General features: G+C 45.5%; 4 protein-coding genes and 1 long non-coding RNA gene across 8 annotated transcripts in view; 4 read left to right on the top strand and 1 right to left on the bottom strand.

The window, feature by feature from the left end:
* The first annotated feature begins 20807 nt into the window (after positions 1 to 20807).
* On the top strand, positions 20808 to 44957 carry CUNH4orf19 (chromosome unknown C4orf19 homolog). Its single transcript, XM_068137759.1, has 4 exons — positions 20808 to 20823; positions 24648 to 24720; positions 26851 to 26904; positions 42743 to 44957. The coding sequence occupies exons 1-4, from the start codon at positions 20808 to 20810 to the stop codon at positions 43692 to 43694; spliced, it is 1095 nt and encodes a 364-aa protein (XP_067993860.1). The 3' UTR covers positions 43695 to 44957.
* A 13771-nt stretch (positions 44958 to 58728) lies between these two features.
* RELL1 (RELT like 1) lies at positions 58729 to 86628 on the bottom strand. The gene is made up of 7 exons (XM_068137552.1): positions 86446 to 86628; positions 75740 to 75973; positions 73112 to 73183; positions 70584 to 70641; positions 67432 to 67683; positions 65293 to 65480; positions 58729 to 61290 (listed from the first exon to the last, which is right to left on the bottom strand). The coding sequence occupies exons 1-6, from the start codon at positions 86531 to 86533 to the stop codon at positions 65300 to 65302; spliced, it is 885 nt and encodes a 294-aa protein (XP_067993653.1). The 5' UTR covers positions 86534 to 86628; the 3' UTR covers positions 58729 to 61290; positions 65293 to 65299.
* Positions 67362 to 75380, top strand: LOC137440858 (uncharacterized). Its single transcript, XR_010987248.1, has 3 exons — positions 67362 to 67485; positions 67580 to 67668; positions 75151 to 75380. It is a non-coding gene; the product is annotated as an uncharacterized lncRNA (long non-coding RNA).
* Positions 86629 to 108530: 21902 nt separating the features above from the next.
* PGM2 (phosphoglucomutase 2) lies at positions 108531 to 133203 on the top strand. Its single transcript, XM_068137551.1, has 14 exons — positions 108531 to 108653; positions 114354 to 114521; positions 116055 to 116161; positions 116475 to 116559; positions 118285 to 118368; positions 119320 to 119513; positions 120890 to 121079; positions 121226 to 121323; positions 127338 to 127518; positions 127654 to 127747; positions 128446 to 128575; positions 129887 to 130076; positions 131400 to 131533; positions 132809 to 133203. Exons 1-14 carry the CDS (start codon positions 108582 to 108584, stop codon positions 132909 to 132911), a joined length of 1830 nt encoding a protein of 609 aa, XP_067993652.1. The 5' UTR covers positions 108531 to 108581; the 3' UTR covers positions 132912 to 133203.
* A 9525-nt stretch (positions 133204 to 142728) lies between these two features.
* The window catches only part of TBC1D1 (TBC1 domain family member 1), a 122914-nt gene continuing 121856 nt past the window's right edge, over positions 142729 to 143786 (top strand). For 2 of the 4 annotated variants that reach the window (XM_068137553.1, XM_068137555.1), the window contains exon 1: positions 142729 to 142906. The gene's annotated coding sequence lies outside the window, so the exon portion shown is untranslated. The remainder of the gene's footprint in view (positions 142907 to 143786) is intronic. The other 2 variants (XM_068137556.1, XM_068137557.1) reach the window with 1 other exon arrangement.

The following is a 143786-nucleotide window of genomic DNA, read 5'->3' on the forward strand; positions in this document are numbered from 1 at the left end:
TTCTGCAGCAGGCAACGTGCTTTTCTGAAAGAGCTGAGTAACAAGGGCATAGTGTTCCATGTCAAGAAGAGTATCACAGTATCATCAAGGTTGGAAGAGACCTCAAAGATCATCAAGTCCAACCTGTCACCACAGACCTCATGACTAGACCATGGCACCAAGTGCCACGTCCAATCCCCTCTTGAACACCTCCAGGGATGGTGACTCCATCACCTCCCTGGGCAGCACATTCCAAAGGCTAACAACTCTCTCTGTGAAGAACTTTCTCTTCACCTCGAGCCTAAGCTTCCCTTGGCACAGCTTGAGACTGTGCCCTCTTGTTCTGGTGCTGGTTGCCAGGGAGAAGAGCCCAACTCCTTCCTGGCTACAACCACCCTTCAGGTAGTTGTAGAGAGCAACAACCGACAACTGACAACCCTTTCTACCTGAAGTCCACCCAGGGAAATTTCATGCTGGCTCCAGTGGGAATAGCATCAAATGCTCATGATGTCAAGAGAGGCCAGGAGAACAAGAAATAGCCTGGTGCAATCTGTGCCAGTGCTACCCAGCACACTGCTGCCAGCAGAACTGATGCCACAGCAGTACAGGTTTATCTGTGTCGAACAGAATTTCTGCAAATTGTATGAGAACAGATACTTCACTTCTGCCCAGTGTCCCATGCTCAGGAAAAGTGCATCTGGATGTTAAGGTAATTTGGCCAGGCAGACTGGCATTCATCCCAAGAGATGTTCCAAAAACGTGTAGATACGGCAGTTGGGAGCATGGCTGTTGGGGCAGTTGCGGGGCACAGTTTTTGGGGCAGTTGGGTGCATGGTTGTGTTGGGTTTATCGTTTCTCAAGATGAGCTTAAAAGTCTTTCCCAACCTTAATGATTCTGTGATTCTGTAATATCCCTTTAAGGTGAACAGTCTCTGAAGGCAGCTGTCAGGCAGGAGGGGGAGGGAATGTCCCAGATGAACCCTATGGAGCCCCATTTCTGAGGATCTGTCTGGCTGCTCCCCCTATGACCTCCTGTCCTCCCCACTGCATTATTGCAGTAACTGTATTTATTGACTGGGCTGTGTTTATTACACAGCCTTCTCCTTCATCCCACTGCCATTTTGCAATAGTTTAATCAGCAGCATATTTGGGAGTGCCCAGCTTTATCTACCATATTAAGCACCTGAGCTTTGTGCAGGTGTCTAGGATGCATAAAGCACCACCTATGTTCTGACAAAGCCACCCAGCAATTTCCTTCTCTCCATTCTGGGTGGAATGCTCACTCCTACACCTCCCAGCTCTGGGACTGCAGCCAGTCCCTGGGCTCCTTCACCTGCTGCTCCTTTTGCCCAGCTAGCAAATGCAAACTGCTCCACAGCACAGGCAGTTTCTTTGCCCCCCAAATAAGAATAAGTCTTGTGAGGAGCAGCTGAGGGAGCTGGGATTGTTTATTCTGGAGAAAGGAGGTTGAGGGGAGACCTTCTCACTGTACGACTCCTTGAAAGCGGGTTGCAGAGAGGTGGGTGTTGGCCTCTTCTCACAAGTCACAAGGAGAAGCGGAAGTGACCAGATGAGGTTTAGGTTAGACATTAGGAAAAACTTCTGTACCAAAAGGGCTCTCAAGCACTGGAACAGGCTGCTCAGGGAAGTGGTTGAATCCCCAGCTCTGGATGTATTTAAAAGCCATCCCGATGTGATACTTGAGGATATGGTGTAGCAGCAGCCCTGGCAGAGGTAGATAAGGGTTGGCCTTGATGATCTTGGAGGCCTTTTCCAACTGTGGTGATTTTGCGATTCCATGAAAAACGATGTTAGCTGCTATTCCTCTCATGGCATGCAAGCTTGGCAGTGATTGCATTCACATTATCTTTAACACTATCAGTTTCCACAGAGCTTTCTTCTCATCTCTTTCTGATCTAGTCACAGTAAAAGAAGTGTCTCAGGCAAATCCATGTTTCTTGAAGTAAGCTGTCAGTCTTGTCCTCTCACAGCTCAGTGGAAAACAAACAGTTACTGTCAGCCCTCGAGAACCTGAATAAAGCTTTGTTAAGGGGCCCTCTGTCTCTATTTTTGGTTTGGGTGTGGCATGGAAAGAACAATATTTACCATCTCAGTGGCTGTGCCCTTTGTGTATTTGTTTTCATATTCTCCTTCCCCATGTGAATTCAGCAGATGTTGCACGGCATGATATCAGCCCTGCATTTCTGCCGTCAGAGAACGTGTGCGGTAGTAGCGAGCAGGCAACGGCTGTGCAGCAAAGATACAGAGGCAACTGCCAGGCACCCTTTCCCTACGTGACTAAAGCCCAAAACCACCACAAGATTTCATTTGCAATGTAAATGAAACAAAGTTACAGTCATGAGCCCTGAACTGAAGGCCTCCAGGGGCCTGAGAAGCTACAGCCATGTGCAAAGTCCAATTTCTTTCCCTAACATCTCTTTTGAAATTAGATTCCCTTGGGAATATTTTCCATTGCTGTGGATGAGTGCACACAGATTGCTAAAAGGTTAGTCCATATTTACCAATACATGTTAAAAACTAATGCTCAGTGCAATTATCCAAGTGCAATTATCCAATTAATCACCTTCTATAACAACATTTCTATTCACTTTGTGTTTATACAGAGCACAAACAGACGGCTTTGCTAATGCACAGACAATCCAAAAGCCCCAGAGACAGTTTAAGAAAACAGAGCAAAGCCAAGGACCAAGAGCTAGATGCTAGAGGAAGGCCAGCTCTGGGCTTTCTCAGGTGACACCAGCAACCAGGATTCACCAAAGTTCTCTTTCATTTCTTTGCCATCCTTCCACGATGAAGCTTTATGGTGGCACCACTGAAATCAGTGCAGCTGGACTTTTCTCATGGAGAGAGAACAGCTTACACCTTGACTAATGTCCAGTTCTGGGCCCTTCAATTTACAGAAGATGTTGAGATGCTCAAACACATCCAGAGAAGGGCAACAAGGCTGGTGAGGGGTCTGGAGTGCAAGCCCTATGAGGAGATGCTGAGGGATCTGAGGTTGTTTAGTGTGGAGAAGAGGAGGCTCAGGGGAGACCTTATGGCTCTCTACAACTACCTCAGAGGAGGTTGTAGCCAGGTGGGGGTCAGTCTCTTGCAACCAGTGACAGAACAAGAAGACACAGTCTCAGGCTACGCCAGGGGAGGTTTAGGCTGGATGTTAGGAAGAAATTCTTCACAGAATGAGTGATTTGCTGTTGGAATGGGCTGCCCACAGAGATGGTGGAGTCACCGTCCCTGGAAGTGTTTAAAAATATTGGATGAGGCACTTGATGCCATGGTTTAGTAGTCATGAGGTGTTGGGTGACAGGTTGGACTTGATGATCTTTGAGGTCTTTTCCAACCTTATTGATTCTATGGTTCTGTGGTTTAGTTGATTAGATGGTGTTAGGTGATAGGATGGACTTGTTGAAGGTCTTTTCCTTTCCCACCTGGTTAACTCTGTGATTCAGTGATCTAGCTCAGAGCACATAGTTACCTACATTTGCTTGTGGGTTTGAGAAGCAAGCCGCCAAATCAATCTGATGGCTCTGGGCAAGAAGCAGAACTTGAAGCCGAGTCTCCCAAACATTCTAAGAGCCAAATATAAACACCCTTTCAAAACTGCCTTGAGGGACAAACACCCTTTCAAAATCTAGCTCAGTATCAGTAACTTTCTTGTCATAGAGCAGTGTGTCAGACAGGCCAGTAGATAAAGTTCTAGCACACAGTGCTTTATGATAGAGCAACCAGGCACACCGTTCAAAGCCACAACAGAAACACTTTGCAACAAGGAGTTCTGTTTGCAATATCAGCCTGCTGTTAGCATAGAGCAAACAAAGTCATCACAGAACCATAGAATAGTTTGGGTTGGAAGGGACCTTAAAGTTCATCTAGTGCCAACCCCCTTGCCATGGGCAGGGATGCCTTCCACTAGACCAGGTTGCTCAAGGTCCTGCCCAACCTAGCCTTTAACACTCCATCCAGCAAATCAGATCTCATAGTGCAATTATTATTGACAATTTGTGTGAATAAAGGCCATTCTTTTGCACAGGATTGAAAGAAAGAAGATAGATAAACAAATATTCTCAAGCTGGCTCAACGCCAGACAACACTAAGTCTTTCAAGACAATGTAGACTTCTATAGCTTTCAATCCTTGTTCTACTGAGATGCTGAAAAAGGTTGGGAATACAATCAAGATGAGCAATTCAGTAACACAGCAGAAATGCAGCTGCATTTCTGTGCCATCTCATCGCTACCAGATCTGAGCCACATTTGGACCTCCTTAACGTGCCACGTTCTGAGAAATAATTACTGTACTTATAAAAACTCTTTGCTCCTGCTCACAAAAAATCATTGACTAATCATTCCCTTAGCCACCCATCATCACTCAATGTCTGTGCAGGAAATTGATTTAAAATAAGCAAGTGGAAGAGTTCACCTGCACTCTCGACAGCTCTAGATTGAATTATCTCCATGATTTACACATTAATTAAGTGCTGTGTTCAAAAGCAAAGGAAACCCCTTTGAATCAAAGAGAACTTGTGGAAAAGTTGCATTGCATGAAAGGTTCTCTATTAAGGTATTTCAGCAGAGGCTCCTCTTGAAGTCTTTTGAGTGTGACTTTTAGAGTTTTGTGTATTTTTCTGTTTTAAAATGTTTGTGATCCATTTTCCCAGTACTTTTTAACTATGGCTCAAATAATTCTCTCTTTTCCTACTCTCTGCTGACCTTTTTTTATGTGAAATGTTCAGAAACAATGGAGTTAAAAACCAAAATGCATCTTAATATGTTTCCCACACTTGTTAGGTAGAAGCAGTACTGTGTACAGAGAGCATCTTGAACAATGGAACGAGGGGAAAAGCTACCCACCAACATCCCACCTCACCTCCAACCCAACCTCCCCCCCAAAAAAGGGTGAAGGATAAGAAATGCATCAGTTGTGCTCATCTCATTCAGGCTATGTCTGACATAACCATTACTGTTCTGCTCACAAAATAGACCTACTCTCCTCCCACAATACAGCAAATCTTTCTGCTGAGGCAAGGATCTCCTTCATGTGTCCCAACCCAAGATATATTAGTTATCAGGATTTCGTGTTATGATGCAGAGGGACCTTGACAGACTGGACGGATGGGCAGAGTCCAATGGGATGGCATTTAACAAATCCAAGTGCCAAGTGCTGCACTTTGGTTATGGCAATCCCATGCAGAGCTACAGGCTGGGGTCAGTGGCTAGAGAGCTCCCAAACAGAGAGGGACCTGGGGGTGCTGATCAACAGCTGCCTGAATATGAGCCAGCAGTGTGCCCAGGTGGCCAAGAGGGCCAATGGCATCCTGGCCTGCATTAGGAATAGTGTGGCCAGCAGGAGCAGGGAAGTCATTGTGCCCCCGGACTCTGCATTGGTTAGGCTGCACCTTGAGTCCTGTGTCCAGTTCTGGGCCCCTCAGTTTAAGAAGGACATCGAAACACTTGAATATGTCCAGAGAAGGGCAACAAGGCTGGGGAGAGGCCTTGAACACAAGCCCTATGAGGAGAGGCTGAGGGAGCTGGGGTTGTTTAGCCTGGAGAAGAGGAGGCTCAGGGGTGACCTCATTGCCCTCTACAACTACCTGAAAGGTGGTTGTAGCCGGGAAGGGGTTGGTCTCTTCTCCCAGGCAACCAGCACCAGAACAAGGGGACACAGTCTCAAGCTGCACCAGGGGAGGTTTAGACTCGAGGTGAGGAGGAAGTTCTTCACCGAGCGAGTCATTCATCATTGGAATGTGCTGCCCAGGGAGGTGGTAGAGTCACTGTCCCTGGAGGTGTTCAAGAGGGGATTGGACGTGGCACTTGGTGCCATGGTCTAGTCATGAGGTCTGTGGTGATAGGTTGGACTCGATGATCCTCGAGGTCTCTTCCAACCTTAGTTATACTGTGATACTGTGATACTGTGCAATAAAAAAGCTACAAGGACAAGGATCATCAGTGAAAGTGATACAATCACTTTTACCACTATTTCCATACAGGAGAACTGGGTGAGGAAAATGTGAGTTTGAAGTTTGTTTATAGAATTGGTTTAGTTGGAAAACGTCTTTAACATCTCCGAGTTCATCTAGTATCTAACTCTACCAAGTCTGTTGCTGAACCATGTCCCTCAGCACCACATCTCTGCAGCTTTCAAACACCTCCAGGGATCAGGATTCAACCACCTCCCTGGGAAGCCTGTTCCAGTGTTTGAAAACCTTTTCATCCAAGAAGTATCTTTCAATGTCCAGCTTAAGCCTCCCATGGTGCCATTTCCTCTTATCCTATCACTTGTTACTAGGGAGAAGAGACCAATACCCACCTTATTCCAGCCTCTTTTCAGGAAGTTGTAGAGAGCAGTGAGGTCTCCCCTCAGCCTCCTCTTCTCCAGACTAAACAATCCCAGTTCTCTCACCAGACCTGTTCTCCAGACCCTTCACCAACTTTGTTGCCCTTGTCTGGACCTGCTCCAGCACCTCAATGTCTTTCTTGTAGTGAAGGCCCCAAAACTGAGCACAAGAAATATGACTTGACAGCAGCATATTCATGGCAGGTACCCTTCTGAGCAAAGCAACCACACTGTCCAAAGCCATTTTTTAAGACAAGCAAAGCCAAGCTTTTCCTTCAGGCCCACCACCTCATCTGCACCCAATTATTGCTCTCCAGGCTTTACATTTACTTCTCCTACTCCATTCTCCTGGGTGTGCCTTAGCCCAAACACTATGTCCTGTGCACAGCCTTCTGATTCTCAGACCTGCTAGCAGCCATGGATTTGGGGAGGAGGCTGAGCTGTTAATTCATGCTGTTCTCTTCCAGTCTTGCCAGAAAAATACACATTTGGGCTGTGGGTCATACCTACTCCTCTGTGTAGGGTTCACTTTGGGTAGCAGTAACAAACCAAATATGTAACTCTCACAAATTCAAGCTATTTATAAACAGGTTCCAGTGCCTTTTCCTTCTGCTTACATTCCAATTTGAAGATCCAGTTATAACTTCCCAAAAGATTTTCCATTCTGCCAGCTACTCAATATCCCTTTTTTATTCTCCTCCTGTATCTACCTACATTTTCTTTGAAATAGTGAAACCTATATCAAGTCTTTTCCCTGTGAGTTTTGTTTGCCCTTCAAGGATCTAGTTTCATGCTTTTCCCCCAAACCTGTTCAGTTGCTTTAGCCTGTTAAGTTGCCACTCATGTCCTAACACAAACCATTCTCTGATTCCATGATTCTATGTTAAATTGCCTTTGTCACACTCTTTTGAAGTTGTCAACCATTGATTCTCCTATCTTATGAGATGATTTTCCATTCTCTGTATCATTCCAGCTTGATGTAAAAAGACAAACCTGACAAAAAAACAACCCAAACCCAAGTTTCCTGAGGCCAGTATTTGAGCTGAGCCCCAGCAATGTGGCTTACTGAAATTCTGTGGCTTGCACTGCTCTAACAGCTGCATGAAATGAGTATTTGTCAGGGTAAAGCCAACCTCACTGAATTTTTCTGAAACACCTTGAGGACAGGTAAGCCAGCAGTGGGATGCTCTTTGTGCTACAGGGCTTGCATTGTTCAGCATCATGCCATGCAAGAGCCTAGATTTATACCTTTTTTGCCGTGAAATAAAGTTAAGCATAGATTGAGATTCCTTTGTTCAGTAAAACAGATTTTTTTCCCCTCATCTGTTCCATTTTATTTTACCCTACCCTCCTCCAGCCTGCAATATTCTTCTGTCCACAGAGCTCACTGCACAGTGCAGTGCTGGCACAGCTGAGCAGCTCATCTAGATACTGGCACAAATTCTCTGACACAAGGACAGAGTCCATGAAGACTCACCCATTTTTTAGGCTTGGCCTTCTGTTTCCTAATCTACACAAATTTCTATGATTACCCTGCAGGGTTTGCACTTTATTCAGGTTGGTTTGGTTTTCCTCATCTCCATGGCATCCCCAGTAAGGAGCATAGTATGGAAAGAGGTAATTAAAAAGCCTTTTGAGCTCTAGCAGATATTCAGGGTTTCTTGAGAATGAGGTTCTGGAAATTTTGCAAAAGGAACTACATATGCAAGTGTACTACAGCTCAGGAAAATCCATGCTCCCTCTCCCAAGCAAATGGAAAAGTTAACTCCATCAAGCCCTGCAGATTCCAGGGTCATTCATAGAACCATAGAATTGTTGGGGTTGGAAAAGGTCTCTGAGATTATCGACTCCAACCCTCAACCTAAGACCACCATGGCCATGAAACCATGTCCCAGCATGCCATGTCTACACATTTCTTGAACACCTCCAGGGATTGTGACTTCTTCACCTCCCTGGGCAGCCTGTTCCAATGCCTGACAATTCTTTCACTAAAGAAATTTTTCCTAATATCCAACCTAAAGCTTCCCTGGCACAATTTCAGGCCCTTTCCTCTTGTTCTATCACCTGATACTAGGTAGAAGAGACCAACCCCCACCTTCAAAACTTCCCTCATCCAGCTCTCAGCTCATTTGACAGAAGAAAAATGAAGCTGAAGTTGGCAGAGGCCCCATTCATTTATGCCAAGAAAATCCCACACAATTTGGAATTAATCAATAGCACAGAAATCCCCTCCCACCTACCACATGGAGCCCGGTCTCCAAAACTCTGCAGTCTCTCTCTCTAGGCTGGTATTTGAAACAAGCCTGTTTGCAGAACTTGCTTCACCCTCCTCCCATGCCACCTTCTTACACGAAGAGATCTTTTGCTGCTTCCCTCCCATGGAAAAAAATAACACAACTCTGGGGGAAAAAAAAAGAAACCTAGAGCATCATAAAGCCTGGAAAAGCCTGATGTGGGAAAATCTTCTCCTCGCTGAGGCAATACACTTTTCTCCTGCTAAGAAGCACTGCAAAAAAGGCAACACACACACACGCACACAGAGAAAGCCTTAGCACCAGTGTCAGTGAGCCCTTTTGAAAGGCTCGGTAACAAAAAGAAACAGAAACAGGGCCTGGGCTTCACCTTTCTTCTTTCTCCAGGCATTTCTTTGGCTTTCCAGGAGGCCTGAAGTTCTCTTTGTGGAAGCAGAGATTGCAATTGATTGCCACAAAGCTTTCAGTGAATGGCCTTTTGGAAGCATCCAGGTGAGATGCCTGGAAGACTCTGAGGTGTTTGTTATTCACAGGGAGCAATTACCCAGCTTCCATTATAATTCAGGGCTTTTGTTCCCTCCCTTCCTGCAGGATTTCCCCATCTGCAGAGGCTCTGAGAGCTTTGCCTCTGAGTTTTCTTCAGGGCTTTTTCGCAGTATTCCCCTGTTTGTGTTACAGCAGCATCTACAGGTACCAGAAGTGATAAAAGCCTCATTGCTCAGGCTGTAAGGGAGATGCCTAATAAAATAAAGCCTATTTATGTGTTCGTCAATTACCTAGACACTTCCAGAGTGGATCCACACTTCTGCCACCTGCTTGCTTTAGGGAGAACAAGGAAGCATAACCCAATCCCATCTTGCTTTTCAGTAAAGAATTCCTGAGCAACGGATTCTGGTGTCAGCCCTGTGTATGAAGAAATGGCTTCGGGTTGTGCCAGGGGAGGTTTAGATTGGATATTAGGATAAAATTCTTGTCTGAAAGGGGTGGTCAGGCATTGGAACAGGCTGCCCAGGGAGGTGGTGGAATCACCATCCCTGAAAGTGTTAAAAGATGTGTAGACATGGTACTTGAGGATATGGTTTAGAGGGTATGCTGGGTGAGAGTTTATGATCTGAGAGGGTTTTTTCCAGTCTTAATGATTCTTTGATTCTATGAGGTGGACTCAGAGCTCACCCAGAGCATCAGGGACTCTTCAAGGTCAAGGAAACAGCAGGTTTTATGAACCTTAAATTTGTTTGGACAATGTAGCTGTCAAGATGCCTTCCTCAGAAAGGGACCTGTCATGACTACTCTGCTATCAGTTCTAGTAACAGGACTTCAGACAGCTACACAGATTTTGGAGGACAAAATCTTACACATAAAAGGCACTAATATCCCCCACATCTAGATGGGAACTTTGGGAACTGTTCTGCTGTGATGTGGCACTTAACCACTGCCAGAGTTGGGCTGGAGCTGTGTCCCATGGACCATTCCTGCACTCCACCCACTGCTGGGGCAACAGAGAGCACAGGCTGGCAGTGCTGTCAGGAAAGCCACAAACAGTCTGCTGGGTGTGAGCAGGCCTCTTAATCACAGAGCTGCCCTCCCTCAATCATTGCTCCACCCAAATATTAATGGTTGCCACCTGTTTCCTCCCCTTTGCCTATGGAGACATCCTTTCCATGCTCTTTCCACACCTGTAAAACTTTCTACTATCTAAAAAAGTAACAAATGGGGGGAAAATAAAATACAGCAAGATCTTTCCAAATAGCATAAGGTAGGCAAAGTTAGTTTCTTTTTTACATTGTGTGCCATACATTACAGAATCACAGAATGGTAGAGGTTGGAAGGGACCTCTGGAGATCATCTGGTCCAACGCCCTTGCTAAAGCAGGATCACCTCGAGCAGGTTGCACAGGAATGTGTCCAGACAGGTTTTAAATAACTTCAGAGAAGGAAACTCCACAGCCTCTCTGGGCAGCCTGGTCCAGAGCTCCAGCACCTTCAAAGTGATGAATTTTCTCCTTAAGTTAAAGTGAAACCTGCTGTGCTCTAGTTCGTGACAGTTGCTCCTTGTCCTATCACTAGCCACCACTCAAAAGAGCCCAGCAGCATCCTCATGAACTCCACCCTTTAGCTATTGATCAACACTGCGAAGATTCCCCTCTCAGACTGCTCTTTTCCAGGCTGCAGGTCCTTTCCAGAGGCAACAACAAAGGGTTTCCATGTCCCTGTCCCAGCACAGGCTGCGGCAGGGCTAGTGTTTCAAGACCATGTCACAGCAGCCCAGCCCCTGCAAATTAACAGCAGGCTCATTTCACAAACTCCCTGGCTGCTTTCTGACTTTTAAATGCCACCTGAATAAAGAGAGTCCTTTGTTAAAGGAAGAAAGGAGAAGATCGGCAAACAGCTGCCTCTCTGTCCTCTCAGCCCTGGGGAAAATTCCTCCCTTCCATTACTGGGGGGCACCAGATGCTGCACTCAGAGCCAGTGCCCAAGGGGACACCCTCAGCTAGAGATGTGATAGATAGGACAATGCAATGGTTTCAGCAGGTTCAGGTGAAGCTCTAGCCATAGAAGACTGGGTGTTTTTTAGGACTTTTGCTCATTCTGAATCTTCAAATTCACTTCCCCCCCCCTTTTGGAATACACACAGCACAGCACAAAGAATAGCTCTGGAAAGGGCCATCTCTCAGCAGCAGTTCAGCATCACAGAAATGTAGTTGTGACAGGAGTGTATGCCGCGAGTCACTCACATGTCACTGCTCCTGGCAGAAAGGTCTGACACAGAGAAAATCAAAATGTAAAGGATCTCAAGAGGTAATATGGCAGAAAGCACAGTGTGAAAAAGCCTTCTTTTCTGCACAGGACCAAAATATCTCATTCCCTTAGAGCCCATCCTCACAATGAGCCCTGCAGACTGAAAAGTGATCAGGGAGCAGGAGGGTCAGGAAAGCACCAACTACATTTTTATGCAGATCTGCAGTCCATCCTGGCTGACATGAATCCTGGTGTCTTTTTGACTTGAACAAGGTAGCACTGGATAGAATCTAGTAGCTATTTGGGTCTCCATCAGCAGTTCAACCACTTTCACTTCACCATCCCATTTTACCAGCACTGTAATTCAAACTGGGAAAGAAGCTCTGTTCTTTGGATGTCAAACTGGCAGCCTGACAAAGAACACAAAAACTAAGCCCTGATATTTTTTTCCAAGGCTATAAGAACCTCAAAGCTCCCAGAACCAGGGAAAGGTCACCTCAAAGATCATCCTATGAAGTTAGGGGGGAAATGGTATTTTCACAGAGAATTTTAAGAAGAAACCTCAAAGGAAAATGTGTGTTTTGTGAACCAGAACGAGGCTACATGGGTTCTTGGCTTCTGTAAACCAGGATTACTATGCTCCACTCAATCTTATTAGTACATGTCATTTGAAAAAGAAAACATACAATAAATATGGCTATGTCCAGACATCAAAATGCTGAGAAGTGTTTACAGTGAATCACCACAGCAGAAGACCTGCAACACTGCAGTGCAAGGGACAGCACAGACCTTTCTGGGCTGTGGTATCCCCCTATCCGTACAGACAGCCCTGCCTCTATAGAGGTCAGAAGAAACGAACCACTGAGGGGAAATAAGTCCTTATTATTCAGGGTGATACTCATTTTTAGATCCTCTAGATCACTTAGACCCTCAGTTAAAGGTGATTTGTAAAAGAAAACCACTACAACAATATTGGCTTTGAGGGGGAATGGAACAAAACCAGAAATTAGTAGATTCAGATTGGATGTTAGGAAGAAATTCTTCACCATGGTGGTGAGACACTGGCACAGGTTGCCCAGGGAGGTGGTAGAAGCCTCATCCCTGGAAGTTTTCTAGGCCAGGCAGGATGTGGCTCTTAACAACCTGATCTAGTGTAAGGTGTCCCTGCCCATGGCAGGGGGGTTGGAACTAGACGATCCTTGAGGTCCCTTCCAACCCTAACAATTCTATACATAGAATAAACCAGGTTGGAAGAGACCTTCAAGATCATCCCGTCCAACCCATCAACCAATCCAACCCACCTAAACAACTAACCCATGGCACCAAGCACCCCACAAGTCTCGTCCTGAACACCTCCAATGACAGCGACTCCACTACCTCCCCAGGCAGCCCATTCCAATGGGCAATCACTCTTTCTGTATAGAGCTTCTTCCTAACATCCAACCTGAACCTCCCCTGGTGCAGCCTGAGACTGTGTCCTCTTGTTCTGGTGTTGGCTACCTGGGAGAAGAGACCAGCCCCTGCCTGTCTACAACCTCCCTTCAGGTAGTTGTAGAGAGTAATAAGGTCACCCCTTATTGCTCTATGATTCTATGTGATGAGTCTATGATTCTATGTGTAACCAAGGTCCAAGATTTTAACTTTAAAAAATGGGGTTTTGTCAAAGCTGGGCTCCAGCCTCCTTCTCAGGAATTGTAGAGTGTGATGAGATCTCCCCTCAGCCTTCTTTTCTCCTGACTAAACAGCTCCAGTTCCCTCAGCTGCTCCTCTGAAGCCCTGTTCTGCAAACATTTCAGCAGCTTTGCTGCCCTTCTCTGGACTTGCTCCAGTACTTCAATGTCTTTACTGTAGTGAAGGCCCCATAACTGAAGCCAGTACTCAAGGCATGTCCCCACCAGTGCTGAGTCCAGGGGGACAATCACTTCCCTCGTCCTGTTGGTTATGCTGCTCCTGATGCAGGCTGGAATACTGTCAACCTTTTTGATGCTTAGATTGTCAGTCTCATAGCATTAGAAATTTTAAATTGAGGAATAGGTTGCAAGAAAAAGAAAATATTATACTTCAGAAAGAACTTTTGTTCCAGAGGCCATCACGCCATAATCTTATCCAAATGTTGATGTCGTCAATGCATTTTAAAGCAGCTTAGCAGCTTTTAATTGAGTTAAATAAAGAAAACAGATGCTGCTGAAGACATGCCCAGTAAGAGTTTCTATTTTGAGATGAAAGTGCTTTAACTGCAAACCCACTTCTGCTAACTGTGGGATGTGATGCACACGAGTGAGTTTATAGGTGTTTGGTGAGAGTTTTCTGCCATTTAATATGTGACTGTGAGCAGTCAGCACAGAGATAATGATATAAATATAGAGGAGTGGGCCTATAACCTCCACTTCTGCTACTTAAAGAAGCAGCATCTGTTCTGGGCTGCAACACTGCTTCTTTTCCTTCCAGAAAGTTTCATCTGCCCAAATGAAAAAACAGTCCTTTTTCAGTTTTCCAAACTCAGGTGAGCACATGGCACAAACAAGGCAACCATTCCAGGAACATTTCCTGTATTTAAACTCTCTCAGAGCTGAAACCCAAGTGCCACTCAGACCACAACATAATGCATCAGTGTGGAAATATGTAGCAGAAAAAGAAGTAGTAATAATTAGGTCAGTCCAGGTAAGTCACGGTAGCTTGTCTGAAAGCAACTTTGAAGGGGTGTAGGAGACTACACTAGGGAAATGTTTCCATTTTCAAAATCTTAGAATCACAGAATCATAGAATCATTTCTGTTGGAAAAGACTTTTAAGATCTTTGAGTTCAACCAGTATCTAACTCTACCAAGTCTGGAGCTAGACCACGCCTGTCAGTACAACATCTATGCAGCTTTTAAATACCTCCAGGGATGGAGGTTCAACCACTTCCCTGGGCAGCCTGTTCCAGTGTTTGAGAACCCTTTCACAGTATCACAGTATCACAGTATAACTAAGGTTGGAAGAGACCTTGAGGATCATCAAGTCCAACCTATCAACACAGACCCCATGACTAGACCATGGCACCAAGTGCCACGTCCAATCTCCTCTTGAACGCCTCCAGGGATGGTGACTCCACCACCTCCCTGGGCAGCACATTCCAATGACGAACGACTCACTTGGTGAAGAACTTTCTCCTCACCTCGAGTCTAAACCTCCCCTGGCTTTTTCAGCCTAAAAGTTTCTTCTAATCTCAATCCTAAACCACCCTTGGCACAACCTGAGGCCATTTTCTCTCATTCCATCACTTATTAGTAGGGAGAAGAGACCAACACTCATCCCTCTCTAACCTTTCAGAGAGTTGTAGAGAGTGAGGTCTTCCTTCATTCTCCTCTAGACTAAATAACCCCAGTTCACTCAGCCACTCATCATAAGACTCATTCTCAGACCTTGAAATTTCTCCACTGAGTGCTGAAGGATTGGAACAGGCTGCCCAAGGAGGTGGTGAAGTCACAGTCCCTGCAGAAATTCAAAAACCGTGTGGACATGGTACTTTGAGACATGGTTTAATGACTGTGGCTGTGTTGGCTTGACAGTTGAAGCTGATGATCTTAGAGACCTTGTCCAATTGAGATGACTCTACCATTCTGTGAAACCACAGAACAAACATATGTGTCATCTTGAGCATATACTGGTGACATTGACTAGTGATGCCAGCTGAGGTGCACAAATGTATGCTAACTATGAAATAAGGGTCCATCCATTAGTTCCACTCCACTTTGTACTTCCTAAGCAAGAAGAAACCTGGCTTTACTCTCTCAGCAAAAACCTCATTTTCAGAAGGAGATCTAATCTACCAGAAGCAGGAGAGAGGTGCAGCAGCCACTGTGACTCACTTATCTTTCCAGCTGGAGCACAGCCAGAGGTCCTCGGAGGTGTTCAAGAAACATGTGGACATGACACTTCCAGACACGGTTTAGTGGTCGTGGTGGTGTTAGGTCAAGAGCTGGACTCAATGATCTTAGAGGTCCTTTCCAACCAAAACAGTTCTGTGATTCTGTGTGATTGAAAACTAAATTTGATAGCTTGGGGCTTTGAACATGCTAACCACAGCAAGCAGGACTATGTACACACACACACATATATATATATATATATAGTGATGGGGAAAAGCTGATCCCAGGCCTGTGCTTTCTACCTGTGAATGTTCAAAATGTCATCTGAAGTCCCACTCCAAACTTGGGGCCTTAAAGGCTGCATATGTTATCCAAATCCATAAGTGCATAAGTGAATGCTAAGCACATTGCGATTCTTTCAACCACAAATGTATGTAATGACAGTTATTTCAAACCCTGCAACACAAGAATCATGTTCAACTAATTATAGCTCAGAACATTTTGCTACTACATCTACTCAAAAGAAATACCCTTTCTCAAAGCTCCCCAGTGTTTGTAGCCTTTAGCACAACACAATTCTTACCTCTGTGGGCACAGTCTTTGCTATTAAGCCATTTATAAAAGTTAGGTTTTGACTGAATCTCTACTCTTCTGACAGGATTGTAGATGTCATGTGTCTCCTCAAGAGCTTTTTCTCCTCACAGATTCACTCTGTCATGTCCTCACTCTCTTAAATTATAGCTCATAATTTAAAGTCATCCATTTCCACATCCTCAAAAATGTGACTGGAGGAAAATCCCATTTCTACAGGTCGCCCTCCATGGCTCTTCGCCAACTGAAGAGCTTATGACAGTGAGTTACACTCTTCAAAAAACCTTCAGAATTTTTGGAGCTAATGTAGATGTTGCTTTGTTACCACTGTCTGAAAATAGTCAGACTGGGAGGTGTATGGGTGTCTGGGAATACCACTTGCAGAGCCAGGTCCTAAGCATGATAGTTGCAATCCAGATAAAGCTGGCAAGACTTGCTAATCATATGGATACATTTGCACCAGCTAGTGCATGCCACATCAGACAGTTTTAAAGAAACAGGGAGTGGAAAGAGGAGACACATCCACAGCAGGCACATCTCCCCACCCCCTCCACCACTAAATACATGAGTTGTTGCAAGAATATAGACAACAGAAGCTCCCTGCAAAGTGCAAGCAAGAGAAAGCAGGTCTGCAGGGAGCAGAGCATCAGGGAGGCAGTGTAAGCTCAGGCTTACAGCATGTCCTTGGCTCTGCCCAGCTGTAAGGCACCTCTTTCTGTTAGGTGACACCATGGCATTGTAGCCTCAGTGTTCTCCAACAGAGCATGACAAAAAGCTGGAAAAGAGACTTTCCACCATCACCTCCCCAAGAAGCTTCTGGCACAACACAGAGACAGGACAAATAGCTAAAAGCATGATATGACATGCAGATACCTTTAACTTGTCAGGAGCTTCAGCAATCAGAGAATAGGCGAGTTGCAAAAGATCTTTAAGATCACTGAGTCCAACCAGTATCTAACTCTACCAAGTCTGCTGCTAAACCACGTCCCTCAGTACCACATCTCTGCAGCTTTTAAACACCTCCAGGGGTGGGGATTCAGCCACCTCCCTGGAAAGTCTGTTCCAGACTTTGAGAACCCTTTCAGTCAAGCAGTTTCTTCTAATGTCCAACCTCAGACATACCTGGTGTTTCTTCTCATCCTATTGCTTGTTACTAGGTAGAAGAGACCAACTGACACCTCACTCCAACCTCCTTTCAGGGAGTTGTAGAGAGCAGTGAGGTCTCCCCTCAGCCTCCTTTTCTCCAGACTAAACAGCACCAGTTCCCTCAGCCATTCCAGAATCACACAACAAAGCAACACAGCTAAATTGCAAGTGACTGACAATCCAACATTTACCAAGCGTAAGGACCACACAAGTTCCTTCCCTTTGGAGGAAGGCCCAGTGCCATGGAGAAGACAGGGTGGAACGTGCACTGGAATGCACTGCCTTGGGAGGTGGTTACATTCCCATCACTGGGACATGTTTAAAAGCCAGATCTGGTGTTTGGGGACATGGTGTAGTGACAGACTTGGTGGAGTGTGCAAAGCGTCTGGACTTGATGATCTCAGAGGTCCTATCCAGCCTGGATGATTCTATGCAGGAATCAAAGCCAATTGCAAAAAAATTCAGTTCATATTGATATGTGCTGTGAACCATGGTAAAAAGGAACAAAGAAATTCATCCTCTTCTACCTTCCCTACATTGAAAATGGCCTTGTCCAGTAATGAGGTGAGGACAACAGCTGGGAATGATGATTTACTTTTTCAGCCATGCCTGCCTGAGACCCCAAAGTGTACAAGACAATTCTTTCATGAAGATGTGCTGGTGAAATCAGGATGATGAAGAATTTTACATGATAAAATGCTGCCAGGCATAGCTTTAATAATCATTCAGGAAATTCTTAAAATATTTTTAATTAAAGCATATATATATATATATATATATATGAAAAAGTGAAAATATTTATTCTACAGTTCAAGGGGAAAACGTTCTCTTGTTACAAACACAAAAACCCAGCCAGTGTCTGGCATTCTTTGTGAACATCTTGCAGTGTCAGTGTCTGGCCAGCATAGGTCTGTTTAAATATTTACACTTAGAAAAGAAGGAAGCATTTGGGGGCTGAAATTTATTATGGAAGTTCTTGTTTTGGCATAAGGTTTTTAAAGAACAAGTGTGGAGCATGTCAGGATATGAGCGTGACAGGGAAAGGAGGAGGGGTCTGAGGATGCCTCCTGATTAAAATGGGCAATGGTTTGCACTCTTAGCAATCACTCTTAATCTTAAGTTCCAGATAAATATTCATAAAGACATTCACCACTCTGGTGATGCTGCTCTGAGATTTACAGGCCTGTTACTCCTTGAATTACCAGATAGGTCCTGCTGAAAACCTCTCTCTAAGCAACAAATAGAACAAAAACAGACTAGAACTGCCAGTACAACATCACAGGGTTCTAACAACCATAGGAGAATGGATGCCATCCTGCACTTCATGTTTCCAGCACATTGTCACACCTGTAAGCAACACAGGGAGTATGAGGCAATATTCAACCATTTTATTGATGTCTTCAAGCCTATTTATCAGTATTTTATTAAAGCATCACTGCTTCCCAACCGACTGTCGCGGGTTGAGGGGAAGGGGAAGGTGAGCTGGGTTTAGACCATCGTGAGACAGGTTAGTTTTACTCTACTGATGATGTGTTGTTGCAATAGTTTTTTTTGAAAGAGAGAAAAGGAACAATTGTTAATTAAAAGCAGTTACACATTAGAACAAGATGTTAGTATGTTTTGCAGGCCTCACGCTTATCAGTCCAAGGTCAGTCTGGCAGAAAGCCTAGAAGCCGCAAGCTGCGAAAGGAGGAGGGAAAAGTGCCAGACTGTGAAAAGTCTCTGCTGGAATCAAAACTTAAGGCTGTACTCTACCAATCCACCAATGAAATTAGTTTAGACCTGTCCTTTGTTTATAAAACATTCAGTCACAGTGTCCCTTTCTTAAAGGCATAGCCTCAAATGGTCACACTGACTGAGATTAATTCTACATCTTGGAGAAATCTGTGGTAACCAAAAAGGTGAATCATAGAATCACAGAATGGTTTGTATTGGAAAGGGCCTGCAAGATCCTTCCAACCCTCATCTGCCATGAGCAGGGACACCTCCTATAGACCAGCTTGCTCAAGGTCCCATCCAGCCCAGCTTGGAACAATTCCAGAGTTGGGGCCCCCACAACTTCTCTGGAAAACCTGTTCCAGTTCTTCACCAGCCTCATAGGGAGGAATTTCTTCCTCATGTCTCATCTAAATCCAACTTCTTTCATTACCCTCTCAACCTGTCACTCCAGTGCTTTGTCAAAAGTCCCTCCCCCTTAATGATTCTATGATTCTCTGACAATAAGGTAGAGTAAAATAAAAATAAATCAAACCATGCAGAAATATCCCTGATGAGCCACTGCAGTGACAGGAGAAAGCTACTTTTTATGTTTATTTTTTCATATTATAATTAAATTCCCAAAGGTGGAAACCAGGCAAACCCCACCCTTTTTGTTTTCCCCTAGAGTTTTCTCTAGCAGCCATCATTAATGCCTTTGTTGTGCAGAACTGGGGTGGAACCCAGAAAACAGGAGCTAACCTGCTGCTCCTTTGTGGCTCTGATCTGAGTGTCCACAGAACAGGGATTTGTTGCAGTCACCGGCTTGCCACCTGCCTGAGGCATTCGACTGCATCTAGCACAATGTTGCTGGAAAGCCTCCATGGGTAGACAGACAATAACATTTGTGTGTTTACAGCATCTGCAAAAGGTGTGGGCAGGGCAATTTCGCTGCTTTGTGTTTCCAGAGCAAGTCAAGCCCATCAATTAAATTCATGCTCTTGTCCTGCTACAAAAGGAAAACCAGAGCTGATTTATGGGTGCTGACAGCCGCAGGAACCAGGAGCTAGTTCTGCTCACTCCCTCTCCCTAATTAATTCCTAAGCATCTGTGCAGGTTGATTTCTCAAATTCTGATCACAGGACAGGATGCATGTTCTCAGTTGCCACAAAGAAAGAACCATAGAACTGTTGAGGTTGAAGGAGACTTTTGATACCATCAAGTCCAACAGCTTGCCCAGAGCTCACAATGCCACCACTGCTGCCAAGCCACTGCCACTAAACCACGTCCCTCAGCACCACATCCACACATCTTTTAAACACCTCCAAGGATGGTGACTCCACCCCTTCCCTGGTAAGGCTGTTCCAGTGCCTGAAAACCCTTTTTGTGAAGAAATTTTTCCTAATATCCAACCTGAACCTCCCCTGGCACAACTTGAGGCTGTTTTCTCTTGTCCTGTCACTTGTTGCATGTGAGAAGACACTGACTCCCACCTTGCTCCAACCTCCTTTCAGGGAAGTGTAGAGGGCAATGAGGTCTCCCCTCAGCCTTCTCTTCTGAAGACTAAAAAATTCCAGTTCCCTCAGGTGTTACTCATAAGATTAGCGTTCAAGACCCTTCATCAGCTTCACTACCCTTCTCTGGAGACGCTGCAGCACCTCAATGAGAGGCCCCAAACTGCCCATATACTGAGTACAGGGGAACAGTCACATCCCTAGACCAGCTGGTCACACTATTCCTGATTCAGGTCAGGATGCTGTTGGCTTTCTTGGCCATCTGAGCACACTGCTGGCTCATGTTCATCTGGCTGTCAATCAACACCCCCAGGCCCCTCTCTGTCAGGCAGAAGAGAAGAAAGCTGCTCCATGAAGAGTCCTGTCTGCCAGATTGTCATGGTCTTTCAGATCTGACTGAATAGTGTCTACAGCACTAGAGTCTACATCTCTGTGCCCAAGCAGCTTGCAGGGTAAGCTATAACAGGTCCCACTCATGTGATATTTCTTGTCCAGTTATTATTTTACTTGTCCTGACAAGAAAAAAATTAAAATTATAAAGCAGTGCCTGAGGTACAGCATCATCTGCTGCAACCAAAATGCTCTTTTTAACAAAAAGCTCAGGGAAAATGGCACAAATCTCTTCTTCCAGAGGGACTATGAATATCTCTGTATCTCCATAGCACACAGACATACATGCACCTAGCACCATGCAGTATGACACCGGTATGTCCTTTTCTTCTTCTAGGTTGCTTAAAAAGGAGACAGACTGCTAGCATTTTGGGCTGGATTGGATAGGATAGGATAGGATAGGATAGGATAGGATAGGATAGGATAGGATAGGATAGGATAGGATAGGGTAGGGTAGGATAGGATAGGATAGGATAGGATAGGATAGGATAGGATAGGATAGGATAGGATAGGATAGGATAGGATAGGATAGGATAGGATAGGATAGGATAGGATAGGATAGACCAGGTTGGAAGAGACCTTCAAGATCATCACGTCCAACCCATCAACCAATCCAACCCGCCTAAACAACTACACTGTGTCTGGAGGAAAGCAGTGAGAACACATTTAATATCCAAGCTAAGAACAGGAAACATGGAGTGGAAAATTTTGGGTGCTGAACTTTCACCCAGGGATTCTGGGAGATTTTTACTAATAAACAACTACACAAACACAGACGGAGTGTTGACACTGCATCACCTGCCCAGCAGAGCCATATGCTGCTGCCGCAGACACTGCCAACAAAGATCAAAGCTTCCTACGTGTTCATGAGCTAAACGTGGGTGTTACATGTTTCATACTATGTTGTCGACCTCTACAAAGTAGAAGGTTGGACCAGATGAACTCTGGAGCTCCCTTTCAAACAATTATTTTATGATTCTGTGCAACACTTCATAAAAGGTAAGACAAATTTATTTTGCTGTGATTCATAGTGCAGGCATCAGAGAGCCTGATAGGAACAAGGATACTGCCATCTAAAAACACCTCGTGATCACTAGCTGCCAGGAAGAAAATAAAGCAGCCAGCATGGGCTACTGTAAAAGTGGTGGTACAAATAGAACATAAAAATATCTCTATCTGCCAGTGACTCAAAGGGGCTTCACTAAAAGCTGTCTATAGCTAAGTCATCATGGGCACATGATGACGGCAAGATGAACTCAATGCACAGCACCATCCCAAGCTGCCTTAGCTAATGGAAGGGTGGCAGTACTCCAGAGAGTCCTTGTGCATATTTGAAAGTACCACTTCTTACAGTCCAACACACCACCAGTTTATAAATTTACAGAGTACAGCAGCTCAGCTCACAGAGGTGGCAACTGGAAGTTCAACCCATGTTCCCAGGAACTGACATGACCACAGAGCTGTTCCAGTTGATTACTGCCTCTTTTCAGCTGTTTATCAAGTTCCCTCACAAAATCACAGAATAATAGTGTCCAATTCCCCTGTCAAAGTGTATTTCCTAGGTATTTCTCATAAAGAAAGCTGACTGTTCACTTCTCTTTCTTCTCGATTTCCCCAGCAAACCAAGACAGATATAGAATCATAGAAGTGTTTCGGTTGGAAAAGACCTTTAAGATCATTGAGTCCAACCATTCTCCAACTCTACCAAGTCTGCTGCTAAACTATGTCCCTCAGCACCACATCTCTGCAGTATTAAACACCTCCAGGGATGGGGATTCAACCATCTCCCAGTGAAGCCTGTTCCAGTGTTTAACAAACCTTTCAGTCAATAAATTCTTTGCTTATATCCAAACTAAACCTTCCCTGGCACAACTTGAGGCCATTTCCTCTTGTCTTGTCATTTGTTCCTAGGGAGAAAAGTCCAACACCTCCCTCTCTCCAATCTCCTTTCAGGAAGCTGTAGAAAGTGAGAAGGTCTCCCCTCAGCCTCCTTTTCTCTAGGGCAGACAACCTCCTAGCAGTGTCAATCACAGTTTTACCATCATGTGGTGGGTTGAAATCTCTGCACCACACATTCCACCCACCCCCAACATTAACTTTGCCAGACTAGCTCAGTTGGAAGCCAGAGGCCTGCATTTTGTACAGTAGCCCTTGTACAAAACACAACTCAGCTTGCCTTGAGCAAAGAGGACATTCATACAACCAGATGTAAACAGTTACCATGAAACACATGGACAGTAACACAAAGAATGCATGGAAATCAGAGGTTTGTTCCACTGCATTTTTAATTGAGATGAAGAGTTGAACTGATCAAAAAGACCCCAAAAAAGCTATTGGACAACAGAGTTTGCAGCAGAGAAAGTATTTGAACAACACTATGCAGGCACACAAGGGGCCAGAGCCAAGGCTGCTAGAGAAGGGAAGGAAACTGAGAGGAATGCAAACCTCAGGGCATGAATTCAAACCACTGCTGACAGTTGAGTATTTTCTGCTGGGGATGGCATGGAGTTCTAATACTTTTGACCAACAAAGCAAAACATGCAAAGTCTGCTAGCATCTGATCTTTAGATCTGCTTGGAAGAACAAGTTCTGTATTCTGGAAAGACAGAGTTAAACCCTGTATTGTTTGAGTAAAACAGTTCTCTTTGATCCTTATGGTGAGGGAGGCTCTTTTCTGAAAATATCACACAGTATCACAGTATCGCCAAGGTTGGAAGAGACCTCGAGGATCATCGAGTCCAACCTATCAACACAGACCCATGACTAGACCATGGCACCAAGTGCCATGTCCAATCCCCTCTTGAACACCTCCAGGGATGGTGACTCAACCACCTCCCTGGGCAGCTCATTCCAATGATGAATGACTCTCTTGGTGAAGAACTTTCTCCTCACCTCGAGTCTAAGCCTCCCCTGGCGCAGCTTGAGACTGTGTCCCCTTGTTCTGGTGCTGGTTGCCTGGGAGAAGAGACCAACCCCTTCCCGGCTACAACCACCTTTTAGGTAGTTGTAGAGGGAAATGAGGTCACCCCTGAGCCTCCTCTTCTCCAGGCTAAACAACCCCAGCTCCCTCAGCCTCTCCTACTAGGGCTTGTGCTCAAGGCCTCTCCCCAGCCCTTCTCTGGACACGTTCAAGTGTTTCGATGTCCTTCTTAAACTGAGGGGCCCAAAACTGGACACAGTACTCAAAGTGCAAAATATGAGAAGTAATAATAGAAGAAGTAACAAAATATGAGAAGTACTGGTTGACTTCACAACATCACACAGAGAAACTGTGAATGGAGCTTGAACATTTCAGGGTGGGAGCTCCTAATGGAGCTGGACAGTGGGTGGATTGAATCATGGAATCATAGAATTGTTTCAGTTGGGAAAGACGTCTCTTCTCCCAGGCAGCCAGCACCAGAACAAGAGGACACAGTCTCAGGCTGCACCAGGGGAGGTTCAGGCTGGAGGTCAGGAGGAAGTTTTACACAGAGAGAGTGATTGCCCATTGGAATGGGCTGCCCGGGGAGGTGGTGGAGTCGTCATCGCTGGAGGTGTTCAGGAGGAGACTTGACAGGGTGCTTGGTTGCATGGTTTAGTTGGTTGGGTGGTGTTGGATGATAGGTGGGACGCGATGATCTTGAAGGTCTCTTCCAACCTGGTCTGGTCTATTCTATTCTAGTCTATTCTAGTCTAGTCTATCCAACCATAAATCTAAGACCACCATGGCCATTAAACCACGTCCATGCCATGTCTACAGATTTCTTGAACACTTCCACCACCTCCCAGGACAACCTGTTCAAATGCCTGACCACTCCTTCAGTCCAGCTTGTACAGTGCAAGCAGCACCCAAACATACTTCAAGCAGAGGACAAACAGAATTTTAAACCCACAAAAACTTAGAAAAGAGATTCAACCACAGCACCATAAAGTAAAACCAGAAATAACTGCTTGGTATCCAAAAGTTAATTTAGTCCAGCACAAAACACACCCAAGGATATGAAGTGTACACACAGCCCATGCCAAATCAGGTTTAGGGCACTCCACTTAAATTTTGACTATATGACTTTTTCACAGCTAAATTAAATGGAAAAATGCAAATAGGAGTTTCTGAGAGCCTAATGACTCTGTTTAAATTCCAGGTTATTTTGGAATGTGAGAACTGCTTCCTGCTTGGATCCATGACAACCACGTAGATGCTCTTCCCTCACTTGAAAGATCTACACTAAGATGGTAAGCTATATTCCAAGGACTGGGTCTCAGGTCACTTGCAGTTTTGTCACACAATAAATTGGAGTGACTGGGTGTGTAAGTTTTCCTGTTTCTGTCCCAAAAAGAGTAATATAAAAAGTATGAAACAACATAAGCAAGCAGGATGTGGCAACCTTCCGTGATTTACAAACACTGATTTACACACCAGACAAGGATTCAGTTTCCCAGAATATCTCAGAAGGAATGTTGCTAAGCAAAGATGGTGGGGAAAAAAAGAGACAATTTAATTAAGATGTCTAAGTGTAATTTGCAGGACTAGCAGCCATGTTCCAAACTACAACCATGAGGAAGAGGGAAAAGCTCCAAATATAATGAAAAGGGGATATTTTTAGCTCAGGTCTTACAAATATAGAATGGTTTATGCCTGATCCTGTCTAACACAGAGAAAGTGAGTTGAGTTGAAAGCTAGCTTCCACACATATTCTTCTGTTAAATAGCCAGCATTAGCATCTTTCAGCACTCATTTTAACATTACAGGCAAACAGTTTCACTAGTTAATTGCTTTTCCTTTTCATTAAAGAAAAATCACACTCTACTTTTGGGTCAAAAGCCAGTCACATGCATCAGAAGTTCACAGTGGTATCAGTCATCACTTGATGTGATATAGTGGGTAAGCTCACAACTTACCAACAGCTATGACTCTCATCAGCTTCTTCTTTCTTTTCAGTTTCAGTCTCCAGGGAACTAAAGTAACACATTTCCTAGATGATTTAAAAACAAACAAACAAAACCCAGTTATAAATGAAAATGAAGCCCTGTAGCTAACCTACTTCAAAATGTATTAAACAGATAAAAGCAATTCACAGGAGAGAAGAATGAACTGCATTTGGTAAATAAAATTAGCCAAAGACCGTGGATTTTGCTTTTCATTTTACTTTCATTGTTCACAGCAATGTTCAGGCCAGGCCTTACACCAAACAAATAAGGACATCAAGACAGAATTGCACTATAAGGAAGATTCATTAGAGTTTGGAACAGAAATTAGATGGAAGAATCTATTTGGTAATTAATAACGACAGCTGTATCAAGTAGGAATAGAATTGAGGTACAAAGAGGCACAAGATGACCGCAGTCAAAGGTGGCATAAAAATAGGAACACACAATGACTCACTCTTCATAAGCTTTATCACTTATTCCATCTAAATTACTGACAGTACCTCTAACAGATGCAGAGAAATCCACCTAAATTACTGACAGCACCTCTAACAGATGCACAGAAACACTCTCAACCCTTTGCAACAATATAAAAAGATTGAAGAGGGAAATAAATCTCCAGTGTGCTGCACAAACACTGAGTTCTGAAAAGAATATGAAATGGTAGCCTACAAGACAAGTGAAGTGACTTGCTGTAGGGCAACAGAGCAGCACAACTCATCAAGGTTGTGCTCAGCAGTGAGTCACATATATCTGGGCCATCTCAGTTTGCATTTAGTTTTCAGTCCTATTTCAGGCTTCTAACAGAAAATCTTCTAACTATCACCTATGATGCAGACACCATGAATTGTTGGCTGGTAGGCTGACAGAAACCATGAAATCACCTGTACAGTCAAGCATACCTTCAAACCTGAAAGCTAGCAATGATATAATACCTGACAGAGCAATAGCTTTGGAGATATCTAGAATGTTACTGCAACGCCAGGGGCATTTCTGAAGTTTCAAAGTTTGTGAAAATCTGAAGGAGAAAGTTCTGACAAGCATACAGAAAAGGTGAAGGTTTCCTTGTTACAATAAATATCCTGGCTCCCAGCAAAGAAGAAAAGGAAATCCCATAATACTGCATATTTGGAAGTTTTCTAACTTTATTGTTGTTATTTAAAGTACAAGCACTTCACATGAGTCCTAATCCACTGTAGCAGGCAAACTCATGCTCAGTTTAAGCAGGTTAGCATTCCAGTTCAGCTCAAGGGGACGAGCACACAACTCAAGTGAGCTGTTTGATCGTTGTCTAAATTAATAACTCCCAATGGCACGAAGAGGAGGTAGTTACATTGCACATTGTCTGCAGCAGACTGCCTACACCTCAGAGTATCCTCCTTACTTGCGTGAGCACACGAGAAAACCACTCATAAAGTGTTGCTTTTGCTGTTGCAGGACCAAGATATTTAAAGCAAACCTTTCAAGAGTCGATGGAGTGCAATTTAAAAGGTAGGATTGTGGGGGGGTTTATTCTCCTGGCCTCTCACTATTGTAACTTCAGCACTCCACAACAGAAAATATGATTAGATTCTTTTTCTCTCTGCAGTACTCCACTGTGTTTTTCAGTGATGGTGCTTTGCAGTGGTGACAGAACAGGCTCTAAACCATGTTCCTTTCCAACTCCCTATAGTTCTGGTGTAACAAACAAAACAGCTTGTCAATTTGCACTGTGAAGTTTACAAATAGATTCTGTAAAGAAGAATCACAGAATTACTTCAGTTGGAAAAGACCACTAAGATCACAGGTCTAACCATCAACCCAACAATACCATGGCCACTAAACTGTGTCACCAAGTGCCATGTCTACATGTTCCTTGAACACCCCCAGGGACAGTGACTCCACCACCTCCCTGGATGGCCTATTCCAATGCCTGACCACGCTTTCAGGAAAGAATTTTTTCCTAATATCAAACCTAAACCACCCCTGGCACAATTTCAGGCCATTTCCTCTTGTCCTATCATTTGTTACTAGGGAGAAGAGACTGTCTCTGGCTGGAGACTGACAGAGTGGCTGGGGAGCTGCCAAACAGAGAGGGACCTGGGGGTACTGATTGACAGCCGCCTAAACATGAGCCAGCAGTGTGCCCAGGTGGCCAAGAGGGCCAATGGCATCCTGGCCTGCATTAGGAATAGTGTGGCCAGCAGGAGCAGGGAAGTCATTGTGCCCCTGTACTCTGCATTGGTTAGGCCACACCTTGAGTCCTGTGTCCAGTTCTGGGCCCCTCAGTTTAAGAAGGACATCAAAACACTTGAACGTGTCCAGAGAAGGGCAATGAGTCTGGGCAGAGGCCTTGAACACAGCCCTGTGAGGAGAGGCTGAGGGAGCTGGGATTGTTTAGCCTGGAGAAGAGGAGGCTCAAGGGTGACCTCATTGCCCTCTACAACTACCTGAAGGGTGGTTGTAGCCAGGAAGGGGTTGGTCTCTTCTCCCAGGCAACCAGCACCAGAACAAGGGGACACAGTCTCAAGCTGTGCCAGGGGAGGTTTAGACTCGAGGTGAGGAGAAAGTTCTTCACCAAGCAAGTCATTCGTCATTGGAATGTGCTGCCCAGGGAGGTGGTGGAGTCACCATCCCTGGAGGTGTTCAAGAGGGGATTGGATGTGACACTTGGTGCCATGGTCTAGTCATGGGGTCTGTGTTGATAGGTTGGACTCGATGATCCTCGAGGTCTCTTCCAACCTAAGTTATACTGTGATACTGTGATACTGTGACTCCCACCTGGCTCCAAGCTCCTTTCAGGGAATTGTAGAGAGCAGTGAGGTCTCCCCTTAGCCTCCTCTTCTCCAGTCTAAACTATCCCAGTTCCCTCACCCGACCTGTTCTCCAGACCCTTCACCAGCTTTGTTACCTTTAAGATATACAGGAATACAAAGTTGAATCATTGTAAATCACTTAACAGAGATGAAAAATGACAGGAGAAAATGTGGAAATGCAGGCAAATGGACAGAATAAGAACAAGCTAAGGCAAGGGGGGAAAGAAAGAGGAGGGCTGGGGAGGGACAAGAAATTGGAAGACAGAAGGATTGATTTGGCTAGAGAGGGAGAGCACACTGATTTGCAACAGCTTCCTGCCAAAAGGCTGCAGGTTATTCCATCAAATGGCCAAATGCAATATCCTGACAATTTTAAGAAAGCTCCCTGATCCATTTGTTATTTGGTTTGGGGGTTTTGATACTGGGGGTTTTGTTTGGTTTGGGTTTTTTTATAGAAGAAAATTGTTGGCTCTTACTGCCTGCTTATGGCTTGATCCAGTTTTCTCTGTATGAAGAGAGGCTGATGCTCTAGCAGTAACACCCCCACCCCCACCAAAACTGCCACAAGCAATATTTCAGATGATATAAACAAATCAGAAGCATTTAAAATATTCAGAGCAAGATGATTTGGGGGGACACAAAGCTACAGTTACAAATACCACAGCTGGGATCACATATCCTACCCTGGCCTCAATCCTGCCTAAAGGGATATGCAAAAGCCTCCAGTACCTGTGTGAAGCAATCTCCATGGACATCCAAGCCTACTTGCAGAATATTGCTTCTCTGAGTAAAAATGTGAGGCATACTGAGAGGCTGAAGGCCTGCTAAACTCTAGCAGTGTCTCTTCATGCCCACTTCCAACAATTCCTACTTCTCTCTCATCTTCCTCTGCTCACAAAATGTTTCCCAAATCACCTAAACATTTCAACAGCATTTTTTTTTCCCAAAGGTCTTGCTATCTAGAGCCCCCAGATTAATGCAGAATGCCAAGAAATTGCTTCTGGGCTTTTGATGCTGAGCAGAACTCACAGGCAAATATAAGTGGAAACAACTTCCAGCAGATGAAAAATCAGCAAAGAGCTTGATTTCATAGACTCACAGAATCATTTCAGTTGGAAAAGACCATTAAGGTCATCTAGTCCAAACATTGTCTAACTCTACCAAAGCTGGTGCTAAACCATGTCCCTCAGCACCAGATCTTGATGGGATGGGGATTTAACCACCTCCCTGGAAGCCTGTTCTAGTCTTTGAGAACTCTTTCAGTCCAGAAGTTTCTTCTAATATCCAAAATAAACCACTTCTGGTGCAACCTGAGGCCATTTCCTCTCATCATGAGACATCTCTAGCTCCTAGCAAGAAGAGATTGATATCTGCTTCATTCCAACATGTTCTTCAGACTCCTCACCAGCTTCACTGACCTTTTCTAGACCTGTCCCAGCACATCAATGTCTTTCTTGTAGTGAGGGTCCCAAAATTGAACCCAGTACTCAAGGTGTTGCCTCACCAGTACAGGGGCACAACCACTTCCCTGGTCCTGGTGGCCACACTATTGCTGATCCAGGCCAGGATACTGTTAGCCTTCTTGGCCACCTGGGCACACACTGGCTCACGTTCGGCTGGCTGTCAATCAGCACCTCCAGGTCTTTCTCTGCTGGGCAGTTTTCAACCACTCTGCCCCAAGCCTGGAGGGTTGATGGGGTTGTTGTGAACCAAGTGTGAGACCCAGCACCTGGCCTTGCTGAATCTCATGTACGTGGCCTCAGCCCATCAGGTCCAAGCCACAGAATTTTAGAATAGTCTCCTACTGTGGAGTCTTCCTTCCCTCAAGGAGAACAGTACTCCCATCTGCAGCTTACTGAGGCTGCATCAATCCCCTCATCCAAGTCATTAATAAAGACATTAAAGAGAATTGGCCTCAGTACTGAGCCCTGAGGAACACTACTTGTGACCAGCTGCCAACTGGATGTCATAGAAGTGTACACTGTGCTGCAGGCTAGTGGCAGCTGTATGAGATGGCATAATCACATAACAGAGCTGGGAACCAGTCTGGCTCGCCAAATCTTTCTCATGGACTAAGTCCTGTGGCAGCAGCCTTCACGCTCATCATCTGGTGTTTTCCATTTTCCTAATATCCCAGAGTAGAATTTCTCAAGGGGATCAGCATCCATAAAACTAATACAACAAAAATGACATTATTCCAGAAGGCTACAGAAATAGCCTTTCCATATACTCATATTATCTCTAGATATAGGTATATATTAAGTCAAGAGACAATCACATCTAGAAAATACTTCTATATTTAAGAAGCCTTATACTCTTCAGCTGATTCTTCAAATGAAAGTCTAAGAAAAAGTGAGTTCTGAGACAGCAGACAGAAAAATAAAAGCAGCTCCATGGCCAGTTGTGCTGGCATACACAATTCAAGCCAAAAGATTTCTTTGCTTTCTTGTCAGTCCTGCACAGAAAATTCATGCCAAAAGATTTCTTTGCTTTCTTGTCAGTCCTGCACAGAAAATCAAACTGTGCAGTTTCTGACATGTTCAGCCCCAGAGTAATAAATATTCTGAGAAGCAGATTCTGTCCTTATTTGCATTCTCCCCATATCTTCTGGTGAGGGTGCAGCACACTAAGGCCACATCGTGGCCATTAGAGAATCTGCTTTGTATTCACAATGCAGTGTGGATCCCGCGGCCTTACAGGATCTTAGAGACCGACACACTGGTGACCTGAGTGATCAGCATTGGCCCACTTTCAGCTCAATACCCAGGCTCAGTGCTACTTCATCTTTAAATCAGACAAAAGTATTGAATCCCCCAGCTATGCCTCATTAGGCACTCTAATTAATCACTTTGCTGAGCTCCATCTCACACACAGCCAAAAGTTATTCTGTCAGGGCTGGATGCAACTGCAGACCCTGGCATATTGCTGTGCCTCTCTGACCTCGGCATCTGCCCTTCTTCCAATTCAGCTGAAGTTTCAATCTGATTTTTCTCCAGGGACAGGGACATCTTTCAACCATTGCTAACTTTAACAGATGTCTTTGACCTCTCAATTCTCAAAATTCACCAAAACCTTTAATATGTCAATGGGCCAAGCAGCATGTTTATGTCCTCTCTCTCTCTGTCTCTCTCTTCTTTGAGACCTAAATGTATTGAATCCTTAAAGTCCTTAGTATCATAGTATCAGTCAGGGTTGGAAGGGACCACAAGGATCATCTAGTTCCAACCTCCCTGCCATGGGCAGGGACACCCCACACTAGATCAGGCTGGACAGAGCCTAATCTAGCCTGCTCTTAAACACCTCCAGGGACAGGGCCTCAACCACCTCCCTGGACAACCCATTCCAGGGCTTCACCACTCTCATGGTGAAGAATCTCCTCCTCACATCCAGCCTGAATCTCCCCTTCTTCATTATCTCTTCATTCATTCAAAGGTTAAAATCTCACTTCTTCAGCTAGCCTTGTAGACAGAACTAGAAGTACCCATACAAAAGCTACCACAAGAACTTTAGTTTCTCTCATTTCCTTGACATTTTAAAGATAGGTCTGAGAGACCTATTGGGGGAAATAAAATATCATCTGATTTTGCATAGTTCATAATTTTTATTACCAAAAAAAGAAAGAGTGTAAAGTACACCACCACACACAAGACCTGCAGTGAAATAGTCAGAAATCAGTCAGTGGAAGGGCTCCACTTCACACCTTGAATACTGGGTTAAGTTTTGGGGCCCTCACTACAGGAATGACATTGAGGTGCTGGAGTGTGTCCAGAGAAGGGTAACAAAGCTCGTGTAGGGTTTGGAGAACAGGGCTGGTGAGGAGCAGCTAAGAGAACTGGGGTTGTTTAGTCTGGAGAAAAGGAAGCTGAGGGGAGACTGGAAGTTGGAGCCAGGTGGGTGTTGGTCTCTTCTCCCTAGTAACAAATGACAAGAGGAGGGGAACTGGCCTCAAGTTGCACCAGGGAAGGTTTAGATTGGACATCAGAAGAAATTTCTTGACTGAAGTGTTCACAAAAACTAGAATAGGCTCCCTGGGGAGCATCTGTTGCCTAGATGTGGTGTTGAGGGACATGGTTTAGCACCAGACTTGGTGCAGTTAGTCCTTTCCAACCCATTCTATAAGTCTATGAAACCAAAGAATCCATCCCCCAAAGTGCAAAGTCACACAATACTGCAAAGAGACACTGCCTGGAGAGATGTCAGATACAGTACTTCTTTGTTGCATCAAAATTGGCTACAATTGTTTTGGGGCTCCAGCTGTGTTCCCAAACACAGGCTGGGCCCAAGTGGGGTTCTAACACAAATCCTGGATCAACTGTAGCCTCTCTGCTGATTGCTGCTTTCACAAATACATGGCCATCTGCTGACCATATCCATTTTTTGCCTTGTCACATGTACAGGCTTCTCAGAAGGGAGCACATTTTTGTGTTTGCCTCAGCACAACACGGCCCTAAACATGATTTAGGATTTTAAGTCCCACCTAGAGTCCAAGCTATCATATTTTACAGGAATAACATGTTTAAAAGACAGGAAATAAAAACTTCAGTAACTTAAACACCAGTGATGTAAGTCTGCAAGGCCCAGATGTAAGGAGTAAGTTGTGCTGAAGAGGAAATGAGTGATTTTTATGCTACAAGCTCTATTTGTTTTTCCTTTGTGCAAACTGGCTAATGATTGTGAGAGTTTTACCCTTTGCCCCACTCTTCCCTTTAATCACCAAAACGAAAACAAACATTTTGTATGGTAAATCATAGGGGGAGGGAAATGTTCTGTGACCTGGTGCCGTGAGTGATGAGGAACTAGCCAGGGAGAATGCATTTCCTTTGAAGTAGCTTATAAATATTTAAAATCAATTGCAAGAGCATAGCAGGGGAAAAGGGACACATTTGGGTCACCTCCAAGTTGTAGCTAATGTGCCCTCTAGGGCATCCTGCTGCAGTAAGAAGAGCCTCACAAAAAGGTCCACCTTCCCTGTGAACGGCTCTTACTTTGTCAGAGGTGTTTGCATGAATAGTCTACAGCTATCAGAGGGATTAGTCACTCAAAGAGTGCTGGTCAATGGCTTGATGAGTAAGTGGAGACCAGTGACCTCAGGGGTATGTACTGGCACTGGTGCTGTTTAACATCTTTCACAGAGACATGGACAAGGGGGGGCTGAAGTACCCTCAGCAGGTTTGCTGATGACACTAAGCTGTATGGAGCAGTCAACACACTGGAGGGAAGGGATGTCATCCAGAGGAACCAGGATAAGCTTGAGAGCTGGTAAAATGCCAATCCAACAAACTTCAACAGAGCCAAGTGGTAGGTCCTGCACATGGGCTGGGACAATCCCAAGCACAAATAGAGGCTGAGGAGAGAATGGACAGAGAGCAGCCCTCATGAGAAGGACTTGGGTGTGCAGGGTGATGAGAAGCTCAACATGACCCAGCAATGTGCTCTTGCACCCAAAAACCGACCATGTCCTGGGCTGCATCAAAAGCAATGTGGGCAGTAGATCAAGGGACAAGATTCTCCCCCTCTTCTCCACTCTCATAAGATCCCACCTGGAGCCCTGTTGCCCTGCTCTGGAGCCCCCAGTACAAGATCATGGACCTGTTAGAGTGAGTTCAAATGAGGACAATGAAGACAATCAGAAGGCTGGAACACCTCTGCTATGAAGACAGTCTGAGGCAGGTGCATTTGTTCAGCCTGGAGAAGACAAGGTTCTGGGGCACCTTCTAGGATTTGGAGGGAGCTACAGCAGAGCTGGAGAGGGACTTTTGACAAAGGCATGGAGATGGGGGGCAGTGTCTTCAAACTGGAAGATCAACTTAGATTAGATATAAGGAAGGAATTCTTGCCTATAAGGGTAGTGAGGCACTGGAACGGGCTGCCCAGAGAAGGTGTGGAGGCTCCACCAATGGAAGTTTTCCATCTTGGGGTTGGGATGTGGCCTTGAGCAACCTGGTCTTGTAGGAGGTACCCTTGCCCAAGGCAGGGGAGTTGGAACTAGATGCTTTCGAAGATCTCTTCCAATCCAAACCATTCTATGATTCCATGAATGAAATACCACAAGAAGGACTTAGAAAAAAAAATACATTGGCAGAGTGAAAATAGGAGTCTCTGACAAGAATAAAACATGAGAGTTCATGTACTGTCAGGAAGCTAGGTAGGGTAAGTGGAAGATGTGGTTGGCTTTACTGGTTTGGAAGGAATATTTTAAGGAGGAGCTAGAAGGACTTAACATAGCTCTGCATATTATTACATTTTTTTGGAAGATCAGGCTTGGGCACTAACCAGCAGTTACGACACAAAACAAAACACCTTTTGTAAGCCTGATAGCATCTACCTTGCACTACCTTCCCCTTACACCAGCACACCTGCAAACAGCAAGTGCAGGAAACAGCCATAAAGTGAAGGAGCAAGGTGGGGGAAGAAATGTCATCTGATAAAAAACATGGTGAGATGCCTGAGGGCATGGGAGAGTGTGGCTGTAAAGAAGTGGAGCGGTTTCTCGTGTTGCATTTGCATCAGTTCAGATGCTCCTTATTCCAGCTACAGCTGGAACTACAGCTGGTACTACAGCTACAGAGAAGAGAAGACTGAGAAGGGAAGGTTAGGAAGAAATTGAACACAGAGAGAGTGACTGCCCATTGGAATGGGCTGCCTGGGGAGGTGGTGGAGTCACCATCATTGGACGTGTTCAGGAGGAGACTTGATAGGGTGCTTGGTTGCATGGGTTAGTTGATTAGGTGGTGTTGGATGATAGGTTGGACACGATGATCTTGAGGGTCTCTTCCAACCTGGTCTGGTCTATTCTATTCTATTCTATTCTATGGGATCTTAGTAATGTTCACAAATATCTCAAGGGTGGATGTCAAGAAGAAGGGGTCAGTCTCTTTTCAGTGGTGCCCTGTGATAGGAAAATGTACAACAGAGACAAACTGGAACACAGGAAGTTCCACCTCAACATCATCTTCTCCGCAGACTTTCAAAACCTGCCTGTGTAGCCTGCCCTAGGTGATTCTGCTCTGGCAGGAGGGTTGGACTAAATGATGACCAGAGGTCCCTTCCAACCTCTACCACTCTACTATTCTGTGATATAGAAGATCATTTAGCAGGCTAAACCTGACTTTTTCTCGGCTTTGTGAGTGAGAGTCTGAATGCAAGCAGCTATTTCCACTACTCCAAACATCCTTCCTGCCAGAGTCCCTTCTCATCAGAGTGCAGGCAGGCATCATGCTGGCAGGTTGCTTTTCCACAGCACTCCCCCACAATTAGAGGATATAATTGACTCCTGCACAGTAGACACGCCTCTCAGCTAGGAGTCTACACTCTCCCTTGGATGCTGTTATGACTAATCCAGAGATACAAAACACATGTTGTACTATTCCATGTACAGAGTAATTAGTGGTGACTGTTAATGTTGTGATCCTGGGACAAAGAGCACAGTCTCTGCAAATGTTTGTCCATTATTACTATTGCAAATTTCTTGGATAAGCCCTTCATAGATGCAGACAGTGTCAGATGACAGCACACACAAGTTAAAATCATGACAACACAATTCCAGCAACGTTTCACAATGTTAGCAATGGGGCAGGCAGGCTTAATTTTAATGGGTGACTGTTTCTGACCACTGCAAAGAGACTGGTAGCTCAGGCTGGTACCCTGAGCACAAATTTCACCATGGGATGCAAAGCACAGCAGACTAATGGGAAAGATATCAGCAGGGTCTAGCCCAAAATGTGCCTCTGCTGCCAAAAGTCATGAGAAAGAGATGCCCCAAGCCCTTGGGTGAGGCATCATTCAGGCTCAGCAGCTCAGAAAATACACACACAACAAAAGCCTCTTCACTTTGTAATCTAAAGTGGGAAATGGATGGAGGAGAGAAAAGCCAAAGAAACAGCAAAATCTCATAAAGCACCAGGGTGTAGGGAAGGAAAAACTCAAGCAAACAAACAAACAAAAACAAGCAAAAAGCCCCAACTGGCTTAAAAAGAATGACCCAGATCCAAAGTCACCAAGCCAGAGTTTGTCAATTTGAGACCCACTGGAAAAGCTATTTTAATATGCTGTCCCCTTAGCTTTTTACCTATGCTCTTGAGGGGTTTATTAAGACAGAAGGAAAAACAACTACCATGAAGTTTATGGCTTTATGGAAACTTCCAGGAATATTGATAAATGTTGTCAAACCAGTTTTATTTCTCCTTCCCTTTTCATGACATTACTTTTCTCTTGCCTTCTTTATAACCATAGCACAGCTGAAATTTCAACAGACAATAGAAGCTAGGTTGTGTTTCTCAAATCTCATGAATGCAAAGCAGGCTCCTCTTGAAGCACATTGCAGCTTCAAATGCAAAGTAGAATTCTTGAAGTCAGGAACTATCCTTGTTATCCTCAGCAACTTGCTGAGGTGGTTGGAGAAGCACACACAGAGCTGGGCCTCTTCCATCTCTTCCACTGAATAAAAGTTATCATAACTTTAACTGAGGGAAGCACTGACATTGAATATACAAAGCACAAGGCTATCTGACTCTCTCATCCTGCAATTTTGTGGAAACTGGCAAAAGCTCAACCTCTGAGACACCCTGTAGAAGGTTCAGCAGCTACTCAAAGATGGAAAGCCAAAGAGTAAATAAAAAAATTAATTCTAGGTTCCCTTCATTCCCCTCAGCTGAAATAGCTCCATCTCCTCTTCTAAATACTTCAAGTGTTCCATTGCATATTTAAAATCAAAGTATATCTCTTTATCTGTACTTAATGTTTTAGAAGAGCTTTAACACTAGGTGATGTGTTTGTATTCAGGACTAACTGACTGCATAATCATAGTATCATAGTATCAGTCAGGGTTGGAAGGGACCACAAGGATCATCTAGTTCCAACCCCCCTGCCATGGGCAGGGACACCCCACACTAGATCAGGATGGCCAGAGCCTCATCCAGCCTGGGCTTAAACACCTCCAGGGACGGGGCCTCAACCACCTCCCTGGACAACCCATTCCAGGGCTTCACCACTCTCATGGTGAAGAACCTCCTCCTCACATCCAGCCTGAATCTCCCCACCTCCAGCTTCATTCCATTCCCCCTAGTCCCATCACTACCTGAGATCCTGACAAGTCCCTCCCCAGCCTTCCTGTAGGCCCCCTTCAGATACTGGAAGGCCACAATTAGGTCACCTCGGAGCCTTCTCTTCTGCAGACTGAACAGCCCCAACTCCTTCAGTCTGTCCTCATAGGAGAGGTGCTCCAGCCCTCTGATCATCCTCGTGGCCCTTCTCTGGACACCTTCCAGCACCTCCACATCCCTCTTGTAATAGGGGCTCCAGAACTGGAGGCAGTACTCCAGGTGGGGTCTCACCAGGGCTGAGTAGAGGGGGAGGATCACCTCCCTTGACCTGCTAGCCACACTTCTCCTGATGCAGCCCAGGAGCTGATTGGCTTTGCGGGCTGCAAGTGCACATTGAGAGCTCCTGTTGAGCTTTTTGTCCCCCAGCACCCCCAAGTTTCTCTCCTCAGGCAAAAATTTGCAGGCCTTCAGGATTGTCATGTTTGGAAGTGAATGTCTAGAATGAATGGCAGCTTGATCTGAATTCTGAGTATCTCAATGTGAAGGCCAAAGCATTTTCCTGTCACTTTAGACAGGCTGCCCTTCTGGGAGCCCCCCGCTGAGTGCTCTGCAATGAAGCATTCAGCATCACATCCCCTACATCTGAAATGATCTAATCAATTTAACAGCACAAAGTATGTAACAGAATAAAAAGCCCAAGAAATTTGAATATAAAAGGATGCAATGCCTCTGAGCTCAGTATCAGATAACATATTATCCACTGCATAAGCTCTCTAACCCTTTTTTCCTTGCCAGGCTGTAGCATGTGCTTGATTCCAACTGCTCCAGACAGAAGCTTATTAATGCTACTTATCCATGAATGGAACTATGAACATCACACAATACACTAGTCTTTAGAGCAAGGTAGCTAAAACAAGATCAGTAGGATTAAAGCATGCCTTTCCATGCTATCAGAGCAATTTGTTCCCTAGAATTATTTTCCAGCCTGACTTGAGAGATCATTATAAAGATGGAAGAAAAGAGCAAGGGGGAAAGCAAAAAATAAAGCTGTGTTTAGACAATGATGTCATAAACTCATATTCCTGTTTTAGGGATGTGAAATAATTCATAAGGTGAAACAACATAAAGTGTGTTCCATATGGAATAATTTATTCATGCCAGGGGACAGATCCAGTTGTAACTAATCAGTGGGAAAGCTTAGTGCAGTAGCTGTAGAGATAACACAAACAGCAGTTGCAATTACAAAAAAACAACCAGGAAAGTGCTTCCTCTGGAAACAGCAACAGTCATTTCCATTTCTAATTGCCTTCTCTGATCATCACAAGCATCTTTACAACAGAATAAGAGACAGCAATTAGCACATCCCAAGGGTTAAAGCCTACGAGGAAGATTCTGTGCTCTAAAAAAATCACAAAAAGTGATAAATAAAAACACTGAAGAGGAAATTTGTCAGCTAAAAGCCTGAACAAACACAGCCTGACCTGGAGTGTCCACACACAGCTAGAACTGGTTCTCAGAACTGGTCTACACACAAACTGGGACTGGTTTTACCAAACCCATGACCTTTAAAGCCAAGCCAAAGGCTGTCTGGGTTTTACCAAACCTCATCAACTTCAAAGCCCAGCCAAAGCCTACCTGATCCTTTGAGTGGGTTCTCACAACAAATGACACCAATTGAAGTCATCATGACTTAGCAGAGCTGAAATAATATTTGCATACTCCTAGCCCATGGCAAGCATAAGGGATGGTAAAAGCCTGTCATAGAAAGAAGCTTAACACAAGCCAAGTTTTGTTGCCTTTCCCATGAACAGCGATCACATTGTGACTTACCTAACAAGTGGGAACCTGCCAACCAACGAGACTTAAAGGTTGACTCTATCAACAGCTGGGAAACTTTCTGCAGTTGTTCAGTTCATAAGCAAGTCTAAGCTAAAAATAAAGATGTCAGTCAAACCAAAACAAGTGTCCACATAGGGCTTAGCTCGACTGAATTAATGAGCTTCAGATCAGTCTTAACCTGAAGAAGGGCTAGAGTTAATCCAGTTTGGGGGTGATCAAAGCAAATTGTATGAAGCATTCCTCTTGTCTTGAAAAGATGGCTTTGCCATGCAGTGCAGATAAGCCTCATATCTAGCCAAACCTCTCCAAAAGCCTTCATACTGTACAACTGCACACAGGAGGGTCACTATACATGGCCACCTCACCAGTTGGTGCATCCTTTTCAGAGGAAAAACCTTGCATTGGAATTCCTGCTCTGACATTGTTGGAGGGTGGGGGATGACAACACAGCACCAGATCAGCAGAGATGCAGGACAGAGAGTGCAGTTAAGGCAGAGAGAAGCAGCACCAAGACAGGGGAAACAAAGCACCTGCCTTACAAGCCATCCCAGTATCACAGTATAACTAAGGTTTGAAATGACCTTGAGGATCATCGAGTCCAATCTACCAACACAGACCCCATGACTAGACCATGGCACTAGACCATGGCATCCCAACAGGCACCAAGCTGCAGCAAGATAGCTGCTCCTGATAGAAGTTTCTGTTCCAGAACAGTTCACATGCAAAGACAAAAAGCATAGGTAGAAGCAGCAATACCCTAGCTAAACCTAGCCAATGAGTGATTGTAGGCCCTTAGAGGCTCCAGGAATGATGGTCTTGACATTGGCCATTTTATTAGTGCTAGTACCAGAGGAAGTGAGATTTTAGAGGAAAACACTGAGAAAATAAACCCCTACAGCAGAGAGTTTTGATTATCATTTTTGCTAGCATAAAAATAAACCCTGATGTGCAGTTCTCACCCTGCCTGATAAGGATAAATCAATACTACTTTGCTTTGGTGTTTTGTTAATAAACCACTCTAGAAAATACCCTGACCTTGCATCATCAGTTTCTCTTTTACGTGAAGTGAACTGCTGTCCTTAGGCAATGGCAGAAGTATGTGAGGTTGTAGAGATATATATCTGAAGAAATAGTATCTTAAAAGATAATATCTTAAGATAAAAAGGAAGAGCCTGAAGAGCAATAGACAAAACATACTAACAACCTGTCCTGACTGGATTCACTTGGAATAAGACAGCTCCAACCAATTAAGAATAATGGGGGGTTTGTTTTTATCTAGGACTTTGGGATGTTCAGATCTGTGTCTGTAGAATAGAATAGAATAGAATAGAATAGAATAGAATAGAATAGAATAGAATAGAATAGAATAGAATAGAATAGAATAGAATAGAATAGAATAGAATAGAATAGAATAGAATAGAATAGAATAGAATAGAATAGAATAGAATAGAATAGAATAGAATAGATCAGACCAGACCAGACCAGACCAGACCGGAAGAGACCTTCAAGATCATCACGTCCAACCTATCAACCAATCCAACCCACCTAAACAACTAAACCATGGCACCAAGCACCCCATCAAGTCTCCTCCTGAACACCTCCAATGATGGTGACTTTAGGTTCAGAACATCAAAGCTCTCAAAGGTCCAAATTAGCAAAATATTTCTTCCCATTACAAAAAAAGAAAAGACTTTGGGTGCTCTCCCTGGGTCAGGCAATGGCACACCAACAGAGAACAAGCCTGCAACATAAGGTGTAGCAAAAGAAACTCTGCTCACTCTAGTCAAACTCAGAAGAATTTACCACAGTAAAAGACAGGTGGAACAGGGCTGTGAAACTCACAAGGATGCTGTAGATGCAGTTTACTGGGGTGCAGAAAACAAACTGTATGGAAGAAAAGTCTGTAAATAGCTGCTAAATATATGTATATATAAAAATACCCTCACCCACCCAAAACATATACCCCCCACAACATATACCCCCCACAACTCTGACTGAAGAGTCTCCAAGTTGTAAAATTGATTAGGAAAAGATTCATTAGCCAGTGAACCTGGTGAAGGGTCTAGAGCCTATGTCTTGTGAGGAGAAGCTGAGGGAACTGGGGTTGTTTGGTCTGGAGAAAAGGAGGCTGAGGGGAGACCTTCTGGCTCTCTGCAATCCCCTGAAAGGAGGTTGGAGTAAGATGGGGGTTGGTCTCTTCTCCCTAGCAACAAGTGATAGGATGAGACAAAATGTTCTCAGACTGTACCAGTGGAGGTTTATGTTGGATATTAGCAAAGAATTTCTTCACTGCAAAGGGTTGTCAAGCCCTGGAAGAGGTTGCCCAGGAAAGTGCAGGAGTAGCCATCCCTGCAGCCATTTAAAAGCCATGGAGATGTTGTGCTTATGGAAATGGTTAGTGGTGGCTTGCCTGGGTTAACAGTTGGACTTGATGATCTTAAAGGTCTATTCCAACCAAAAGGATTCCATGATTCTACAATATTCTTTGAGAACACTGTTATCAGTTAGGAACTGTTAATCCCTGGATTTTCCCCTCAACACAAAGGCCAAGGTGAATGCAAGATAGCAACCAGAAAGACCTTGAACTGTACTGCATCCATTCTTCTGCAAACATCTTTCTTTTGAGCTAATAAACCCCTTCTAAACATGAGCATCATTTTCAATGCAATTGCCCATGCTTTAATTTCATAATGCTTCACTCACTTCCCCTCTCCCTTGCCTTCTCTCTCTCTCTTTTCAGATTAAAGAAAATCCAGATGGGGTGCAGGTGCTGCAAAATGATACAAAGGTACAACAGAACAAGAGCTGCTCAGACTGAATTGAAATGCAATTAAACCGTGTGTCTGTCCTCCCTCTACACTTGTTGCTTAAACTAAGCCCATTTACAAGGTTGGAGATTTCCCTGAAGCACAGGCTTTGTCAGATCCTCCCTCTCTCCTAAGCAATGAAAAGAAACTATAGATCCTTGCTCCTATCAGTGCTTTTAAACATAGTTAGTTGTGGGAACAATTCCCACCTTGATAGTCTCTCTGGAGGGGAAGGGGCTAGCTTGTTTTAGACAGCCCAGCACCACTTCAGCCCCTTGGCCACGTCTCTAGAAGAGGTAAAAAAAGTGAGAAAGAAAACTGGTGCTGTGAAAGAGGGGAGATAAAGAAATAAGCCAAAAAAAACCATAGAGTGAAGGGGAAAAGTAAGTGTGAGAATTAAAAAATGAGAGGATATTAAAAAAAAAAAAAAAAAGACAAAAAGAGACAACATGAAAGGAAGAACAATGGGAAGGGAGAGATTTTAGCAACTACAGCAGGACATAGTATTTAACAATCTGTATGATGACTACTCATTGACTAATCAAGCCTCCAGAGAAAATAATAAATAAAGCCAGAAGCATGCAAAAGCCAACCACAAAGTTCTCCAATGTCCTCCTTATGCCCCTGGTGAATCTCACTACAGAGCTTAGTTATGACAGGCCCTGGGAGACAGCAGCCTACAGCTCAGTTCAGCATTTCCACTCAGATTAGCTCATTCTCAGGACCCCAGGTGAAGCTTAGGTACACCAGCTCCTTTAGATCTCCAGCTTAAAATGAGATTGCTTTTCCTAATTATATTGATTCACAGCATAATTAACATTTCTTCTGCGAATTCTCCTTATTCCAGCTATATTTTTGATCCAGAAGAAGTACAATCACCTGGATGCATTCATGAAGTAAACAGCTATAAACATAATGAGCAAGGCAGCAGTAACCCCAAATTCCAAGAGAACAGTGAAACTCAAGAACACAACAGTGCACTCCAGAAGGATGAGCTAAACAGAACAGAAAATCAAAATCAGGTAAACAGCACAAATGAAACACTCTGGAACAATGGAGGCAATGATTTTCAAGAGGATGGCCTTCTGAAGTGCCTTGCAAAGCCTAATGTTGCAGTCAATGGGGGCAACTCTTGTGCTGGAGTGCACTCTGTGTTCAATCCCTACACAAACCCAGGGAAAGAAGCCAGTGAACAGGGGACCTCCCCCCAGTCAGAGGCTTCCTTAGCCAGCAACAGAGACTTTTACATCCAATCAAACAGGTCTGGCCAAGAACTTGACACAGAGACAAGCAGGCAGCTGAAGGCAGCTTGCGATGAGCCAAACAGTATTCAGGAGAAGAATCTGGGATCTGCAGAAGGCAGTGTTTTCCTCACAGGGAGTGCAATACTGAAGACACAAAACAATGTCATACAACTACCAGATGTTGATTACCCCCAAAATGAGAATCAAACCAGGAATTATGCTGAAAAGGACAGCTTTTCAGTCAGTTGTGGACGTTCACACCAAAACACTGGGCCTTCAGCAATACAGGACAAAGACCTTTGTGTAACCTCACCTTCACCTGTGGAGGAGGGCAGTATTGAACCTTTTAAAAGTGACCCCACAAGCCTAAGTGAAGGCATTACTGCTGGCACCACTGCTGCAGCTGTTAGCAAAGCAGCACAGACACCCACACACTCCAATCATAAAGACTTAAATGGAGAAACTGAGGAGGAAGATGCAGAAGTTGCAGCTGCTCTGGCTGCACTGGAAGCTGCAACTGCAGGGGAAGACCTGGAAGATGATGATGAGTACTAGATGAAGGTTTCTTTCTAATACACTGTGTAAGATCCAGACTTTATTTCTGGATCTCTATAAACACATGTAAAGCACGTGTGGACAGCTGTTATGCACAGCATAAATTTAAGGAGTTGGGACTAACCTTCTGTCCCTTCAGCTGTTTTGTACAGCCTATTAATTTCTACTGCCCAAGGTACAGAATTGCTCTACTGGCTCCAATGGTAATACTAACAGTCTTCCTCTCTGTGGGCCCAACCAGGAAGGCATCTTTTCTTCCACACAGGATATTCTGCTGTACACCCACCTCACCCAGACTCATGCAAGTGTTTCCTTTGGGTTTCACCCTCCTTTGGGTTTTACCCTCAAGAGGGTCTGCAAACACTGCATGTTACAGAAAACTTCCATTATTTAAAGCAGAACTATAGAAGCCATGGGGTTAGAAACCACAGATTTTCATGTTAGCACATAAAAAATTAAAATCTTACCAAAAGTTCTATGATCTAATGAAGTATGAAATAGGGAATGCATCTTGCCTTGCACCTCACTGCAGTTAGGTTCCACTCTGGATTAAGCCGGATCTGTGCATGTGCAGCTGATGTTAGGATGATAACCTCATCTCTTCCCTTACCCCTTCCCTGGTCCCAAGTGGCCTGTTTCACTTCATTAAACCAGCAGAAGCCTAGGCAAATCCAAGAGAGTGATTAACTTGCTGTTGGTTTAATGAGCTCAAGAAGCTCACCAAAGAATTGCACACAAGGTACCAAAGGCAATGATGAATGATCAAAACTCAGTCCTATCAGTTGAGATAGATTAGAACAGCTGTGATAGATTAAAACAGTTGTGATAGATTAAAACAGTTGTAAAGCTACAACCTGAGACATCTCAATTGTGCTAAGAACTTCCAGGCACACATCACTTGCCTTAACAATACAGTTTGCAAACAAGTTGTGCCTCAAACAACCCCAACAAGACAGTGACAGCCAGCATGGACCCCTCCCTGGCTCTCCTGCAGTCCTTAAACTTCCAGCAGGAAAGGGATCAAGCTTCCAAGTTGAATTAAGCCTAAGACCTGAAAATATCAGCTGCATTCCTTGAATGTTTACCTTTCCTCTGATCTTCAGGCTAGTATATTAACCTTTCTTATGGGAGGCAAAAAAAAAGAAGGTAGTTCATAAAAAGCTGGAATCTTAATGCTTGAAATAGAAAGTGCTTGACATTTTATAATGAAATTCTGTGGTTTCTCAGTTTATGTTACAAACTCAATAATTTTTTTTAATACAATAAAAAAAAAAAAAAATCATCTGGTGGCTTTTGTGCTTTATGCATTTCCTTATTATATAATAGTCACACAACAGAAGCACTCTATGTGCCTCATTAGGCACGTGAAAAGCACCAGCTATGTTTTTGCCAACAGTATGCGCTGATTCCCAGACTAACCATTAACATGAATAGGCTGGAGGTTAGGAAGGAGTTCTACACAGAGAGAGTGATTGCCCGTTGGAATGGGCTGCCCAGGGAGGTGGTGGAGTCACCATCATTGGAGGTGGTCAGGAGGAGACTTGACAGGGTGCTTGGTTGCATGGTTTAGTTGATTAGATGGTGTTGGATGATAGGTTGGACGCGATGATCTTGAAGGTCTCTTCCAACCTGGTTTAGTCTATTCTGTTCTATCAGAAAATTAGGAGGTGGGCTTCAGGTAATGTGTAGCTATTGAAATTATTTCTGTTTAAATACAGATACCCTCTTTTCCTCCAAATGCTGCAAGAACCAAATCAACATTTGGTTCCTCATCCTCAGGGATCAGTCCTGGGACCTGTCTTGTTCAACATCTTTGTGGGTGACATGGACAGTGGCATTGAGTGCACCCTCAGCAAGTTTGCTGATGACACCAAGCTGTGTGGTGCAGCAGACACGCTGGAGGGAAGGGAGGCCATCCAGAGGGACCTTGACAGGCTGGAGAGGTGGGCACAAGCCAACCTCATGAGGTTCAATAAGAGCAAGTGCAGGGTCCTGCATCTGGGTCGAGGCAATCCCAGGCACAAATCCAGGCTGGGCAGGGACTGGCTGGAAAGCAGCCCTGAGGAGAGAGACTTGGGGGTGCTGGTGGACAAAAAGCTCAACATGAGCTCTCAGTGTGCACTTGCAGCCCGCAAAGCCAATCAGATCCTGGGCTGCATCAGGAGAAGTGTGGCCAGCAGGTCGAGGGAGGTGATCCTCCCCCTCTACTCAGCCCTGGTGAGACCCCACCTGGAGTACTGCCTCCAGTTCTGGAGCACGTATTACAAGACGGATATGGAGGTGCTGGAAGGTGTCCAGAGAAGGGCCACGAGGATGATCAGAGGGCTGGAGCACCTCTCCTATGAGGACAGACTGAGGGAGTTGGGGCTGTGCAGTCTGCAGAAGAGAAGGCTCCGAGGTGACCTAATGGTGGCCTTCCAGTATCTGAAGGGGGCCTACAGGAAGGCTGGGGAGGGACTTCTCAGGATCTCAGGTAGTGATAGGACTAGGGGGAAAGGAATGAAGCTGGAGGTGGGGAGATTCAGGCTGGATGTGAGGAGGAAGCTCTTCACCATGAGAGTGGTGAAACCCTGGAATGGGTTGTCCAGGGAGGTGGTTGGGGCCCCGTCCCTGGAGGTGTTTAAGCCCAGGCTGGCTGAGGCTCTGGCCAGCCTGATCTAGTGTGGGGTGTCCCTGCCATGGGGGTTGGAACTAGATGATCCTTGTGGTCCCTTCCAACCCTGACTGATACTATGATACTATGATAACATTTCATTACCTCAAAATATTAATGATACCCAAGAGGAGCAATTAAAAACCCCTGAAGTCTCAGCTTCAAAAGAACTATATACAGCTATAAATGACAGCCATCATATTGTACCTGCAAAATAAAAAAGGCTTTATATGTTTGTAAAGTATTGTAGTACTGGTGATTTCCCTACCATTTCCCTACTTTAATAGACTCTTCTGTGTCTTTTTATAAGTGCATACAAGTTTTATGTGTATATTTGTGCATCAATTTGTAGGATTATATTCAGTATCTGTAGAATACTGAATGACAGTAAAAGACTACTTGCACATTGCAGGTTACTAGTTATGGTTATGGCAGGACCTTGAGGGCATCACCAGGCCTGACTGTTCCCACCCCACTTCCAGGAGTCCTCCAGCCCAGAGTCCAGGAACCCATAGAATCATTTTAGTTGAAAAAGACCTCCAAGATCATTGAGTCCAACCATCAACCCAACACCACCATGTGTCCCAAAGTGCCATGGCTACACATTTCTTGAACGCCTCCAGGGATGGTGGCTCCCTGAGCAGGACGTTCCAATGCCTGACCACATTTTCAGTGAATAAATTTTTCCTAATATCCAATCTAAACCTTCCCTCACACACAGTTTCAGGCCATTTCCTCTCACCTTATCATTTGTTACCAGGGAGAAGACACTAACACCCACCTGGCTCCAAACTCCTTTCAGGGAGCTGCGGAGAACAACAATGTCTGTCCCCAGCCCCCCAGGGCCATCAGACCCTGCCCCAGAATCACAGAATTACCGAGACTGGAAAAGACCTCTGAGATCATCAAGTCCAGCCTATGACCTAACACCAGGACATCAGCTAAACCATGCCACCATGTGCCACATCCAATCTTTTCTTAAAGACCTCCAGGGATGGTGACTCCACCGCCTCCCTGGGCAGCACATTCCAGTGCCTAATCAGCATTTCTGTGAGGAACTGCTTCCTAACATCTAACCTAAACCTCCCCTGGCACAGCTTCAGGCCATGCCCTCTTGTCCTGTCACTAGAATAGAACAGAATAGACCAGACCATGTTGAAAGAGACCTTTGAGATCATCATGTCCACCTCATCATCCAACACCATCTAATCAATAAACCATGGCACCAAGTGCCTCATCCAGTCTCTTCCTGAACACCTCCAGTGATGGTGACTCCACCACCTCCCTGGGCAGCACATTCCAATGGCCAGTCTCTCTTTCTGGGAAGAACTTTCTCCTCACCTCAAGTCTAAGCTTCCCCTGGTGCAGCTTAAGACTGTCTCCTCTTCTTCTGGTGCTGGCTGCCTGGGAGAAGAGACCAGCCCTTGCCCGTCTACAACCTCCCGTCAGGTAGTTGTAGAGAGCAAGAAGGTCTCCCCTGAGCCTCCTCTTCTCCAGGCTAAGCAGCCCCAGTTCCCTCAGCCTCTCCTCACAGGGCTGTGCTCCAAGACCCTCCCCAGCCTCCTTGCCCTTCTCTGGACTTGTTCCAGCAAGTCAACCTCCTTGCTAACCTGAGGGGCCCAGAACTGGACGCAGGCCTCGAGGTGCAGCCTGAGCAGTGCTGTGCACTAGCCGCCGGGGAGAGGAACCTGACCCCTCCCTGAATACAACTTCCTTTTAGGAAGCCCCAGCTCCCCCACAGCCCTGCACAGCTTGGCCATGGGCCCTAGCCAGTCACCTACCTGCAGGCTGACAGCCCAGCCAAGCCCAGGCTCGATGCCTGCTGTCTGGGGCTGCCCTGTGCTCCTGACCCTGGCCCCCTGGCTGGGCCTGCGGGATAGGCCTCGGCTGTCAGGCCCAGCGCTGGGCCCTCTGTCCTCAGGGCAACATCCACCGCTCCCCACATCCCGGCCCAAGGGAGCCACCACCCCCTGATGAACCATCACAAGCCACAACAAAATGATACAAGTAAAAGGAGGTAGAAGGAAGAAACCCAGCAAACATGCCAGGACACTTACCTGATTTCTCAGGGTCATGATTCCAAAACTCAGCTCCATTTTTTTCCAGCCGAAACTCCACACTGAACTTTGAGTGCAAGTTTCATAGTTTCATTCAGGGTTGGAAGGGACCACAAGGATCATCTAGTTCCAACCCCCCTGCCATGGGCAGGGACACCCCACACTAGATCAGGCTGGACAGAGCCTCATCCAGCCTGCTCTTAAACACCCCCAGGGACGGGGCCTCGACCACCTCCCTGGACAACCCATTCCAGGGTCTCACCACTCTCATGGTGAAGAACCTCCTCCTCACATCCAGCCTGAATCTCCCCACCTCCAGCTTCACTCCATTCCCCCTAGTCCTATCACTACCTGAGATCCTGAGAAGTCCTTCCCCAGCCTTCCTGTAGGCCCCCTTCAGATACTGGAAGGCGACAATTAGGTCACCTCGGAGCCTTCTCTTCTGCAGACTGAACAGCCCCAACTCCTTCAGTCTGTCCTCATAGGAGAGGTGCTCCAGCCCTCTGATCATCCTCGTGGCCCTTCTCTGGACACGTTCCAGCACCTCCACATCCCTCTTGTAATAGGGGCTCCAGAACTGGACACAGTACTCCAGGTGGGGTCTCACCAGGGCTGAGTAGAGGGGGAGGATCACCTCCCTCGACCTGCTAGCCACACTTCTCCTGATGCAGCCCAGGATCTGATTGGCTTTGCGGGCTGCAAGTGCACACTGAGAGCTCATGTTGAGCTTTTTGTCCACCAGCACCCCCAAGTCTCTCTCCTCAGGGCTATCCTCCAGCCAGTCACTGCCTAGCCTGTATTTGTGCCTGGGATTGCCTCGACCCAGATGCAGGACCCTGCACTTGCTCTTATTGAACTTCATGAGGTTGGCCTGTGCCCACCTCTCCAGCCTGTCAAGGTCCCCAAGAACTGAAATGCACTAGAGAAGAGCCCTTGGTCAAACCCAGCTGGTGCCCCTGGACACTCCAAACCAGGCATTTCTGCTGTGGGCAAGTGCCTGCAATCACAGGTCACCAAACCTGAATCCTCTGCAAGACATCAGCTGGGCCACAAATATCACATCTCCTGCAGCCCAAGTTTCATTGTCTTAAACAGAAGAATGCCAAAAAACAGTGCAAAGCAAGAATTTACTGCATCAGAAATAACTGAACAATGCTTCTCCTATGAGCACAGGCTGAGAGAGTTGGGATTGTTCAGTTTGGAGACGAGAGGGCTGCAAGGAGACCTAATTGTGGCCTTCCAGTATCTGAAGGGGGCTACAAGAAAGCTGGGGAGGGACTTTAGGGTGTCAGGGAGTGATAGGACTAGAGGGAACGGATCCAAGCTAGAAGTGAGTAGATTCAGATTAGATTTTAGAAAGAAGTTATTTCCCCATGAGGGTGGTGAGACACTGGAACAGGTTGCCCAGGCAGGTGGTAGAAATCCCACCCCTGGAGGTTTTTAAGGCCAGGCTGGATGTGGCTCTGAGCAGCTTGACATAGTGTGAGGTGTCCCTGCCCATGGCAGGGGGGTTGGAACTAGATGATCCTTGAGGTCCCTTCCAACCCTGACAATTCTGTAATCCTGTGAAAATATACCAAGTCATGCATATCAATACCTCAAAAACCTGCAGGATATGGAAAGTTTCCATAAAATAAACCTATGAGGTATCACCAGCATTTAGACTGAGATTAGGCATCAGGAGGAAATTCGTCAGTTCTTCCCTGTGAGGGTGATGAGGCTCTGGAACAAGTTGCCCAGAGAAGTTGTGAAGGCTCCAAGGCTAGAAGTGTCCCAATCCAGGTTGGATGGGGCCTTGAGCAGCCTGGTCTAGGAGGAAGTGCCTCTTCCCATGGCAGGGGAGTTGGAACTAGATGATCTTGAATGTCCCTTCTAACTCAACTCATGCCAAGACTCTATGAACAAAACTATGGAGGCTACACCATTTCCTGCTCTGAATCTTGGCAGAAATTATTACAAACAAGACTGAAGAGGTTTTTGCTGTACTTCATCATTCAATTGCTGGACATTACCATCTGACAAACATTTTGTTCTGTAGCAAAACTGACAAAACCCAAGCCTTTCAGGAAATATAGCACCCCCATATCATGTCAGGTTGCAGATTACTTAAGTACTCACCAAACCAAACATTGAACCAACCCCACAATAAACCCACGTCACATGAAGACAGCAGCTTTGTTTGCTCGATGAGGTCAGTTTTATTTACCGAGCTACAGATTAGCTTGAGTTTTGTGAGGGTGTGGAAGAAGAAAGGAGCAATGCCATTCATCTTAACCTCAAGCATGGCCACATTTCCAGCAATCACACATGCTATCCCTTCTTCTTACCACTTGGAGCTGTACCAACTGACAGCAAATAGCTTAGACTCATGCAAAATAAAAACAAGTGACAAAGGCAAGATGACTACAGAGCAAAGTTAATGTATAAATAAGATTAAAATACCATTTAATCATGAGAGGACAAACTGTAGAGTTCTGGCCAAGAAGGTTGTTCTCATCTCCTGTCTAAAGGTTGGTATCTAAAGAAAGCTTTACCTCCCTTTAGTTCATAGATTCATAAAATGGTTTGGGTTAGAAGGGACCCTCAAGACCATCCACTTCTAACTCCCCTGCCATATGCAGGGACACCTTCCACTAGATCAGGCTGCTCAAGGCCTCACTCAGCCTGGCCTTAACCTCTAGGCAGGGAGCATCTACAACCTCCGGGCAACCTGTTCCAGAATCTCATCACCCTTGTACTGAAGAACTTCTTCCTAAGATCCAGTCTAAACCTACTCTCCCTCAACTTCAAACCATTACTCCTTGTCTTATCACTAGGCACCCTTACACAAAAATCCCTCTCCAGCCTTCCTGTAGGTTCCCTTCTGGTATTGGAAGGCAGCTAGAAGGTCCCCCCCTGAGCCTTTTCTTCTCCAGGCTGAACAAGCCCATCTCCCTCAGCCTATCCTCCCAGCATAGGTGCTCCAGCCCTTGAATGATCTTTGTGGCCCTCCTCTGGACTCGCTCCAACAGAACTCACTCCTCCAGAACTGAGGAATACTACAGCTTTTAAACACCACAAGTCTCAGTTCGGTAGAGAAAAGCACCCCAGGGGTTAACCAAAGAAGGACACGGCATGCTCAGCCAGAACAATGCTGCCTTCGCTGCCTGATTTTGGTTATTGTTAATTTTTAATCATTAACCTCCTGTTTATGTAGACTTGCATACAAAACTCATCTACTTAGCATCTGAGGGGAAAAAAGAAAAAAAAAAGAACTGTACTAAAGCGCCAACATTCATCAAAACCGAGACAAATTATCTGCAGCCCTACAAAATAACACACACGCTCCACCCTGACGGGGAATGACTTTTCCAGAGTCCTGCACGAGTGCTAATCGCCAGCGGACGCACACGGCTATTGTTCTGCCATACGCCACACAGATCCTCTTCCTCCTCCTCGCTTTGATTAGAAGTTTGGCTGAGGGAGCGGTTTACGTTGTTCCTTTCACTAACTGCAGCAAGTAGTCGTCTGTCTCTCTCCACCCCCCCACGCCCCTCTCCCCGTATCTTCATCACCCCTTCCTTTCCTGGAGCAGAGGGCACTTGACCCCTCGACCCTCCAGGCAGCAAGATATTATTGCTGAGAAACAGTGAGGCACCTCAGATCTCAGATGAAATTGGTGTTTTCAGGGGGTTTTGTATTTCTTTTTCACACGGACACGCTCCCGAAGGTTTTGAGTGCTCCAATAAAAGCTTCAATGGCTCCCTCTGCTGACATCAAACGCACGTCTCAGCCGCTCGAAGCAAAACCTGCTCCCAGCTGACAGAAAACCTCAGGTTCTGGTCTAAGCACGCACAGGTGTGTGTTTGTGTACACACACAGGTGTGTGGAATCCTTGAGAGGAAGATCTGGAGAACTCCACGGGTAATTTTAGGTTAACACATTCACAAAATTGCTGCTTTTAAAGGAGAATTATTTTGAATGTAAACCAAACTTAGAAGGCTGGTAGTTAAATTCATAGGACCATTTGAAAGCACTATCTGATTCAATGCAAAATTCACACTGTGTTAGCTGAGTATCCGCTTAGAATCACTAAGGTTGGGAAAGACCTCTAAGATCATCAAGTCCAACTCTCAGCCCAGGAGCACCTTGGCCACTAAATTGTGTCACTAAGTGCCACGTCTACACATTTTTTTTAATGCCTCCAGGGATAGTTACTTCACCACCCCTCTGAGCAGCCTGTTCCAATGCCTGACCACTCTTAGAGTGAAGAAATCTTTCCTAATATCCAAACTAAATTCCCCCCCTCCGTGCAAGCTGAAACCATTTCCTCTCATCCTACCACTTGTCACTAGGAAGAAGAGACCAACACCCACCTGGCTCCAACCTTCTTTCAGGGAGCTGTAGAGAGTGAGAAGGTCTCCCCTCAGCCTCCTTTTATCCAGGTTCAACAACCCCAGTTCCCTCAGCTGCTCCTCACCAGACCTGTTCTCCAGACCCTTCACCAGCTTTGTCGTCCATCTCTGGAGCAGCTCCAGCAAGTCAATGTCTCTCAGAGCAAGGGGCCCAAGGTGACACTATGAAGTGGGTCACCATGGCTAATTTTTTTTAAAATCTTTTTTCTTTTCTGACAATTAGGAGACAAGATCCTGTCTCAAATGGCTGCTGCCCTTTCTATCACTATTTGCTGTTTTCCCTCTTCCCAAGTCTTCATACTTCCCTTGCTGCCTCACCTCCATACTTGCCTCTCTGCCCCCAGTGCCAAGAGGTATCATCTGGGCTTGTTTGTTCATTTGCTGCTGCTTCTGTTTTGCAGCAGCAAAATGGCTGTTTTGCTGCCTGCTGACAGCTATGAGATGTCTACTGAAGCAAAAGCTCTCTCTTCCCCATCACCACCATTTCAAGAGCATCAACACCTCCCCTCCACCACTGCTTCACACCTAACAAAACCCCACAGCTCAGAAGAAACAAGACTGGGATGACTAACTGAAAATACACAAGGAAAGGACAGCTAACAAGGGAAGCAGGGGAATAAAAACCCAGCAACAGAGTATTCACACATAGAGGAGTGAGGGGTTACACTGACAGAAAACCACATTTGCCTCTGTATCCTCCTTGGCAGCTAAACTTGCTGCCATTGCATCCCTACAGCACTAGGGGCTGCACAGATCTAATTTAAGAAGAGATGTTTCAGTAAAGCTAAGTGACAGCTAAGATTTGGCACAGATCAAGACAAAGCAAGCCTGACTGCAGAACTCTATTAGTATGCAGCAAGTGCAAGCTCAAAGAACCATAGAATCTTTTTGGTTGGAAAAGATCTCCAAGATCCAACCATTGACCCAACGCCACCATGCCCACTAAACCATGTCCCAAAGTGCCATAGCCACACATTTCTTGAACACCTCCAGGGATGGTGATTCTACCATCTCCCTGGGCAGCCTGTTCCAATGCCTGACCACTCTTTCAGGGAAGAATTTTTTCCTAATATCCAACCTACACCCTCTGGCACAATTTCAGGCCATTTCCTCTCACTCTATCACCTGATTACCAGAGAGGAGAGACCGACATCAGCTTCACTCCAGCCTTCTTTCAGGGAATTGGAGAGAACAACGAGCTCCCTCCCCAGCCTCCTGCTCTCCAGATGAGGCTCATGAGAAAAGAATCAAACACCAAAGAAACAACCAAATAGCAAACTTCTCTGACACCCTTTTCTGTCTTTTCCTACCAATCTCCCCACTTTTGTGTCCTTCAGTTTGGCTCTGCTGGGCAGCATCACTCTTCAAAGCAGCTCAAGAGTCCCTCAGCTCCAGGCTGCACACTTCAGGAATACTGGAGCCTAGGTTCACCTCTACAGAACATGTACAGATGCAACATCATTGTGCCAGGGGAGGTTTATGCTGGACATCAGGAACATTTTCTTTCCTGCAAGTGTGGTGAGGCATTGGAACAGGCTGCCCCCAGAGAGGAGCCACCATCCCTGGAGGTGTTCAAGAAGAGTGTGGATGTGATGCTTCAGGATATAGTTTAGTGGTCATGGTAGTTGGGTTACAGTTGGGTTCGATCTCAAAGGTCTTTTCCAACCTTAATGACTCCATGCTCTATCCACAGACCTGAAGCAGGTAGAAAACCCTTGGTGCTTTAGCATTTTTTTGTGGTTTGGTGGGGGTTTTATGCAACCAGCTGGATGAAGTAACACTGTCCTTCCACAAGTGCCACAGACACCTGAATACAGGAATCACCACCTTTTGCCAAGGTTTCTGTACCTGTGAAAAACAAGGAGGCAGTGCAGAAAGAAGTTGGCAATGAGCTCTCAAGTATCCTAGGAGAAGCTTTTCAACTGAGGTTGTTTATAAAGATTCAGAAATAAGGGGGGGGGAAGTAAATGCTTTAAACCTTATAATGTTTCAAAAACTATATTGCAGTGTGCTCTGTGCTCTTCACAAGTCAAATCTGGTTTTATTAAAGATCCAAGTAGTTCCCTCACTCTTTAGCTAGAGCAGCAGGAGGTAGGATTGTGAATTTTTGAGTAATGCTCTACTATAAAAGAGTAAGGGTCTGTGTTGGTGGGGTGGTGGGGGAAATATTATCTGTGGAAAAAAAATAGTTCTGTCTGGAAAAAAAATCTTCACTTTTGAGGACTTTTCTAGGTCAATCCAGTTATAACAGAATTTGTAATGAGTTTAATAGGGCAATCGGCTCTGAGGTGACCTAACTGTGGCCTTCCAGTATCTGAAGGGGGCCTACAGGAAGGCTGGGGAAGGACTTGTCAGGATCTCAGGTAGTGATAGGACTAGGGGGAATGGAATGAAGCTGGAGGTGGGGAGATTCAGGCTGGAGGTGAGGAGGAGGTTCTTCACCATGAGAGTGGTGAAGCCCTGGAATGGGTTGTCCAGGGAGGTGGTTTCATAGTTTCATAGTTTCATTCGGGGTTGAGGCCCCGTCCCTGGAGGTGTTTAAGCCCAGGCTGGACGAGGCTCTGGGCAGCCTGATGTAGTGTGGGGTGTCCCTGCCCATGGCAGGGGGGTTGGAACTAGATGATCCTTGTGGTCCCTTCCAACCCTGACTGATACTATGATACTATATTCACATGTTAACTAATAAAACCTCTGTACCACACCAAGTTACCATTGTCTGTCCTTACCTTTTCTGGCAGCAGAGTTTGCTAGGTTGCTGTATTTGCATTCACCTGAAAGTGTTACTGAGAGCCAACACAGGCAAGGAAAAGGGAGCATGGGGGAAACATGCTAAGTAGCATAGAATCATAGAATTGTTTTGGCTGGAAAAGACTTTTAAGATCATCAAGTCCAACCATTATCTAACTCTTATAGAGGCTGGTGCTAAACCATGTCCCTTAGCACCACATCTCTGTGGCTTTTGAATACCCCCAGGGATGGGGATTCAATCACCTTCCTGGGGAGCTTGTTCCAGTCTTTGAGAAACCTTTCAGTCAAGAAGTTTCTTCTCATATCCAACCTAAACCTCCCCTGGTGCAACTTTAGGCCATTTCCTCTTGTTTCATCACTGTTTACTTGGGAGAGGAGACCCACCTCATTACCTCTTCTCAGGGAGCTGTAGAGAGCCAGGTCTCCCCTTCACTTCCTTCTCTCCAGACTAAACAACTCTACTTGACTCAGCTGCTCCTTACCTGACCTGTTCCCCAGACCTTTCACCAACTTCATTGCCCTTCTCTGGACTCCCTCTAGCACTTCAATGTCTTTCTTCTAGTGAGGGCCCCAAAACTGAACCCAGTAATCAAGGAGTGGCCTCCCCAGTGCTGAGTACAGGGGGACGATGGTTTCCCTGGTCCTGTGGTCACACTATTGCTGTATGGGCCAATATGCTGTGACTCCCAGGCTATTTTGTTATGTAGAAGAAAAAAGGACCAACCAAACAAAAAAAAATCCCAGAGAGTGAGAATGAGGATGTGTTCCATTTCCCAAAGCTTCACCTTCAGCAGTGTCTCAATTCTCTTTGAAAGTTATGGCCTGAGGGTTTAAACAAAAAACCCAAAGCCACAAAAATCCTGAGTATTAACTACAGCTGCAAATAAACCCCTAACCTTCAACTACAAACCTCAAACTGACCTTGTGTGATGCAGTCAGGAACACAGAAAGAGAGAACAAAAATGTGCAGACAGGGTACTACACTGATAATTGCACCTCAGCCAGCCACAACAGTTTGCTTTGAGCCTCCTTCACACCACACTGCTGACACACAGCAAATCTCACTTCTCATGCCATTCATACACCATCGTCCTCTGCAAGAACAGAATGGAACAAATCAGTCATTGCAGTATCACAGAGGGACACAGGTTGAGAGGAAACAACTGTAAAGAGCTTCCTGTCATCTGTCACTTTTGGTTCCATACCTTATGAAAACATTTTGAGAATAAAGAGAAGGTATATTTAAAAAATACTCCCCCTCAAACACAATCAAAAGATGTGGTGCTGAGGGGCAAGGTCTAGCACCAGACATGGTAGAGTTAGAGAATCTTTGGACCTTATGATCCTGAAAGGTCTTTTCTCCCAACTCCAATTCTATTCTAAAACTCTTGATACTTGAAAGGTAAAAGGCTTTTAGTGTAACCAGATACCAGCTTGGATCAAAACACAGATTTTCTTGTTTCCTATATAAAATGTGGAACTAAAGTTTGCAATTGTCCTCTCTCAAGGAAAGTAAACTTCTCTGAAGTACATCACACAAGACCATCTGGCTACCTCCATAAAGAATCATAGAATGGTCTGGGTTGGAAGGGACCTTCAAGAGCATGTAGTTCCAACCCCCCTTACCTTGGACAGAGACACCTTCTACTAGACCAGCTTGCACAAGGCCTCATCCAACCTGGCCTTCAACACTTCCAGGCTTGGAGGCTCTGCAGCTTCTCTGGGCAACCTGTTCCACTGCCTCACCACTCTCATGAGGGAGAATTTCTTTATCATGCCTAACTCAACTGAGCTTCTGCCAGTTTGAAACTATTAGCTTTTGTCAGAAGTCCTTCTCCAGCTCTATTGTACCTCCCTTCAAATATTGGAAGGCTGCTCTAAGGTCCTCCTGGAGCCTTCTCCTCTCCAGGCTGCACAAACCCATCTCAGGCAGCCTGTCTTCATAGCAGAGGTGCTCCAATCCTCTGCTCATCTTTGTCATCTCTAACAGTTCCATATCCTTAGTGTGTTGGGGGCTCCCAAGCTGGACACAGGACTCCAGGTGGGGTCTCCCGTGCACACAGTACTTCTCATATCCAAAACAAACTCACAATCACAGGATTGTTTTGGTTGGAAAAGACCTCTAAGATCATCAAGTCCCACTGTCAACCCAACACCACCATGGCCCCAAGTGCCATGTTCACGTATCTTTTTGAACACCTCCCGGGATGGTTACTTCACCACCACCCGACTCTTCCTCCATTGGCTTGTCTTTTGTTAAGTATGCAGCATGTACCACTGAATAGCCAACCCCACTGTAAAGAATTTCTTCCTAACATCCAGTCTAAATCTTCCCTTTTCCAGCCTAATTAGAGCCATTTCCCCTCTCAAGCTGCAAAGAGAATGCATTCTACACTGACACGCTGAGAAGGCTCAATTCCACACAGTGGATCACAGTATCACAGTATAACTAAGAAGAAGAGACCTCGAGGATCATCGAGTCCAACCTATCAACACAGACCTCATGACTAGACCATGGCAGCAAGTGCCACGTCCAATCCCCTCTTGAACGCCTCCAGGAATGGTGACTCCACCACCTCCCTGGGCAGCACATTCCAATGACGAATGACTCGCTCGGTGAAGAATTTCCTCCTCACCTCGAGTCTAAACCTCCCCTGGTGCAGCTTGAGACGGTATCCTCTTGTTCTGGTGCTGGTTGCCTGGGAGAAGAGACCAACCCCCTCCCGGCTACAACCACCTTTCAGGTAGTTGTAGAGGGCAATGAGGTCTCCCCTGAGCCTTCTCTTCTCCAGGCTAAACAATCCCAGCTCCCTCAGCCTCTCCTCATAGGGCTTGTGCTCAAGGCCTCTCCCCAGCCTTGTTGCCCTTCTCTGGACACGTTCATGTGTTTTGTTGTCCTTCTTAAACTGAGGGGCCCAGAACTGGACACAGGACTCAAGGTGCAGCCTAACCAATGCAGAGTACAGGGGCACAATGACTTCCCTGCTCCTGCTGGCCACACTATTCCTAATGCAGGCCAGGATGCCATTGGCCCTCTTGGCCACCTGGGCACACTGCTGGCTCATATTCAGGCGCCTGTCGATCAGCGCCCCCAGGTCCCTCTCTGTTTGGGAGCTCTCCAGCCACTCTGAACCCAGCCTATAGATGCCTGTGGATGCAGGCTTAAAGAACTGACAAGCAAGTTTAAGAATCAATAGCTTTTTTTATTTACTGCTTGGTAGTACAAAAAGATGTGTAGAAACTATTCTGTTAAAAATACATCTGATATGCAAATGTAAGAAAAGCTAAGAAGGCAACATCCATAGCCCTGTAAAACAGCAGAGTGTAGTGTTAAATGCAATGAAACAGGCACAGCTCCAAAACCCTTATTGAAGTAGCAAGGACCAAATAAGGTCTTGTAAGACCTTCTTTTATACAGGTAAACAATGTTTTACACAGCCAACATTGGCATTTCTTTTCACCTACACAGTTCCAAGAGAATCAAAATAGAAGCTACTTTTAATTAAAGTAAAACAAAAAACACAACCAAACAGCACCCAAACACCACCACATTTCTGTTTAACCTTTCTTCCATCCTTTTTGGCAAGTCTACTTGCAGCACTACCCCATCAGGTGTATAAAGACAGTAGTATAAAAACACATCCTCCTCCCTTTTGGTTTGTTGGGGTTTTCTTTTGTAAAGCTTCTGGTACAGTCTGTAACTGCAGATCTCCTTTCTGAAAATTATCTGAAACTGCTTTGTTTCTGCCCAATGCTCCCCTTTTCCCACTGGCATTTTAGCCTTGTAGCTCTCAGTCTCTTGGAAACTGAAAGGTAACTATTGTAACCAATACCAATTTAAACTCTCCTCCAAACATTAGCTCTTGAGACAAATGATCAAGTATGCCTGCAAGGTGAGCTTGGTGGTCATGTTATACTGAACAGACTGCATAAGCCAGGTTTAGGTTAATGGGAACAGGAATGCTAAACACTCAAGTTTCAGTCCTGGCCAAACCCTCATTTTGGGTTCTCAGGTTTTTATCTCTAAAAACACCCATTTTAAAACAGGCACAATAAAGCATTGATTCCTTTTCAGACCTTTGGTGGGTGCTGGATTGCTGGGTTGGGCTGGGTGAGTTGGTTTGTGGGGTTTTTTGCAACTATATTAATATATTGTGGGTGGGGTTGGTTTTTTTTTGGTAAATATATCCATACACTGCAGTTATTTTCTGTGTGTAAATAGATCAACAAATACTTTTCACTACTGAGAAACCCAGTCAATGTTTCATGGATACAACAGGAAAGCCAGTAGCAGCACAGTCCTGATGAGATGTGGGAGTGTCTAATACATAAGCAAAAAACCCAAAAGATTGATTTCTATCTTTGTACACACTGCTTGTTAACACTGCAGAAACTGAAAGCTGATTCTCAGACCTGAAGGGAGAAACCTGGTTTAGAACACTTGGGGCTAAAAGGCTTGAAAGGAATAATTTAAAACAACATTTCAAAGCCAACAGATTTTCCTGGAGTTGATAAAGCAGATGAAGTTACTTTCTAGTTCTCAGAACACAGTGCAACCTCTAGTAAAAAAGCATTCATTTACAGCTTATATTCTTAGGCACTCGGAACAAATGTTGGTTTTGCAGTTTCTCTTACACAGCAAAGATTGCTGAAGCGTTGCAAAGGTTCCCCTCCCAAAACCAAGTTAGGGGAGAAAGCAAAGAGCATGATAAACAGACACAAAGAATTAACATCACAAAGCCACCGCTGGTATTTTTAGCAGTAAGTCACACTTAAAATATGAAGGGAGTGACTCTGGTTTAAGATGGCAGTGCCAGGGAAAACAGCCACCCTCAGTCCAACAGAGCCACTCTGACGTACTTTGGTGGGTGCTCCAGAGATTTTTAATGCCAAATAGTCCATATCCTTATCTAATGCTTGAAACACCTTGGGCAAAGACAAGGGAAAGGCAAAACTATCAGGCACTCTTCAAATACAAATGATTAGTCACAACGAAAGGGGAGAAAAAGTGGCCTTGAGGAAAATGAGTTGCCAAGAGCTCACCAAGCTGCACAGAAAAAGATGTTCCTTGGCATGTGTTAAGCAGTAAAGGGGAAGTGGGGAAGACAAAGTTATTTAACACCTGCAAACAGCTGAACCACTCTGTACTGTGAGGTAGCCTTCACAAAGTCCGAGGGTTTATGTACTAGAGGCACACATGCAGACTTTGGCTGCCATAATTATGTCCTTGTATGTTTTGCTTGGCTACTAGCAGTAAGACTGAAAGAATACTTTCATCTTCCAAAGGCTGGCTTTTTATCTTCAGCCAGCACTTGTCACTTCTGGAGGGGAAGAAGAGAGGAGAAATATCCAGATGGACCTGAGGGGTAAACACAGTTTATCCACAGGGTAATCATATTACTTGTAACATCGAGCTCATTACAAATGCTTCTCTAAATACAAAACCTTTGGATTATTTGATAAGGCTTCTACCTTTCCTCTCCAAAAACTGATTTAGTTTTATTCTCCAAGATGAAGACCAGCATTTGGTATGAGGTCCATGCAGCTCAACAGTATTTAAGTGTTTACAACTTACTGATTTTACTGGTGAGAAACCATTAAGTGTTTAACCCTGCATGGAGTCCACCACAGAACTTGTAAAATGCCACAGTGCCATAAATACATTTCCTTAAATAATATGCATCCCTTGGGAGCTTTCAGTTGTCTCCAAAGTGCAGCAGGCAAGTTCCTTCTACAAGTTCCACCTGCAAGAGAAGAAAACAATTCTAATAATAAGCCTACAGAGCAAAATGTAAAGGTTTAGGATGATCACATCAATCAAAATCTAGCAGATGCTCCAAAATGAGGAAAATAAATCACAATCACATGAAGTGGTTGCCATGCATTGCAAGTTTAGCAAGTGAAGTCCTAAAGGAGAGGGACTAAAAGTGCAACTGGTATTAATGGAAAGGATGGAGAAACACACAGACTAACTGACAAAGCATACCACAGTGCAAAGCACACACAGCTTCCAAAGGGACACTAGGGATGGAAAACATGAGACAGCTTCGGTGCACCAGTACCTTATGCTTACAATGGATGTGCAAGAGTTCAACTCAACATTCTGACTTCAACTGTCAGCTGTGTATCTGCTACTTTATCTGCCACTGAGCATATTTGAAATCAACTTAACTGGTCAAAGGCAGTCCGCTGAGAATGGGGACCTTGGAGGTGTGGAGAAGACTGCTACAACTTCAAATGATGCAGCCAGCAAGACACTAGGATAAGCTGAGCCACTGCAGAGGTCACCTCAGAAAATACTAAGAGCATGTCAGTTTACAGAATCACACACTCACAGATTGCACTGGGTTGGAAGGGACCCAAAAAGGTCATCTTGTCCAACCCCCTTGCATTCAGAAAGGACACCTCCAACTAGATCAGGCTGCCCAGGCCCACAGCAAGTCTGATCTTAAATGTCTCCAGGGACAAAAAGCTCTGAACTTGAGAGTAACACTGAACACAAGCAACCAGCAATATGACATCATTCAGGTACTGCCCACCTCAGCAACTCTGCCTCATGCACAAGTCTCAGTAACAACAGTGAAAGTCAGGCCACAAAACACTACACAAAATCTGCTACTGCCAAATGCTCTAACAAACCTCTCCTGGCAGCAGTTAGGCACACATTTGTGTCTGCCTCCTTCCCCTGCATCTCAAGATCTGAGCCAAACTCTCCAAATCTATATGCCTTTGATCATAAATTTATGGGCTGGAGGCACAAAAGTTTTAAATGCTGCTCATCTCTTCAGTTCCAGTAAATGAAGCCATCAGAATTAATCAGAAGTCTGCAGTAAGTTCTCTGAAGCAAAGGTCTAACTACCACCTGCTTAGAGGTCAACAGCTTCTCAGGGCAGTGGGCAAGATCTGCTCTGGAGGCATGCTGGAGCTCAGTGGAGCAGTCTCTCAAGCAGAATCTGTTTATTTTTTGTAGTGCACATCAAACAGGTCTGGCTGGTTTCCCAGATGATTTACAAAACAGTTCTGCTGGACTGCAGAGACCTTTACCAGAGGTTCTGCTGCGCCATTTCTCTGCTATTAGAACATCTCTTTTAACCCTAAGGGAAGTCTTACAAGAAAAAAAGCTGCCATAGATGGACATTTCAATTTTTTTATAGCCATATTATCATCTCTCTGGAGAACAGCTTTATTTTTAGATTAAAGCAGCAATGGTTTAAATTTAGACACCAACTTTGAGGTAATTACAGGGAATTGCTTTATTTAGGAGAGGAAGAACACATTAGAAGGAAAACTGGACTACAAAATGGTTTAGAGGGCTTTCAAAAGATAGGGTTTTTTTTCCCCCTCTTTTTTCTTCTTTTATTTACAACCAAGTGCAGCAGAATTAACTTCTTTTTTTTTTCATATATGCCCTTTTCTTTCTAGTTCTAATGTTTAAAGAGAATTAGTCTGATTTTAAGTCAAAGACTGTATTAAGGACAGTCTGATCATGCTACCTTCAGGTATAGAACAGAAGAAAAAATGGCACAGGAATAAGAAGGTAATTAGCTGGGCATAAAAATGCCAATGTAGCCAGTGAAGCCTCCATACCTTCTCCAGACAACTTGTTCCAGTGCCTCACCATCCTCATGGGGAAGAATTTCCTCCTCCTGTCTGTTCTAAATCCAGCCTCTTCCAGTCTGAAGCCATCACCCCTCATCCTGCCACTCCATGCCTTTGTCACAAGTCCCTCTGCAACTCTCCTGCAGGCCCCCTCAAATACTGGAGGGCTGCTAGAAGGTCTCCCCCAACTCTCTCACAACAGAGGTGCTCCAGCCCTCTGATCATCTTCCTGCCCTCCTCTGCAGCCACTCTAACAGTTCCACATCCTTCTTGCACTGAGGGCTCCAGAGTTGGATGCAGGACTCCAGGTGGGGTCCTCACCAGAGCAAAGGGGATGAAAACCTGATCTTTACCTTCTTACCCACTAAGCAAAGATAACAATTTACTCCATGACCCTCCACAGCTTTTTAAACACTTGGAGGCATACCAGATCTCTAAGTCTGTCTTCCTCTATGGCAATGGTTTCAAAACATTGAGTATAATTTGATGATGAGGCAAAGACACTCTTAGTTCAACAGCCATACCTGTGCTGCCAGAAAAGGTTGGGAGGAAGTGTCCCACTGCATACCAGCTCTCTACTTTGTCTTCCTTTCTAAATGGATACAATTACAGAATGTTTTCTTAATGAATAAACAATGGATATAAAGAAGAGGCCACATCTTGCCTTTTAGAACTTAACCTCAAGATGCTCAAGGAGGTTTGGGTAATTTTTACATTTTTAAATACACCCAGTTTCCACTTGTGCATCTCCCTCCTGTGTGTGAAGCTGCAGAGAGTTTGAAGGTGACCTGAGCTGACACAACATGACCTTATCCTCTCTCAGCACATTCAGAGTTTGGCACTGTGCACTTTGCTCACTCTCTTCCAATCTGGTACCCTTACATTGTCACCCCAGGACCCCTTTTTTCCCCCCAAAGGCCAAGCTCTGTATTTTTGCATCACACTTGTGTAAAATCACCTTTCCCCCCATGATTATCAACCAGCGTGTCATCAGTTAGGAGCAAAGCATATTAACTTACAGGGCTTCTTCCCCATAAGATTCTTCACTGTTATGAGAAAAGGAATCAGGGGTGCATTCCAAGACCATGCCAGACATTTCTGACACGCTTAATGAGGTACCTCATGGAATCTACTAAAGTTGAATGACTCAGAAGAAAACCCCAACCTCCTGGCTTAGCAACCAACAGAGATCCCTGCGATAAGACCATGCCCATGTGTTTCCATTCACATGAGCCAACACTCCTCTGCTCCATCAGAGGAGCTCCTAGGAAGCAGTCAGCTCAGCAGGCACAGAGTGCAGGGCAGCAAGCTCAGGAAGCAGTGCTGTAGTTATTCCAGTGAGGCAGCTGTCAGCAGCGTTTGTTTCTTTGGGGTAAGGAGCACATTGCCTCTAAATCTGAACCAGCATTCATTGCCAAAAGTTAACATACAATCATAGAATGCACTGGGTGGGAAGGGGCCTTTAAAGGTAATCTAGCCCAATCCTCCTGAAGTAAGCAAGGACATGCCTGACTAGATCAGGTTGCTCAGAACCCCATCAAGCCTGACCCTGAAGGTGATCTATGGTGGTGGGACCTGTACATCTGCCATTTCAAGGACATGGCTCACCTGGTCATCTCGACCCTGAAGGGGCTCCAGTACAGCACAGCTCTCCCTTTAACACAGGGTCTCTGCTGGAGACCCCAAGTGTGACTCTGCCAATACAGGGTAATGACACTGAGTAGGGGGCTGCAGGCACCCCACATAGAGCAGGGCACTACCAGAGACACTTCTCATGCGCTACCACATCCCCAAGCTCCTCCAGCCTTCCCAGGAGCTGCAGGCAAAGTGGGGAGCACAGCCCCACAAACAGAGCCACCATGCAGATGCTTGTAGTGTATCACTGATGCCAGCTCCACAAAGCAGGTTTTATTTCAACCTCTGTTCCAACTACAAAGGATTGGATATTCATTTGGTGGACAATTCAGCCCCTACCACTTTTTCATTAACTGAGTGAGCTAGTAGAATTTTTGCAGACTTCTGTACATGCTTTTGCAATTGAGATATGAGTTTTCACACAGAGCTGATACAGCTTTGTTTCTCTTTCTCATTACCTTCACTCATTTCCTAGCAGCCCACTTGCAATATGCGTTCCCACAGTTTGATACCTGCAGTTTACTCGGAGCTTCTCCTCTCTGGCATCTCCTGTTCCTCAGGTCCAGCAGGTGCTTCACTTCCATCTTGTTTCACAGGTGTGGCAGGCATGTCCCCATTGACACTCTCCACACCAGTGACAGACATCAAGCTCTTCCGTTCTTTGGAATTCGATTTGTGCTCCACTTTAGTGACCCTAAACCTGAGGTACGCAGAAGAAAGATGCAGCTGTATCTCCCCAGAGGTTCATTACATCAGTCTCAGTACCCAGTTTATTTCTGGAACACATATGTGTGGGTTTTTTAGAACTCACTACAGACAGGAACACATTTTCAGGTACCAAGAGCTCAGAGCAGACACACACATGGACCCAGCTTCACTTAGAACCAATAATGTTGGAAAAGACCTCAAAGATCATTGAGTCCAACCTGTCACCCAACAGCTCATGACTACTAAACCATGGCCTCAATAGAATCAGAATCAATAAAGTTGGAAAAGACCTCAAAGATCATCAAGTCCAACAGCCCCCACCCCCCACCATGCCAGAGCAGGAGCATAGAATCCAGCACAGGTCACACAGGAACACATCCAGACAGGGCTGGAAGGAGAGTCCACAACCTCTCTGAGCAGCTTGTCCAGTGCTCTGTCACCCTTACAGTCAAGAAGTTCTTCCTCATGTTGAGGTGGAACCTCCTGTGCTACAGTTTCCATCCACTGCCCCTTGTCCTATCCCAGTGGAGTGAGCAGAGGCTGTCCCTGTCTCTTCCTTCCTGACCCCCAGCTATTGATGGACATTGATCAGATCCCCTCTCAGTCTTCTCTTCTCCAGACTAAACAGCCCCAGGACTCTCAGCCTCTCCTCACCAGGCAGTGCTGCAGTCCCTCCAGCATCATCATAAATATTTGTGTTTCCTGATCTCTCTACTTCCATTTCTCCCCTCTTGAACTTGAACTCCTACTCCTACTTCAGAGGAATCTGCCTTCCACCCTAGTCCCTACATGGACTTGTGGTGCTCACTGCTGCTGAATGACTGCATCTCAGGGAATTGTGCTGGAAAGCAGAATCCACAGATTCCATACTACTACTTGGAACAGTAATTTGCTAAAACACCTACAGTGTAAGCTAGGAATCAGTACAGTCTGGGAGCTGACCTCCCACAGAGCAGCTCTAGGAGGAAGCACCTGGGATGACACAGGATGACCATGAGCTCTCATGGCCAAGAAGGCAAATGGTATCTTGCACAAATTAAAAGATGGGTGGCCAGCAGGTCGAGGGAGGCTCTCCTCCACCTCTGCTGAGCCCTGACAAGGCCTCACCTCGAGTACTGAGTCAAGTTCTGGATTCCACATTTAAAGAGAAACTAGGAACTACTGGAAAGAGTCCAACAGAAAGCCACTAAATACTGAGGGGACTGGAACATCTGTCTTACAAGAAGAAGCTGAGAGACCTGGGACTGTTTATCTTGGAGGAGAGGAGACTGAGGAGGGATCTCATTAATGCTTGCAAAGATCTAAAGAGTGAGCGTCAGGAGGATCGGAGCCAGACTTCTCAGTGGTGTCCAGTGACAGGGCAAGGGGCAATGGACACAAACTGGAACACACAAAGTTCCACATGAACAACAATGAAAAAAATCTTCACTTTGAGGGTGGCAGAGCACTGAAACAGGCTGCCCAAAGAGGCTGTGGAGTCTCCATTTCTGGGGGCACTCCAAAGCTGCCTGGATGTGTTCCTGTGATTTACTCTGGGTGACGCTCTCTAGAAGGGGGATTGCTGTAGGTGATTTTCAGAGGTCCCTTCCAAGCCCTACCATACTAGCATTCTGCAGTTAAAAATAATGGCACAGAATTAAGAGAAATTGAGACATGTCAAATTCAGAAACAGAGGAATTTCTTACAGTGCAATCCTTGTTTCTTTTTACCCAGTATCAACAGAGCAAGAGCTTTGTGTTTACAGCCACAGTAAATCCCCATCTATTGACACAGTTCTAAATCACCCACATGTACTTCCAGAAATAACTTGGGGTTATAGTAACAGAGTTACACAACCCAACCAGAGCTGCTATGACCACAGCAGAATCGAGGATTCTCTGATCCAGCGTGGGCCTCTGTCCTGTCCCTAAGAAAAGCACACAAGAAAAGGACCCAGGCCTCACCTTCCCACAGAAAGGACCGTCACTTCTCCAAGACGACTCCTCCTCTTCAGATTGGTGAGCTCTTTAGATTTGTGAGCTGGCTTTATGAGGTGCCACCGTTTGTGGCTGCAACGAGTACACACATCCTTTTCCACTACTCCTCCAACAGTATGGAAGTGGTGGCCTTTGCAGCTGTGCTTGAAAGGAACGGCACCGGGTGACAAAGGAGACCCTGGACTCGTTGGACTCCCAGGAGAGGTAGGAGATAAAGGGCTGCAGGACAAAAAATAAAAGCATAACAGAAATGGAATGTTTACTATAAAATCTGCTGTCTTATAAAGCACAAAAAAGGGATCAAATATAACCTTCAGTTATGTCTAGTTGCTTCAGGGGCCATTTATTTGTGAGAATGTCTGCGTTAAGGCTCCCTCTGATACCCTATTTTGGGAGTTAAAAATCACTTCCAGATATTATTCCAGATATATTTAAGATATTCCAGCTGCAGTTCTGTGTTTAATGCAAAAAAGTATGGAAATGAAAAAGAAACAACCTAAAATAAACACACACCAAACAATCAGACTAAGATAGAACAGGTTACATGAAGCTACACTGATGGAGACACCTGATTAGCTGATTAAATTCACATTGAGAGAGTATTTCTGAATTGTTACAGCATCCCTAAGAACTCACAGAAGAGCACAGTCCCACAACACTGCAGAGAGGCAAAACTAAAACATCTAGCATGAAGAGCAAAGGAACCAACGTATCATTCAGCTTAAACCTCAAGAAACCAGGGGGTTTAAAGTACCTAGAAAGAAAGGAAGTAGTACAACCAATCAAATTAATCTAATTACCTAAATACCTAATCAAATTAATCTGATCTTCTTTCAACACAGAAGTACACCTAGCATGGATGTAAAGCACAAGACAGACTTTTTTTGGACTTAAGCATCAATTTGGACACTGTCTTGCAACCCATTTGCCAAAGCAAGCTAGAGCTCAGCACATCAAAGATGAAATTACTGTAGCGTAAGCAGCACGTCTTGTGTAAAAAGAAATCCACAGAAGACAAAAACATATCAGAAAGATTTGTATCAGCAGCTTACTATGAAACTGGAAAGACAGCCTAAATGTGGTTATTCTGGTGCTGAGGATGCTCAGCGTGTGAAAAAGCTCCTTGAGTAATGGAATAGAAGACAATGAGGTACCCATGGACTCTGGGTCATGCACAGTGACTTGTAGAGGGTAAGGTGAGAAATGAGGATTATTAATGGAGAGAGTGTCTATGAAAGACATTCAAACAGACATAAGTCTTATTAGAAACACTGGATGTGTTGAAGTAAGGACAGCACACATTTTAGTACTTCAGCAGAAAAATTTCACCAACCCAGAATAAAAAGCCACTAGCCAGATGATCATTCCTCAGAAAAAGAAGGTGAAGATCCCATGACGAGCATGAATCATTAGGATGGTGTGACTTTAAAAAGGACAAATTTCACAGTGGAAATAAAAGGAGTGCAACCTGTGAACCTCAAGTTCCATGACTCAGCATTAATCATGTCTCAGCTGAGTGTTCCATTCAGTTTTAGCAGTGTTATTTCAAGAAAAGCCTTAACAAACTGAAGAGACTCCAAAGGAGAAAAGAAAGAGCAAATGAAAGAAACACAACACACCACCAAAGACTGGACTAACTTGGAGGCTTATTTTCAAAACAAAATTGTTGACAGGAGACACTGAATGGTTTTCAAATAAGTAATAAAATGCTTGAGGGAAATGAAGCAAAGTCTGTTCAACATCTCAGGCAAGGACAGGAGCTGATGGCTTTAGCGGCAGAAAAGCAAATTTAACTTAGACATGACTATTCCTATCATTAGGAAGCATTTCACAGTGCACTGAACTCAAGAAGAAAGAGTGGGTTTGCACTTGAGTTACTAAAGCTGTAGGAGCATGTGTCAGAAATGATTTAAGAGCACACAAGCAGTTTTCCCTTCCCCTTACCTTTTGCACTTTAATTGTATTTCAATAGTTTTAAGCTGAGGGAGAGTAGGTTTAGACTGGGTCTTGGGAGGAAGTTCTTCAGTACGAGGGTGGTGAGACTCTGGAATAGGCTGCCCAGAGAGGTTATGGATGCCTCCTCCCTGGAGGTGTTCAAGGCCAGGTTAGAGAAGGCCTTGAGCAGCTGAGTTTAGTGGAGAGGCATCCCTGCCCATGGCAGGGGGGTTGGAGTAGATGATCTTCCAACCTAAGTCATTCTGAGATTCTATGAATTCACAATAGTCTAAAACTCCTAAAGTAACATCACATATCACTACACACAAAAAAATGGGAGTTAAAATCCAAACAAATCATTTTGCTGCACTACAAACATTGAAAGATAATTCCTGAGCTTGAGAGGAAAGAGAAAAAAACCCAACTGAACTTGCCAAAGGAGCTCAAAACCCAAACCTCCCACTGTTAAACCAGGAAATCAGCTGTTGCATACTCAACTATTTGTTTTGCTGCAACTACACATCCCCACTTCTTCTTTAAGTAGTGGCAGAATACTGCTTGAACCTTCATCTTCTTTGTCTTCAATATGGGCACAGGATTACAAATGGAAAGTATTTCAAGTAGTAAAGGTATAGTTTAAGGTTACTTATGGACAGCTGTAAGTAGTTTTAGACAGATGATGCACCTGCAACTCAAGGGCTGAACTACTATCTTATCTCGGTAATTTTCCACATGGGTGTGTAGTAAATAACAAAAACAAAACAGAAAGAGACGTAGGTCAAGGTTGTATTGTCACCACAATGATAAAGAAAACAGTCAACCAGGAGAGACAGAAAGGCAAAGGCTATTTTAAGTTAGCATCCACACAAATGAAGTGAGTGCTGCCTCCTCTTTCAAGAGAGTAGCCAATTTGTGAGTAGCTTCACCGTGAAGTAAACAAGTATTTGCAGCCCCTGTAAATCTTTAGCTCACAAAGCAATAAATCTGTTACACACCTAGAATATGTAACCAGAGCAGCCAGTTACTCACCCAGGGCATACATTAAAACATTAGTGACTCAGAGACATCACAAGGAAATCAAAACTATTATCCTTTCAGCTGGTAACACAGGAAATAAAACCCCTTTGAAAGGATCCATTTTTAATTGCCTCAGGAAGCATGCATTAAAAAGATGAGTAAGTTACCTTTCGGGTTCAAAGACACTGCTATCTGCTACCATGGCCTTTAACACATCAGCATTTGCTGCAATGAGAATAAATAGAGTTCTTCAGAAGTATACAGTACTAACTTCAGGGAAATAAACACACAGCAAAATTAAAGCTCCTCAACACACTTTCATCTGAAAAGAAGACTTCATTATGTGTCTCTCCAAGAAGGTAGGACAGAGAATTACGCCCAAAAAAGTTAGGATTTTAACAGGAGCTACTAAAATCACAGTTCAAACTGCACTCAAAGCTCTGCCACAAGCAGCCATAGCATGCAGCCATCCTCACAACAAGAAAATGTTAAAACATTCCTTTGGCCACAGAAGTCTCATAACCTCACACGTAGAAAGCAACTTGATTAAAACCACCAGGCTAAGTGAGGCTTACAGAAAGCAATTCTCAGCCAACAACTACCACACATTCTAAAAAGCATATGAGGTACCTCATCCCAGCCTCAAGGAAAAACACACAAGCTCCAAGCCCTAACACTCATCAAGGGAAAAAACAGCAAACCCAGCTCCAAAATACAGCTTTTCCAGAGGACAAGCCTTCATTCAGAAGAAACTCAAAGCAAGTCCAATGCTTAGAAAACTTTTGCTTTCTACAAATGTAAAATTAGAAGTTAAAAGGTTCTTGTACTATATTAGTTGATTAGGTGGTGTTGGATGATAGGTTGGACATGATGATCTTGAAGGTCTCTTCCAACCTGGTCTATTCTATTCTATTCTATTCTATTCTATTCTATTCTATTCTATTCTATTCTATTCTATTCTATTCTATTCTATTCTATTCTATTCTATTCTATTCTATTCTCTTCGCTGCTGTTAGTCAAAACCATCCTGCCTCATGCTAGCTCAAAAATGAAAGTCCTGGCAAAGTATTATGGGGTTTGAAGTTCAGATTGCAACATGAGGGGCTGCTGCTTTTGGGTTCTGGGTCCTGAAGGTTCAGACTGGATGTTAGGAGGCAATTCTACACAGAGAGAGTGATTGCCCATTGGAATGGGCTGCCTAGGGAGGTGGTGGAGTCACCATCATTGGAGGTGTTTAGGAGGACACTTGATAGGGTGCTTGGTGCCATGGTTTAGTTGATTAGGTGGTGTTGGATGATAGGTTGGACATGATGATCTTGAAGGTCTCTTCCAACCCAGTTTATTCTATTCTATTCTATAAAAACATCATCTCCTGAATGTTTCTTCTACCAGCTAAGTAAGTTTTGAACTGACCAAGCATTCCATGGGCTGCTTAAGCGTGATTTTATTTGATTCAGTCAGATCTTCTTTGCCCTTTGCTTTGCACACAGCTCTAGTCTACCCTATTGGCTCAGTCAACTGACTTCCATCAGCTTTTAGACAAAATGCTTCACCTGGTCAAAACATAAAAACTTCACACGCTTCAAACATTGCCAAGTCCAAGTGCCGAGTGCTGCACTTTGGCTACGGCAATCCCATGCAGAGCTACAGGCTGGGGCCGGAGTGGCTGGAGAGCTCCCAAACAGAGAGGGACCTGGGGGTGCTGATCGACAGCCGCCTGAACATGAGCCAGCAGTGTGCCCAGGTGGCCAGGAGGGCCAATGGCATCCTGGCCTGCATTAGGAATAGTGTGGCCAGCAGGAGCAGGGAGGTCATAGTGCCCCTGTACTCTGCATTGGTTAGGCCACACCTTGAGTCCTGTGTCCAGTTCTGGGCCCCTCAGTTTAAGAAGGACATCGAAACACTTGAACGTGTCCAGAGAAGGGCAACAAGGCTGGGGAGAGGCCTTGAGCACAGCCCTATGAGGAGAGGCTGAGGGAGCTGGGATTGTTTAGCCTGGAGAAGAGGAGGCTCAGGGGTGACCTCATTGCCCTCTACAACTACCTGAAAGGTGGTTGTAGCCGGGAGGGGGTTGGTCTCTTCTCCCAGGCAACCAGCACCAGAACAAGGGGACACAGTCTCAAGCTGCGCCAGGGGAGGTTTAGACTCGAGGTGAAGAGGAAGTTCTTCACTGAGCGAGTCGAATGTGCTGCCCAGGGAGGTGGTGGAGTCACTGTCCCTGGAGGTGTTCAAGAGGGGATTGGACGTGGCACTTGGTGCCATGGTCTAGTCATGGGGTCTGTGTTGATAGGTTGGACTCGATGATCCTCAAGGTCCTTTCCAACCTAAGTTATACTGTGATACTGTGATACTATCATTAGGAAAAGAAATCTGAGCTTTTGCTTCTCAGTAACACACACACACAAAAAAAAGATAAACCACATGAAAATAAAAATCAGCCCAAAATTAAAGTATCAAGAAGTGCACAAACTCCACTTACCACAGAAACTCATTTTCAGGTAAGCAAAAATAACCCTTTCTTACTCTGTTTGAAGCTACTGCCTCCTGAAGGCAAATCTCAAAGAGTTAAGCAGATACAAAATGGCTACTAAAGCAAGACACAGGAAGATAAACACAGTTTGCTCAGATATTCTGAAGCATGGTGCTCTAGAACACCACCACAAAGGCTCAGAACTTCAACAGCAAAATACTATACCTTCATTTTTCATAATGTAGTTAACAATTTGTCCCACAGTGTCGCTATTGTCATGTATAGTTTCATTCATTTCTGTGCAAGGAAACAAATACATTGTCAATATCTTGGCTTTCCAAATCAAGAAGCAATTCACTTTAAAAGCAAACAAAAAACCCCCACCCCACACCCCCTCAAGACAGAACAAAACAAAGACAACAGGAAAAGTGACATTAAAAGCAGGACACTTGGGAGAGAAAGATTAGATGAGATTTTCAAGTCGTTATGCAGGAAAAAACATAAAAACAAGCTTAAGGAATCTACACATCAGATCTCATATAGTCTGCTAAGACTGTGTAGGGGTGCTGGTCGATGGTAGGCTGAACATGAGCCTGCAGTGTGCCGAGGTGGCCAGGAGGGTCAGTGGTATCCTGGCCTGCATCAGGAACAGTGCGGCCAGCAGGAGCAGGGAGGTCATTCTGCCCCTGTACACTGCACTGGTTAGGCCACACTTCGAGTCCTGTGTCCAGTTCTGGGCCCCTCAGTTTAGGAAGGAGGTTGACTTGCTGGAGTGTGTCCAGAGAAGGGTGGCAAAATTGGTGAGGGGCTTGGAACACAAGCCCTATGAGGAGAGACTGAGGGAGCTGGGGCTGCTTAGCCTGGACAGGAGGAGGCTTAGGGGTGACCTTGTTGCTCTCTACAACTACCTGAAGGGAGGCTGTAGACAGGCAGAGGTTGGTCTCTTCTCCCAGGCAGCCAGTAGCAGAACAAGAGGACACAGTCTCAGGCTGCGCCAGGGGAGGTTTAGGCTGGAGGTTAGGAGGAAGTTTTACACAGAGAGAGTGATTGCCCATTGGAATGGGCTGCCTGGGGAGGTGGTGGAGTCACTATCACTGGAGGTGTTTGGGAGGAGACTTGACAGGGTGCCTGGTTGCATGGTTTAGTTCATTGGGTGGTGTTGGATGATAGGTTGGACATGATGATCTTGAAGGTCTCTTCCAAACTGGTTTATTCTATTCTATTCTAAATACTGAGTTCATGCCAAACATACATCAAAGTTCTTTCTCTAGCTCTTAAGGAGACAAACAACAGAGCAATATTTCTAATTCTAACCACAGGGAGGGGGGAAAAAAGCCAAACCAAAAAAATGATCATTACATTTTCTCAAGTCACTGTTTTAAAAACAAGTGTTACCTTCTAGTATAAGAGGGATTCAATTTAAGCTTTTCACCACAACTACAAGGACATCAAATTTGGTTTCTCTTCAATTAAAAATCTCCTATGACTAGAGGAGAGAGAGATTTAAGGAATCTCATGACAATACTCCTGGAACCAATTGCATCCATTACAATTCTGAAAGCTTCCCCAGAATAACCTCAGAAGGCAGAGAAGGACTGGGAAGAGAAACCTTAAGAAGTCAAGCGTTGCAGTTCCCTAGTAATTGTTGTGACTGCCTTGAAAAATTAATAACTAATTAGCAAATTGCATCAGTTGGAAAAGGCCTCTAAGACAACTGTCAATTAATTAACTACATAAAACCCACAGATAGATAATTAAATACTGAACATCAGAGATTAGGAACTACAGGAAATCACAGATTGAGGCAAAATAGGTGAGGCCCCAATTTTTTGTCCACACAGTAAATTAGGTGCTTCCTTGTCAGTTTACCAGTCCTTCATCTTCACCCTCATACCTAGAACTTCACAATGCAGTTTAGTCATAGCTGCTTCCCCAAATGAAGACCTACAAGTTGTCCCTCTTTAATCACCACTCTCCTTGCCGTTAGCCCTCAGATGAGCTAACAGACCAGCCAGTTCCACTCTGTACCTGCCTCAGGCAGTAACTGATTGAGATGATCCTGATACATCCTTACTGCACCACATGGCGCTACCCTAACCACAGAGCCACTGCAATTTGATAATAATCATCCTCCACAAATTAATTGGGAGCAAAGAAGAGGCTCAAAGTATTTACAAGTGACTTGGGCCTTGAATTTGCTATCCTGGGTTACTCCAGTCTTTCCCAAGTGGTAACACTCTGTTGTTCTTTCTTTGTTTGTTTAGGGAGCTGCTTAAAGCAAGAAGGCAGAATGAGGAACCATAAAAACCAAAAGCAGAAAGGAAAACACATTAGAACAAAACCAGAAGTATCTGAGAACAAATTTCCAAGCAGCACACATGACATCAAACAGAATATAGACACTCAGTCCAAAGGTTCAGTTTTACAACGAGAGAGGAAATGAGGATGACACAGATGAGCACAAAAGGAACAAATGAAGATTGCTAAACATAAACCTAAGGTATTCTAGGCTTTAAATGGCAGCTTTTTGTCACTCCTCAAATACCATTATGTATAATGACATTTTGTTGCTAACAACAAGTGGAATGCAGAAAAGCAGTCTGGTGACTGCAGTGTCAAGCTGCAAACAGATACTCTGCTCCCTCTGTGAACTCTGAATCAACGTGGGAGGATGACGAGTTGGAGTTTTGACTGGCAAAGACCAAAACCCAAGAGATATATAAAGGAAACAAAAATATTTCCCTTCCTATTCTTTTGATGTCTAATACAGACAGCAAAATGACACAAGTCTCACAACACATTATTCCACAGCAGGAACAACAGAAGGAAAAAGCTGGGAATTAGACTGATTACCTATTTTTTCATCAAGTTTTTCCTCTTCTAGTTCTTCAGCCTCTGTTGTACAACGATATCCTTTTTTCTTAAGGACATGACAGATGAGGATCCCCAAGAGACCCATGATGAAGAAAACAGGAACCAGTGCAAAAGCAATATACTCGGGGTGCTCAGCAGCCTTGCCATCACTGCCATCAATTTTAGTTGTCAGTGTAGTTTGTAAGTTGTAACTTGCCAAAACCTGGGCATTATCTACACAAATGAACAAACAGTTATTACTATACACTGCAAAACACTTCAAAACATTCAAAAACACCAAGTAGGACCAAACCCCCAGGGACAATGTGATCAACCTTCTGTGATGACCAACAGACAACAGGTACTCTGCTGGCTGTGAACTCAACACCTACAGCCGGAGATGTTCCCATTTCATAACGGTTTGTAGTGATAGGACAAGCGGCAAGGGATTTAATCTTGAAGAGGGGAGATACAGCTGGAGGTGTTCAAAGCCAGGCTGGATGGGACCTTGAGCAACCTGGTCTAGTGGAAGGTGTCAGAAGAGGAGGCTCAGGGGTGACCTCATTGCCCTCTATAACTACCTGATAGGTGGTTGTAGCCAGGAAGCGGTTGGTCTCTTCTCCCAGGCAACCAGCACCAGAACAAGGGGACACAGTCTCAAGCTGTGCCAGGGGAAGTTTAGGCTCGAGGTGAGGAGAAAGTTCTTCACAGAGAGAGTCATTAGTCATTGGAATGTGCTGCCCAGGGAGGTGATGGAGTCACCATCCCTGGAGGTGTTCAAGAGAAGACTGGACGTGGCACTTGGAGCCATGGCCATGAGGTCTGTGGTGACAGGTTGGACTCAATGATCCTCGAGGTCTCTTCGAACCTCAGCAATACTGTGATATTGTGTCCCTGCCCACAGCAGGGCACTGGAACTAGATGATATTGAAGGTCCCTTCCAACCCAACCCACTCAATGATTCTATGGCAAATTACAAAACATTCAACACCAACCATCTCCCTGGGGAGCCTGTTTTAATCTGGGAGAACTCTTTCAGTTAGGAAGTTTCTTCTAGTATCCAACTTAAACCTCTTCTGGTGCAGCTTTAGGCCATTTCCTCTTGTCCTACCACTTGTTACTAGGGAGAAGAGACCAACACCCACAAAATAAAAGAACTACAAAAATATTACTTCTCCAACATGCAAGATTATTCCTGTGCTTTTATCCTCTATTCTTCTTCTCCACTTCATCCTAAAATAGGTTGAGCAGAAAAGATTGACAACCAAAAAAAACCCACCAAGCAAATAACAACAACAACAACAACAGACCCCTAACACTGTTTCTAGTTTTTCTCATCTACTTGAGATGGAAATTCACACTCTTTCCATTAATCCAACTGGCTGAAGAAATGACAACCCATCAGAAGTTCATTTACATGATGTCCAGAAGGGAAGACACCACACCCAAAGAGTGGCTGTCAGTGGGTCCATGTCCCAGTGGAGGCCAGGGACAAGCGCAGTCCCTCAGGGATCAGTCCTGGGACCTGTCTTGTTCAACATCTTTGTGGGTGCCATGGACAGTGGCATTGAGTGCACCCTCAGCAAGTCTGCTGATGACACCAAGCTGTGTGGTGCAGCAGACATGCTGGAGGGAAGGGAGGCCATCCAGAGGGACCTGAACAGGCTGGAGAGGTGGGCACAAGTCAACCTCATGAGGTTCAACAAGACCAAGGGCAGGCTCCTGCATCTGGGTCGAGGCAATCCCAGGCACAAATCCAGGCTGGGCAGGGACTGGCTGGAAAGCAGCCCTGAGGAGAGAGACTTGGGGGTGCTGGTGGACAAAAAGCTCAACATGAGCTCTCAGTGTGCACTTGCAGCCCGCAAAGCCAATCAGATCCTGGGCTGCATCAGAAGTGTGGTCAGCAGGTCAAGGGAGGTGATCCTCCCCCTCTACTCAGCTCTGGTGAGACCCCACCTGGAGTACTGTGTCCAGTTCTGGAGCCCCTATTACAAGAGGGATCTGGAGGTGCTGGAAGGTGTCCAGAGAAGGGCCACGAGGATGATCAGAGGGCTGGAGCACCTCTCCTATGAGGACAGACTGAAGGAGTTGGGGCTGTTCAGTCTGCAGAAGAGAAGGCTCCCAGGTGACCTCATTGTGGCCTTCCAGTATCTGAAGGGGGCCTACAGGAAGGCTGGGGAGGGACTTAAAATTTTATGACATCAGAGAAATGTGAGACAGGAGCACCTTAGAGGTCAACACACTTCATCCCACTGTCACAAATCAGGATTAACTGTACCTAGATAACTATCTGCCCAGCATGGCTAAAGATCCTGCAAAGGTAACAGCTTGTCCTCCACACCTATTTTCTTTCTCACTGTAGAGTGAAAACAATTCCTCCTTTGTTAGTTACTACCACAAGATCAGATTCTGCTTGCACTGAGTTACAGAATTACTCTGTCTTTGCTTTTAGCTGCATGTACTTGAATAGACTTCCATACTTAGCACGATGACTTAGGCTCTCCCCAGTATGAGCCCAAATTACCTCAAAGCCTTGCCTTTAATAATGCTCTAAATAGGCAATTATCAAGCTCTTCATAAAGGGCATGAGACACCTCTAGAAATATGTAATACTGCTTAAATAGCAACTCAGATTAATGAAATATAAATCCTGTGTGTAACAAAGGCTAAACCTGTTTGACTGCATTATATATATATACACATAGGTGCATACATACATATATGTGTGTATATATGCATATATATGTGTGTATATATACATACATATATGCATATGTATATATATATCTCTCATAGTATAAGTCAGGGTTGGAAGGGACCACAAGGATCATCTAGTTCCAACCCCCCTGCCATGGGCAGGGACACCCCACACTAGATCAGCCTGGCCAGAGCCTCATCCAGCCTGGGCTTAAAACACCTCCAGGGACGGGGCCTCGACCACCTCCCTGGACAACCCATTCCAGGGCTTCACCACTCTCATGGTGAAGAACCTCCTCCTCACATCCAGCCTGAATCTCCCCACCTCCAGCTTCATTCCATTCCCCCTAGTCCTATCACTACCTGAGATCCTGAGAAGTCCCTCCCCAGCCTTCCTGTAGGCCCCCTTCAGATACTGGAAGGCCACAATTAGGTCACCTCAGAGCCTTCTCTTCTCCACACTGAACATATATATATATTACACACACATATATAGATGCCTATATATACACACACACTTCTCCAAAATAACAAATGATAGGATGAGAAGAAAAAGCTTCAAATTGTGCCTGGGAAGGTTTAGGTTAGGTATTAGAAGAAACTTCTTGGCTGAAAGGGTTCTCAAACATTGGAACAGGCTGCCCAGGGAGGTGGTTGCATCCCATCCCTGGAGCTGATTACAAGCTGCAGAGATGTGGTGCTGAGGGACATGGTTTAGCCCCAGTCTTGGCAGAGTTAGAGGATGACTGGACTCAGTCTGAAACATCTTTTCCAAAGAAAACAACTCTGTGATTGTAGGATTCTATAAGCAATATAAAATAATGCACTATATTCTTCTTTGCACCTCTTACATAAAACCTAAGCACAATCTCCATCTACTTGATTGCTTCAAGCACATTCCAGCTATTTTGTAATCATTTAATTTGCAGAAGGTAGCCCATGAACAATTATGTAATCGCTCTGCTCTAATACGAAAGAATCCTGTTTGGTTACCCTGGATTTTAGGATCATGCTATGGCTTTTATCATAGTATCATAGTATCAGTCAGGGTTGGAAGGGACCACAAGGATCATCTAGTTCCAACCCCTGTGCCATGGGCAGGGACACCCCACACTAGATCCAGCTGGCCAGAGCCTCATCCAGCCTGGTCTTAAACACCTCCAGGGACGGGGCCTCGACCACCTCCCTGGACAACCCATTCCAGGGCTTCACCACTCTCATGGGGAAGAACCTCCTCCTTTGTTTCTATTTAGAAATGTAATTGTTCTAGCAATCTCCCTGCTAGAAGTACATCCACATTCACTATCTTCTTCTCCTCCATAAAGTTCAAGGAGCTCCAGGATCTCACAGCCTGCTTCCAGGCATGAAACTTCAATGCGGCTCCCAATCTCACAGTGCACACAAGCAAACCTTTGCTGGCCTTCATGTTAATCAATATTTAAAGAAATTACAGTCAATGTACAATCTATTTCAGTACAAATCAAATATTCAGCTGGGGCATATGATCTGCTCAAATACCTCAGCTAAGCATAGCTGGAAAACATGCCTCTGCAGCACCACCAGCTTATTCATTTCTTTCCCTGACCCTCACCATTCATGTCCCAGTTCACCCATCCAGAGAAGAAGGTTGAGTTCAGGTTCAAAATAATTCAGACAGAATATGGTTTGCTTTGAGGGTTTTATGGTTATTTTTGGGTAGTGTTTCTGGTGACAGTGGTGGTTAGATTTTTATTTCCCACCTAGATCACTTCTAATTCAGTTCACCATGTGGACCTACACAACATCCAAAGGGCATAATCAAAGGCCTGCTTAAAGCTGGTAATGCCATGAGCAGGAATAGAGAGGCAGCTGTGACCTCAGCCTACCCTGAAAGGTAAAGGCACCCAATGATCATATCTCCAGCTTCATCCTTTCCTGGCTCTAGGGAATTGCCTCATGAACTCCATTCAACTGTTCAGCCTGGAGAAAAGAAGGCTCCAGGGAGACTTTGTAGTGGATTTTCAGTACCTGAAAGGGGCCTACAAGAAAGCTGGAAAGGGACTTTTTACAAGGGCTTGTAGCAACAGGACAAGAGGGAACGGACTGAAGCTTGAGGAGGGCAGAATTAGACTGGAAATTAGGAAGAAATTCATTATATTGAGGGTGGTGAGACACTGGAACAGGTTGCCTATGTAGGTCGTGAATGCCTCCTCCCTGGACACATTCAAGGCCGAGCTGCATGAGGCTTTGAGCAACCTGGTCTGCTGGAAAACATCCCTGCCAGTGGTGAAGTTGGAACTGGATGATCTTTAAGGTCTTTTCCAACCCAAACCCTTGTATGAATCATGACACCTTCCTATCTCCAGATAGGTGTAATCTTTGATTAAAGCATGCTCTTAAAGTACAAAGCAAAACGGTTTTGATTTTAAAAATACTCTGAAAATCAGACACATGCACACACAAAAAACCCACCAACTTGTTTATTAGCTTCATTTCACAGAACCACAGAATGTTAGGGGCTGGAAGGGACTTTGAAAGACCATCCGGTCCAACCCCCCCTGCCAGAGCAGGATCACCTATACCAGATCACACAGGAATGCATTCAGGTGGGTCTTCAGTATCTCCAGAAGACTCCACAACTCCCCGAGCAGCCTTTACAGTGTTCCATCACCCTCACTGTGAAAGTTTAGAATACCTTTATTTAGAATAAACCAAACCAGGTTGGAAGAGACCTTCAAGATCATCATGTCCAACCCATCAACCAATCCAACCCACCCAAACAGCTAACCCATGGCACCAAGCACCCCATCAAGTCTGCTCCTGAACACCTCCAATGATGGCGACTCCACCACCTCCTTGGGCAGCCCATTCCAATGGGCAATCACTCTCTCTGTATAGAACTTCTTCCTAACATCCAACCTGAACCTCCCGTGGCACAGCCTGAGACTGTGTCCTCTTGTTCTGGTGCTGGCTGCCTAGGAGAAGAGACCATCATCTGCCTGTCTACAACCTCCCTTAAGGTAGTTGTAGAGAGCAAGAAGGTCACCCCTGAGACTCCTCTTCTCCAGGCTAAGCAGCCCCAGCTCCCTCAGTCTCTCCTCATAGGGCTTGTGTTCCAAGCCCCTCACCAACTTCGTTGCCCTTCTCTGGACTCGTTCCAGCAAGTCAACCTCCTTCCTAAACTGAGGGGCCCAGAACTGGACACAGGACTCAAGGTGTGGCCTAACCAGTGCCGTGTACAGGGGCAGAATGACCTCCCTGCTCCTGCTGGCCACACTGTTCCTGATGCAGGCCTTCATGTTTACATGGAACTTCCTATTTCCCAAATACACACAAAATAACTCACTCTCAAGAATTTAAGAAAACTTTATTTCATAAAGCTTAAAAGTAAAGGAGTTTAAATGAAATTAATTCAACACCCAAACCAGCCAGCTCATGTCCCCCGAGGTTTCAGCAGTGGGGAATATCTTCTCAAAAGAAAGATGCTCTGAAGCAGCTATTTATCTTTATTCAGATAGGAAATAAAGGGTTCTACTTGAGCTGCAGTAGAGGATTCATTTCTGCAAACCTAATTTCCTTTTTCAGATTCTTAAGTGCTCACAGCGAGCTTGTTTAGAGCTCTGATGGTAATTACATACTGATTTAATATAGGGGTTTAGTTCTTTTAATGACAGTAAATTCAGCCAGATGAGCTTGCTATGACTTTAAATTAAATATACTTTTTAGGAGTTCTCTGACTCAAATATTACTCTATTCTGGACACTACAGTCAAACAGCCTCTGCATAACTAAGCAGATGAAATAACACACAGCGATAGGACTAGGGGGAATGGAATGAAGCTGGAGGTGGGGAGATTCAGGCTGGATGTGAGAAGGAGGTTCTTCCCCATGAGAGTGGTGAAGCCCTGGAATGGGTTGTCCAGGGAGGTGGTTGAGGCTCCATCCCTGGAGGTGTTTAAGCCCAGGCTGGATGAGGCTCTGGCCAGTCTGATCTAGTGTGGGATGTCCCTGCCCATGGCAGGGGGGTTGGAACTAGATGATCCTTGTGGTCCCTTCCAACCCTGACTGATACTATACTATGACACAATTTCAAGCACAAGTCCAAATATATCACTGCCCCAAAAAAGCAGACACATACAAAATGTTTGGGCTTCTCTGCCTTGTTAGTAAGGTGATAGCTACAGAAGAGACCAGGCAAGCAAGAAAAGGCAGCAGACAACAGGTTAAAAAAACCAAAAATCCACAAGTTTTATTTTCTAAAGGGAAAAAAAACAAAAACAACAAACCAATGAACAACAAAAACCAAAGCCTCTTAGGTGAAGAAAACCTATTGCCTACCCTTTGCTTCATCTATTGTTCAAGGAGATTGTACTTCAGGGAATATGCATGAAGTGAATAACAACGGAAAGCCACCTATCATCGAAGAGGAACATTCAACAAGTTTATGAATTCCACTCCACTTCTAGCTTCCTTGAAGTCATCAGAACCTACAACCAGAAGTGAAATAAGCAGGAAGTCTGATGAGAAAAAGGAAGCTGCATGATGAAAGAATGCTCTGACAACTAGCAAGAGCACTGCCAACTGCCTTAGAGGTTAAGCAAGGCTGTTTAAAGTTTGCTGTTAGGAACAGACCTCAAAACCTTCATTTACAATCATTTCAGCTGGAAATGACCTTTAAGATCAAATGCAACCACAAGAACAAGTCCAACCATTATATGATTTATCAAAAGCAGTACCTCAAAAAAGTGAGAAGGATCAGCCACACTTATTTAAAGCTCTTTGACAACCTACTTTGAGAACACTAATAGTAAGATGCATGCAACAAGTGTCAGGAATAAGAAGCAGCGTCCTTACTACCCAAAGTTGTATTAAACCCCAAACTGCAGATCTTTCATAGTACCTTAAGATGGACCCTGCTAAAAGTCCTTACATTAGAGACAGTCTTTGGCTTACTGAAGTCACCACAAAAAGTGTGATTGTGAGCAAACTTTGCAGTAGGTGTGGAACAAGAGCTTTCTACTCTGAGAGATAAGTCTCTGTCCTCAAGAGTCCTCCCCTAATCTCTATTTATTTCTGAAATATGTGTCCTATCAACACTTCCAGTGCTGTGTGCAAAAAGTTTTAGACAGGCTTCCCTGAAAGCCTGGGGGTAGGGACCTCACAAGAGGTGACACCTTCTGTGTAAGGATAGGTCTTGTTAACAGCAAACAACCTACAGCCAAAAGCGTTACTCTACCATGCAAGTACAACCAATTTGAACACTGCACTTTCTACCCTCCCACATGGGGCTTGCTAGGAAGCAAAAGCAAGATCAAATCTAATAAATCATCTATTAAGAATTCACTGAGAAAAGCAATGAAAATTAACCTGGGTTGAATCAACAGAAGTATGGCCAGCAAGTCAAGAGAGATGATTCTCCCCCTCTACACCACTCTTGTGAGACCAGACCTGGAGTACTGTTCTAGAGCCCCTATTAGAGGAAAGATATGGACGTGCTGGAATGTGTCCAGAGAAGGGCCACGAGGGTGATCAGAGGGCTGGAGCTTCTTTCCTATGAAAACAGACTGAAAGAGTTAGGGCTGTTCAGTCTGGAGCAGAGAATGCTCTGAAAAGGCCTTACTGTGGCCTTCCAGTACCTGAAGGGGACCTATAAGAAAGTTGGTGAGAGACTTTTTGGAGTGTTGGGTAGTGACAGGATGAAGGGGAATGGATCCAAGCTAGAGGAGGGCAGTGTGTAACTGTGTGAAGTTACAGCAGATAAACTGACAGAAAGCATTTAGCAAACTCAGAGGAAGGAGAAAATTAAATCCTATTCTTTCATAGCTTTCCTATTTCCTGCTGAACTTGGCAACTTTGGGTTCTCCTAAGGAAGGTCCTATTAATTTAGATACACCAGACTAAATTACTGCTCTCATTGTTAAATCCTACCCATCCACATGACAGATTAAAAGTCCTCCAGTGTGGCTGCCTTCAAGCTCAGTAAAGCAATCCTGAGTATAAACATTTGTAAGAAGTCAGCAGTACAAGTCTATGTATACACATCCTTTGGTTTACTAAGCCAACTGTTTATACCCTCTTCAAGATGTCAACAACAAGTAAACTGCACAGTGTACCTCTCTGCATGTACAAACATGCAGTGATGTGCCCACAGCAGCAGGCCATCAGAGAGCAAATTAATGAGCCATTAAAACATACTGTACTGAGAAAAAAGGAGGAGGGGAAAAAAAAGACAGTTATCAAGAAGAAAAATCCACAATTCCTCTTATCCCTCCTCTCACCTCTGCATGCAAAACCCAAAAGAAACAAGAATTAGGGCTTTGGAGAGCACCAACTATCAGTCAACACAAATCTGAAATTCAAGATGCTGAAACTCTTTCAGGGAAATAAATTCACAGATTGCATCAGGTTGGAAGGGACCCTCAAAGGTTATCTTGTCCAACTCCCCTGCAATCAGCAGGGATGCCTCCAACTAGATCAGGCTGCCTAGGGCCACATCAAATCTGATCTTGACTGTCTCCAGGAATGGTGCCTCAACCACATTCCTAGGCAACCTGTTCCAGTGTTTCACCACTCTCACCGTAAAGAACTTCCTCCTTATGTCCAGCCAAAATCTACCCTGCTCCAGTATAAAACTTGCCCTTCATCCTATCACTACAAACAGGGAAAAAATGAGAGGTCTGACCACAGTAGTATGTTAAGCACCATTTTCCTGTCCCCAGGTCTGCCCAGCGGTATTTCTTCCTTCCCACTCCCATGAAGAGAAGGATGGACTGGATGACAAGCCATCAGCTCTTCGTGTTTCAGGATACCAACAGCAAATGGTAGATAGGCAAATCCTTTTTGACCAAGCTGGCTTGCAGCAAGTAATAATCACAGATGTACAAAGGTAACTACAGGAAACTTTTTCTGCCTAATTTTGTGCTAATAAGTATGCTGATGCTAACCGTTTCCACTAAGGGAAAGTTTACTCTCCAACAAGCTGGCACACCCTCATCAGTTAGGTACCACCCAAAGGTAATGAAGCTGATCAAGTTCATACCAGGTAAAAATCAGCATCAGCCTGAACAGCAAAGTTTGAGGAGCACAGACAACACATCAAAAAAAAAACCCAACACAAAACCCACTTCAGACAACACAGCCACATAATCAGTTTCACTTTGAGATTATTAGAACCATAACATTTGGGGCTAGATATAAACAAAGAAATCGTCATTGTAAACTAACTTCTTCTGGCACTTGTATGTCTTGCGAGTGTTCTTCAGAGATCTTTACGGGTTACAGTGACATGAAAATCCAAAAACTAAACTCTAAGCCGAGTTTAACCTCGCAACAGGCTGTGAGGGAGGCGCAATGAATTTTATACGTCGTGAGCCATCCGATTACAACCCAAAGTGTAAACAAAGCCGGAGGAGTAGCCAGACTCTCATTTATGTAGTTCGGGGGGCTGCGGCAGCGTTAAGCACCGTGTTAGGGCTGAAAGTACTTGCACAGGGAGCACGGACAGCACCGTCTCTCCAAGCTCACCTCGGCGACCCAAGGCGACCTCGGGAGCCATGGAAGCCCCCGCTCCCGCCCCTCCTGGAACCGCCAGGCTGGCAGGCGGGAGAATTTCGGCCGCTGCTACCGCGGAGCCCCGACCGCCTTCCACCCTTCTCGCTCCCCCCGGGCTGCCCAGGGGCCAGGGCGCAGGGGAACATGTCACTCTCCTGCCAGTCCCGTACGGGCCGCGGCGCAGGGGCTAGGAGGCCAGGTGCCGCCGAGTTACCCGCTTCGGCCCCGCGAAGCTGGGGGAGAGAAGGGGAGTGTGTGCTCCCGCGGGAGAGGCGGCGGGGTCAGCCGGGGCACCCGAGGAGCGGCAGAGCCCGGCGGCGCCCCGCGGCTCGCACTGTCCACCGCGGTCACAGGCAACAGAGCAGCAACACGCAGGGAGGATCAGTGACCGCCGGTGGGGAGCAAGGGGGTCCCGGGCTGAAGCATTCCCTCCGACAGAGCTCCCACCCGCGGCGAAGGACCGAGGCCGTAGCGACCCACCGAAAGCGGAGCCGTTGCCTCGCCAGACAGCCGTCGAGCCCACCGAGGGGAGAGTCGGCGGGACCCCGCCTGCCGCTGCCGGAGCCATAGCCAGAGCCTAGCCCGCGCTTCCTCCGTGCTGGCAGCCGCGCTGCGACCCGCGCTGCCACCCGGCTCTCCCTGGCCAGGCCCAGCCCAGCCCAGCCCACGGGCGCCGGGGCGCGCCCTACCGGCACAGCGCCTGCGCGGAGCCGCCTGCCCGGGGCTGCGCTGGGCCGCCGCGTTCCGCCCCCCGTGGAGCGGGAGCTGGCGGCTGCGCTTGGGACGGACTGGGGCCGCAACCGAGGCTGTGCTGTGGCAGGCAGCTGCAGGCAGGGCGCCCCGGCCTGGCGGTGTGAGGGGGAGTGCGTTCCGTACGCGCTGTCGTGGCGTTATTCCCGAGGTTGTCCCCCAACACCAGAAGCAGTTTGGTATTACATAGATTGCAGAATTATTAAGGTTGGAAAAGACCCCTAAGATGAACTGTCAACCCAGCACCACCGTGGCCATTAAACCGTGTCCCGAAATGCCACGTCCACACGTTTCTTGAGCACCTCCAGGGACAGTGACTCCACCACCTCCCTGGGCAGCCTGTTCCAATGCTGGACCACTCTTACTGGAAAGAACATTTTCCGAATACCCAATCTAAACCTTCCCCAGTGCCATTTGAGGACATTTCCTCCTGTCCTATCATTTCTTACCAGGGAGACCAACACCCACCTGGCTATAGCCTCCTTTCACGTAGCTGTAGAGAGCAAGGTCTCTCCCCTACCCTCCTTTTCTCTAGGCTAAACAACCCCAGTTCCTTCAACTGCTCCTCACCAGACCCATTCTCCAGACCTTTAACCAACTTCATTGTCCATCTCTGGACCTTCTCCAACACCTCAATGACTTTTTTGTAATGAGGGTCCCAAAACTGAGCCCCCAATACTCAAGGCGTGGCCTCCCAGTGCAGGGTACAGGGAGACAGTCACTTTCCTGGTCCTGCTGGTCACACTATTGCTGGTCCAGGCCAGGATGCTTCTTGGCCATCTGTCACATGCTGTTTCATCTTCAGCTGCTTCTGAGCCCCACTTGCCCCTGGTCCCCTCAGCCTGGGAACCACCATGCTGAGGTGTAGCACGGAAGCAAGATGGAGATGGGGTGTCAAGTCCCAAAGAGCCTGGGGCAAGCTGAGCTAACTCCTTGTCCCACTTGCTCAGCATTTGCTGTGTACCACAGTGGCTCCCAAGCACCCAGGGTGCTGTGCCACCCTTATGGTTTGCCTGGGGCTTCTCATCCAGACAGGTTTAGGTGGGTCACCTTTGAGACCAGTGGGTTTCAGCTGTGGCCAGAGAAGGCTTGTCTGCCACTGCCACCCCGGTGGCCATGCTCACCATGCCAGGAGCATCTTTGCTGTCACGACATAGAATAGCGCAAGGACTGAGAAGATATAGCAGGGTCAGTCACTTTGCACTGGAGGTCCCCACACACCTGAGGGGAGCCTATTTGTCATCAGAACTGCATTGAAGCTACTTAGTGTAAGGGCATGGCAGTGCTCTTCCTCTGAGAGGATACAGGGACTTGCAGAAGTTGCTGCCACTGCTGCAGCAGTCACACCAGGACCGAGTTCAGAAACTCAGTATGACCCTCCATTATCTGTCCCTTAGTGTGTGGGGATATTGCTCACACTCACCCTATTCCCTCCTCCCATCCATGAAGACTCAGATTCACGATATATTCCTTAATTCTTCACAACTAAACCCCAGCTTTGATTTACAATCTGGTAAACTAACCCCTGTGCTTAGAGTTTGACCAGCTTTGTACTTCAGCATCTGCAACAGAACTTTTCTACTGACGTGGCATGAAACAAGTTATATTCTTGTATCAGAGCAGAGGCAATTCTAGCTTCCCTGCAGTTCCAAATATATTACTTAAATTATTCAAGTCTAAATAATTTATTTGCTTGCTTTTACTCATTTTAAATACCTAAGCAAAAACCTCATTCAAAGAAACAATATTGCAAAATTGTAGAGGCAGATACTTTCTTCAGTTATTTTTGTGTCTAGTACCAGCAATGTGTGCAGAAATCTTATCAACCACAATTTCTTATCAACCACTGACCAGAGCTAACCACACCAGACTGCCACCACCTTCTCTAGGACAATCGGTCCATCTGACTTCTCTTTCCCCCAGTCTCCCAGCTGGCGGCCAGTCACTAGTGGTGTGCCCCACGGATCAGTGCTGGGCCCTGTGCTCTTTAACATCTTTATTGATGATCTGGATGAGGGCACTGAGTCCATCATCAGTAAATTTGCTGATGATACCAAGCTGGGGGCAGGAGTTGATCTGCTGGAGGGTAGAGAGGCTCTGCAGAGAGACCTCGACAGGCTGGACAGATGGGCAGAGTCCAACAGCATGAGATTGAACACATCCAAGTGCCGGGTTCTGCACATTGGCCACAACAACCCCATGCAGTGCTACAGGCTGGGGTCAGAGTGGCTGGAGAGCAGCCAGGCAGAGAGGGACCTGGGGGTGCTGGTCGATGGTAGGCTGAACATGAGCCTGCAGTGTGCCCGGGCAGCCAAGAGGGCCAATGGCATCCTGGCCTGCATCAGGAACAGTGTGGCCAGCAGGAGCAGGGAGGTCATTCTGCCCCTGTACACTGCACACCTCGAGTACTGTGTCCAGTTCTGGGCCCCTCAGTTTAGGAAGGAGGTTGACTTGCTGGAGTGTGTCCAGAGAAGGGTGACAAAATTGGTGAGGGGCTTGGAACACAAGCTCTATGAGGAGAGGCTGAGGGAGCTGGGGCTGCTTGGCCTGGAGGAGACTCAGGGGTGACCTTATCACTCTCTACAACTACCTGAAGGGAAGTTGTAGACAGGCAGAGGTTGGTCTCTTCTCCCAGGCAGCCAGCACCAGAACAAGAGGACACAGTCTCAGGCTGTGCCACGGGAGGTTCAGGTTGGATGTTAGGAAGAAGTTCTATACAGAAAGAGTGATTGCCCATTGGAATGGGCTGCCCAGGGAGGTGGTGGAGTCGCCGTCATTGGAGGTGTTCAGAAGGAGACTTGACAGGGTGCTTGGTGCCATGGGTTAGTTGTTTGGGTGGGTTGGATTGGTTGATGAGTTGGACACGATGATCTTGAAGGTCTCTTCCAACCTGGTTTGGTTTATTCTGTTTATTCTGAAAGTTATTCCCTCCAGCCATCTTTTTCAGCAAAGAAAATAGGGAGAAAATCGTGTCCTCAAAAATCCTACAACAGTATTGTTTGTGCACTTGAAAAATACAGTGCTCTGGAAATAGCCAAACATTTAAGCCTCTGTGCTTGACTGCCAGTTGTATTCATAGTACAAGTTCTAGCCATTAATTTTTGTGAAAGTCTTTTCCCCCCAGAGATATACATATGAAGAGAGGGATGATTTAGCATCTGAGATAACAAGAAAAAACATTTAAAAGCCCTTTTTTTATCCTCTTGGACACAAGGGGGAAAAGGCCTTTCCAGAGAATAAGCATTTTGTGAGTCTATTGACAGAGCACTATTGATTGTTTAGAATTTGTTTACATTTCCATTTTTAGCATCAATTAGTGCTGTGATTTTACAATGCCTTTCACAATTGAAAGTTCAGGCTTGATGGGAGCTACTGCTGAGACATTTAGCTGCTCAGCTAACATGCGGGTCCCTAGTAACAAGTGATAGGAAGAGAGTAAAGGGCCTCAAGCTCCATCAGGGGAGGTCTAGAGGGCATATTAGAAGAATTGTTTTTGACTGAAAGGGTTTTCAAACACTGAAACAGGCTGCCCAGGGAGGGGATTGAATCCCCATACCTGGATGTATTTAAAAACCTCAGAGGTGTGGTGCTGAGGGACATGGTTTAATACCAGACTTGGTAGAGTCAGAGAATGGTTGGACTTGATGATCTTAGAGGCCTTTTCCAACCAAAACAATTCTGTGATTCTAAGGTTATAGGCACTGTCCCAAAAACTGAGCCTAGCACATTACTCCAGGATGCCAGCCCTTAAGACTGTAGCAGTTGTGGTGGGGAATGAAGAGGCAAATGGTGCAATTAGCTTTAATTCCTAAATCTTGTGGTTGCCATTCCATTTCCTGAGACGCCAGATTCTGTTGATACTCTGTAGGTGTTCCCTGAGAAAGCCTGGTAGACAGAGCTCTCCTCAGGGGACTACAGCAGAGGAATGTTGATGTTCTGGATTCTGATCGGGTTTAGGCATGATTTGGTATTAGCTAGGTCCTAAGCATCAAAACAGATGTGCCTTCAATGCCCAGGAATCTTTAAAGTCTATGGTATGGCTCTTGGGAAGCTCATCTGCCTCCTACTAAATGAATGAAGAGGTTTGGTGGAATATGAGGAGTTCCATGGTATTAGATCAGCTTCTTGGAACACAGGGAAAACAGGTGACCTTGAGCAAGTACCAAAGCAGCTTCTGAGCTTGACATGAGGACTACAGAAAAGCAACAAAGTCCACCCTCCACTGGAGGGAGTTGTGAATGGAGACGAGTGGTTTTGGATGTTGTGGAGAACTCTTAATATGCATACACGATCTCTAGGGTGGCTTGTTTGGTGTGTGGTAGAGGCAGAAAGCAAAGTAGCACAAAGTAGACCAAGTCCCTACAGGTGGCAGCTTTTTCTGGGTTTTATGCCAGCACAGTTAAAGAATTTATCATACAACAATTAGTAAATAAAAATTAACATGCAAATACTATAAGAAGGTTTTGCATTGTAATGTTGATTGTAAGTAAATTAAATGTGAAGCAAAGATGTACAGTAACAGAGGACTACAGAGGTGCTGGGGGGACTGGAACACTGCTCTCCAGCTCTCCTGTAGGCCCCTTCAAATACTGGAGGGCTACAAGAATGTCCCCTTGGAGCCTTCTCTTTTTTCAGGCTGAACAACCCCAACCCTCTCAGCCTATGAGGTTGCTCAGACACCAAGCCTGGAAGTGTTCATGGCCAGGGTAGATGGGGCCTTGAGGAAGCTGATCTACCAAGAGGCATCCTGCCTGTGGTAGGGAGGTTGAAACCAGATGATCTTTATGGTCCCTGACAATTCAAACCATCCTATGATTCTATGATTTATGGTCCTGGCCTGTCAGCCACACTTACACTTTGCTGCACACTGCCTAGTCTCTTTTGAGGGTTTCTCAATTCTCAGCTCAGAAGCTGCTTTCTCAGTTCTTAGTCACTCATAAGTAACATCCTCTAGAAAATTTAGAATCAAATTGAAGGAATTACAAACAATTTCCTGGAAGAAAAAAGGATCTAGACCACCAAGAGACAAGGTGATAGAGATCAAAGTGCTTCAATGCTTAGCTTAGCTGCTCACTTCCTCCTAAAAAGGCCAACTTTAATCTGAGCATGCTGTCTGTGCAAGTGCAGTGTCACAGTCCTTCAAAATGCTGCTCACACCACAGTGGTAACAGTGCCTCGTGCCTTTCCATTGGGTGAAAACCTGCAAAGTGCTCTGCTAGCCTGCTATGGTTAGACTTCTTACATTGGTTGACCAAACTATCAGCTACCACATTTAATATCCTGAAGCATGAATATATCCTGTGGGTAAAAGCCCAGAGGCAAGCAACTAATCACTGCACTACAATTTAAAGTCTTAGTATGTAGAGGACAGTCTTTGTTTCCTCCAAGGTTTCAGACACACACACTCTGCTGAAGGCAAATATGACTCGCTAAGTTTGCTTACAAAGAGTTTGGTGTAAACCTCAGGCAGGAACAGATCTGCTGAGATAAACTTCAGATCTTGTTAGACCTGTTTATTGCCACCACCGTTTATGCTCAACTCTTCATGGAGGAAGCCACACACAGACTGAAAATCTGGTAGGGAGAAGGCAGAGATTTGATTTGAATTCCAGGCCTTTGCATTCAGTCAGGTATGTCACCAATCAATTAGGGACAGAGAACATTTCATAGTATCATAGTATCAGTCAGGGTTGGAAGGGACCACAAGGATCATCTAGTTCCAACCCCCCTGCCATGGGCAGGGACACCCCACACTAGATCAGGCTGGCCAGAGCCTCGTCCAGCCTGGGCTTAAACACCCCCAGGGACGGGGCCTCAACCACCTCCCTGGACAACCCATTCCAGGCCTTCACCACTCTCATGGTGAAGAACCTCCTCCTCACCTCCAGCCTGAATCTCTCCACCTCCAGCTTCATTCCATTGCCCCTAGTCCTATCACTACCTGAGATCCTGAGCAGTCCTTCCCCAGCCTTCCTGTAGGCCCCCTTCAGATACTGGAAGGCCACAATTAGGTCACCTGGGAGCCTTCTCTTCTCCAGACTGAACAGCCCCAACTCCTTCAGTCTGTCCTCATAGGAGAGGTGCTCCAGCCCTCTGATCATCCTCGTGGCCCTTCTCTGGACACCTTCCAGCACCTCCATATCCCTCTTGTAATAGGGGTTCCAGAACTGGAGGCAGTACTCCAGGTGGGGTCTCACCAGAGCTGAGCAGAGGGGGAGGATCACCTCCCTCGACCTGCTGGCCACACTTCTCCTGATGCAGCCCAGGATCTGATTGGCTTTGCGGGCTGCAAGTGCACACAGAGAGCACCCTGGTCTAGTGGAAGGTGTCCCTGCCCATGGCAGGGAGGTTGGAACTAGGTCATCTTTAAGGTTTCTTCCACCCCAAACCATTCTGTGAATCTATGAATCAAAGTAATCTGAAAAGTATTCTTGTAGTTAAATGGATTTTTTGGTCAGGACATGCCCACATATATGAAGTCTTAGCAGTCTAGTTTCTTCTGGCTAGGGTGATGGGGAGAGGGCCAGGGTGAATAGTAAATGCATTAAAATACATGGAATCGTAGAATCACACAATCAGTTTGGCCCTAAAAGACCTTTAAGATCATTGAGTCCAACTGTTATCTAACTCTGCCAAGGCTGGTGCTAAACCATGTCCCTCACCAGCACATCTATCTAGCTTTAAACTCCTCCAAGGATGGCGATTCAACACAATTAAGATATTTCCAAGGTGTTGATTAAGTGCAGGCAAACTTGCTGAAGTATGATGACAGAAAAAACATACTGCAGACGAGGATTACAGACTTGCAAGGGGAAGAGACAGTTTTCAATCCAAAAGCCCAGAGTGCTGGCTTTTCTTCCAGATGTGGACAAGTTGTTTACTTTCCTTCTGGATCTGAAATGACTTTAATCCCTAAATTCTGCCTTATTAATATGAGCCATCAAAAGGTTGTGGCTGGGGCTAATTGTTCTTTTTCTCAGTTGTGGATGCTGGTCTGCTTCACACAGCTAGCCAGATCTTAGAATCATAGACCTGTTTTGCTTGGAAAAGACCTTTAAGATCATCCAGTCCAACCATTATTTAAGTCTTACCAGGTCTGGTGCTAAACCATGCCCCTCAACACCACACACCACTCTTCAGAGCAGCAGAAAGTAGGCAGCAATATCTTGTGTTCTAATAAGCAACCTAAAGAGGAATTGTCTTCTTTTTTTCAATTTAAACCAGTGCCTAAGTGTCAAAACATTGCCTAGTCTGATGATTTCACAAACTGACAAAATACATTCTTCAAGTATTCTGAGAGAATATAGCAAATGCTGAACTACTGGGAGGGAAGAAAAGAAACTCCTCCACATCCTCTCATTCATTTGTCCATAGAATACAATAGAATAGAACAGAACAGAACAGAACAGAACAGAACAGAACAGAATAGAATAGAATAGAATAGAATAGAATAGAATAGAATAGAATAGAATAGAATAGAATAGAATAGACCAGACCAGGTTGGAAGAGACCTTCAAGATCATCGCGTCCAACCTATCATCCAACACCACCCAACCAACTAAACCATGCAACCAAGCACCCTGTCAAGTCTCCTCCTGAACACCTCCAGCGATGGAGACTCCACCACCTCCTCGGGCAGCACATTCCAATGGGCAATCACTCTCTCTGTGTAGAACTTCCTCCTGACCTCCAGCCTGAACCTCCCCTGGCGCAGCCTGAGACTGTGTCCCCTTGTTCTGGTGCTGGCTGCCTGGGAGAAGAGACCAACCTCTCCCTGTCTACAACCCCCCATCAGGTAGTTGTAGACAGCAATAAGGTCACCCCTGAGTCTCCTCTTCTCCAGGCTAAGCAGCCCCAGCTCCCTCAGCCTCTCCTCATAGGGCTTGTGTTCCAAGCCCCTCACCAACCTTGTTGCCCTTCTCTGGACACGCTCCAGCAAGTCAGCATCCTTCCTAAACTGAGGGGCCCAGAACTGGACACAGTACTCGAGGTGTGGCCTAACAGTTACAGTTTCACAGTATTACAGTATCACAGTATAACTAAGGTTGGAAGAGACCTTGAGGATCATGGAGTCCAACCTATCACCACAGACCTCGTGACTAGACCATGGCACCAAGTGCCACGTCCAATCTCCTCTTGAACACCTCCAGGGACGGTGACTCCACCACCTCCCTGGTTTAGCTTTAGGTTAAGTCATATGCTGCTGACAAAATGGTTTGGCTTTTTTTTTCCTTCCTGGAAACCCCCAGCTTTGGTATAAAGCAACTCAATTTCTTCCTACCAGAGTACCTTCTACTGGAAAAGGGGGCAAGGAGGAAAACATACAGGTAAAACTGCTTAAAACCAGCCTAGACTTGCAAAGGATTATCTCAGGACAGTGCACAATAATATGAAAGCATGAAGATTGGAACAGAAGTATAAAGGATATTTTTTGCATGAATCACTATGTGCACCAAACACTCATCTGCAATAGTCCTATCTTTAATTGTCATTATTCCCAAACACTACTTAATTCCCATTATTCCCAAACACTGCTTAAGCCAGCCTTCCTCAGGAAAGTTGTTGCCTGAAGTGATTTCAGTGCTGAGACAGATACAATATATAACACCTCTCTATAACAGCTGTATGATTTATCTCTCTATCATATGTATAATGTAGAATATATTCTTGAGAAACAGTGTCACACTTATGTTAGGTAAAAAAATCCTAGAAATCACTCTACACAAGGAGCACAGAAGGTGTGTAGAGGACTAGAGGGTTTTTTTTTTCCCCCTAAGGATTAATTTGACCTTTATTCATCCTCCTAAAGGAAAGATTACTCCACAGAAGCCCTTAAGAGTGTTAAGTGAACAGAAGGCCTCCTGTATCCAAGTATTTGCTTCTGGTGATAGCACACTACAAATAGAAGCCATAATCAAGATTTCCCCCCCAATGTTTATAAAATGTAATCTTGTCTCAACTGCTGAGGTCCTGTGGTAAAGGTAAGAAGGGCTTGCTGAATATTTTCACATTCCTTCAGTTTAAAATATTTTGACTGAAAAAAAGGCAAAGGCATTTTTTTCCCAGTGGTGGTTAGACCACAGTAACAACAGAGTGCAAGCCAAAGCAAAACAGTCCTGCTGTAGATGGTCAGGTCCTTCACCTAATTCTCCTCTGCAAGGAACTATGACAAGAGGATTATTTTACTTGTTTAAAATACAAAATGGCCTTTTCCAAAAGAAAAATCCAACTCCCGTAGAATCTTGGAACAGTTTGGCTTGGAAGGGACCTTAAAGGTCATCTAGTTCCAACTCCCCTGGCACTGGCAGGGACACCTTTCACTAGCCCAGGTTGCTCAAGGCCTCATCCAACCTGGCCTTGAACACTTCCAGGGACAAGGCTGAGATCTGCTGAGAGCAGATCCTTTTACCAGGAGTTATTCCCTGACTCTTGTCAAAGAGAGCAAGCCAAAAGGTTTGTCCAGCCTGAGAGCCCTGCAGGACAGTGCTACTGACAGTTCTACTGCACCCTTGAATCTCGACGCTGAATGCAATGTGGTGCATCAGATGGACCAAAGGAACCATTGCACAGATGCCTTTAATGCCATCACTGAATCAGATATCATCAGGGACTAAGTTTACCACTCTGTAAATCAGCATCAGTTCTTTATGCTGCTTCCCTCTCAGCCCCTCATCCTGCCTTTTTACCAGACTGGTTGGCATGAGTTGCAGGAAGGTTTGGAAGCAGGAGAAGGACCAGCCCCTTGGGCATCTGAGAGTAACTGATGTATGAGTCCAAGAGGTGCCAGTGACATTGGCATTTGCTGTAGATTCACATCTGTGGTTAAAACCAACACAGCTTTTTACTCTGCCTTTTGTGCAATTCAGAGTCAAAAAAAGGCAGCTGAAATCTAGCAGAAAAGTAAGGAATAGCTTGAATTACATTTTGCTGTCAAGAGAGAAATTATGCAGCTAAATTCTGCTGATTCTTGTGGGGCCACTGATAGAGCTGGGGAAAAAAGAGAGATGTGATCACAGAAACAGGGAGGGGAGCAGGAGCTGATTAATTGGCACACTGTCACTGGTCATCATTACTAAAGCTGACGTGGAAATAAATGACAGTGTTTGAGGGAACCCAGGAGAATGGGTGAGAGCAAAACTGAGTGAGGTCAGGAAGTTTCTGAAGCAAGACATTCTGCTCCATCTCTGGAGGCATTCAAAACCTGCCTGGACATGTTCCTGTGTGATTTGCTCTAGATGATCCTGCTCTAGCAGAGGGGTTGGACTAGATGATCTTCAGAGGTCACTTCCAACCCCTGCCATGCTGAGATTATGTGAAAGTAGGGGATGCTGACTACACATTTGTCTCCTCATAAAATTAGTAACTCTTTTAGGCTGTGACGTTTGAGCAAGCCTGACAAAGCTGTGACTCTTGCAAAGGACATCTGACTGAGGCACTTTCTAGTCGCAAAGTCCACAGCTGCTTCCTAAGCAAAGCAATACATAAACAAGGGAAGGCATCATGATCAGTTCAGCTGTGAATAGCAGAGCAAGGATCTCTGCACCTTAAAATAGGAGCACAGCTATAATTTAGCAGCTGAAAAGGTTACCAGCTCCCATATAGCCACACCAAGAGCCTGGGTTTCATCAGCTGAGACAACACGGGTATATTATTCTTGCCTGTCACAGCTAGCTGCTTACAAGCCTTTTCAAGTAGGGGAGAGTAATGTTTTCAAGCTAATTTAGGGTGGTGAGAGGTAGTACTTTGGATTTTTTGTGCATTCTTGGGGTTTTCCCCCGAGTTGTACAAGTAAGTAAAGCTTGTGATGCCATTTCTTGCTGTGTTCAAAGGGCTGTAATACTTTCAGTGGATGACTAACAAAACTCTCATCTGTAGTAAACAGTTCTGTGGAGAACTGCCCTATTAACACTGGGATGTTATCATAGTATCATAATGTCATAGTATCAGTCAGGGTTGGAAGGGACCACAAGGATCATCTAGTTCCAACCCCCCTGCCATGGGCAGGGACACCCCACACTACATCAGGCTGGCCAGAGCCTCATCCAGCCTGGGCTTAAACACCTCCAGGGATGGGGCCTCAACCACCTCCCTGGACAACCCATTCCAGGGCTTCACCACTCTCATGGTGAAGAACCTCCTCCTCACATCCAGCCTGAATCTCCCCACCTCCAGCTTCATTCCATTCCCCCTAGTCCTATCACTACCTGAGATCCTGAGAAGTCCCTCCCCAGCCTTCCTGTAGGCCCCCTTCAGATACTGGAAGGCCACAATTAGGTCACCTGGGAGCCTTCTCTTCTGCAGACTGAACAGCCCCAACTCCTTCAGTCTGTCCTCATAGGAGAGGTGCTCCAGCCCTCTGATCATCCTCGTGGCCCTTCTCTGGACACCTTCCAGCACCTCCACATCCCTCTTGTAATAGGGGCTCCAGAACTGGAGGCAGTACTCCAGGTGGGGTCTCACCAGAGCTGAGTAGAGGGGGAGGATCACCTCCCTCGACCTGCTGGCCACACTTCTCCTGATGCAGCCCAGGATGTTGTCTCATTCAGTCCTTCTCTCTTCTAACTCTTTTTTTCTGTTTTATGAGTATTGTAGGGGTTTATATTTGTCTGGTCAAATGGTTACACCTGTAAATATTCCAAAGAATGATGGAGAGGGCTGGGTTGGTTTTTTTGTGCTGTGGTTGCTACATCTTCCTTTTTTTGAGACTTAACACTCATTTCACCATGATGTTGACATACGGTGCCTCTGTGCTGGCTGACCTACTGGGATCCTCTAAGCCATCACAGCAATGCAGAAGGATCCTAAAATAGCTTGTAAGACTTCCAGTGCATGTGAAATTGAAATCATGTCTCCTCCTTCCTTTGGGGAGCTTCTGTCAGCTAAAATTTAATCACTTCATTAGAATTCAGTTGTCAAACTTTAATTTCCTAGAAGGATGGGCAACATAAGTCAAAATTTAAGTCACTTCTGACTCAGGCAGGAAAGAAGTAATCCACTGCCACCCTACAAACTTAGTTCATTTTCACTGTAGTGCTCACAGCATTTCAAATACAGGTGCTTTGCTGTCTTCAATGTTGGCATCAGGGTGACAACAGAGTAAGTTCTAAGCCAAAAGAATCAGAGGTGCTGCAGTAACAGAAGGGGGGGAAACAATAATGTTAGTAGTTACTAGATGGTTTTGCCACAAGTGTGCTCTGAAGAATGTCTAAACCTCTCTTTCTGCTTGAGTTAGAATAGAGAATGGTCTCAGCAAGAAGCATCCTGAGACTCAAGAAATGTGTACATCAGATCCACTGATATTTAGACTCCTGGGTGGAAATGAGCAGTGTGAGGAACAGTATGACCTCAGCATCTACTCTGAAATGCTCCATTTCATGCAGTAACTATCAGTGTATCAACTTGGAGAGATAAGAGGCAGCAGAATAAACCTGAGCATGCAGATCTCTAAGGAAGGAAGAAGTGATTGACAAAACCAGCAGTGATTTAGTCATGCTGTGGTTAGAACAACTGCTGCCATCCAGCATGCATTTAGATTGCTTTTTTGAGGGGGAAAATTTACTTCTATATGAATTAAAAAGGGGTTTGCTTAAGCACATTTCTGTCTGCAAGATGGTTGAGGGATTATGAGACAAGCTGCTCCAGCTGACTGTCTGCACAACCTCAAACAACCTATGGGGACAGGCTGTGAAAGTCAGGGCTGTTCAGCCTGGAGAAGGCTCCAGGGCGACCTTATAGCAGCCTTATAGTATCTGAAAGGGGGGTACAATAAAACTGGGAAGGGACTATTCACAAGGGCTTGTGGTGATAGGATGAGGAGGAATGGATTAGAGTTTGTGGAGGGTAGATTTAGATTGGAGATTAGGAAGAAATTCTTTACAGTTGGTAGTGTGGGGAACCAAGTGAGTGGTGTCTGTGTGTATTTACCTACTCTAGGCCATAAGCTGAATGTTGTGTTTAATCATTTCAGCTGAGAATGCAGAAGTGTGTGTTCAGCAAATGTTCTTGCTGACACTTTATCTGGTACCATGTACTACTGCATCCTGGAAAGAAAGATGTGAATGATTGGCTGTGCCTGCCTGGCGTGCATGACCACACTGAGGATGAGTCAATATGTGTTGGGTATTTAGGGGATTTATTCTTCCAGTTTACCTCATACTCACTAACCTTTTCATTTATAAGACACACTATTGCCACACATTGAGTATTTGGTCCAGTTTTGGGAGCCTTAATACAAGGGAGGGGCCTTCATGACCTCCCAGGGCAGCCTGTTCCAGTGTCTCACCACACTCGGTGTAAAGAATTTCTTCTTAATCTCTAGCCTAAATCTCCCCTCTTCCAGCTTCAATCTATTCCCTCTCATCCTGTCACTACAAGCCCTTGTAAAAAGTCCCTTTCCATCTTTCTTGTAGGCCCCTTTCAGTTACTGGAAGGCTGCTATGAAGTCTCTCCAGAGCCTTCTCTTCTCCAGCTTGAACAACCCAACTCCCTCAGCCTCTCCCCATAGGGCAGGTGCTCCAGCCCTCTGATCATCTTCGTGGCCTCCTCTGGACCTGCTCCAGCAGCTCAGTGTCCTTCTCATGCTAATGGTCATACATTCCTGGACAAGGCAGTAATCTCTCTTACTGGTGTCAGATAACTGTGCTGGAGGGATCAAAAATTATTAATCACTTAGAGCATATTTGCAAAGAGTTCATGCCTATTTGGGATGTGATGAAGGCATTGTTGTATAAGAAACAAACTAGTTTAAATCAAACCTTTTCAGTGCATTCCCATGCTAGGACATGAGATGATTGCAAGACATTATAATGCTGGCTCTTTTGATCATGTATCATTGCAACCTTGCCAAGAAAAATAAGCATTTTGTAGCCTATTGCCTGCAAAATATGAATAGGCAGGAAGGAGCTTTGAGTCTGAGAACCTGGCAAATAAACCAGGAACAAAAATGAGCATAATTATGCTAATGAGAAAGCCAATCTCCAGATAATTTCTCAAGCAGTGAAGGCATGGAGCCAAATGCCTAGGGAGAGATTTGCATTGACTCAGCAAGCACATGACACCAGCAAAAAAAAAATCTATTAATACAGGAAAGGTTACAGAAGCAAATTGTTCTCAGATGTGGCAACAATCATTCCTTTCAACAATTTGGTCATAAAAGATAGAAAGCTAAACAAACTCCCTAGGCCCATAGTCAGGTTTTATAGTCTTTACTAAAGCTTACTACTATGGTAGTTCAGAGAGTCATAGATTCATAGAATGGTTCAGGTTGGAAAGGACCTTGGAGATCATCTAGTTCCAACCACCCTGCCATGGACAGGGACACTTCCACTGGACCAGATTGATCAAGGCCTCATCTAACTTGGCCTTGAACACCTCCAGGGAGAGGGCATCCACATCTTCCCTGGCCAACCTGTTCCAGTGTCTCAACGCCCTCACTGTAAAGAATGTCTTTCTTTTTTTCCTTTAGTTACCTAAGGTTTTTTATATATTAACAGGAGGACTTCAGAAAGTAAAATTTAGGTCAATACAACTTCAACTTAGAAGCTGCAATGAAATATTGGAAAGATGGAAGTTTTCCAAATGCATGGAGCTGCTGTAGTGGTCTCGGTGTTTAGAATAGAATAGAATAGAATAGAATAGAATAGAATAGAATAGAATAGAATAGAATAGAATAGAATAGAATAGAATAGAATAGAATAGAATAGAATAGAAGAGAATAGAAGAGAAGAGAATAGAAGAGAATAGCATAGAATATAGAATAGAATAGAATAGAATAGAATAGAATAGAATAGAATAGAATAGAATAGAATAGAATAGAATAGAATAGAATAGAATAGAATAGAATAGAATAGAATAGAATAGAATAGAATAGAATAGAATAGGAGAATAGCATAGAATATAGAATAGAATAGAACAGAACAGAACAGAATAGAATAGAACAGAATAGAATAGAATAGAATAGAATTAACCAATGGAACATCAGCAGGAATTTTTGTAGCAGCCTGAGGAGCAGTGCAGGTATTTTTAATTCACTGGCATTTGTTTCTGTTCTAAAGCCAAGCAGAGCAAACTCCTGCCCCTAGATCATAGGAAAAACCAGCACCAAATTGTCAAACAATTGCTGTCTGGCAGAGGTGTGAGCATTGTTTTACACGGCAGGACACTGGGAGTGCAGCTCTGACTCAACTACTGAAGCAGAGATGATCTGCTGCTGCCACCAAGAGAGGGCAACCTTTGCCTGTGAAAGCAGGACACGTCAGGACTGTTGACAACAGCCTCTGAGGAACCTCATTATCTTTTTTAAACTGTTTTGTTACAGTTTAATGAAACTTTTAGCAGTTTAAAAAGACAGCTGTTTCAAAAGCAGACTCTAGTTCAATCTCCAAGCTGTTTGAAGCCATTTTAAGACCTATACAAATCTCTCAGTGTAGCCTTTTATTTAGTGCTTGTATGGTTTCCATGGGATATGCTTTATTTCCTCTACCAAGAGTAAATAATCTGCATTAGGAAGAGCCTGCCTCTTTCAAATCACAGAACCCAAGAGTTGTTTGGGTTGGAAGGGAACTTCATGATCATCTAGTTCCAACGCCCTGCCATGGGCAGGGACACCTACTAGACCAGCTTGCTCAAGGCCCCATCCAACCTGGCTTGCAACACTTCCAGGCTTGAAACCTCCACAGCTTTTCTGGGCAACTTGTTCCAGTGCCTCACCAACCTCATGGGAAAGAATTGCTTCCTAATGTCTCATCTCAGTCCAGCTTCTTCCAGTTTGAAGCTATTACCCCCCGTCCTGTCACGCCATGCCTTTGACTAAAGTCCCTCTCCAGCTCTCCTGTAGCACAGTTCAAATACTGGAAGACTGACAGAAGGTCTCCCTGGTGCCTTCTCTTCTCCAGGCTGAACTGAAATCAGTTCCTAAATTGCAGATATTTGTTATTTATTCATGAAAAGCAATGTAGGATATTTAATGCTACCTTCCTCTCACAGCAGCTTTCCAACACAAATGTGAAGCTTTCCCTATTTTAGGTACTAGCTCCTCCATCACTGGGACATCAGATGCACATGAGCTCAGCGGTGCTGGCTGTAAACCCCATCTTTGAGCTCTGGGGGTGTGTGCTGTGGTGTGTAGCTGTGTAGTACAAAAGCACACCGTGCCAGTTGTTTTAAAGCAACCACCCTTCCACTTTGATATCGCTGCCTTGCCTCAGTCATGCATTTGCAAGCCTGAGCATTCAATGGGAACTGCTGCAGGTTCAGCACTTTTGAGAAACAGCTTACTTAGAAGTCTAAAGTTGGATTTAGAAGCTTAACATTTTTGGGAAACTTGTCTATAATCCTCATAACTGATTGTTGTTAAGGCAAAGAGCCATCCAGTGTATTTTTGCTGTGACCACTTTGGATACCTGGTTACACGTTATAAGCCTACAGCTGGATTTGGATAACACAGTGCTGTCTGCTACAGAAATGGGGTTGAAAGTGATTCTGACAGTTCTCTTGCCCTAAATTGTAGCAAGTTTCCTTAACCACTATTAGTTATCCAGAGTAGAAGTAAAGAAGAAAGTTTAATTGTGGTGACAGTGGAACTGAAGAACATATAGAAAATAAGTGTACCCCACTCACCATGGGCAGCCTGTTCCAATGCCTGACCACTCTTTCAGTAAAGAATTTTTTCCCTAATATCCAACCTAAACCTCCCCTGGCACAATTTCAGGCCATTTCCTTTTGTTCTATCACCTGATACCAGGGAGGAGAGACCAGGACACTTTTAAGACTCAGCTTGACAGGGTGCTGGGCCATCTCGTTTCAACTACACTATCACCTAGAAAGGCTGGACCAGATGATCCTTGGGGTCCCTTCCAACCTGGAATTCTGTGATTAATTTTTGCCTCAGCATAATTTGGATCATTTGCATAAGAGGTAAGTCCAGGATCATGTAATTATTAGTCAGACTAGTTTTGTTTTTCACTTAAACTTGCATTTTAGAGCTTTTAAAGTGAAGCAACATCTAAGAGAAGGGCAGCACTCCAAAATATACTTGAAAAGAACTGGCATGAGCTCTAACTTTGTCCTGTGTGGTGCACAAACGTAAGTTAGCTCACCCTTGAACCTGGGAACTGGGCGCTGTCTGGAACAAGACAGAAAAAGCATGTTCTAGTGGGTCTGCTGCCACAGGATCTGAGATCTGCTGCCTGATAGAGCTTGGGAGTTTATGCCAAACAGTGGAAATTGGAAAAGACTTTCAGCTATGAAAATGCAGCTTACAATAAACAAAAGAGAAAATGTCTCCAAGAGGAAATGTCGAATACCCTGACACATCCTTGGGTTAGCTGGTAGACAGCAGAAGTGGAGAACAAATGACAAAATTCATTCAAGCCAGGAATACATTATAGACTACATCCCCTGCTTCCTGCCCCTGCTTCCCCCTCCCCTCTCCTGGGGTTACAAGAGCAGGGCTTTATTTAGCACAACATCCTCTTCTGAGGGCTAGATGAGCTTGTGGAAACCTGCAATGTGCTCCAGTTTGCCACCCAGTCTCTGCTATAGAATCAAAGCTCATTCTCTCCTGCCTCCTGCTGGTATTTCAATCTAGTGATGAAAGTGGAAACTAATAAAATACCTTGAAATGTTCAGACTGCACAAAGTAGTGATGTGATGTGATGTGATGTGATGTGATGTGATGTGATGTGATGTGATGTGATGTGATGTGATGTGATGTGATGTGATGTGATGTGATGTGATGTGTATCCACTTTAATCTCTGAGGGCCTACACCTAACTTTAACTTGTTAGCAGCAATATCCTATAATTCTCAGTCCTTTATTTCTGTAGGTACCACAAATACCAGTTGCTATGTCTCAACCAGCTCAAGGAGAGCCACCAAGAGCCTCTTGCCTAGAACCATGTCCAGATGGCTTTTGCATATATCCAGTCTAAATCTGCCCTCCTCAAGCTTCAATCCATTTCATCAGCCAGAAAAGTAGCATCAATTATACCATTTATCCAAACACCAAGTTTATGGACAATCAAAGACATCAGATGCTGTTTTGACTTGTGAACGTCATTTCTTTCCTTTAGACAGCAGGTCTGTTCACAGACTGCCATGCTTTGAGAAGAAATGATGCCCTTTTTAAACCACCACACACACAGATTTGGTTCTCTCAAAGCTGGACCAAGCCCTTAAAAAACACAAACCCATAACATAATATTCCAAGCTTGCCAGAAAATATTGATGAGCAGCACTGTGATCATTTTACTCATATTTTTTCCCCCCTATCTACAAGTTAAGTAAAGCAGTTCACTGCTGTGGTGTTACAGCTAAAGAAGTACCACAGCTAACAAGCTAAAGCCATTCAGTGCCTATATGCTGTGAAGGCTGCAACCACAGAGCCTGAGCTGCAAGATCAGATGTTACAGAATCAGAGAATCACTGAACCTCTTAGTTGGAAAAGACCTTTAAGATCATTGAGTCCAACCATTATCTAACTCTACCAAGGATGATGCTAAATCATGGCCCTCAACATGATATCTCTGCCTTTCTTAAACACCTCCAGGGATGGGGATTCAACACCTCCCTGCAGAGCATATTCCTTGTCTTTGAGAACCCTTTCAGTCAAGAAGTTCCTTCCAATATCCAACCTAATCCTCCCCTGATACAACTTGAGGCCATTTCCTCTCTTCCTATAACTTGTGCCTAGAGAGAAGACATCAACATACACCTAGCTCAAACTTCCTTTCAGGGTGCTGTGGAGAGCCAGGTCTCCCCTCAGGCTCCTTTTCTCCAGGCCAAACAATCCCAGTTCCCTCAGCTGCTCCTCACCAGACCTGTTCTCCAGACCCTTCACCAGCTTCATTGTCCTTCTCCAGACTTGTTCCAGCACCTCAATTTCTTTCTTAGAGTGAGGGCCCCAAACTTGAACCCAGTACTCAAGGAGTTGTCTCACCAGTGATGAGCACAGGGCTGGCCACACTATGCCTGCTCCAGGTCAAGATGCTTTTGGCCTTCTTGGCCACCTGGGCACACACTGGTTCATGCTCAGCTGGCTGTCAACCAGCACCCCCAAGTCTTTCTCTGCTGGGCAGTTTCCAGCCACTCTGCCCCAAGCCTCAAGCATTCATGGGGTTGTTGTGGCCCAAGTGCAGGACCCAGCACTTAACCTTGTTGAATCTCATACAGTTAGCATCAGCCCATCAATCCAGCCTGGCCAGGTCCCTCTGCAGAGCCTGCTCATCTGCAGCTCTTTGCTTCAGTACATGTAGCTGAAGATGGATATTTTAAGTACCCCACAGAGTACCCTGCTCTGAAATTCTAGCATTAATTTGAGTGTAGTCGTGGTTCCACGTTTTGAAGAAGATACAAGACAAAATAGCCACAGTGTATGAAGTTCCCAGAAAAGAAAAATTAAACAAATTAAACAAATTTTCTTGTTCTATTGGTTGTTTCTTTTGTTTGGTTGGTTGGCTAACTTCCAGTGGTTTGGGTACCAGCCAGAGAAAAGAAAGGGAAAAGTCTCCATCCTTGATGACTGAGTTCTATCTGGTTTATGATCTGTGGTCAAACAAGATGATGTGGCTAGGAAGATGATCAGAGGTTTGGAGCACCTCTGCTATGAGGATAGGCTGAGAGGGTTGGGGTTGTCCAGCCTGGAGAAAAGAAGGCTCCAGCAAGACCTTATAGCAGCCTTATAGTAGTTGAAGGGAGTTCCAGGAGAGCTGGAGAGGGACTTTGGCGATGGCATGGAGTGACAGAACTGAGATGAAAAATTAGGAAGCAATTCTTCCCCATGAGGGTGGTGAGGCACTGGAAGAGATTGCCCAGAGAAGCTGTGGAAATTCCAAGCCTAGAAGTGTTGAAATCCAGGTTGGATAGGGCTTTAAGCAAGCTAGTCTAGCAGGAGGTGTCCCTGCCCATGTCAGGGGGATTAGAACTAGATGCTCTTGAAGGTCCCTTTAGCCCAAATCATTCTGTGATTGTGTGATTCTATGACTTTCAAACAGGTTTTCAATGACATAGCTGAGCCTATGCTGTGATGGATCCTGATGACCATCTTTTTTCATCTTTAAAGAAATCTGTTTGTATTTATAGTCAAGGAGCTCAGGAGAAAGAGGAGGTGCCCCATCTACTGATTTGTGTCTACCACCATTCCCTCAGGTGAGTCAGTGGGAATACTTTGCCAGAGTGCTTTGCAAAGTCAGTGTCTTAGTGGCTGTATTGTTCTTCATTTAACACAAATGTGGGATTTTTTCTGTTGCTGCTTCTCTCCTGCCTTTGAGAAGCATGGAAGAAGTTCGATGACTGTCAGCTCCTTCCTTGCTTGCCTCAACCTTTAAACATGGGACAATGCTCAGATTGTTCCCACTGAAACATTCTTGGAAAGTGCCTGGATAGCTATATCCCTCTGGGAGTTCTGATTCAGGAGTTGGCAACACCAGGAAGTTCCTCTGCAGGCTCCAGGGTGTCTGCTGCTCCTCCGGCAGACCACCTTCACAGTGACCTGGTGTTGCTCAGCTGCCTCAGAAGGGCTGGGATAAATGCTCTGTGTGCACACCACACCCTGGGATCTCCCCGCTACTGCAGAGCTAAGGAAATCCTAGTCCCTCCCTACAGATCTCTGCACCTGCCCAGCACCTGGTCTAGCTCAGCTTCAGGCAGGTGACAAAAGGTAGGAAAAAGTTTCTCAACAGCAAATGCCTTGCTCCTGAAGCTCCAGAGCAATCAGACTACTTTTTCTCTTAGTGCTTTGTGAACTGATGCCAGATAGCTCGTTATGTAAGAAAGTTCAGTGTTCTCTGGACTGGACTTCTGCCCAAAAAGTTGTAAGAAATCAAACTGGCCCAATGAAAAGAGAACTGCGAGTCACAGAATCATAGAATCATTTTGGCTGGAAAAGACCTTTAAGGTCATTGAGTCCAACCATTCTCTAACTGTAAGTCTGGGGCTAAACCATGTCCCTCAGCACCACATCTCTGAGGCTTTTAAATGTGTTCAGGGATAAGGATTCAACCACCTCCCTGGGAAGCCTGTTGGTCTTTGAGAAACTTTTCAGACAAGAAGTTTCTTCTGATGTCCAACCTGAACTTCCCCTGGTGCAACTGGTGCCATTTCCTCTCCTCCTGACAACTGTTTCTCTGGAGACCAACACCCACCTCAGTCCAGCCTCCTTCCAGGGAGTTGCAGATAATCTTTATCCCAAGTCAGAACTCTTCCAAGACCATCCACATTGCCTTTAAAAAGAAATCTAAGCAGCCTTACTCCAACACCCATGAACAGTTACACTTACAGCGTTAGTTTTTCGCCTGCCAGTCCTGATGAGAAGGAGGCAGCAACTCGGTGAGTGCAGACAAGTGGTGTTCATAGAATCACAGAATGATTTGGGTTGGAAGGGGACCTTAAAGATCTTCCAGATCCAACCCCCTGCCATGGGCAGGGACACTAGCCCAGTGGAATGACCACGTTTCTGTCTTTAGCAGTGCGAATCGCGCTCCTCTTCCTCCTCCTCTTCAGCCCGGGACGGCGTTCTCAGGGCTCCTCCCGCCGCCTCCGGGTGCACCGGGGCTGGGCAGCGATAACAAACCAGTTCCAAGCCCCAGTCCTCCAGCGCTGGGCGGGCGGGACCGACGTAAGAAGGTCACGGCCCTGGCCCTGGACGGAGCGCGGGCCCTGGTGGGCGGGCGGCCCGGGGGTGAGGCGGCCCCGGCTCAGCCGTGGCCCCGGCCCTGACCCCGGCCCCGGGCAGGCGGGCGGGGCGGAGGTGGGGCGGCGCGGCCCCGGCGGGCGGAGCGGAGCCGAGCCGAGCGGGCGTGCTCCGGAAGAGGGAAGGAGCGGGTGGCGGAGGCGGTGGTTGGTGGCCGGTGGTCGGGACAGAGGCAGGCATGGCAGCGCGGAGCTCCGCCGGGGAAGCCGCCCTGCGCCGCGCAGCTGAGCAGTGGCTGCAGTGGGATAAGGTGAGGGGCGGTCAGCGGGAGCCCTCCGGGACCCTTCCTCTCCACGCGGGGGCCAGGACGTGAGGGGCCTCCCGGTCCCGCAGGGACGGGGTCGGGGCGGCGGTGGGGGCGCGGGGCCGCGGAGCCGGGCTGGGCTCGGCTTGGCGCTGCCGTTGTTCCGATGCTAGGTGCGCTGAAAGTCGCTTGCTGGCTCCTCTCGCTGCTCTCCCGCCCTTCAGCCGTCCGCTGCCCGGCCACCTGTCACTGCCGCCCCCTCGCTGACTCGGGAACCCCTCTGCTGGGTCTCCAGGTATCGCCAGTTTCTCTGGCTGTCAGCTCCATGGGATTTATTTTGTAAAACAGCCTGTATTGAACACCCTGGCGGGTTTTAATAGCTGCAGAGATGCGGTGCTGAGGGAGATGGTTGGACTCGATGATCTTTAAAGGTCTTTCCCAACCAAAGCCATTCCATGATTCTGTTATTCCTAACCACTTCTGTTGTAGGGGCAGCTGATAGACTTAAGTTATTAAAGCCAAGAGTGCATTGCTGTGTCGTGTTTCTCAGCGTTACAAACCTCTGGGTACCTCTAGAACCTTGTTTAGTAAATTACTGTTTCCAAAAGACAGGTGGGCTTGGTTCAAAACCACTGGGAAATGTAGAATCACAGCATAATAGGGATTGGAAGGGGTCTCTGAACATCATCCAACTCCCCTGATGGAGCAGGGTCAGCCAGATTAAGTCACACTGGAACACATCCAGGTGGGGTTTGAATGTCTCCAGAGATGGAAACTTCACAACCTCTCTGGGAAGCCTGTTCCAGTGCACTGGCACCCTCAAAGTGTTGTTTCCTATCTTTAGGTGGAGCTTCCTGTGTTCCATTTCATGTCTATTGCCCCTTCTGTCGCTGGGCACCACCACAAACTGTCCAGCTCCATCCTTCTGACACTCACCCTTTAGATTTTGATAAGCATTAATGCGATCCCCTCTCTCTGCTCTTCTGCAGACTAAACAGCCCCAGCTCTCTCAACCTTTCCTCATGAGGCAAGTGCTCCAGTCCCTCACCACCTTAGTGGCTCTCCACTGGAATTTCTTCAGTGGTTCCTTGTAATTTTTGAGCTGGAGAGCCCAGCACAGGACACAGTATTCCAGATGAGGCTTGGGGTTTTTTTGACCCAATACATGAAATGTGTTCATTTGGCTGTGTTGGAACTCCCTGGCCATTGTCCTTCTGTGGTCACTTCAGTGGCTGCTGGGCTTAGCACCACGCAATGATCTGAGTTTTCTGTTACCTAGATATTAGTTTGGCAAGGGATCTTCTTATATCAAGATTCTCAGTGAAAACATAGAATAGTTATTTATTTTAGTGTTTTTTTTCCAGGTTCGAAAGGATGTAATTAGAATCCCTTAAGTTTGATTCTTCATTAAAGCTCCTTTGACAGGTTCACTGACCAGTTAGCCAGCTCTGATTTTACTACTCATAGTGCAGTGCCAAAGCAGCCCTTCTTTCAAAAATCCTATTGTACCACACCAATTGGCAATCAGTTTTTGTGTCTTTTTTTCCCCTCCACTTTGCTTGATTTTTGAGGAAACAGTCTGGTTTTAATGGGCCTTGCATTTCCATAAATGTCTTGGCAAATGTTAGTGATATTCCTCTTCTCTACACAATCATTTAATTTTCATAGAAATGTTTTGGAACGTCATGGAATGTTTTGGGTTGGAAGAGACCTTCAAGATCATCTAGTTACAACCCCCCTGCCACGGGCAGTGTCACCTTCTGCTATGCCATGTTGCTCAAGTCCATATCCAACCTTGTCTTGAATAGGCCTTTAGGCTGCACCTTGAGTCCTGTGTCCAGTTCTGGGCCCCTCAGTTTAAGGACATCGAAACACTTGAACGTGTCCAGAGAAGGGCAACAAGGCTGGGGAGAGGCCTTGAACACAAGCCCTATGAGGAGAGGCTGAGGGAGCTGGGATTGTTTAGCCTGGAGAAGAGGAGGTTCAGGGGTGACCTTATTGCCCTCTACAACTACCTGAAAGGTGTTTGTAGCCGGGAAGGCGTTGGTCTCTTCTCCCAGGCAACCAGCACCAAAACAAGGGGACACAGTCTCAAGCTGCACCAGGGGAGGTTTAGACTCGAGGTGAGGAGAAAGTTCTTCACCGAGCGAGTCATTCGTCATTGGGATGTGCTGCCCAGGGAGGTGGTGGAGTCGCCGTCCCTGGAGGCGTTCAAGAGGGGATTGGACGTGGCACTTGGTGCCGTGGTCTAGTCATGGGTCTGTGTTGATAGGTTGGACTCGATGATCCTCGAGGTCTCTTCCAACCTCACTTATACTGTGATACTGTGAATACTTCTGGGAGGAGGGAACCATGACCTCCCTGGGCAATGTGTTCCAGCATCTCACCACCCTCACTGTAAAGAACTTCTTTTGTGAAACCCCCTGGAAGTGTGATGCAGTATCCCTGGGAGCATTTCACTTTTGAAGGGTCAGCTCTCTGTTAGCAGTTGTGTCTTTGACCAGTGTGCAATACACAGATCTGATTGCTCAAAAATTGTGAAGTATTGTCATTTCTCAGGGAGCTCTTGCATGGTGCTATTGAGCAACAGAAGAGTCCAATATAACCCTTGTCCCTTTGCTGTGATATTAAAAGGTGTAGAGATGAGTTAATATTTAATGATGATAAGCTGTGCATTTCTTAGAAAATAATAGTTTGCAAGAGCAAGCCTGGAGGCCTAAAAAGGCCCTACTGACCTAACAGGAAGTTTCTACCTGGATGACAATTACTGAGCTCATTACCAGGCTGTTTTTATGACTGTGTCCTTTACAGTAGTATCCTAGTTTTCTTTCTGTTCTCATATGATCATAGAATGGTAGAGTTTAGAAAGGACCTCTGGAGATCAAGTTCAACATCCTGTCATGGAATCACCTAGGGCAGGTCACATAGGAATGCATCCAGATGGGTTTTGAAAGTCTCCAGAGGAGGAGACTCCACAGCCTCTCTGGGCAGCCTGCTCCAGGGCTTCAGCACCCTCACAATAAAGAAGTTTTTCCTCACGTTGAGGTGGAACTTCTGTGTTTGTTTGTATCCACTGCCCCCTGTTCTGTCACAGGACACCACAGGAAAGAGCCTGGCCCCTTTTTCTTGACACCCACCCTTCAGATGTTTGTAAACATTAATAAGATTTCCTCTGAATCTTTTCTGACTTGAAGGCAGCTTCTGGTTTTGTTAACAGTACAACCTGTTTAGGCAATAGCTGTCCCTCTAACCTAAAACCTTGAGGGGACTCCAGCACAATGAGACCTCTTTGGGGCCACTTTGCAGTGTAGACTAAAGTAAATAACTTGAGCGTTACAGGTGATGTTGAAGCAGATTGCATTACTGAATATTAACTCTGTAGTAAATCACCTGCCACTGTATTCATAACTATAATCATAGACTGGGTTGGGTTGGAAGGGGGCTTCAAGATCATCTAGTTCCAACCCCCCTGCCGTGGGCAGTGACACCTCCTACAAATCCAGGTTGCTCAAGGCTTCATCCAGCCTGGCCTTGAACACATCCGGGGAGGGGCCATCCACAACCTCCCCAGTCAACCTGTTCCAGTGTCTCACAATGCTCAATGTAAAGGTTCTGTAATACAGAAATCAGTGTTCTTATGCTCACATCCAGTTTTATTTGAGAGTAGATAAGTTCAACCTGAGAGAACCAACAAGGATGGACAAAACCAGCACTTCCTCCTTCAGATGCTGTTGGTTCCTCCTTCAGTAGAGATGCCGGGAAGATTTGAGTTGGGCTTTTTCTTCTGCTTAAAAAACACCTGTAAACAACAGCATCATAACATTCCTAGAGCTGAAATATAATGGGAACAGATGTCTGTACAGTAAAAAAGAAAGAGCAGATTCTTAGGAGAATAGAGCCATAAATTCTCACAGACACTGGAGAAATCCTTCTCTATGAAACTGACATGGGCATGGCTTTTACCTTTACTTTTGGGTTTCTTTGTCTTGGTTTTGCTTTTTATTTTGTAGGAGGACAGGAGGGAACAACCCAAACAACAAAATTCGTGACAAGGTGGCTAGGGAGTGTACAAAGCCTGGTGCAAAAGGTGTCATTCAGGCTTTACCTCCAAGATAGAGGTCTGGTATTGCAGCAAAAAAAGTTCAGGTTGGCTTTTAAACAGCTTTAACTCAGAATAGTTGTGCTGACCTCTTCTGTAATAACACAGGATTGCATTAATTCATAATTACTGAATATAATTACTCTGTAGCAATACAGAATTATCATCAGCTTCCTATGAGGACATGTCAGTTACAACATTCCTGGACTGGTGAACTGGTAATTCTTAAGCTGGAAATCATTCTGGGGTATCTAAATATTTATTGCACCTAGGAAACCTGGATGGTTTAGGGTTTTTTTTCCCCTTATTTAGCTTATTCTGTATTACAGCACTGAAAGCTGTTTGGGTTTTTTGAGTATTTACTCAAACTGGGGTGTTTGTCCTGCAGCAACAGGCAATATTTAGGGCATCTAGCCCCTGCTCTCAGTTTGGGGTGCAGAATGCTCACACCTTGGTATGCAGGCTCACTCCTGTGTCTGCTGCTGTGCATGTTCTGCCTAGGATACAATCACAGCATTGTTTTGGTTGGAAAAGGCCTCCAAGATCATCAAGTCCAACCAGTATCTAACTCTACCAAGCCTGGTGCTAAACCACGTTCCTCAGCACCACATCTTTGAATCTTTTAAATCCCTCCAGGGATGGAGATTCAGCCACCACCCTGGGCAGCTCATTCCAGTCTTTGAGAACCCTTTCAGTCAAGAGGTTTCTTCTAATATCTAACCTAAACTTTCTCTGGTGCCACTTGAAGCCATTTCCTCTCCTCCTCCTATCACTTGTTACTAGGCAGAAGAGACCAACCCCCACCTAACTCCAACCTTCTTTCAGGTTGGGGCCTACTGGACTATTCTAATTCCTAAGTTTGGAAGCAGAGAGAGTTGATAACTACAGAGCTGGTAGAAGCAGCTGAGACTTGGGTGCTCCTCTCTGTTCTCATGCAGTCTGATGTGGCCTTTCCATCACCACTCTGCACTGTCCTTTTATGTAAGAATTGAGGTCTCATTGCTCACCTTTCATCTTGAGGGTTGTGCTTAGTTTTACCTGCAATTACCTTGCAAATGATCATTATTTTTGTTTAAGTCCTCTGACCAGCCCTTTTAGCTTTGCTGCTGCCTTTAGTCTTAGCCACTCTTGGGACAAGGTTAGGAACCTATTATTTTAAAACTCTACTTCTAGCACTATGGAAGTAACAAATATTTCTCAGCCATCAGCTTACCTCACTTTCTTATGTGTCTAGGATTGTTCCTGTGATGACAAAAAGACTCTGAATTGCACAGATGCTTTTTGTGATTTGTTGTTAAAAACCAGAAAATACTAAAATCAGCATCTTGGGAAATATTTTCGCTTCCCAAACTGTGATATATACACTGCTGTTAAGGCACTACCTAAGGAAATAAAGCTGAAGTAAGTAATACTTGAGGTTATACTGACTTAAAATTAGGGAGCTGTAGCCAGAGTTGTGGTGTTCTTGAAGTGGGGTGTGATGCTTTGATACTAAAATAACTCACTACAGAGAATGGGAAAGGAAATCAGCTCTGTTAAGAGGTTTTATTGTATGCAGATTAAACCAACCAACCCTTTCTTAGACCATCTGAATTTTGTGTCTGCAGAATCCCAAGACTTCTGCCATAGTGAAGCAGCTGCTGGCTGAAGGAAATGCAGCTGAACTGCAGAAATACTTTGGCTCGCGGATGGAGTTTGGCACGGCTGGGCTCAGAGCTGCCATGGGAGCAGGGATTTCCCACATGAATGACTTGACCATTATCCAGACAACACAGGTACCCACCTTCAGCACTTTATCTCACTCAGCTGGTTGTAGCCGTGGATGGAAAAGCCTCCTTTATGACAAGCAAAACTCTGTCTGTCAGAAGTAATTTAAATGATAAGTATTAGCCACGTGTTGATCTCTAAATACAAGCAGAGAGAAGCTATGAAGCTGTTAACATATCAATTATTTTCCATAATTGATTGGCAATTGAATTTATACACAGATACAATTAAGCTGACATGGATCAGTTCATCCTGATGCAGTAACTAGAGAACACCCCAAAAAGGGGCCGAATATTTAGGCAGCATTTGGCTAAGCTTTGTGTATGCTGGATATAAACTTCAGTAAATGTAGTGAAGCTGCATCACAGAATCGCAGACTGGTTTGGGTTAGAAGGCACCTCTAAAGGTCATCTAGTCCAACCCCTCTGCAGTAAACAGAGACATCCCCAACTAGATCAGGTTGCTCAGAGCTCCATCACGCCTGACCTTGAATGTCCCCAGGGGTGAGGCCTTCACCACCTCCCTGGGCAACATGTTCCAGTGTTCCTCCACCATCATAGTAAAGAACTTCTTCCTGATCACAAAACATTAGGAGTTGGAATGGATTTCTGGAGATCATCTAGTCCAACCCTGCTGCCAAAGCAGGATCACCCAGAGCAGGTCACACAGGAATGCATCCAGGCAGGTTTTGAATGTCTCCAGAGAAAGAGACTCCACAACTTCTCTGAGCAGCCTGTTCCAAAGCTCTGTCACCCTCACAGTGGAAAAAGTTTTTCCTTATGTTCATATGGAAGCTCCTGTGCTCCAGCTTATACCCATTGCCCCTTGCTCTGTCATTGGACATCATTGAGCAGAGCCTGACTCTGTCCTGCTGACACTTACCCTTCACATATTTATAAACATGAATGAGGTCTCCCCTCACCTTCCTCTTCTCCAAGCAAAAGAGACCCAGCTCCCTCAGCCTTTCCTCATAAGGGAGATGTTCCACTGGCTTACGATGTGCAATATAAATCTACCCTGCACTAGTTTCAAACCATTACCCCTTGTTGTACAGATCCTAAAGTAGATCAACTTGGGGAGGGCTTAAAACAACCAACCAACCCAAAACTTTAAACTACTGCAGCCTGGAGCAGTGGTGGATCATCTCCTAAACAGGAGTCACTATTGAGGGTGACTTAAACTGAGACATTTCAGTTAAAAAACTGAAACACTGGGCAGTTGTTCTCTTCCTCACCTGAGACCTAACACAGCTAAATCAGTTCTCAGGTTCCACAGTTCAGACTAACTGTGTTAACTGCTTCTTTCAGGAGCTGGTTCTGGTTTTTGGACAAGTACTTCATTGCTGTCCTAGTTCACTATATTGATTTGAAGGTTTCTGCTGTTTCTTGGTGTTTGCTGGTCCCAGACAAACTGAATCCCAGCCCAGTTCAGTGAGACGTTAGTGTGCTAACTTGTCTGAAGTGTCAACATCTTAGCCTTGATGCAATGATAAAGTAAATCTTGGGGAATGGTTAATGAGGTGGATTTTTTGTTGTCTTCAGGGATTTTGCAGATACCTGGAGAAGAATTTCAGTGACCTGAAAAAGAGAGGAGTTGTGATTGGTTTTGATGCTCGTGCCCATCTTTCCAGCGGAGGGAGCAGCAAAAGGTACCTCTTAGGTTTTAAGTGTTTTATAGATGCCTTGTGTGATCTGCTTCAACAGGATTTTCTCCTTCTGTAGATTAAATTAAGGTGAGGGATTTACAGTATTTTTATAGTCTGTTAGTGCCAAAGCAGTGCTTAAGAGTTGTGCTTTGTCTATTGGGAGTAGTGAGGGAGCACACCTAAATTTGGTCTGTATAATAATTTGGAGTTCATTTAGGTGGGGTTTTTGTTTTAAGTTGGAGAAGCTATGAAATCTAGAAAATTAATTGGTCAGAAAAGTAATTTTATTTCCCTGGCATCTTTTCTTCCCATTTAGGTTTGCAAGACTTGCTGCTAATACCTTCATCAGTCAAGGAGTTCCAGTTTATCTGTTCTCTGATATAACACCAACTCCTTTTGTGGCAAGTTTCTCTATTATATCTTCTTAGAGACATACAAATGCTGTCAGAATTTATATACACACAAACTAGTTTAGTTATATTTAGTTTACAACATCCACAGCAAGAGAAGGAAGACACTTAGTGGAGTATCAGTGACAGTGGGATGTGTTTCCATTCAATTCCTGCTTTCAGGCAGGCTTCTAGATTGCTGTGGAATTGAATCACAGAATCATAGAATGAATAAGGTTGGAAAAAGACCTCAGAGATCCTCAAGTCCAACCTGTCACCCAACACCTCATGACTAACTAAACCATGTCTTCAAGTGCCACGTTCAGTCCCCTCTTGAACCCTCCAGGGACTGTGATTCCACCACCTCCCCTGGGCAAAACATTCTAATGGCCAACAACTCTTTCTTTGAAGAGCTTTCTCCTCACCTCAAGCCTAAACTTCCCCTGATGCAGCTTGAGACTGAATCTCATGTCAGAAACTTGCAGACACATTTAGTTTTGTTGGTTTGGTTGGGGGAGGAATTAGATTCTTTTCTTTTCTTTTTGGGGTCTTGAATCCAAAGGAATCTTTTAAAAATAGCAGCTGGAGTGCAGTTTTGCTGGGTGGGTTATTGAAGGTGTCTGCATCTTGACCATCAGATCACTAGCTGACAGCTCTCTAGAGCAATAAAGGAAACCTCCACCTTTCCACTAAAAGCAACAGTTTTTTCCCCATACCACTTGTCCAGTGAGTGCTGCAAAGAAAATCTAGTAGAATTAAGGCTTTACAATCATATAGCCATTCTGATTTGAAAAGACCTCTAAGATCATGCAGTCCAACCGTTTTATAACCCTACCAAGTCTGATGCTGAACCACATCCCTCAGCACCACATCTCTGCTGCTTTTAGACACCCCCAGGGATGGGGATTCAACCACCTCCCTGGGCAGCCTGTTTCTGTCTTTGAGAACCCTCTTGGTGAAGAAGATTCTTCTAATGTCCACTGTAAACCTCCCCTAGTGCAACTTGAGGCCATTTCCTCTCATCCTGTCACTACTTACTAGGGAGAAAAGACAAACACCCACCTGGATCCAACCTCCTTCAAGGGAGTTGTAGAGAGCCAGAAGGTCTCCCCTCAGCCACCATTTGCACGTAGCATTCTTGTACTGACAAAAATTTTGGTAGATTTAGTGGCAGATTCTTCATGATGCAGCTTGAAGCAGTGTTGCAAGAACTGCAGTTGATGGCGTTTGCTTTTAAGTAACAAAACAAGAGTAAACTCAGACTGGACCTGTGGTCACAAATAATACTTTATTTTTTGAATCATTTATGAGAGCTCTCTCCACAGCAACTCTTCACTAAACCACAGTGGAGCAGTTGCTACATGGACTGCTTCAAAAGATAGCATAGATGAGACTGCTCCATTTGTAATTCTCCATGCAGGCTTCTGTCATCATCCCTCCAGATTTTGCACCCTTAAAGACCTCATATGTCTCAAGTCATTCTGCTGCAGGCAACCTGTGTTCAGTTTCTTTCTCTAAACCCACTATAGAGATCCACAAAGCACCTGAAACAGCACTAAGAATATCTACCTGGGGAAAATGCATAAGAAAAAGAAAGGGCTGAAGTTGTGCCATGTGAGGTGTAGTGGAGCAAGTGCTAGACAGCTGGTAGGCATCATATCTGAGCTTGCTTTTTGAAGTATTGCATCTGCATGAGAATAAAGAATATCTACTTCAGATCATTTTCTCTTGTTACAGCCTTACACTGTAACTCATCTGAAGCTCTGTGCTGGAATTATGGTTACAGCCTCACATAACCCAAAACAGGACAATGGGTACAAGGTATTCCTACATCATCCTACCTTTGTTCAAACTCTTTTTTTACACTAATGCTATTGTATGTAGTTTCCAAAACACAAAAATGGAAGTTGGGGGATCTTTTTTGTCCTCTAAATAGAAAACTAAGGCATTAACAGGGATGATCTCATGCTGTCTCTGCCTCCAGAACTTCCTATCTGTGTAAAATTGCTTTGTTTTTTTATTCCATGTATTGGTTTTGATAGCTTGTTTGGATGGTTTATCAATTAGGGGTTATAAATTAAGGGGTTTTGGGGGGGGGGTTTCCTTAACATTTTTGGTTTGGGGCTACATTATGTACATGACCTGGTATCTTTCCTTAAACTTGTGGTCTGTAAACCATCAGTAGAAGGAAGTGTGTAAAAAAAAACCTGTGAAAAAATAAAGTACACCTCTTCCTGGATGTGTGCACCACAGAGAGAAGACCACAAGTGAATAAACATCTGGAAACTTACTTGAATGTCTGCTTGCTGTTGTGGCAACACTGCTGCTGTAGGCAGCTGCCAGGTTCTTGTGCCTGCCTCATTCCTTTTGGTGGTAAACTTGTTTCACTCTGCACACTTTCCTCCCAGCTATAATTATAAGACCTATAATGCAATGAAAAATCTGGAAGAAAGTATATGAGACAGTGTGGGCAAGTTATCAACCCCAAGGCTGGCAGATGGGCTGATCCTTCAATCTTCTCAGTAAATGATCTGGCTCTTCTTTTGTGCTTCATTTCTGTATTTCAGTATCTTCTGATAAGATTGAACAGCTCTTTTTATAGAACAAAAATGGGATGTGAGAGGAAACACTTGAGAATATAAACAAGGGAATAGTGTGGGTGTACTTTAATTTACTGTAATAACTCTACCAAATGTTGTATCCAAAAAAAAAATAGTAAGAAAGCTAACCTAGGAAATTGTTGACCAAATGCTTACCCTGCTTATTATTTAGGTTTACTGGGAAAATGGTGCTCAGATCATTTCCCCTCATGACAAAGGAATTGCTCAGGCTATTGAGGAGAACCAAGAGCCATGGCCTCAGGCTTGGAATGACAAGCTGATTGATGGCAGCCCACTCCTTCATGATCCATATGCCACAGTCAATAAGGAGTATTTCAAAGACATCCAGAAACAGTGCTTTCACAGGTAACTGGGGGTGACTCTGCTAAGAGCATGGGATTGTCCATCTGGTATGTCAGCAAGGCAGTTTAAATTGGTGCAAGTCAGGGTGGCCATGATCCAGTTTTGTCTGTGCCTTCTGGACACCTGTGGTGTGGCTCTGGCAGCTGTGTGGTGAAGCAGTAAGCCAGTTCACAAAGCTGGCCTGGCAGAATCTAACCCAGCGAAGCGAGCCATCAGTTCATGAATAGGTCATTTCCTTGTGTTTGTCTGACCCTACACATCAACCAAATGCCACAGCAACTCTGGGGCTGCTTTGTGCAGCTTGGGGTGAGTTGTCTGGTAGTCCAGCAGCTTTAAAACAGGCTTCTAAGAGAAGGTGAACCAGGCTGCTAAGCCAGTTCTGCAAGAAGGAGGTCGTGATCTGTCGTTCTAACCTTTTATGTTCTCCTGGTGGCCCTGGGTGCCTTGCACAGGCATATTCCACTCCCTTGCTCAGTAAAAACACCTGGCTATTTGTCATTGTGATTAACAAGTAGATTTGGTTTAAGGATTAGATGAGCAGCAAACTAATATATCTGCTTATTTACACCAAAACTTTAACCACCAGTAATCATGCCCTTGCTAAAAATGAAGTTAGGTTTAGTAGAAAGTTGGGGTCATGTGAGAAGTTAGGCTGAGTAGGAGTTCTAGGCTGCTTTTTCAAAGTAGGAGTTCAATGTCTCCTTAGGACTTTGCTTGCTGTTAGGTATGTTCTGCACTCTGGGTGGTGTACTGCATAAGAATGAGTGTGCTCAAAGGAGGTCACTGTGCTCACAGGCTTTGGAGCTGGTGAAAGTGACAGAGCTGGGGATGAAGAGTCTTACTAATCAGTTGGATTTGTTGTCTCCTTTGGGGTGCACAGAGTCTACTGTTTTACTCTACAGATTTGCACATAGGAGGACATTAGCCATCAGGTACAGCCTGTGTTGCTGAAAAGTGAGGCTAAACCAATTTTCAGGCAATTACCTTCAAAATCTGACCTCCTTTAATTTATCATGTTAGTGGTGTAGAATGGCAAGTCCTATCTGTTTCTGCATGTAGCCAGCTTTCATAGTCTCATAGAATGGCTTGAGTTGGAAGGGACCTTCAAGATCATCTAGTTCAAGACACATCTAATGTCCATTGGGCAGGGACACCTCCTACTAGACCAGATTGTTCAAGGGCCCTTCCAACCTGGCTTTGAACACTTCCAGGCTCACAGCCTGCACAGCTTCTCTGGACAACCTGTTCCAGTGCCTCACCACCCTCATGGGGAAGAATTTCTGCCTCATGTGTCATCTAAATCCAGCTTCTTCCAGTTTGAAATCTTGTGCAGGCTATTCTTTCATATCCCAGTTTACTGTTGATCTGTTTTATTTCAGGAATATAAACAAGGCAACAAACCTGAAATTTGTTCACACTTCTGTGCATGGCGTGGGTCATAAGTTTGTGCAGTTGGCCTTCAAGGCATTTGACCTTAGCCCTCCTTTTGCTGTCCCAGAGCAGAAAGATCCTGATCCAGAATTTCCCACAGTGAAGTATCCAAATCCTGAGGAAGGCAAAGGTGTTCTGGTAAGTACCTGGGGGTTTATTAATACTTTTGGGTGGTTTAGATTAAATAAATTGGGCAAATTATTATAAAACTGTAGAGAAGGGGGAAAAAAAAAGCTATTCTTTGGGAGCATTAACACTTACCTCTTTGCTTACCATTTTTCCAGACATTGTCTTTTGCTTTGGCTGAAAAAGATGGGGCAAAAATCATTTTAGCAAATGATCCTGATGCTGATCGACTTGCAGTGGCAGAGAAACAAGAGAGGTATGGTAATGACAATCATAAAATAGCAGGCATGGTAATGGTCACAACTGGTAATAAAATAATAGTAACAAATAGAGGAAATGCAAACTAGTTCTGTTTTCTACTGAAAGGCCAGGCTTGGCTGGGGGGGGGGTGCAACCTGTGTTGCAAAGTAAGACGGAACGGAACGGAACGGAACAGAACAGAACAGAACAGAATAGAATAGAATAGAATAGAATAGAATAGAATAGAATAGAATAGAATAGAATAGAATAGAATAGACCAGGTTGGAAGAGACCTTCAAGATCATCACATCCAACCTACCATTCAACACCACCTAATCAACTAACCCATGTAACCAAGCACCCTGTCAAGTCTCCCCCTGAACACCTCCAGTGATGGTGATTCCACCACGTCCCTGGGCAGCCCATTCCAATGGGCCTGCATCAGGAACAGTGTGGCCAGCAGGAGCAGGGAGGTCATTCTGCCCTGTGCACTGCACTGGTTAGGCTGCACCTCGAGTACTGTGTCCAGTTCTGGGCCCCTCAGTTTAGGAAGGATTTTGACTTACTGGAATGAGTCCAGAGAAAGGCAATGAAGTTAGTGAGGGGTTTGGAACACAAGCCCTATGAGGAGAGACTGAGGGAGCTGGGGTTGCTCAGCCTGGAGAAGAGGAGACTCAGGGGTGACCTTATTGCTCTCTACAACTACCTGAAGGGGGGTTGTAGACAGGCGGATGATGGTCTCTTCTCCCAGGCAGCCAGCACCAGAACAAGAGGACACAGTCTCAGGCTGTGCCAGGGGAGGTTTAGGTTGGATGTTAGGAAGAAGTTCTATACAGAGAGAGTGATTGCCCATTGGAATGGGCTGCCCGGGGAGGTGGTGGAGTCACCATCATTGGAGGTGTTCAGGAGGAGACTTGACGGGGTGCTTGGTGCCATGGGTTAGCTGTTTAGGTGGGTTGGATTGGTTGATGGGTTGGACACGATCTTGAAGGTCTCTTCCAACCTGGTCTATTCTATTCTATTCTAAAGGTAAACTCTCAAGTGAATTTCATCTCAGAAGTGGTAACTGAGAAACATGAATACTTAGAATGAAGAGTTGTCTTTCTATTCACACCTCAGCAGTTAGTACCGAATCATACAATTGTTTTGGTTGGAAAAGACTTCCAAGGTCATTGAGTCCAACCATCGACCTAACACCACCCTGGCCATTAAACCATGGCCCAAAGTGCCATGTCCATGTGCTTCTTGAACACCTCCAGAGATGGTGACTCCACCACCTTCCTGGGCAGCCTGTTCCAGTTTCAGGAAATAAATGTTTCCTAATTTTCAAACTATGTCTGCCCTGGCACAATCTCAGGCTGTTTCCTCTCATTTTATCACCCATATTAGGGAGAAGAGACCAACCCCCACCTCACTCCAACCTCCTTTCAAGGAGTTGGAATGAGTGAGAAGGTCTCCCCTCAGCCCTCTCTTCTCCACACCAAACAACTTCAATTCATAGTTTCATAGTTTCATTCAGGGTTGGAAGGGACCACAAGGATCATCTAGTTCCAACCCCCCTGCCATGGGCAGGGACACCCCACACTAGAGCAGGATGGCCAGAGCCTCATCCAGCCTGGGCTTAAACACCTCCAGGGACGGGGCCTCGACCACCTCCCTGGACAACACATTCCAGGGCTTCACCACTCTCATGGTGAAGAACCTCCTCCTCACATCCAGCCTGAATCTCCCCACCTCCAGCTTCATTCCATTCCCCCTAGTCCTGTCACTACCTGAGATCCTGAGTAGTCCTTCCCCAGCCTTCCTGTAGGCCCCCTTCAGATACTGGAAGGCCACAATGAGGTCACCTGGGAGCCTTCTCTTCTGCAGACTGAACAGCCCCAACTCCTTCAGTCTGTCCTCATAGGAGAGGTGCTCCAGCCCTCTGATCATCCTCCTGGCCCTTCTCTGGACACGCTCCAGCACCTCCAGATCCCTCTTGTAATAGGGGCTCCAGAACTGGACACAGTACTCCAGGTGGGGTCTCACCAGGGCTGAGTAGAGGGGGAGGATCACCTCCCTTGACCTGCTAGCCACACTTCTGATGCAGCCCAGGATCTGATTGGCTTTGTGGGCTGCAAGTGCACATTGAGAGCTCAGCCTCAGCCTCTCCTCACAAGACCTGCTTGTGAGACCCTTCACCAGCTTTGTTGCCCTTCTCTGCACACACTCCAGCACCTCAATGTCCTTCTTGTAGTGAGGGGTCCAAAACTGAACCCAGCATTTGAGGTACAGCTTCACCAGTGCTGATTGCAGGAGCAACAATTATTTTCTGATCCTTCTGCTCATACTGTTGCTGATCCAGGCCAGGATGCTGTTGGCCTTCTGGGCCAGCTGGGCACACATGGTCTCATATTCTGCTAGCTGTCAACCATGATCCCAAGTCGTTTTCCCCCAGTCAGCTTTCCAGGCACTCTGCCCCAAGCCTGGGGGTAGCATGGGGTCATTGTGACCCAAGTGCAGGACCTGGCACTTGTGCTATGAAAAGAAAAATTAACACATGAATTACAGGATTCAGAAACATGTTGTGGTGCATGGAGCATTAAGAGATGGCCATCAGGTACTTTGGATGCAATACTCCCTGAATTACCTTGCAGTGAGTGAATGTAGTAGAGCTGTGTTCTTGCACAGATACAGCCTCTAGGCACACAGGAAAAAAACCACCTGATTTAATCTGAATTTATTTCAGAAGTTACTGCACAAGCCAGAGTGCAAACACCATCAACAAGAAGGCCAACAAGTGGTTAACCTACTCACTGCAGGATGGTTGGACTAGATGACCTTTAAAGGTCCCTTCCAACCCAATGCATTCTATGATTAGACACTGTGGAGAAGCCTGAATAAATAAATACTTGACACTTGCTCTGCTTGAGGCATGCACAGAAGCATGTGAATTGTTGTGGCTGTGCTTTACCTCTTTAAAGGTAGGCTTTCAGTTAGAAATTGTTGATGGCAGGCTGAGAAGCATCCTCTCATACTATGTTTATTAAATAATAGCTTGATGATTCAGGAGAACCTTTATGGTTCCCTGCTAATCTCAGGAAGAGGGAACATCCCTGTTCTTTGAGTTCTCAAACACTGTCAGACCATGCATTTTACAACCATTGGATGATTTGGGACTTTCTCATTTCCTCACTTCCGTGCCCAGTGTTACAAACCTGCACTTCACCTGAAGCTTTGTCAGTGTTTGTTACTTCTCAGTAAAGTTATTTTCACTCTCCCCTTCAAGGACTAGCTATCCATGCATTATTTATCTATGGATATCCCATCAAAGAGCAGGATCACAAAAGCTAAACTTGCTCAAACAGGGGCTTCTCATATATTTTTTCCATGTATGGAAAGTGTAACCTCTAGTTCTGACCCAATATTGCCTTGCTTTTGTTGCATGCCCTGAAGTATCCTATCCTTCTGCATTTCTATGCTTGGTTGAATGAAAACAAGCCTTGAAGTAGTGTGCTTGGAGTCATATCTACAAAGAGTGGTGTTTCTCTTTTTATGTATCTTGTCAAAGCAGAAACTAATCCAAGTAGTTAGAAACCATAAATGTTTAATGAAAGTGAGCTTCAAGGTTTTCAGCTCAGGGAGGAGCAGAACAAAAACCTGCTGCTGAGCCAGGAGCAGAAACAGCATAAACTAGTTCCCTGTGCATGAGAGCGAGAAGAGGGATTTAACACCACAGCTACAGCCCTTCATACTGAGATGGGCACCTGATGGATGTCCTCAGTGATTGTGGATGGTGCAGATATTTGAACCTGTAAATGCAAATTCCAAACAGCCAGGAAAATGAGACAGTGCAGACATCCATTTTGCTCACCAGGTCTGTCATTTGAGATGGGCTTTTCCAAACATAGAATAAACCAGGTTGGAAGAGACCTTCAAGATCATCGCGTCCAACCTATCATCCAACACCACCTAATCAACTAACCCATGCAACCAAGCACCCTGTCAAGTCTCCTCCTGAACTCCACCACCTCCCCGGGCAGCCCATTTGGACTTGTAGCAGCATGAAAGGTGGAAATGGTTTTGTGGAGCTTTTTTAAAACTCCCTAGCCTCACAGCCTGAACTAAGGAGGCTTCTCTGCCTCCAGAACAGGCACTGCCTGCTGTGCCTTTGGCAGTGTTAGCTGGAATATCCTTATTGTAATGGTTTTGGCCTCTACCAGCCTCATTTGGTAATTCAGCATTGAGGAAAGCCAGGAAAAGCTGCATTTCATGCTAGTTATGATGGGTTAAAGGAAGAATGCCAAAAGCACTGGTGGGTTTTGTCTAAAAACTTACAGCTATCTGAGCCTTGAAGAGGAGGTGACAGTTCCTTGTGTTCAGCACCACTGAGAGCATGGTGCTTTCATGCTGCTAACTGTTCAGACAGTTTGAGTTGTGTCCCTAATTTCCAGTCCTGTGTCCTCCTCTCAGATTCCTGCTGTAGCTGCTCAGACACTACTCCCACATTCATGTGGCCTCTACAGTCTCTGTCCTTCTTCTTTGACAGAAGCTCCTGCTCGAGCGCGCTCTCTCCGCGCTCTTGCACATTACTTTGTGCCTGTTGGCAGCAATAAATGCAGGAGACTGAGTCTGCTTCTCTTTCACCACAGGTACTGTTTCTGGAGGTCTTTATTTTTGTCACTTTGACAGTGTCTTTGTGCCCTTTTGTGACTGGGAGCTTTGGGGAAATTTTGATATCTGTCATTTTCCCTTTTCCCTTCAGTTGTTCATGTTCTAGCAACACATCCATGTTAATATTGCTTTATTCCTTTTTACCTGCTAGAGACTTTTCCTCAGTCTTCCTCACAGTTTGGTGTATTTGGGATTAAATGAAAGGTATTTGTCACTGAATCAACTAAAAATGCTGATTGCTTGAGGATTGTCTTTTTGTGTGTCTGTGCTAGTCTTATTCATAGATCTTTATCATTTATCTGCTGAATATTGTTGGTTTTACTTAAAATATGTTGGAAAAGTCATTGTTCCATCTTTGGATAAACTCAAAAGCTGGTATGTGTGATGGAAGAGGACTGTAAGCACTTCAGAATTCTTTGGGGGAGGAAACTTGGAATCACAGAATATACCTGGTTAGAAGAGACCTCAAAGATCCAGTCCAACCCTTCACAGTATCACAGTATCACTAAGGTTGGAAGAGACCTCAAAGATCGAGTCCAACCTGTCACCACAGACCCCATGACTAGACCATGGCACCAAGTGCCACGTCCAATCCCCTCTTGAACACCTCCAGGGATGGTGACTCCACCACCTCCCTGGGCAGCACATTCCAATGACGAATGACTCTCTTGGTGAAGAACTTTCTCCTCACCTCCAGCCTAAACTTCCCCTGGCACTGAAGGGTCAACACTAAACTATGTCCATAAGTCCAAGGTCTTCAGAGGGATTGAACACTCCCAGGGATGGTGACTCCACCATTGCCCTGGGCAGACCATTCCAATGTTTGATAGCCCTCTTTGTGGAGAACTATTTCCTAACATCCAGCCTAAGCCTCCCTTGGCACAGCTTGTAACCATTTCCTTCAGTCTTGTTGCTTGACACCAAGGAGAAGAACTTGGCCTATTCCTCACCCCAACCTCCCTTCAGGCAGCTGTAGAGAGCAATGATGTCTGCTCTCAGCCTCCTCCAGACTGAACAACCCCAGCTCCCTCAGATGCTCCTCACAGTCCATGTGCTCCAGGCCCTTCACAAGCCTCCTTGCCCTTGTCTCTTTGTTCCTAATGAACACAGGACAGCTTATTACTTGGAACTCAGATGCACTGGTTTCATGTACTAGTATCCATTTATGGGAGAACCAGCAGTTGCTTTTTCTGTTTCTTTTCTTTTTAATTTCCACCTCCCTCCCCCCAGTATTATCTTTGAATTCATGTACATTATGTTATTTCTATGTTTTCTCTCGTGCTTCCTGTTATTTCTGTGTTTTCTCTTCTGCTTTCTGTTATTCCCACTTTATTTCTTATGTGCTTTCTGCTCTGCCTAATTTTTTCTCCCACGCAGTGGTGAATGGAAGGTGTTTTCTGGAAACGAGCTGGGAGCTCTTTTAGGCTGGTGGATCTTCACTTGCTGGAAAAATCACAACAGGGATAATTGTGCCATTAAAGATGTCTACATGTTATCCAGCACTGTTTCTTCCAAAATCCTGAGAGCAATTGCACTAAAGGAAGGCTTTCACTTTGAGGTGAGCTGCTGCATGTTATCTTATGTTCATGTTATTTTATGTTCTTCTGTTTGCTTACCTACATGGTGTTGTGTCATTGTAAAACATTGCTTTGCTTTTTAATGCTTTTTTTCCCCTTTCTCCTCACTGCTGTAGGAAACACTGACAGGTTTCAAGTGGATGGGCAACCGTGCCAAACAGCTGATGGACCAGGGAAAAGCTGTTCTGTTTGCATTTGAGGAGGCTATAGGTAAGAAAGAACATTATGGTCTGGTATCCTGCAAAACAGTGACAAAAAATGGGAATGCGAAGGTGCTCCTAACACAGTGGGTGTATTTCCAGTGAGTAGTTGATATCATCCATTTGAACAGTTCATATTACTGGTTTTAATCCCTTATAGTATCATAATATCATAGTATCAATCAGGGATGGAAGGGACCACAAGGATCATCTAGTTCCAACCCCCCTGCCATGGGCAGGGACACCCCACACTAGATCAGCCTGGCCAGAGCCTCATCCAGCCTGCTCTTAAACACCTCCAGGGACGGGGCCTCGACCACCTCCCTGGACAACCCATTCCAGGGTTTCACCACTCTCACGGTGAAGAACTTCCTCCTCACATCCAGCCTGAATCTCCCCACCTCCAGCTTCATTCCATTGCCCCTAGTCCTATCACTACCTGAGATCCTGAGAAGTCCCTCCCCAGCCTTCCTGTAGGCCCCCTTCAGATACTGGAAGGCCACAATTAGGTCACCTCAGAGCCTTCTCTTCTCCAGACTGAACAGCCCCAGCTCCTTCAGTCTGTCCTCCAGCCCTCTGATCATCCTTGTGGCCCTTCTCTGGACACCTTCCAGCACCTCCACATCCCTCTTGTAATAGGGGCTCCAGAACTGGACATAGAATATGTTAGATATAAGATGTCAAATATATCTGATTTTCTTCCTTTAGGGTACATGTGCTGTCCTGCTGTTCTGGACAAGGATGGTGTCAGTGCCGCTGTTATAACTGCAGAGATGGCGAGCTTTTTGGCCACCAGGAACTTGACTCTGTCTCAGCAGCTGAAAGCTGTCTATGATGAGTGAGTTCAGCTTTCAGGTTTTCTCCATTCCACATGGCAGGGTTACAGATTTGCAGATTGCATCAGGTTGGAAGGGACCCTCAGAGATCATCCTGTCCAACCCCACTGCAGTGAGCAGGGACACCTCCAACTACATCAGGCTGGACAACAACCTGTAGCATATGAAGTAATAAATGTGGCTGTTTTACCACTAACACAATGCTGTGTCAGTAGTCAACCTCTAGAAAGTGCTCCTGCCTCATGAGCATGAAAATATTGATGACTTCATTTTGTATAGTTTTAAGGGATTTAAAAAGTAATCATGTTACCTTACTAATTCCTTATTAGTTCATAGAATCATTTTGGTTGGAAAAGACCTGTAAGATCAACAAGTTCAACCATTATCTAACTCTGCCAAGTCTAGTGCTAAACTATCAGACAATCACAGAATGCCAGATTGGAAGGGACCACAGGGATCACCTGTTCCAACCTCACCAGACGATAGTGTCGTTGAAATGAGATGGCACAGCACCCTGTCAAGCTGAGTCTTAAGACTGTCCAAAGTAGGGGAATCCATTACTTCTCTTCGGGAGTCAGGATGTGGCTCAGTTGGTAGCACATCAGACCCTTAATGGGAAGGTTGTGAGTTCAAGCCTGAAGTGGGCAGTAGTGTCCTCCCTACTCTAGTCATGAGGTGACAGGTTGGACTCGATGATCTTTGAGGTCTTTTCCAACCTTAGTGATACTGAATACTGAGATGCTTCCAATGTCTGACTGTTTTCATAGTGAAACAGTTCCTTCTGGATCTCAATCAGAATCTGCCCAGGAGTAACTTGTACCCATGTCCCTCAGCATCACATCTTTGTAGCTTTTAACCACCTCCAAGGATGGGGACTCAGCCACCTCTCTGGAGAGCCTGTTCCAGTGTTTGAGAACATTTTCCATTCAAGATGTTTCTTCTGATGTCCAATCTAAACCTCCCCTGGTGCAACCTGAGGCCATTTCTTCTTTTCCTATTATTTGTTACTAGAGAGAAGAGACTAACACCCACCAGGCTCCAACCTCCTTTCAGGCAGTTGTAGAGAGGTAGAAGGTCTCCCCTCAGCCTTCTTTCCTCCAAACAACCCCAGTTCCCTCAGCTGCTCCTCACAAGACCCTCTTAAAAGTACATAAAATAGGACAATTAAGCTGTTGAGGCTTTCTAAAACTGTGAGAGGGTGAAGTGATGCTACAAGTCAGTGACCATGCGTAGATTCTTGCTTTGGAGAAGGTTTTGTAACATGTATGGTATGCCCCCCTAAGAACACTGCTTCTCCATTTGTGTCTTCACAGATACGGCTTCCACATTACCAAAGCTTCTTATTTCATCTGCCATGATCCTAAAGTTATTCAACAGCTTTTTGACAACCTGAGAAATTTTGATGGGAAGAACACATACCCCAAATCTTGTGGTAGATTTAAAGTTTCTGCAATAAGGGATCTCACTACTGGGTATGACAGCAGCCAGCCAGATCAAAAGGCTGTAAGTATATTTTCTTTGAAATGATCTGCAAGGCATCTAAGTATGTGTATACACATATATAAACCCCTCTACACTTTATCATGTTACATCCTGAGTCTTCAAATAAGTTAGATGGAGGGTGATTGGGTTTGCCTTGGTGGGAGGAAATGGAGACTGGGGAATAGTTAAGGTTTCTTACTTGGGTTTGTGGTGTATTTTCTCTCAAAGATGACAGTCTGCAAAGACAACTAGGAAGACTTTCCTCTGTTGTTTAAGCAGTCTTGCATTGCTTTCTTGTAAATTAAACTGTCTGCTCAGATGTGGCTTTGAGGTTTTTTTAGTTTTTCAGAATCTGTGTTTCTTTTCCTCCTGGGAAATGCAATCAGAGCAATTTCTGTTTGCAGGAAAAATCATAGTGTCATAGTACCAATCAGGGTTGGAAGGGACCACAAGGATCATCCAGTTCCAACCCCCCTGCCATGGGCAGGGACACCCCACACTAGATCAGGCTGGCCAGAGCCTCAGCCAGCCTGGTCTTAAATATCTCCAGGGATGGGGCCTCGACCATCTCCCTGGACAACCCATTCCAGGGCTTCACCACTCTCATGGTGAAGAACCTCCTCCTCACATCCAGCCTGAATCTCCCCACCTCCAGCTTCATTCCATTCCCCCTAGTCCTATCACTACCTGAGATCCTGAGAAGTCCTTCCCCAGCCTCCTTGTAGGCCCCCTTCAGATACTGGAAGGCCACAATGAGGTCACCTCGGAGCCTTCTCTTCTGCAGACTGAACAGCCCCAACTCCTTCAGTCTGTCCTCATAGGAGAGGTGCTCCAGCCCTCTGATCATCCTCGTGGCCCTTCTCTGGACACCTTCCAGCACCTCCATATCCCTCTTGTAATAGGGGCTCCAGAACTGGACACAGTACTCCAGGTGGGGTCTCACCAGAGCTGAGTAGAGCGGGAGGATCACCTCCCTCGACCTGCTAGCCACACTTCTCCTGATGCAGCCCAGCATCTGATTGGCTTTCTGGGCTGCAAGTGCACATTGAGAGCTCCTGTTGAGCTTCTTGTCCACCAGCACCCCCAAGTCTCTCTCCTCAGGGCTGCTTTCCAGCCAGTCACTGCCCACCCTGGATTTGTGCCTGGGATTGCCTCGACCCAGCTGCAGGACCCTGGCTACCGATCAGATTCTAGGTGTAGAGCAGAGCTGTCATTTTCCTGTTGTGGTCTCCACAGACCAAAGAAAACAATGAAGCTTAATTTTAACTGATGATGGGTTTTGTCTTGAGCTCATCTTGTATAGTCAATTTCCAAGCTTCCACAAAATCATTCTCCTATTTCCAGATACTTCCCACCAGTAAAAGCAGCCAAATGATAACCTTCACTTTCGCTAATGGAGGAGTGGCCACCATGAGAACCAGTGGGACAGAACCCAAGATCAAATACTATTCTGAACTTTGTGCACCTCCTGGAAACAGGTATTGTCACTTAGAGCACTAAATGCTGTGTGGTAGTGGTTTGGTGGGGAAGGGGTTCTCTATGGTCAAATAATATTCCTGTGGTCCCTATTTTAGTGAATGTATTTGCATAAAACCTCAGTTGTGCAAAACTTTGCTGATGCACTCCTGTTGCCATTGAAATTCCTTTGAATTGGGTTTCACACTCAGTAAAAACAGTATCAAGAAAAACATTCTGCCTTAAATGAAAGCAGATCTATCCACTCTTTTTACATACATAGTTGCTTTAAACTTCTATAACTACATATGAAGTGTTCTGATAGCTTTTGAGCTCTCATTTTTAGCAGTTATGTCCTTGACTGAGAGCCTTAGGAATCAGGCAGTCTTAAAGATAAGCAATTCTTAATTCATGGAATGAAAGTTAATGCTTTCTCACAGATGAAATTCATCTGCAAATACCATTGCAAGCATAAAAAATACATTTCTAGTGACATGTATTCAGTAATGGAAGATCTTCTGGATTCAAGCTGGCCGTTTACTTTAGTTTCTGTTGTGTGTTTGTGTTTCTCCATAAGTTTTACGTGCCCTCATGCACTTCAGTTGAAGTGAACACCAGCACATTACCATCTTAGGAAGAAGTTCTTCGATATGAGGCTGGGGACTTTGGAATAAGCTGCCTAGGGAATAGGATAGGGTAGAAGAATAGGAATAGGAATAGGCATAGGAATAGGAATAGGAATGGAATAGGAATAGGAATAGAATGGAATAGGAATGGAATGGAATGGAATGGAATGGAATGGAATAGAATAGAATAGAATAGAATAGAATAGAATAGAATAGAATAGAATAGAATAGAATAGAATAGAATAGAATAGAATAGAATAGAATAGAATAGGAAAGAATAGGAAAGGAATAGGAATAGGAATAGACTAGACTAGGAATAGGAATAGGATAGAATAGGAATAGACCAGCCCAGGTTGGAAGAGACCTTCAAGGTGTTGTGGATGCCTCCTCCCTGAAGGTGTTCAAGCCCAGGTTGGATGAGGCCTTGAACAGCTGAGGCTAGTTGAGAAGCATCATTGCTGATGGCAGGGAGGTTGGAGTAGACGATCTCTAAGGTCCCTTCCAGCCTAAGCCATTCTATGGTCATTAATCAAGTATGTAAACTTCTGGCATGGGTAGAAAATGATTGTCTAAGACAGTAAACAGACTTAAAATTTCCTCAGACTGGCCATGTGCTTTTCCACCTCCCCCTGTGACCCTGTTCTCTGGTTTTGTGTGTGTGTTGTTTCTCAGTGACGTTGAGCAGCTGAAGAAGGAACTCGACGAATTGGTCAGCGCTCTTGAAAAACACTTCTTCCAACCAGATAAAAACAACCTTCAACGAAAGACTGAGTGAAATAGCAGAACTGTGAGCTTTAATTGGGTTTTGCAGCATTAGAAGTGTATTATTTAAGAAGTAAGGATCTTTAGGACCAAATATCTGAGCACTCAGACTAAAAAGACTCCTGCTTTTATTAAGAGTTACTCTGGGTACTCTTGAATCTAGTATCTTATTTTGGAAGGAAGGAGCCTTAAAAGGACCAAAAAACCCCAGTCAGTTGAACTAAAAGCTTTATGAACTAAAAGTCAACTGCAAATGTATTTCAATCCAAACTTGTTGTAATTAAATATTATAAGTAATATCCTAATTTTTGAAATGCAGCTTGTTTTGTGGGGACTCTTCTCTCTTTTATGTCTGATAACACCATGAACCTTTATCGAGGTTTAGATTGGCAAAGCAAGTTCTTCTGTTAACAAGAAGTACTGGAAGCCTGTGATGAGACCTTGACAAACTTTAGCAGCATTGTTTTTGCTTGGGGATAGTGGCCCAAATGAATCAGAAAGTCACAGTGCATTTGTTGAAGAGCTATTTCCCATGGGATTACACACAAAGAGGCTAAGTGTACTAACCTCTCTTTTATTACCCTGAAAATATTAAGAAGATTAAGCAGAAACTTCCATTTTCCATTGCCTGCTGTTGTCTGCACTCACAGATCCTGAGAGGGTTATTTGGAGGTTACCAGCTGACTTGAATGCAAGAGGTTTCTGCATTTTCAACACTTGTTTTAGCTATCACTGTATCTCTAACAGCTCCAGTACCTCTTCAGTAATGAAACCTCTTCACCAGAACGGCTTCTGGTGTCTTATGGAGAACTGAGTGCTTGCCAGATCAAGCACAGCTTAAATTAAGCAAATTACTAATGAAAGAACAAACTTGCCTTTCCACCCCCAGGAAATGCCAGTTTGCCTTGTTGGCTGAGACGGTAAGTAAAGGACACTGGGTGACCGCTTTTAGAGTTACCATCAGATGACATAAGGAAAGGAGCAGCCTCTGCATTCTGTGGCTGTCACACCAGTTGTTCTTGGCTGTGAAGAGTCATAGTATCAGTCAGGGTTGGAAGGGACCACAAGAATCATCTAGTTCCAACCCCCATGCAGGGACACCCCACACTAGATCAGGCTGGCCAGAGCCTTGTCCAGCCTGCTCTTAAACACCTCCAGGGACGGGGCCTCAACCACCTCCCTGGACAACACATTCCAGGGCTTCACCACTCTCATGGTGAAGAACCTCCTCCTCACATCCAGCCTGAATCTCCCCACCTCCAGCTTCATTCCATTCCCCCTAGTCCTATCACTACCTGAGATCTTGAGAAGTCCCTCCCCAGCCTTCCTGTAGGCCCCCTTCAGATACTGGAAGGCCACAATGAGGTCACCTCGGAGCCTTCTCTTCTGCAGACTGAACAGCCCCAACTCCTTCAGTCTGTCCTCATAGGAGAGGTGCTCCAGCCCTCTGATCATCCTTGTGGCCCTTCTCTGGACACGTTCCAGCACCTCCAGATCCCTCTTGTAATAGGGGCTCCGGAACTGGACACAGTACTCCAGGTGGGGTCTCACCAGGGCTGAGCAGAGGGGGAGAATCACCTCCCTCAACCTGCTGGCCACACTTCTCCTGATGCAGCCCAGGATCTGATTGGCTTTGCGGGCTGCAAGTGCACACTGAGAGCTCATGTTGAGCTTCTTGTCCACCAGCACCCCCAAGTCTCTCTCCTCAGGGCTGCTTTCCAGCCAGTCCCTGCCCAGCCTGGATTTGTGCCTGGGATTGCCTTGACCCAGATGCAGGACCCTGCACTTGCTCTTATTGAACCTCATGAGGTTGGCTTGTCTGAATCATTCACACTGAGGTCCAGCACTGTGGCTTAGGAAGCTGATATTAAAGTCATAGCATGGTTTTAGTTGGAAAAGACCTTTAAGATCATGGAGTCCAGCCATTCCGTAACTCTACCAAGCCTAGTGCTAAACCATGTCCCTCAGCACCCTATTTCTACAGCTTTTAAACACCTCCAGGGATGGGGATTCAACCACCTCCCTGAGCAGCCTTTTGCAGTCTTGCAGAACCCAAAATAAAGTAATGAGAAGGATAATGAGGGAACAGTATGCTGTTCCTCAAATCCTAGGAAAGCCAAAAAGCTAGGTTATTAGTTTGTGCAGAAAGCAATTGTTCATGCCCTCCACTTTTCTGTTTCTATTTCTTTTATATTAAACCAAAGCTGAGCCAGGTTTTTATTGATTAATGTTTATTTGGTGCCTTGACCAATGCAGCCCCTCATCCTAAACAGGACCCTGAGGGCTACTCAATATAGTCATAACTGTGAAGGGGACTCCCAGTGTTGGTTTCAGTGCCATCAGCTTTGTCACACTGCATGACGCTTCTGCACACATCAACTCTTACTGCCCTTTCCTCATGAAAATGAAAGCTAAGGACAAAGTAAAATGTTAAATACATTTTATTTTAGACCCTTTTTAAAATTATTGTTTGAATGCATGCTCAGTGTGCTGCAACAAGACATGTGGTATGTTGTCCATCTGAACTGGGTCTCAAAAGGAATGCAGGACTTCTTAAGACAATGAGGCATTGACCACCCCCCCCTTTCCACCTGACCTTGTGGCAGAAAAGTCTATTTGTCTGGGTTTCTTTCTAATTCAAGAGACTTTTTGTTGATGAAATCTGAAGGCAATGTGAGCTGTACTTTCAATTTGTTATAGTTTTCCATCTTATTTTTGTTCCTGGAAGTATTTCACAAGTTCCAAGTCCCAGCTCGTGGTTTATTGTGTAGGACTGAGATGGGGAGGGATGTCAGGACCATACACAGGATGGGGCCCATGAAAACAAAGCTCTGCTATTAAGGAATTAAAATGTTCTTTGTTTCATTTCCTGTACTTCTCAGTAGCTGGCTGGCTGAGACCAGGAATAACAGGAGTGTGGTAAAAGTTTCTGAGACCCAAGTACGTAGTGGTGCTGATCCATCACAGCAGACAGAGACCACCCAGGTCTCTGAGGCTTCTGTGATAGATAAGCTGAGATGTGGCAAGAGTTGAGAAGAGAAATTAAACAGGAACCCTGTCCACTGCTCCTTAACCCTACTATTGCAAAAGTTCCTCTTTTATTCTCTCCCTGCCCCTCAGCATGTGAGGTCCTGCTTCCCTTCATATGAACAGGCTGCTCAAGGAGGTGGTGAAGTCACCATCCCTGGAGGGGTTCAGAAAATGTGTGGACAGGGCACTTTGGGACATGGTTTAATGGGCATGGTGGTGTTGAGTTGATGGTTGGTCTTGATGATCTTAGAGGTCTTTCCCAACTTTAATGATTCTGTGATTTATGAAGAAGGTTAAGGGGGAAGATTGAGAGCATGAGGAGACTCTTTATTCCAGACTCATGTCGAACAAAGCTGAAAGTAAACAGCTCTCACATGCACGTGTTCTGTCTTTTATGTGTTGACTGAAAGAAAGGAGCAGGAGAATAGAAAAGTGGGACACCTGATTCTCCTAACTTACCCTTAACTTGTTGCCTCTGCTGTTCCCAGTAAGAGCTTGACTATTGTGGAACATCCTTCCTTGCAGGAATGTTGTAAGCCATAGCTACAGCTTGGTGTAAAGGCAAAGCTTCAAAGCTTTGTTATCTCCTAGATGTCAAGTTCTCTGTGCTTGTCGCTTTCAATACAACTTGAAGATTGCAACAGTTGTGCAGCTGAGTACAGAAGAAGAACCTCTTCCTGTGAGAGGCTGAGTTTCACTGAGCTGTTGTTATCTGTGGGTGATCTCCAGGGAGGGGGAATCCACAACCTCCCTGGGCAACCTGTTTCAGAGTCTGACCACCCTAATTCCAAAAAACTTCTTCCTAAGATCCATTCTAAACCTACTCCCCCTCAGCTTAAAACCATTCCCTTTTGACCCTCTCCAGCCTTCCCTTTGGTTCCCTTCTGGTATTGGAAGGCAGTGGTAAGGTCCTCCCAGAGTCTTCTCTTCTCCAGGCTGAACAACCCTAGCTCCCTCAGCCTATCTTCATAGCAGAGGTGTTCCAGCCCTTGGATCATCTTTGTGGCCCTCCTCTGGACTCACTCCAGCTGTTCTTAGTTCTTCTTACGATGGTGACACCAGAGCTGGAAGCAGTTGGTATTATGGGCTGCATGAGCATGCTGCTGGCAAGAGTCTTCGAAGTCCAGCAGTGGGGCCAGGAATATGCTGACAATATGCTCTAAAGCTTAAGATGGCTTTAGAGCACTTTAAAGAGTAGAGATGTGGTCAAGATGATGGCCAAATCTGTATTGTTCTGTGTTCTTAAAGGAACTCACTTGCTCCATCCCTTGCTCTGCTCTAAGGAGAAGTTCACAGCCTAGGGTGGGGGAACATAGAAACCTCACAGTGGTTCATTGAGGTGATTGAACAATTATGACAAGCCAAGACGAAACCTGTTATTGCTTGAGTCTTTACTAACCTTCTCTTGTATCAGAGAAAGAGGATCTAGAACTGAAATAAAGAACTGAAACAAAGGCACTAGAAGTATTGCAAAGTGGAGAGAAGTTAGTATGGTGAGATGGAAGGGGTGCTACCCCTTCTTCACAGCTGGTCTAATTCTTCTTATACAAGCATTGTGTAAGATAATGAAGCCAATTTAGAGATGATTAGTCCCAGGACAGACATTAAGTAGAAGAAATAGATATAATTTTTGAGTAACTAGCCTTGAACTGGGAGTACAGGCATTAATATTTTATCTAGAAAGACCAATGCCACAACTGGAATAAAGAACATTTTCAGGCCAGACTGAACAGAAGTGTAAGAGAATCCCTGATCTACTCCTAGAGAAAGACACATCCCCATGTTACAACAACCATGCAGAATCACAGAATCACAGAATGGTTTGGGTTTGAAAAGACCTCTCAGGTCATCTACTCCAACCATTATTTAACTCTACCAATTCAGGTGCTAAACCACAGCAGAGTTTTATTACTATGGTAGTTTGTTTTTCAGTCTAGAGGCATTTCCCTGCCTGCCCCATAGGCAGGATTTCCTGTAGGATCAAATATCTCATCAACTAGACCTTTAAGATCCATGAGTTCAACCATTATCTAACTACACCAGCTCTGGTGCTGAACCATTCACAGATTCATAAAATAGTTTGGGTTGCAGGGGACCTTAAAGATCCTCTAGTTCCAACCCTCTGCCAGGGCCAGGGACACCTTCCTCTAGACCAGATTGATCGAGGCCTCATCCAATCTGGCCTTGAACACCTCTAGGGAGGGGGCATCCACAACCTCCCTGGGCAACCTGTTCCAGTGTCTCACTGCCCTTATTGTAAAAATTTCTTCCTAATACCCAGTCTATATCTGCCCTCCTCAAGTGTAAAGCCATTCCTTCTCATCCTGTCACTGCAAGTCCTTGTATAAAGTCTCTTCCCAGCTTTCTTGCAGGCTCCCTCGGGAAGGTTGCTCTAAGGTCTCCCCAGGGCCTTCTCTTCTCCAGGCTAAGCAGCCCCAGCTCCCTCAGTCTCTCCTCATAGGGCTTGTGTTCCAAGCCCCTCACCAACTTTGTTGGCCTTCTCTGGACACGTTCCAGCAAGTCAACCTCCTTCCTAAACTGAGGGGCCCAGAACTGGACACAGTACTCGAGGTGTGGCCTAACCAGTGCAGTGTACAGGGGCAGAATGACCTCCCTGCTCCTGCTGGCCACACTGTTCCTGATGCAGGCCAGGATGCCATTGGCCCTCTTGGCCGCCTGGGCACACTGCAGGCTCATGTTCAGCCTACCATCAACCAGCACCCCCAGATCCCTCTCTGCCTGGCCACTCTCCAGCCACTCTGACCGCAGCCTGTAGCACTGCATGGGGTTGTTGTGGCCAATGTGCAGAACCTGGCACTTGGATGTTAATTGTAAGTTAAAAAAAAGGCCAACAAAACTGTTCTCTGCCCACAAGTACCAAAGTGATCAAAGGTAATTAAAGCAAGCAGAATCACTTTCCTTCACGTTTCATTGCACTATGCAAGCACACAGAGTCATCAAGGGCAGCGTTTCTGCTCAGATTCCAAGTGGCAGCCAACACTTGTAGAGTGATTGCCAGGTAACAAAAAGGAGGTTGTGCACCATCCAAACACTGGGCATAATGGGATGAGCCTGTTAAAAAGTCCAATCCCAGCCTAAATAAAATGGAATATAAGCTATGGCATAGCAACAGCAGCTTCCAAACAGACAGAAAAGCTTAAAATACTCACACAAGCACTGCTAAGTCATTTTCAAATGTGTTTATGGGAATGAAGGGAAGGGTGGACTAAGCAAAACATCTGAAATGCACAAAACCCACAGAGGCAGCAGGCAGGAGCTGGAACAGTAGCTCAGCTCATTCTTGACCTCTCAATCACAATCAGTGATAGTGGAAAGCTTGGCTCTGGAGATAATGGCTAACTGATGTCACTGACACGCATTCCTACAGCGCATAAAATAAGCAGATGTGCTGTAATCACAGTTAGCATTCAGATTTTGGTTAGGGAATGTCTGGATCTATGTATAAATAGCATCTGGAGATGGAGTGTCATTGGGTAAGAATGTAGTATACTTCATCCGGAGCTCACTAAAGTCAAAGGGCTGCAAACCAGTACTAAACAGATTCCTATTAAACATCACAAATAAAGCCTTAGACTGTTGATGTAACAGCAACTGAAATCCCTCATGAGGAGTAATCCAGAGGGAAAAGCACAAAGGCTTTATAATAGGGATGAAGCACAACGTAGCTGCTCACATTCAAATTCATACTCCAAAATATTACTGCTCAACAGCTACCCAGCTATGGAGCAACTTGACCACTGAAGTACTTTACCTTGTGTGGAAACTTCTGACTTCCCCTTTGCCTTGGGGTACTTCAGATGGTGAATCCAGAGTCACAGCAGCCCCAAGTTCTGTCCTTACCCACAGCCAGCCACATTCACCTAAATTTGTCCTGATACTACTACTACTACTACTACTACTACTAATAATAATAATAATAATAAAAAACAACCAAACCAGGTTGGAAGAGACCTTCAAGATCATCACGTCCAACCCATCAACCAATCCAACCCACCTAAAACAACTAACCCATGGCACCAAGCACCCCATCAAGTCTCCTCCTGAACACCTCCAATGATGGTGACTCCACCACCTCCCCAGGCAGCCCATTCCAATGGGCAATCACTCTCTCTGTATAGAACTTCTTCCTAACATCCAACCTAAACCTCCCTTGGCGCAGCCTGAGACTGTGTCCTCTTGTTCTGGTGCTGGCTCCCTGGGAGAAGAGACCATCATCCGCCTGTCTACAACCTCCCTTCAGGTAGTTGATCTACAACCCTACCTCAACTGGGATCAAAGTAAGTAGATGCTTCTCCTCCATAGCCTACAAGAAAGGCTTCATTGCCTACATGTTCCATGAAGTCTCTATATCAAGGCCCCATACAAAAAGGCAGTGGTGGGATTTCCTTTGGTCTTCTTTAAAGTGTGTCTGGACAACGAGATAATGGTTCAAGTGGTCTTCTACAGATCATCTGCAGGATGCAGTAAGCCCAGGCTGATTTTTCTCCTCAGTCTGAAGAAGTTAACGTGATATGTGATATGGTAATATGTTTTAGATAATAAGCAACTGTAAAGGAAAAGTAGCTTGTGACAGAAAAAAGAACAGATATTTACTGCTTCTGAGAATCTAAAATTATTGGGCAGTCTGGTGCTCAGGGCTCTCACCTGAACACAGGGACTCCAGTCCTTGCAAGCGTTACTCTTTAGGGACTGTAATGTCTGCCCCCCTGTTCTGTTTCTCTTTTTGTTTTTATAAATAGAACTTTTTATTCTTTTTTTCTTTTGTCCCTATCTAAGTATCAGTTCTGTCTGGAAGCAGACAGAAGGAACGCTGTCCAGTGCAGCCTGGAGGCTGATGACCAGGGAACTTCCATGGGAGTTAGGCTGAACAACCTCAGGCTGAGCAGGAAACAAACTGCTCTTCCTGTATCCTGGGTAAACAGACATAAAAGACAGAGTGAGCTTTTGGTTCCTCAAATAAAGGACCTAAAACATGCCTCTGCAGGAAAGTGTGGATGTTGAAGCACTCTTTTTTCACAGGAGGGTTGTTTCTTTCCCTTGTTTGCAACCAGTCACACCAAAGTGTGATCACATTTAAATGCCCTTTGTTTCATTTGATGCAGCTTTAAACTCTTTTGTGTGCATTTCTTTTCTGAACCCATTGAATAACTTTTGATTTCTGTCATATCACTGGTTGAAGTCTGTTACCAGCACTGAAATGAATGGTCATTTACCTGTGTGCTGCTGAACACAGAATCAGAGAATTGGAGAAGTGCTGAAAGGTGGAAAAAAGACCTTTAAGATCATTGAGTCCAGCCATTATCTAACTCTACCAAGGCTGGTGCTACACCATGGCACTCAGCACCACATCTCCATGCTATTTAAACACTTCCAGGGATAGGGATTCAAACACCTCCCTGAGGAGCCGGTTCCAGTGTTTGAGAACCCTCGCAATCAAGAAGTTTCTTCTAATATCCAAACTAAACCTCCCCTGGTGCAACTTGAGGTGATTTCCTCTCTTCTATCACTTGTTACTAGGGGGAAGAGACCAACACCCACCTGGCTCCAACCTTCACAGAATCACCAAGGTTGGAAGAGACCTCAAAGATCATCAAGTCCAACCTGTCACCACAGACCTCATGACTAAACCATGGCACCAAGTGCAACATCCAATCCCCTCTCTCAGGGAGTTGTAGAACTCAGTCCCCTCAGCCTCCTTTTCTCCAGGCTAAACAACCCCAGGTCCCTCAGCTGCTCCTCACCAAACCTGTTCTCCAGATTCTTCACTAGCTTTGTTGTCCTTCTCTGCACATGATCCAACACCTCAACATCTTCTTGGAGTGAGTGTCTCACAACTGACCCCAGTGCTCAAGGTGTGACCTCACCAGTGTTGAGCACAGGGGGGCAATCACTTTCCTAGTCTTGCCGGTCATGCTATTGCTCATCCAGGCCAGGATGCTGTTGGCCTTCTCGGCCACCTGGGCACACACTGGCTCATGCTCATTTGCCCAGCACCTCCAGGTCTTTTCTCTGCAGCAGTTTCCAGCTACACTGCCCCATGCCTGGAGCATTCATGGGCTTGTGGTGGCCCAAGTGCAGGACCCAACACTTGCCGTTTTAACACCTCATCCCACTCCACTGGCCTCAGCCCATCGATCCAACCTGTCCAGGTCCCTCTGCAGAGCCTTCCTCCCCTCAAGCAGAGCAACTCTCCCACCCAGCTTAAGTGCCAGCTGCGAACTTACTGAGGGTGCATCAATCCCCTTGTCCAGATCAGTGATCAAGACATTAAGAACTGGCTCCAGTACTGGCTGGGCTGTGTGACGGTTCTCCTTTTGTGAGCCAGATGCTTGCCACCTTTCCTCAGCGCCGCAGCTGGGCTCACGCCGCGCTCCAGCCGGGCTGACTGCGGCACGGCGACAGTGACACATTTCTGCGGGAGACCAGAGCCGTGACGGACACACGGGGCAGCGTGCCCGGAATGCTCCTCGAGCGGCACGCAACGGGCCAGGGGAGGGGGCCTCAGCCACGCGCTGTCGTGACATGGGCTATCGCCCGTGGCCGGCTGCCCGCCGCCTCTGGCGGCCGTCTGTCCCTCTCCGCCGCCGCCGGGCCGAGGACCCGCCGCCTGTTGCTATTTTTGTCTGCGCTTGAGGAGGCAGACGGCGAGCGGCAGTGCCGGGCGCGCCGCCCGCTTCCCCCTGCCCCGAGCAGGTAGGGGCGGAGCGGCCGGTCCTGCGCGGGGCGGGCAGCAACAGGAGGCGGCCGGGAGCCCCCGAGCCCGGGCCGCCGCGGCCGGTGCTTTGAGGCGCTGGTGTCGTCTCCCCTGCTCCGGGCCCGGCGCCCGTTAGCGGCTCTCTGCCTCTCTCCCCTCAGCTGGAGGTGGCCAGTTGGCGCCTGACAGCCCGGCGGCCGCTGCTTGCCGAAGGCGCTCCCTTGCAGCCAGCGCGTCCTGCGGCGGCCAGGCGGAGAATGGAGGTAAGCGGCGGTGGCCGGGCAGCCCCAGCCCCTGCTGCAGCCCCAGCCCCTGCTGCAGCTCCAGGCCTGGCGGGAGGGGCGACTGTGGGGACCGCCGTCCCGGGGAAGCGGCGGTGGCGTGTCCGAGCTGCATTTTTGGAGGGCAGGAAGGAGGAAGAGCGGCTCTGAGCTTGGAGGAAGTGAAGGAGTTGAGGCGAGAAGCGAGGGGAAGGGGCCGGTGCAGCCGGTGTTTGCGCCTTTCCCCGGGCTCTGGGGTGGCAGAAGGCTCCGGCCGGGAGGACGCTGCTGTGAGTCGGCTGGCGGGGCTGGCCCGGCGCCCTGCTCCCTGCCCACGGCTCTCGGGGCAGGGTCGCGCCGTCGGTGCTAACGGAGCCCCGGCGAAACCCCCGCATTGCTGTGGGGACGGTGTTTGTGCGGGACAGGGGGCGGCGGGGCCGGGCGGCAGCGGAGTGCGGTCCAGGGGAGCTGGCTTCTGGTCAGCGCAACCGAAAGACATGCTGGAATTTAATTTGCGATTGGCTGCCTGCGCTGAGTTTCTCACCCCTGCCTGCACCTTCCTCATCCTTCCAGGCAAAATCGCGCGGTGTAACTCCTGCTGCTTAGAGCGACAGGGAGCTTCGTCCCACAGGGGTAAAACCTTTCCTGCTGTTATCCACGTGAAACTGCCTAGGTTATAGTGGTCCTGTGTAAGCTAGGGTTAAGTATACTGCGTTGGTCTTCCAAGGAGGACCATTGATCATATAAACCAAATCGGTTTTACAGTGTAAAGCTGCTCACTTTCAATAAACAGTACTTGTCTTGCTAGCAGCTATGTCCTTGAAGAGTAGCCAACTGACTGCTGATGCCTAGGCTGTGCTGAAGTTCCCATCAAATCGGACAA

This window comes from Melanerpes formicivorus, unplaced genomic scaffold, assembly GCF_026170545.1.
Source record: "Melanerpes formicivorus ecotype bairdi unplaced genomic scaffold, bMelFor1.0.p_v2 SCAF_4, whole genome shotgun sequence".
NCBI classification, from domain to species: Eukaryota; Metazoa; Chordata; class Aves; order Piciformes; family Picidae; genus Melanerpes; species Melanerpes formicivorus.

Coding starts and splice junctions, on each gene's coding strand:
- CUNH4orf19 (XM_068137759.1), top strand. Junction 24,721..26,850: donor GAAAGATCTACACTAAGATG/GTAAGCTATATT, acceptor TTGCTGTTGCAG/GACCAAGATATTTAAAGCAA. Junction 26,905..42,742: donor GATGGAGTGCAATTTAAAAG/GTAGGATTGTGG, acceptor TCCTTATTCCAG/CTATATTTTTGATCCAGAAG.
- RELL1 (XM_068137552.1), bottom strand. CDS start 86,533: ATGGCTCCGGCAGCGGCAGGCGGGGTCCCGCCGACTCTCCCCTCGGTG. Junction 75,974..86,445: donor AGGCAACGGCTCCGCTTTCG/GTGGGTCGCTAC, acceptor TCATTTGTGTAG/ATAATGCCCAGGTTTTGGCA. Junction 73,184..75,739: donor AAAACTTGATGAAAAAATAG/GTAATCAGTCTA, acceptor TTCCTTGCACAG/AAATGAATGAAACTATACAT.
- PGM2 (XM_068137551.1), top strand. CDS start 108,582: ATGGCAGCGCGGAGCTCCGCCGGGGAAGCCGCCCTGCGCCGCGCAGCT. Junction 116,162..116,474: donor AGCGGAGGGAGCAGCAAAAG/GTACCTCTTAGG, acceptor CTTCCCATTTAG/GTTTGCAAGACTTGCTGCTA. Junction 118,369..119,319: donor AACAGGACAATGGGTACAAG/GTATTCCTACAT, acceptor CTTATTATTTAG/GTTTACTGGGAAAATGGTGC.